Below are 123,024 nucleotides of genomic sequence, written 5' to 3'. Positions count from 1 at the left end.
TTAATTAATATCTTATAGTCTTTTATCCATATATATATATATATATATATATATATATATCAGTATATATATATAAGTATGTATTTTTCTATAATACATTCGTTTTCTATACATGTCTACTAGTTTTTACAAAGCAAACGTACAATAGTCGTATTGTACATGTACATACGCATTTCTAATGCTTAATACCCATATTATTTACAAAATTTTCAATAATTCACACAAAGTTCACGTATTATACATATAATTCTCGTATATTATTGAATACCAATAATATATGTTATAAAAGTTGTACTAAAATATTATATAGTGGCTTATTAATATCTACTTTGGATATGTTGAAACTAGCAAATTAATATCAATAAATTACAAACTAATGAAACTTGGAGGGTCCTCTTTTATTTTTTAAATTTATATATTAAATAGTATAGATAGACCTTCTAGAATAGTATAGCCGTGCGGCTATACTACGATTTTTTTCTTCAAAAATAGTATAGTGACACGTGGCGTCTAATCGCTGGAGGGTCCTCTTTTTAAAAATAAAAATAAAATAAAAATGAGTACAGCCGCGCGGCTATACTCTGTGTTTTTAATTTTTAAAAAAAGTCGAGTTGTCTTGACACGTGGCGCCTAATGACTGGGCTCCTCTTTTTTTACATGTAATAATAGTACAGCCGCACGGCGATACTCAGTTTTTTAATCTTTTTAAAAACAGTATAGCCGCACGGCTACACTATTTTACAAACCCTTTAAGTAACATAATATATATTTCTCTTTTTTAATTACTTTGATTAGTAATTATGTTTTAGTTATTATTTACTTAGTGTATATTAAAGGAAAAAAAGAAAAAGAAAAATTGAATTACTATTTATTAAGTAATATAATTCATGACGTTAATTAACATATTTAATGCTAATTATTCACTAAATAAATAATAATTAAAATATCATTACTAATTTAACTAATGAAATCAGTCAAATATATTATTTAATTACTAAAAGTAAAATTTGAAAAAAATTAATTAACCTAAACATCCTAAGTTTATATATATATATATATATATATATTTTAAAAAGACCTCTCCCGACGAAATTTCGTCGGCAGAGGTTTTTTTGTCGGGAAAAACATAATCCGACGGATATTTGCCGGCATAGACCTATGCCGACGAAATTTCGTCAGGAGAAGTGTTTATGTTAATTTTTTTAATTATTTTTTATACAAATATAAAATTACTTTCATTACTTTTGTTTTTTCCCCAACTTCTTTAATTTAATTAATATCTTATAGTCTTTTATCCATATATATATATATATATATATATATATATATATATATATAAGTATATATATATAAGTATGTATTTTTCTATAATACATTCGTTTTCTATACATGTCTACTAGTTTTTACAAAGCAAACGTACAATAGTCGTATTGTACATGTACATACGCATTTCTAATGCTTAATACCCATATTATTTACAAAATTTTCAATAATTCACACAAAGTTCACGTATTATACATATAATTCTCGTATATTATTGAATACCAATAATATATGTTATAAAAGTTGTACTAAAATATTATATAGTGGCTTATTAATATCTACTTTGGATATGTTGAAACTAGCAAATTAATATCAATAAATTACAAACTAATGAAACTTGGAGGGTCCTCTTTTATTTTTTAAATTTATATATTAAATAGTATAGATAGACCTTCTAGAATAGTATAGCCGTGCGGCTATACTACGATTTTTTTCTTCAAAAATAGTATAGTGACACGTGGCGTCTAATCGCTGGAGGGTCCTCTTTTTAAAAATAAAAATAAAATAAAAATGAGTACAGCCGCGCGGCTATACTCTGTGTTTTTAATTTTTAAAAAAAGTCGAGTTGTCTTGACACGTGGCGCCTAATGACTGGGCTCCTCTTTTTTTACATGTAATAATAGTACAGCCGCACGGCGATACTCAGTTTTTTAATCTTTTTAAAAACAGTATAGCCGCACGGCTACACTATTTTACAAACCCTTTAAGTAACATAATATATATTTCTCTTTTTTAATTACTTTGATTAGTAATTATGTTTTAGTTATTATTTACTTAGTGTATATTAAAGGAAAAAAAGAAAAAGAAAAATTGAATTACTATTTATTAAGTAATATAATTCATGACGTTAATTAACATATTTAATGCTAATTATTCACTAAATAAATAATAATTAAAATATCATTACTAATTTAACTAATGAAATCAGTCAAATATATTATTTAATTACTAAAAATAAAATTTGAAAAAAATTAATTAACCTAAACATCCTAAGTTTATATATATATATATATATATATATATATTTTAAAAAGACCTCTCCCGACGAAATTTCGTCGGCAGAGGTTTTTTTGTCGGGAAAAACATAATCCGACGGATATTTGCCGGCATAGACCTATGCCGACGAAATTTCGTCAGGAGAAGTGTTTATGTTAATTTTTTTAATTATTTTTTATACAAATATAAAATTACTTTCATTACTTTTGTTTTTTCCCCAACTTCTTTAATTTAATTAATATCTTATAGTCTTTTATCCATATATATATATATATATATATATATATATATATAAGTATATATATATAAGTATGTATTTTTCTATAATACATTCGTTTTCTATACATGTCTACTAGTTTTTACAAAGCAAACGTACAATAGTCGTATTGTACATGTACATACGCATTTCTAATGCTTAATACCCATATTATTTACAAAATTTTCAATAATTCACACAAAGTTCACGTATTATACATATAATTCTCGTATATTATTGAATACCAATAATATATGTTATAAAAGTTGTACTAAAATATTATATAGTGGCTTATTAATATCTACTTTGGATATGTTGAAACTAGCAAATTAATATCAATAAATTACAAACTAATGAAACTTGGAGGGTCCTCTTTTATTTTTTAAATTTATATATTAAATAGTATAGATAGACCTTCTAGAATAGTATAGCCGTGCGGCTATACTACGATTTTTTTCTTCAAAAATAGTATAGTGACACGTGGCGTCTAATCGCTGGAGGGTCCTCTTTTTAAAAATAAAAATAAAATAAAAATGAGTACAGCCGCGCGGCTATACGCTGTGTTTTTAATTTTTAAAAAAAGTCGAGTTGTCTTGACACGTGGCGCCTAATGACTGGGCTCCTCTTTTTTTACATGTAATAATAGTACAGCCGCACGGCGATACTCAGTTTTTTAATCTTTTTAAAAACAGTATAGCCGCACGGCTACACTATTTTACAAACCCTTTAAGTAACATAATATATATTTCTCTTTTTTAATTACTTTGATTAGTAATTATGTTTTAGTTATTATTTACTTAGTGTATATTAAAGGAAAAAAAGAAAAAGAAAAATTGAATTACTATTTATTAAGTAATATAATTCATGACGTTAATTAACATATTTAATGCTAATTATTCACTAAATAAATAATAATTAAAATATCATTACTAATTTAACTAATGAAATCAGTCAAATATATTATTTAATTACTAAAAATAAAATTTGAAAAAAATTAATTAACCTAAACATCCTAAGTTTATATATATATATATATATATATATATATATATATATTTTAAAAAGACCTCTCCCGACGAAATTTCGTCGGCAGAGGTTTTTTTGTCGGGAAAAACATAATCCGACGGATATTTGCCGGCATAGACCTATGCCGACGAAATTTCGTCAGGAGAAGTGTTTATGTTAATTTTTTTAATTATTTTTTATACAAATATAAAATTACTTTCATTACTTTTGTTTTTTCCCCAACTTCTTTAATTTAATTAATATCTTATAGTCTTTTATCCATATATATATATATATATATATATATATATATAAGTATATATATATAAGTATGTATTTTTCTATAATACATTCGTTTTCTATACATGTCTACTAGTTTTTACAAAGCAAACGTACAATAGTCGTATTGTACATGTACATACGCATTTCTAATGCTTAATACCCATATTATTTACAAAATTTTCAATAATTCACACAAAGTTCACGTATTATACATATAATTCTCGTATATTATTGAATACCAATAATATATGTTATAAAAGTTGTACTAAAATATTATATAGTGGCTTATTAATATCTACTTTGGATATGTTGAAACTAGCAAATTAATATCAATAAATTACAAACTAATGAAACTTGGAGGGTCCTCTTTTATTTTTTAAATTTATATATTAAATAGTATAGATAGACCTTCTAGAATAGTATAGCCGTGCGGCTATACTACGATTTTTTTCTTCAAAAATAGTATAGTGACACGTGGCGTCTAATCGCTGGAGGGTCCTCTTTTTAAAAATAAAAATAAAATAAAAATGAGTACAGCCGCGCGGCTATACTCTGTGTTTTTAATTTTTAAAAAAAGTCGAGTTGTCTTGACACGTGGCGCCTAATGACTGGGCTCCTCTTTTTTTACATGTAATAATAGTACAGCCGCACGGCGATACTCAGTTTTTTAATCTTTTTAAAAACAGTATAGCCGCACGGCTACACTATTTTACAAACCCTTTAAGTAACATAATATATATTTCTCTTTTTTAATTACTTTGATTAGTAATTATGTTTTAGTTATTATTTACTTAGTGTATATTAAAGGAAAAAAAGAAAAAGAAAAATTGAATTACTATTTATTAAGTAATATAATTCATGACGTTAATTAACATATTTAATGCTAATTATTCACTAAATAAATAATAATTAAAATATCATTACTAATTTAACTAATGAAATCAGTCAAATATATTATTTAATTACTAAAAATAAAATTTGAAAAAAATTAATTAACCTAAACATCCTAAGTTTATATATATATATATATATATATATATATATATTTTAAAAAGACCTCTCCCGACGAAATTTCGTCGGCAGAGGTTTTTTTGTCGGGAAAAACATAATCCGACGGATATTTGCCGGCATAGACCTATGCCGACGAAATTTCGTCAGGAGAAGTGTTTATGTTAATTTTTTTAATTATTTTTTATACAAATATAAAATTACTTTCATTACTTTTGTTTTTTCCCCAACTTCTTTAATTTAATTAATATCTTATAGTCTTTTATCCATATATATATATATATATATATATATATATATATATATATATATAAGTATATATATATAAGTATGTATTTTTCTATAATACATTCGTTTTCTATACATGTCTACTAGTTTTTACAAAGCAAACGTACAATAGTCGTATTGTACATGTACATACGCATTTCTAATGCTTAATACCCATATTATTTACAAAATTTTCAATAATTCACACAAAGTTCACGTATTATACATATAATTCTCGTATATTATTGAATACCAATAATATATGTTATAAAAGTTGTACTAAAATATTATATAGTGGCTTATTAATATCTACTTTGGATATGTTGAAACTAGCAAATTAATATCAATAAATTACAAACTAATGAAACTTGGAGGGTCCTCTTTTATTTTTTAAATTTATATATTAAATAGTATAGATAGACCTTCTAGAATAGTATAGCCGTGCGGCTATACTACGATTTTTTTCTTCAAAAATAGTATAGTGACACGTGGCGTCTAATCGCTGGAGGGTCCTCTTTTTAAAAATAAAAATAAAATAAAAATGAGTACAGCCGCGCGGCTATACTCTGTGTTTTTAATTTTTAAAAAAAGTCGAGTTGTCTTGACACGTGGCGCCTAATGACTGGGCTCCTCTTTTTTTACATGTAATAATAGTACAGCCGCACGGCGATACTCAGTTTTTTAATCTTTTTAAAAACAGTATAGCCGCACGGCTACACTATTTTACAAACCCTTTAAGTAACATAATATATATTTCTCTTTTTTAATTACTTTGATTAGTAATTATGTTTTAGTTATTATTTACTTAGTGTATATTAAAGGAAAAAAAGAAAAAGAAAAATTGAATTACTATTTATTAAGTAATATAATTCATGACGTTAATTAACATATTTAATGCTAATTATTCACTAAATAAATAATAATTAAAATATCATTACTAATTTAACTAATGAAATCAGTCAAATATATTATTTAATTACTAAAAATAAAATTTGAAAAAAATTAATTAACCTAAACATCCTAAGTTTATATATATATATATATATATATATATATATATATTTTAAAAAGACCTCTCCCGACGAAATTTCGTCGGCAGAGGTTTTTTTGTCGGGAAAAACATAATCCGACGGATATTTGCCGGCATAGACCTATGCCGACGAAATTTCGTCAGGAGAAGTGTTTATGTTAATTTTTTTAATTATTTTTTATACAAATATAAAATTACTTTCATTACTTTTGTTTTTTCCCCAACTTCTTTAATTTAATTAATATCTTATAGTCTTTTATCCATATATATATATATATATATATATATATATATATATATATATAAGTATATATATATAAGTATGTATTTTTCTATAATACATTCGTTTTCTATAATACATTCGTTTTCTATGTAATATCCCTTCCCAAACTTAGCATGAAAAACACATCCGAATTAGAGCTCATGAGTTCCTTAAAAAGGTAAATATTTGTTTTTCGGGCTAAGGCGAGGAAATATAATTGGTAAAATGAAAGAAAAGGTTTACATGTAGGCTCAAAATGGTTAACAATGGAAAATCATGCTTAAGCATGCATAAGGTTAGCTTGAAAGGCACAAACGATCCAAAGAAGGCCTTAATATCATTTCTTTAAATGTCATGAAATCAAATTGCATAAGAATGAATGACTTTTAAGTGTTCAACCAAATCAATGAATAATGAGATCAAACAACAACTTTGATGACAAGAAAATAAGAGTATGTGTATAACACTCATGAAATGAAGCACAAGGCTCAAAAGCTCACATTATATGGTTATATAAGTCTAATTTATGCTTGATACAATTCTTTGGGTCATGCAAATCCTTTAATTGGAAAATTATGAAACAAATGGCAAGTGCAAAGAAGGTTTCAAACATACCATGCTAGAACGATGCCAAATTAATTAATTAATGAATTATTATTATTTTTTTTATTTTACAAGAAGAATTTACAAGGAACAAAAAAAAAAAAATAAATAAATAAATAAAATTCAATTTTCATTTAAGTCATGCAAACATTTATCACAATCTCATCAAATGTGTTTGGAAAGTGACTCAAAACAAAACAAGACTCAAAATACAGAAAAAAAAAAAAAAAAAAAAAAAAAAAAAAAAAAAACAAGCAAGAAATATATATATATTTTTTTTAATAAGAGAAACTAAATTTACTTGGTAAACTCCAATACCCCCAAACCTAGATATGAACATTGTCCTCAATGTTTAAAAATTAGGAACAAGCAATGTCATAACAAGAAATGAAAGGTACTAAAGTAAATATAAAATCACAAAACACACAAGAATTGAAATAAAATAATTACAAACAAACAAAAAAAACAAAAAAACAAAAAAAAAAAACGAAACAGTAAAACACTCGCAACAGAAAACAAACAGTCTTACACAAACCAAAACCCAAACGATTGAAAGCCCAACCCAAAAGAAGTTAACACACTTTGAAACCTAACAACGGTGAAAACCCGAAGCCCACAATGAAGTCCGAAGCCCACATGTTATTAATTTATTTTTTTTATTTATTTATTTTAATTTAATGAAACGTGAATTGGGGGTGCGAAGGCGGGTATTTACGAAACAGAAAAAGTGTGGTCCTTGATGCCTTGGTTCCTGGGAAGTCACGGGGAAAATAGGTGAGGGACGTGTCGGCGTGCAGAGGCCGCTTTCACATCCCCCAAGCTAGAATTATTAGACTCGTAGGAAGGCGCGACGACTTTTTCACTTGAAGGTGGTGAAAGATGAAAATGCAATTAAGGGGGTTGGGAAACGGGTGCGGCGACATATAGAGATAAGCCGTAAGGGCCGCACAGAACTCAGAACCGCAATGGCTAGGGTTAGCAAAAACTAAATCTATAAAAGGTAAAAAAAAGAAAGGGTAAAAAACACAAACTCAGAAACACACAAAAGAGAAAAGAAAGAAGAAAAGAAGTGAGAAATCAAATGGCCTCTTCCTACCCCTTTTCGTTGGATCTCAACCTAGCTCCACCGACTTAAACACGAGGCCAAGCAGCGGCACCAGTATGGATGCCCTACTTTGCTTCCGCACGGGGGCCTGTGACAGTAACTGACTCAATACTCCTGGACAACGATGTTGCCATTGGAGTGGGCAGAAATCTGGTGACTCCTAAAGATATACGTGTTCTGGGGACAAGGGATGACAACCGGGTCGTGAGCGATGCCCTGGCACTGAGCGTGCAGAGTACGGCAACAGTCGCAAGTTTGGGTCATCGCCTACTTGCGAAGTCCCATGAGGTAGAGGTGCTGAAAGGTCAGTTGGCGGCGGAGCGAAGTATGGTTGAGGAGTGTCAGACTGCTATAAAAAGCTTGAAAAGGGAGAGGTCAAGGATAGTGGAGGTGAATCGACACCAGCTAGAAGTATTGCGGGACGAGAATAGAAACCTATCAAAGATGGTAGAGTTGTACTCTCGCGACATGCGAAAACAGCTGGAAGACCTAGACCGACCGGGTAAACGCAAACAAGCAGATCGCGAGAGTAGTTACGCTCAAGCTAAGATTGCGATCTTTGGGAGCTCAAGTGATGAGCCCCAAGAAGCTGTGCGTGAAGCCCCGGAAGAGGACAGCCAGAGGGCCAAACTCAAAGCTCCAATGGTCGAGACACCAAGCACCAAGAAGAAATGATTTCCTACTGCATTATTGTTGTTTTTATTTTATTTTGTTGTTTTTGTATTTTCGTTATTTTGTTTCGGAAATAAAATAGTAAAGTTGCAGAAGAAAAAAAAAACGGAAAAGAAAGCACACTTCCCAAACTTAAATAAAATAAAGACGACAAACGGAAAAGAAAACACATTTCCCTAACTAAAATAAGATAAAGATGATAGCCGAAAGGGAAAAGCAAAAACACAAAGCTCTAGAAAATGAAAGTAACGGGCAAAAACATTAAACACCAGAAAACACGGAAAAAAGAAAAGTAAAGTAAAAGTAAAGGTGCTCCCCCTTGAAGCGATTAGGTCGAGCATGCCCGGGAAATCCGAAATGGTGTTGGCTCTCTCTCATCAGCATATGTCTATTTAAACCACACCTCTGCAAGCGGATGATACCCAGCATTTCTTCCTGCAAACTCAAGGAAAAACATCAAAAAATTCAGAAGCAAAACAAATGGCATCCTCATGCACTTACCTTGATGATCTCAACCTTGAGCTCTCACTTGCACCACCGAATGCCCAGACAAGGGCTCCTCCAAACCGTGTCTTCCCAAACTCCACATATCATCACGGTACGGCCTCAAACTTTGCTGAGGCAATACCGAACTTTTCTGAGGCACTGCCGAACAGAGCAGTGCTGCTAGGAGGCATGATTAGCAGCAAGCTCACTCCGACAGATCATCTGCATGTGGCACAGAGGTCTGACAAGGCAGCGGTAGAGGAGTCCCACAATTTAACTGTGCTCCACGCGGTCTCCGCTACCAATTTGGGCATGCGCCTACTAGCGAGGACAAGGGAGTGTGCCGTGATGAGCGAGGAAATAGCTTCCTTGAAGGCTATGGTGGCGGACTTGCAGAAGCGGCTCTACTGTGCCAATCAGCACGTGGAAGCACTGCAGAGGAAAAATGAGGACCATGTCGAGCTGCTGCAGATTCTGCAAGTAAGAGAAAATAGAGGCAAGCCATGATGATGATGAAGATGAAGAAGAAGAAGAAGAAGAAGAAGAAGTTTTTTGTTTTTTTTATTTTTGTTTTATTTTTGTTTTTGTTTTTGTTTTTTGTTTTTTTGTTTTTTTGTTTTTAATGCAGCGTTTGAAATAAAAATGTGTTTTAACACTCAGAAATAAACTAACTAACCATACCACGTAAATAAATAAATAAACTAACTTAACAAAACAAAAACAAAGACTATACAGAAAAGAAAACAAAGAAAATAAATAAATAAATAAAACTTAATTTAAAAACACACGAATATACAAGCAACTCACGGATGACCAGTTAAGGGCCTCAGAAAACACAGCCAGGGGATCCGGGAAGGTTGGAGGGGTCACAATGGTCCCGCTTAAAACCCAAACTTCTTAGACACCGAAGGTGTCGCCTATAGAACTCCTAGACACTGTATTGACGGAAGTGCTCACTGGAGTTACCATAAGTTAGCTCATATGAAAAATAATTTTTTTTTTTTAAATAAATTTTTTAAAGATATTCTCGTAAGAAAAAGAAACAAAAACAAATTAAGATAAATGAAACAACAAACCATAAACGAAAATGAACTAAGTACTCTAAACAAACTCAAACAAACGAAATAAATTGTTGTACTAAAAGAAACAAACCAAGAAACCAAAGAAAAAAAACAAACAGCACTTTCTATCACCTATTTATCACCATTTGGACAGATTCGTTTCTATGTTTTTCAGCTTCGACCTCTGTTCAGTTTTTAGGCTATAACTTTCCAACCGTAAGTCCAAATTTTACGTTCTTTATATGGTTGGATTCAGCATAGAAAAACAAAGAACTCAACGCGGACCAAAAGGTAAAAACAATGACGGAAATAAACATAATTCAAAGAAGAGAAAGGATTGAAATGCTCCCCCTTGAAGCGATTAGGTCGAATGTGATGCACTTGGAGGTCGCGACTTCTCCCACTACTCCACACTTCCCATCTTTGAAATTGCCTTCTTTCTCCCTCTTTATTAACCTGTCATAAATTTCTAAAACAAACACACAAACTTGAAATGGAATTAAAAGGATTAGGAAATAAAAACTAAATTGAAAAGGAATATCAACACACATCCAATTCCATGCTTCAAAGCAACAAGCATCAATGGGTTGTGTAAGCTGGGACTTAAACCCAGTTCTCTTGCTTGTTGGGCAATTGTCCTTTTCTGTTGGACTACAAACACAACTGGTCCATTAACATCATTAACTTTAAAACTTGAAATTGTTTAGAAGAACATGAAAATGAAAAATAAAAATAAAACAAGTAGGGAAAAGAAATAGAACCAAACTATGTTGCCAATCCCCGGCAACGGCGCCAAAAACTTGTTGTGTAGATACAGCTGTACCAAAATGGATTAAGCTGCATCCTCAACTTGTGATACTCGCAAGTGCACGAACCGTTGGTAGTTTAGCGTATGTAAGTGCGAGGTCGATTCCACAGGGATTGGTGATTGAATGATCCAATTTAGTTTCCCTACACAAAATAGAAACAAAAACAAATAACATAAAACAAGGAAGAAAGAAATAAGTAACTCAAGCAAATAAGTTCCCAAGTTCAATTTAGATTAATGGATTGATTCTAGCTAAAGTATGATTAAGCCATGGTGTGTGGTCATAACCTTGTGTTCCTAATTCCCTAATTTGATCATTTGTTGTCTAACCTAAAATTAAGCATTAGGAACCCATTAAGCATAGAAGAACATTTTAAACAACCAAGTATGTATCTAATCCCTGTTGTCGAATGTCCATACATACTCTTCCTATTCATAGTTCAATTCGAATTAAAGCATGGTGTATACTCTTAATTCAAACCAAGATAGCTAACATGCAAGCCTAAATGGTGATCAATCATTCAAACTAGCATATTAACTTATAAGCATAATGAATAAGAACAAAAACCATAATTGAAACTTGGAAACTAATTCAACTTGAAAACTTAAGAAAAGAATTTACATAACAAAGAAAAATAAATTACAACTAAGAAGCAAAAGGAAAGCTAGAATTGAGAACTAGAAAGCAAAATTAAGAGAATTTGAGGGAGAGAAGGGAAGGGAGCTCTAGAGAAGTGTTTGAGAGCTCCCCCCCTTGGGGTGTGTTTACAAGCTTGGGAAACCTCACTATATATAGGCCTAAGGAAGCTGAAAATCTGAATTAAGTATGGCTAATGCATACAACACTTGTTTTATAAAATCTGAAATGGTTGATGCACTTCACTAATGCATACAACACTTCCATTATAAAATCTGAAATGGTTGATGCACTTCACTAATAAATCCCACCAGCAGCCCTAGCTCATCTTCATGTCACCATGACCAAGCTTCCAACCAGAAATAATAGCTCATCCTGAGGTCAGCATGACCAGCAACTTCAAGGGCTTACGAATTGGGCTTCCCTTAAGCAAATTAAGACTTTAAGCACTCAAACTTGAAGTTCAGAATGTCTTCTTTCCAGCCATATATCATTTGGGCCAATCCAAGGTCGGAGGAGGAAGTTAAGGCCAAAACAAATTGCTAACTCATTTTGCGCGCTGATAAAATCCATCCTGAGCATGGCTCTGTGTTTGCTAGGTAACAGACTCCATATTTATCCAATGGGGCTGAATTGTGGATATGTTATATTACACACCCATTGGAACAACTTTCATGAAGAATGTGGCCTCATCCGAGCTATGTAGGTTGCTGAAACAAAGCTTGGAATATGACCTACAAAACTGGGCTGGCAGGGGACTGTAGCCAAAATTGAGTTTGTCTTTAAGCTCTTCATCCATTCATCCAAATTAGGCCCTAACATGCATGGATTGCATCATTTACTATCCAAAGCCATCATTATTACCTAAAGCTCAATGAACTGAAAGATAAACACAAAAAGGATTAAAAGCACAAGTTTAACTCAAAAACATAACCAAATCATAAGCTAGAAGGGTACAAAATGATATACAATTATGAACCGATCAGCTTCTCAATTGTTCCCAAAACTTTCAGGCTAGTTAGAAAATTTTTCAGCCAAAGTGCTTGACATGTTGCTTCATAACAAGCTATGAACTCTGCCTGCATAGTTGAGGTGGTCACAATAGACTACTTAACACTTTTCCAAGAAACTGCAGCTCCTCCAAATATAAAAACAAAACCTGAAGTAGACTTTAAGTCATCTGCACATCCTGCAAAGTCAGCATCTGCATAACCAACCAATTCTAAGCTTTCATTCCTTTTGTAAACTATCTTAAAATCCTTTGTTCTCTGCAGGTATCTCATGATTTTCTTCCCTGCAACCCAATGAGCCTGTCCTGGATTCGATTGAAACCTCCCTAACACACTTAAAGGAAAAGCTAGATCAGGCCTTGTGCAAACTTGAGCATACATAAGGCTGCCAACCAATGATGCATAAGGCCTATCTGCCATCTCCAACTTCTCTTGATCTGTTTTTGGCGCCTGTTCACGACTGAACTTATCTCCTTTGTTAATAGGCACATCACCCCCTGCACAGTCCATCATATTGAACCTTTTGAGTATTTTCTCAATGTACCCCTTTTGTGAAAGTCCTAATAAGCCTCTTTTCCTATCTCGGCTAATTTCTATTCCAAGAACATAAGATGCCTCTCCTAAATCAGTCATTTCAAAATGCTTAGATAGGAAGACCTTGACATCATGTAACAGTGTGAGATTAGTGCTTGCTAGGAGAATATCATCCACATAGAGTACGAGTAAAACATAGTGCCTCCCACTCATCTTGACATATATGCATGACTCTAGGACATTTTCTGTGAACCCATATGTCTTGATAACTTCATCAAATCTCATGTACCACTGTCTAGAAGCTTGTTTTAAACCATATAATGATTTGTTCAATTTGCAGACCATGTTTTCTTGTCCCCTTTGAACAAAACCCTCAGGCTGCTGCATGTAAATTTCTTCCTTCAAATATCCATTTAGGAATGCAGTTTTGACGCAAGTCAAAATGTGCAACCAATGCCATGATTACTCTGAATGAGTCTTTAGTAGATACTGGTGAGAAAGTTTCTGTATAATCAATGCCCTCTTGTTGTGTGTATCCTTTTGCAACCAGCCTAGCTTTGTACCTGTCTATTGCCCCTTTCGAGTCCCTTTTAGTCTTATAAACCCACTTGCAGCCTATAGGTTTACTTCCTTGAGGTAAAACTTTTAATTCCCAAACACCATTCTTTTTCATTGACTCTAACTCGGATTTCATAGCAGCCAACCACTTTTCATTGTCTTCACTCATCATGGCTTGTTTGAAGTTCTCAGGATCATCCTTTCCAAGTATGTCATGCTCAGATTCTTGCAGATATACATAGCAATCCGGCAAAGCAGATCTTCTTGCCCTTTTTGACCTTCTCAATTCCATATCCTGCATATTTTCGTCTGTGCCTTGAATGTCATTGTTATTTTGCACAGGAGGATTCATAATTTCTGCTTGAACTGTGTCAGGAATGTCAATGTCATTATCATACACAGGTGGATTTGTGTTTTGTGCCTGATCCGTGTCTTCTTCCATATTGTCAGGATTATCACAGTTTGTGTCAACTGCAGGTATTATAACAGTGCCTTTACTTGTCTCAGATCCAGCATGGTTATCAATCTCCATTGATCCTTCATCAAAATCCAAAACTCTGTCTTCTATTTTATCAGATTCATCTTCCATGAAAACGGCCCTTTGAGTTTCAACAAATCTTGTAGTGTTCTTTGGACAATAGAACCTATATCCTTTTGTTCCTTCTGGATAACCTACGAAATAGCAACTTACAGTTCTAGAATCTAGCTTCTTTTCCATAGGATTGTAGAATTTCGCCTCTGCTTTGCAACCCCAAACTTTTAAGTGGTTTAAGCTAGGCTTTCTTTTGTTCCATATTTCGAAAGGTATTTTGTTAACACTCTTTGTTGGAACTCTATTCAAAATGTAATTTGCAGTCTTCAAGGCTTCTCCCCATAGAAAAATAGGAAGATTAGTACCACACAACATACTTCTAACCATGTCTTTTAGAGTCCTATTCCTTCTCTCAAAAACTCCATTCTGCTGGGGTGTTCCAGGATTTGTATATTGAGCAATTATTCCATCTTCTTGTAGATATTTTGCAAAAGGTCCTGGATTCCTTCCAGCCTCATCAAACCTGCCATAATACTCTCCACCTCTGTCTGACCTTACCACTTTAATTTTAAATTCCAATTGTTTTTCCACCTCAGCTTTATAGATTTTGAACATATCTAAGGCTTCTGATTTTTCTTTTATCAAATAGATATGTCCATATCTTGAGTGATCTTCTGTGAACGTGATAAAATACTTGTATCCTTCATGTGTTGGATTTGGAAAAGGACCACAAATATCAGTGTGAATTAATTCCAACAAATTTTCACTTCTTACTGCTCCTTTCTTCCTTAAGGTGGTTAGTTTTCCTTTTATGCATTCAACACAATTTTCATCCAACTCATTAAAATCAAGTGGTGCTAACACAGATTCTTTGCATAGGGTGTTCAATCTTTCTTTTGAAATATGGCCGAGTCTCTTGTGCCAAATTTTTGCAGATATCTGATTCTTACGTTTTGTGCTTGTAATGTTCATAACCATTTGAGGAGTCTTGCAGTTTAACTGAAACATATTGCCAACAAGGATTCCATTGCCAACTAACTCTTTATTATTGAAAATTGAAATACCAAATTCATCAAAACTCAAAGTGAGCTTTGATTTTACAAGCCTAGCAACTGAAATAAGGTTCCTTGTCATAGAAGGAACATATACTACATCTACCAAATCCAAAACAAAACCAGAATCTAGTTGAATCCTAACTGCTCTAATGAACTCCACTTGTACTTTGACTCCATTTCCTACGAACACCTTCACCTCATCCTTGTTTGGTGGCCTCTTGGTTATGAACCCCTGCAAAGAATTAGCAACATGTATTGAAGCACCACTGTCTAACCACCAAGTATCAGTTGAAACATCAATTAAATTTGATTCAAAACATACCAAAGCGTTTTCAATCTTACCTTCACCTTTTCCTTTTTGCTTTACTAACCACCTCTGGTACCTTGTGCAGTTCCTTTTCAAGTGTCCAAATTTTCTGCAGAAATAGCATTTCAATCCAGTTGGTTTTCCCTCTTTTATCTTGGTATTTTCCTTATCTTTCTTTTCTGCAAAATTTCCCTTCTTTTCTTTGAATTGTTTGGCACGAAAATCTTGTACCATATTCACAGTTTTCTGACCCCTTTCCATGATGATGTTATTTTCTTCTTGAACACTTATTGTTATGAGATCATCCAATGTCCAGCTTTCCTTTTGAGCTACATAAGAACTCTTGAGAGTTTTGAATTCTTTTGGCAGTGAATTCAATGCAAAATGCACCATCATATCATCATCTATAGTCATCTTCAATTCCTTTAGCTTGTGTGCAATGTCTGCCATATTCATTATGTGAGCTCTTACACAACCTCGCCCATCATACTTCATCTCAGTCAATCTGTTCAGCAAAGCACCTTTCTCTCCTTTCTCAGATTCCTTAAACTTCTGACCAATGGCAGCAAGATAATCCTTATTAGCACTTTCTGATCTTGGAATGCTACCTCTCAAAGAAGGTGTCATGGTTTTCAGCATAATCAGTGTAGCCATCCTGTTGGCCTTTTCCCACCTTTCATATTTCTTTTTGACATCTGCAGCAGGTTCATTGATTACATCCCACTTTAGAGCTATATCATAGTCCATCAGCCCTAGTGAAATTTCCAGCTCTTCTTTCCACTTTAGATAGTTTGAACCGGTCAAGATTTCGATGGAGTTGTAGCTTGTAGCATTCACTGTAATTTCAAGAAAACATAAATACAAATCCCCAATAACCTTAATTAAACATTGTTGATTTGCACCTGTAGGTCACAAATCAAACATGTTCCATGGTCTTAGAACAGCAAATCTGTAGAAGCAGTCTTGATACAACGAATGATTCCACATCTGTAGATAGAGGAACACTCATTGTTTGCCCATACAATCTGTTGTTCTAAACCGTTCCATTATAATCAATCCTTCTTGCACAATTCACGTCTGTGGACAGAGATTTGTACAAGAGAGATTGAATATAATGCAATTTTGATCAAGAACCTTGAATGAAGAATTTCCTGCATCGATTAAGTTGCTGTGGCTTACTTAATTGATTCAAGATCCTCCCCAAACTTTGATCAATCAGTCTTTCAAGCATGATTTAAGCAGAGAACTTTATGCTTAACTCATACCTTAACAATTAAGATATGCAATCAAACGTACATGCTATAATGACTAGTTTAAGGACATAAAAGAAAAACAGATTCAAAACTGTTTAAACCAGATTTTAATCCTTTAAAGCGAAATTTTATCTTGTAATTAGGTTAAGAACATATAAACCTGGCTCTGATACCAAATGTAAACTTTACTAGGTTTATATATTCACAACACATACCTTGATTCGACATTGTGAGAATTACTGCAGCAGGAACTTTGATTACTTGCTTGGGAAGAAACTGGAATTCTGCAGGAGCTGTGTTCTTGACTGGTTTGGGCAGATTTGTATTAGGGCAGTAACTCTACGCTATACGGCTCTTGAGTCTCTTCTTGATGGGGTAGAATAATATGAGAATGTTATTCTGCCATTAGCATAGGGACCTCCCTTTTATAGGTGTAGTTTAAGTATCCTCCTCATCATGGATTACTTAAACTCCTTTAACCAATAGGAGTAGGTATCTCAATCCATTTAGAATTAGGAAACCTTAAGCACTTGTATTTATCTTAAATCAGTCATATATATCAAGCCTTAAATTTAATCGATCCATGTAATCCTAATTGACATTGAACTAGTTATCCTTAAATGATTAGAAGACCACCTTAGGGTTTTGAATGCAAATCTTACAATATTTTTTAATTTTTTTTATACAAATATAAAATTAGTTTCATTACTTTTGTTTTTTCCCCAACTTCTTTAATTTAATTAATATCTTATAGTCTTTTATACATATATATATATATATATATATATATATGTGTGATGATGTTCCAACTATCAATGTGCACTCTGATGAACCCAAGTCCAACAAACCAAATGCTCGGAACAAGGATAAAAACAATGTACATGGATCAGACATGATAGAACTATGCAATGCAAGTGGAGATATAATTGTATGTCAAGTGTATGAGACTGAGGATATAAAAACGAAGTTGGGTCTTGATGCTATGACGAAAAATTATGAGTTCAAAGTGAAGAGATCCAATAAAGAAAGATTTGAAGTTAGTTGTGTTGATGATCGATGCATGTTGAAACTGCGTGCATCCAAGTTACGAAAATCCTCATATTTCATGGTGAAAAAATATTTTACAAAACACTCGTGCTCATTGGATGCTATCCATCGCCATCATCGACAGGCAAGTAGTTCTCTTATTGGCCAATGCATAAAATCTAAGTACGAGGGTGTATCACGAGTACATAGACCCCACGACATCATGGAGGATATGCGAAAGGACATGGGTGTGAGTATAAGTTATGTGAAGGCTTGGAGAGCCAGGGAACATGCACTGGAGTTGGTTAGGGGATCGCCAGAGGAATCTTATGCGATGCTTCCATCATATTGTGCTATGTTAGAAGCCAAAAATCCTGGTACTATAACTCATATTGAAACTGACAGTAATAATCATTTTATGTATTTTTTCATGTCACTTGGACCTTGCATCAGAGGATTTCGCACTGTTATCAGGGCAGTAATTGCACTTGACAGAACACTTTTAAAAGGTAAATATCATGGGACATTGTTTGTTGCCACATGCAAGGACGGAAATAACCAAACATACCCTGTTGCATTCATAATTGGTTTTTGACAAAATTACGAGGAGCTATTGGGGATATTAATGACTTAGTTTTCATTTCTGATAGACATGAAAGCAGGGGCGGAACTAGGTAGAGGGCTACCATGGGCTTTAGCCTAGGTAGCTTTTTTATCAAATTAAAATATATTACATGTATTTTAATGTTATTCATCCCATAAAAACTTAGTAGCTCACTCAAATGTAGCCTTGTAACTCATTGTCCACTCAATTTTGTAGGCCTATAATCATCTTATATTTAATTTGTTTGCTCAATTAGGAAACATAATCTCTTAATAAACGTACTCATGATTTTAACTCTCAACCTTTTACTATTTTATCCCAATGTATACTTTTATTTCTAGAAAAACTAGAGAAACAGTAAGTACCCAAACAAAACTTGGTCCTTAGATTTTAAGCTAATAACTTTAGCTAGCCCACCCATTGAAAAATTCCTAGTTCCGCCCTTGCATGAAAGCATTCGTAAGGCTATCTCCACTATATTTCCGGAAGCTCATCATTGGGCATGCATATTCCATATAAGTTAGAATCTTAAGAACCATTTTAAGCATGAGAAAGCGCATTCACTGTATTTTAGAGCTACTAAAGCATATCTTGTTCATGAATTTGATCGTCTTATGGTGCAAATATTTAATGTTGATTCCAAAGTGGGTGATTATCTTAATGCGGCTGGATATGAAAAGTGGGCTCGTGCACACTTTAATGGGAAGCAGTACAACCTAATGACAACAAATATTGTTGAATGTCTCAACTCAATCACCAGAGATGCTCGTAAACTACCTATTACCAATTTTATGGAGTATTTAAGAATGAATATACTTCAAAAGTGGTTCCATGACCGTTGAACTGAGGCAGCCAAAATGGATTCACATTTGACAGAGTGGGCAGACAATTTGGTGCAAGAAAACAAGAAGAAAGGGTTGTCATTGCAGGTATTTCAAATTCATTAAATTTTATTTTGTTGCAAGTTAAGGAATATATGCAGACATTTGATAGAGTGGGCAGACATTTTATTTTGTAGTTTTTGCTGATATTTTTATTTGTTATTTTATTTAAGGAATACATGCATGATAATATTCTACAGATCTTTTGAAGATATTTCAAATAAAATAATTGCGGAGTATTATAAATATATTTCTTGTTTCTTAAATATGCAGGTTTCTCCCATTGAGGTTTACTCATTTCATGTATATGATGGATGTCGTGTTGAAGTTGTAAATTTAGAGAGGAAGTGTTGCACATGCCGAGAGTTTGATCTTGACCAATTACCATGTGCACATGCTTGTGCTGCATGTAGGCATCGACAAATTTCATGTTACCCAATGTGTTCACAATATTATACTACAAACTCATTGGTCATTACGTATGCAAAACCTATTTGGCCAGTTGGGGATCAGACAGATTGGGTGGTACCTAATGACGTACGAAATAGAATTGTCCTATCACCAATTACACGAAAAAGGTACGGCAGGCGCAAGGAAAAGAGAATCCCATCACGCGGAGAAGAGGCATCAACTCGTAAGTGTTCAAGATGTGGTTCAACTGGTCATTATCAACAAACTTGCAAGAATCCGATTGCACTTCATCCTACCTCGTAGATAGGTGTAATATTTTACTATTTAAATTTATGAATTAGTATGAACAATGGATGAATATTTAATTTTATAATTTTCTTAAACTTTCTGGTGTAAACTTTTGAAGATGAGGAATAAAGCATGCTTTCCCTCACAATTTTTGTAGATTTGAGATGATATATAGTAGCGATGCAACGCTTTTGGTTTGGCCCATGTGAGGTTAAAGTCTTTGCACATAGATTCAATACTTTGATAACATATCTTTTCATTTATCCTATCTCGACGTCTCTGCACATAGATTCAATACTTAGCCATTTTCAAGAGAAATAACGTCATCTGAGAAGGAAGGTGAACAACATGTTTTATCAGCGAAGCTATAGTTCAAGCTAAAGTACAGACCCTCTCTCAGAGAGATTGTGGACCTCGACAGCACGGGATGTCTTTGTAGATGTTGATCCACAGACTTGTTTTTTTCCATTAGCATATTCAAACTCAACATCCTGTTTAAAATCATTAGAGAAAAGAACAATTACTTCTAATATCCAATAGTAAATTGCAGTAAGTATAGGAAATATCATCTTCTTCATGGTCCCTACTGCTGAAAGGTCCAATAGCAAACTGCTAACTTGTACATGAGCTTTCTTTTTAAGTTTACATGGGTTTTAATTTTTAAGGGCATTTGTGTCTATTTATGTGAGTTTTTGGCTATATTTAAAAGATTTTATAAAAACTGACATTTTTAAAAGTAAGGGGTAAATTTTGGCTGTTTTTGATAAAAACTCTTTTATGAAAGTGTCCTTATAAAGTCATTTTTTAGTAATAATAGTGAGTCTCATGTACATATTATATGGGAGCATTTTTTCTCACCACTTTAACCAGATGTACATCCTCACCACCCAGCCCATGACTTGACATATGTCCATACCTATAACCTTGGTTAACTATTTATTTTCAAATCTTTTAAAGTATTTAAAACTAAAAAATAAAACAAAATAATAACAAATAATATTTAAAAACAAAGAAAAAAGTATATGTCTCCTTCTCTCCTTCCCACTTCTCGACCTCTAGTGAGAAATGAGAGAGTGGAAGGATGGTTTCAGGATGCCGAGAATCTACAAATTCCAAGCACTTCAACAGCTCAAATCTAAAGGATATTCCACATCCGAAGTCTGAAAGGCAATGACGGTTACGAAAGAAGCCACTATGTCCGACGACGTCACTAGGGTTAGGGTTTCTCGGCTTGTTGAAGAACAGAGATGACAATGATGAAACTACCGGTAAATTAGAAACTGTGACGAACATGTCTTTTTTCCTTTTCCATTTAATCTTTTTGATTGCTGAGGGTGAACAAGGTGAAGGAGAGAATGGTGGCTAGGGTTGTTGAGGGAAGTGGCTTTAGAAAATGAGATTTTCTATTTAAACCCCGCACTTCTCTTTGTTCACCACAATACTTAAATCATTAAGGTGTAAGTTTTATTATTGTGTAAAAAGACAAAAAAGGTCATCCAATTTAATAATTCTTCAAATTTCATTCCTTTTTTCCACCTCCACCTTATTATCCCCTACCTTCCCCAACCACAACCTCCTTCCAACTTCTTGCGTACAAACTTACTCTCTCTCTCTCTCTCTCTCAAGTTCTCAACTCAACAATACCCAAGTGTTGGAATTCTAGTTACAATTCTTGGAGAGAGGTAAAGCTGTTCTCTTTCTCTAGAAAATATTAAATTTCAAGTTTGGGGTTCCATTTGTTTGTGTTTTTTTAAGCTAGGAACAAAGAAAATTGTGGGGTTTAAATAGAAAATCTCTTTTATTTCTTATTTTTTCAGTTTGGGGTGTATTTAAGGGTAGTTTGGGAAGATAGTTGAGTTTTCTTATTAATTTTGAAAATTTAAATTAAAAGATGGGGTGAACTTAGAACATGGGGTGAACTAAGAGAAGTGTGGGGGTTTAAATAGAAAATCTCTAGAAAATAGGGCCTCTGGGTTGGGGTGGTTCGGGATAGAGGGAGAGAGAAGGTGAAATTTTCTTATTATTTTATTTTTTAGTTTTAAATACTTTAAATTTAAAAACAAATAGTTAACCAAAGTTATAGGTTTGGATAGATGTCAAGTCATGAGTTGGGTGGTGAATGTACACATATAGTTAAAGTCCCCATATTATACATGAGAGGAATCTCTAAAAACTACTTCATTAACTCTCTTTACATGATGAGGGGTAAATATGTTACAATTTTTTCTTAAAAAATGAAGGAGGAAATTCACTCAAAAAATATAAAATTCCTATAATGGATAGCCAGCAAGCATATTTACAATTTTTACATACTCAACCATGAGAGGTCAAGAAGAAGCCAGCAAGTTTTGTCTACTTGAAATTCTTGCCTTCGAAGGTCTGCCCAAACTGCCAATTGTTGGGGGCAACATGCCATGAGGTTGAGTATCTTCCATCGCTCCCTCTGACTCGGAAGGTCAACGACTCACCGACCATCTTGGCGTCCGTCTCCCACTTCTGACCCCACAGCCGCTTCATTGCTGTCCATTTGAGGTTCTTGTTGCCCTTCACTTGCAAGCCCGTCACTTCCCCAGCTCCTCCCACATTCCACACCAGCACTTGGTTGAAATATGGGTTCCCAGTTATTGTGAACTTTATACCTCCTTTCTTTAGGCATGGAACCCTGCAAATTATTCAAATCATTATATTTACATTAAACCCTAATTAACTTTGATTCAAAACATTCTATTATCTTGACATTGCCATTACTTTCTGTCTCATTTCATACGTGAGAGTTGGATTATAAAGGATTTTCAGTTGGAATAAAAGATATGGGTCTTATTTGTAGTAGTTCTATTTACACCCCAAAATCTCATAACCGACCTTGATATTTTTCATGCTTCTATATCTCAACATTCCCATTAATTTTTCCATCCTTTTTTTGTTTTGATAAATTTTTCCATGGTTTTAAGGCCACGATCATATTCATTCTCCTCCCACAATTTTTTTTTTCTTCATATTTTTATTTAACAAGGAGGAGTAGTTAAAAAAGTATGTAATTACATTTACCTGCGGTACATGACAGGAACAATGCCAGCCTTGTACTCGGCAATTTTGGCGAAGGCAGGCCTGGCTATGTCAAAATGCTCGCGCGGAGGATTGCACCATCCTCCATTGTCACTTGCTTGGTTCCAGTTTGGAAGGCAATTGTTGGTACCGGTGACCATGAGAGTTGGCTGCCCTGGCTTGCACCACTTAGGGTCGTCCACGCATTTTATCTCGTAGCATGACCCGCATCCCTGCCCTTTGTTGAACAATGCCTCGTTCAATGCTGCTGTTTCCATATCCTTCTTTTACCACGTCCTCGTATCCAAGCTACCCCTGCATTATTCATCAAAATCATTAGTGTTGATAATGATTTGATTGTTGGAGAATAAGTAGTATATCCTAATTGAGATCATATTGGTATGGAATTTGGTGTGTTACACTAAGAAATTAGAGTATAATGCTATATGTACCGCATTATAGACTGCATCTTAGAGAATAGAGATGTGATTCACAATGTGATACGTAAATATGATAGAGATAGTTTATACATAAAAACTATGAATTTTAATTTTTACATGGTAGATCTTAAAAAAAATAAAATAAAATTGGGGATGAGGGTTTGAACTCATAGCTAGGTGGAAAGAAATATCACCAAACCAATAGCTAGGTGGTCACATTTAAACTAAACGATATTTTTTTCTTGGAAGATGTGAGGCAGTGAATGTCTAGAAAAATAGAAGAAGCAAATTATGAATAAATGAAACAGTAATAATGACACCAAGCGGGTCTTCGTTACTCTTCGTATTTATTTAATTTCACAACTAACAAACTGTGAATTCACTGAATTGTATGTAAAAGAAAATATAGCAAAAAAACATCAAAACTTTCTTCATTGACATCCGTCGAAAGCATTAAAACTCATGACATGTTTCTTTTCCGAGCTAGTCGAAGTTCTTGCCTTCGTAGGTCTGGCCAAACTGCCAATTCTTGGGGGCAACATTCACAGAGGTTATGGTTCTTCCATCACTCTCTCCAACCCTAAATGTCAGTGCCTCCTCATAAAGCTTAGCACCAGTAACCCACCTCTGACCCCACATTCGCTCCAGCGACGTCCATGGAAGCTTCTCACCCTTCACTTCCACACTCGTCACATCCCCAGAGCCAGCCACATTCCAAACCAACACTTCATTGAAATAAGGGTTCCCAGTTATTGTAAACCTCATTCCTCCTTTCTTCTTGCATGGAACTCTTCGGTATTCTACCGGCACGATGCCGGCCTTGTGCTCGGAAACAATATTGAGGAAGACAGGCTTGGCTATGTCGAAATGCTCGCGTGGAGGATTGCACCATCCTCCATTGTCACTAGGCTCATTCCAATTTGGTGGGCAGTGGTTTGTTGCTGTGACTGAGAGAACTGGCTGCCCGGGTTTGCACCATTGAGGGGAGTCTACACATTTGATTTCGAAACATGCACCACATGACTGTCCTTTGTTAAACAATGCATCGCTTAATGCTACGGTTTCTAGGCCATAGCCTTCTTGTACAACGTCATGGTAACCACAAGCTCCACCTAGGATGTTGATTTAAAAAAATTCCATAAATTAGTTGCACAAATATTGTAAATATTCTAATTAATGGAATTTCTGTCCTAATACAGAAGCAAGCAACCAATAAGCCATGTGTCATGGAAAAGAATCTCAAATTAGATAGAAAAATGGGTTTCATATGGGAAATATTCTTTTGCGGCACTTTAACCCAAGGTATATTATCACCTCTTCTCAACACTTGACACGTGTTCATATGTATGACCGTAATTCTGTAGATACAAAGTAAAAAAATGCTCTATTTGATATGGAGTTATACCTTGAGTTATTAAGGAAATATCTAAAAATTAGACTGTTCAGATCATATAGAAAAATAATATGTGATGGGCCCTACAAGGATGTCTCTCAAATAAGCTTATTTGAGGGATCCCTCAACAGAAGCTCACTATATATATATATATATATATATTTTAAGAGTTTGTATTGGGAATATATAGTTAAATGGAAGCCTATAACGACAACTTTTTGAACATAAATATGATATATACAAGTAGAAGATCTGGATCGCTTAAGAAGATTGATCATTAATTCATACCAAAGGTTCCGGAGCCTCCTTCGTAGAATGTGGCATGAGCACGCTTCCAAGGGCTGGGCTTGAACCTTGGCCCAACCTTATCGTGCTCCTCCTCGGCGCCAAGAGCAGCAAAGACATGGACATGGTCAGGTAGTAGAAGAAGAAAGAGCAGCAATGACCCCAAGAGGGCTTGCAAAGGCAATGTCTTCATTGTCATGGCGTTTGCACTCAGTGATATTTTTGTTTCTCAGATGTTAATTTCTGGCACGGGTTGAGTATATACAGTACAATATTTAACATATTATTGTAGCGGTTATTTCGGTTTAATTAGTTGGAAGTTGATTTGTGCCACTAGTGATAGGAGGAGGTGAACATACTTTACCTCTCTACCTCTCTTTCAAATGCCATTGCTAGCTATATATAGGGCTTATAGTCTGAAACATTCATCTTTTAGCTACCTTTTTTTGTTTTGGTAGATTGGGGGGTAAGGCCAAGAAGCAGCTCAAACGCAGACTTTAAAGGCTACACCTCTATCTTTTATACGTCCCACTTCATTCGGTGATCCTTTCTATGCCTTGTTAAAATCTTGTTTTAAAAACTTCTTTAGGAGGAAAATTAAACAATACTTAGGTGCACTCTTGTCCACCCCCGCCATTTGTTATTAATGAATCTTCACCATTCACAGGCCAAATTTAAGTTAAATTTGTTTGCTCTTTTGGTGAACGAAAACTTATATAATCATTAGTGAGGCCTTATGGACTTGTATGCCATTAATAAATTTTTCTATTCATACTGTCTATACAAACTTTGAAAACGAAGGCTAACGATACACCATCGCAAATAAAGCTCATCAATGCAACCCATGGCAAATCTCCAAATCGCAATCTATGGAGGGTGTATTCAATTTAGATTTTAAATGGTTTTAAAAGAGTTATAAAGTTGATGGAGTTTAATTGAATTTAATTGAGTTTGACTTAATTCTACAAACTCCACATAGATTTTGATTGAATTCATGTATAGATTTTAATTGAGTTTGTTAGAATTTTATTATTGATTTTAATGGAGCTTATAGCGATGACGGTGGTGGTGATGGCGATGGTGGTTTTTGGGGGAGGTAGTGGTGGAGGAGGTGGGGGTGGTAGTGGTGGTGGCGGTGGGAGTGATGTGGTGGAGGTGGTGGCGGCGGAGGTGGTGGCAGTGGCAGTGATGATGATGATGCTAGCAGTGGCTGTGGTGGTGGTGACTGTAGGGTTGATAGTAGGGGTGGTAGTGGTGGTGGAGGTGGTGGTAGGGGTAAGGGTGGTGGCAGTGGTGGTGGTGATGGTAGGTCTAGTAGTGGGGGTGACAGTGGGTGGTGGTTGAGGTGGTGATGGTGCTGGGGGCGGCGCCGAAGATGATTGTGGTGGTGGCTGCGATGACGATGACTGTGATGGTGGTGGTGGTGGCGGCGACGACGATGATTGTGGTGGTGGTGGTGGTGGCGGCGACGATGATGACTATGGTGGTGGTGATGGTGAAATCATATCATGAGAATAAAAATAATGTATCTATCAAAATCTCGGGGGGGAAAGCAAAGATTTGTCATGGCCTAAAATTAGTCTATCATCAAACGAAATCCACCACTTTTTTTCTTTAAAATCAATGAGTTTTTGAATACACCCAAACTTTTATGAAGTTTTTTAAAGTCGTGATTGAATACATCCAAATTTGAATGGAGTTTAAAAAGTCTGAATTGAATACACCCAGAATTGAATAGACTTCTATAAAATCGTGATTGAATACACCTAAACTTTTAAACTTCTTTAAAATCTTTTAAAATCTAAATTGAATACATCCCCCCTACATGTACTAAGGAAAAAAAAAACTTCAAAATAAAAATAATCCACTGCCAGAAGTTGAATCTGAATTAAAAATAAAACTAATCTCAAGTAAAGTTTCCTAGCCCAAATCAAAAGGGTTAGAACATAGAGAAAAAAAAAATCCTTTTAGGTGTAAGAATTCTTTGGTATGAAATATGTAGAATAGATTGTCTCGAGCTCCCAAAATTTTAGGGCTGACTTTGTTATCAACTCTCAACTTGTATCCATATTTTATGTAAGTGTCCTTATAAATTCCTTTTAGGGCATTTTTGCTTACCACTTTAACCAGATGTGTATTCTCACCACCCAACCCATGACTTAACATATATGTCCATACCTATAACCTTGGTTAACTATTTATTTTTAAATCTTTTAAAGTATTTAAAACTTAAAAATAAAACAAAATAATAACAAATAATATTTAAAAACAATGAAAAAAAGTATATGTCTCCTTCTCTCCCTCCCACTTCTCGACCTCTAGTGAGAAATGAGAGAGGGGAAGGATGGTTTCAAGATGCCAAGAATCTACAAATTCGAAGCACTTCAACAGCTCAAATCTAAAGGATATTCCACTTCCGAAGTCGGAAAGGCAACGGCGGTGACGAACAAGAAGCCACTGTGTCTGACGGCGTCGCTAGGGTTAGGGTTTCTCGGCTTGTTGAAGAACAAAGATGACAATGACGAAACTACCGGAAAATTAGAAACTGTGATGGACATGTCTTTTTTCCTTTTCCATTTAATCTTTTTGATTGTTGAGGGTGAACGAGGTGAAGGAGAGAATGGTGGCTGGGGTTGTTGAGGGAGGTGGCTTTAGAAAATAGGGTGTTTCGGGACAGAGGGAGAGAGAAGGTGAAAGTTTTTTTTTTTGTTTTTTTAAATATGATTTCATTTTTTAGTTTTAATACTTAAAAATATTTAAAAACAAGTAGTTAACCAGAGTTATAGGTTTGGATAGATGTCAAGTCATGAATTGGGTGGTGAATGTACGTACGTATATAGTTAAAGTCCCCATATTATACATGAGAGGAATCTCTAAAAACTACTTCATTAACTCTCTTTACATGATGAGGGGTAAATATGTTACAATTTTTTCTTAAAAAATGAAAGAGGAAATTCACTCAAAAAATATAAAATTCCTATAATGGATAGCCAGCAAGCAAGGGCGGATGTATAGCTAGGCTAGAGTGGGCTCCAGCCTAGGGGAAGATTTTTAAATATTAAATATAGTTAAGTTTATTCCTACTCCAATAAATATAATAAACTAATAATAGCCCAATTTAAGTAAAGTAAATAATAGCTTTATTTAAAATAAGCCCACTCCTAACGCATATAGGAAATAATAAACATCAATCCAAACATATATAAATTTGATTAGCAGCAGAACTCACGCTAAGGTTCTACCAACTTGACCTATTCTAATCATATTGATATTGGGCTACAACCACAGAGAGCAAACATAAAAAAAATTCTTCTAGCCACCCAAAATGCCATATTTGAACCTTGAGAGCCTAGAGGAAATAGTTCTCCTCCTCTAAAAAACTATACCAACCTATCTTCAGTGGGTTCTTCAATCTCGGTAAGTTTTTCTTTTTTTTATTTATATATATTCAATTTCCAATTTTAATTGTTGTTGTTAAGTTTTTATGATTTAGGGTTTGGATGAAATTTTTTTGGAGATTGTTGATATATGTTTTATTTTTGCAACTTGAATTTATTTATATATATTCAATTTCCAATTTTAATTGTTGTTGTTAAGTTTTTTGGACAATGTGTTTGATTTGATATTTATTTATATTTTGTACTTTTTTGTGTTATAATTGCTTGTAATGTGACTTTGTTTGATTTATAAAATTTTATTTACATTTTTGTTTCAATAGAAAAAAGGCTTATAATATATCTCCTCTCAAAAAAAAAAAAAAAAAATTTAGCCTACCCCTATAAAAATTCCTGGGTCCGCCATTGCCAGCAAGCATATTTACAATTCTTACATACTCAACCATGAGGGGTCAAGAAGAAACCAGCAAGTTTTGTCTACTTGAAATTCTTGCCTTCGAAGGTCTGCCCAAACTGCCAATTGTTGGGGGCAACATGCCATGAGGTTGAGTATCTTCCATCGCTCCCTCTGACTCGGAAGGTCAACGACTCACCGACCATCTTGGCGTCCGTCTCCCACTTCTGACCCCACAGCCGCTTCATTGCTGTCCATTTGAGGTTCTTGTTGCCCTTCACTTGCAAGCCCGTCACTTCCCCAGCTCCTCCCACATTCCACACCAGCACTTGGTTGAAATATGGGTTCCCAGTTATTGTGAACTTTATACCTCCTTTCTTTAGGCATGGAACCCTGCAAATTATTCAAATCATTATATTTACATTAAACCCTAATTAACTTTGATTCAAAACATTCTATTATCTTGACATTGCCATTACTTTCTGTCTCATTTCATACGTGAGAGTTGGATTATAAAGGATTTTCAGTTGGAATAAAAGATATGGGTCTTATTTGTAGTAGTTCTATTTACACCCCAAAATCTCATAACCGACCTTGATATTTTTCATGCTTCTATATCTCAACATTCCCATTAATTTTTCCATCCTTTTTTTGTTTTGATAAATTTTTCCATGGTTTTAAGGCCACGATCATATTCATTCTCCTCCCACAATTTTTTTTTTCTTCATATTTTTATTTAACAAGGAGGAGTAGTTAAAAAAGTATGTAATTACATTTACCTGCGGTACATGACAGGAACAATGCCAGCCTTGTACTCGGCAATTTTGGCGAAGGCAGGCCTGGCTATGTCAAAATGCTCGCGCGGAGGATTGCACCATCCTCCATTGTCACTTGCTTGGTTCCAGTTTGGCGGGCAATTGTTGGTACCGGTGACCATGAGAGTTGGCTGCCCTGGCTTGCACCATTTAGGGTCGTCCACGCATTTTATCTCGTAGCATGACCCGCATCCCTGCCCTTTGTTGAACAATGCCTCGCTCAATGCTGCTGTTTCTAGGCCATATCCTTCTTTTACCACGTCCTCGTATCCACAAGCTCCCCCTGCATTATTCATCAAAATTTTAGTCTTGATAATGATTTGATTGTTGGAGAACAAGTAGTATATCCTAATTGAGATCATACTGGTATGGAATTTGGTGTGTTACACTAAGAAATTAGAGTATAATGCTATATGTACCGCATTATAGACTGCATCTTAGAGAAAAGAGATGTGATTCACAATGTGATATGTAAATATATGATAGAGATAGTTTATACGTAAAAACTATGAATTTTAATATTTACATGGTAGATCTTAAAAAAAAAATTGGGGATGAGGGTTTGAACTCATAGCTAGGTGGAAAGAAATATCACCAAACCAATAGCTGGGCAGTCACATTTAAACTAAACGATTTTTTTTCTTGGAAGATGTGAGGCAGTGAATGTCTAGAAAAATAGAAGAAGCAAATTATATATTCATACCAAAGGTTCCAGAGCCCCCTTCATAGAATGTGGCATGAGCATGCTTCCAAGCACCGGGAGCGAACTTTGGCCTGTGGTGGTTGTGGGCAACTACATGAATGTCATGCCCATCGCCCTCTGAAAATTTGGCAGCCCTTCTCCATTCAACGGTTGCAAGGACAACATCAGCCACCAAAAAAAGAAAGATGAGCAGCAACAAGCACATTTTATATGCCATTTTTATTTGTATGTATAAGATTTGGTTCTTGGTTTTTCAATTCGATTTGCTTTAGATTCTTGTGCTGCGCCAGATTTTTATATGGTTCTAGAATTTAGGCAGTGTCACGATGATTTCGGTTAACTTGGTTTTGGAAGGATGCAAGTGATCCGGGTCGTTACAATGCTGCTATTATTTCACAAGGATAAATATTTAGATATGAAGATATATAGTAGTTTCTATAAATTAACAAAATCTACAAACAGGGACATGAAAGTTTTTATTTAGCTTCTTCTGCTTTGTGGTACAATCACATCGTTTCTCTAGGTTCCTCACAAGGTCTACGGTCGCGCCTACCCAACAGCAAGCCGTTGATCTTATCGGTCGTCAATGTGACTGAAATCATCATTCACCGATAGGCAACCGCGGTATGGAATCGAAAGATATATAATTACGGCCAACGAAACCACAAAGCTCAAAAGCTGCATATAATTTTTTAGGCGGTGTATATATAAGTTACTTGTTTTCATCCCTGTGCTTACATTATTCCCAATTTATTTATGTAATGTCGGTAGGTAACCCAATTTATTTCTCTGCACAGCAAGTAGGCGGATGGATTAGTGCGATTTTGGCTGCAAGTAGGCGGATGGATTGGTGTGATTTCGGCTGCGGTACTAGTAGTAACGGCAGCCATATCTATTTGAAATGATTAATTGCTGTTAATGATTTCAGAGAGATGAATATTCAATATTCAGGGGGGCTTGTGCACTCACGGGAGTTAAGCTGATTGGATAAGTTATAAGGATGTGTATATATATTCTGTTGAAATATAAGTGTTATAGCTGATATGATTTTGTATTTAGTTTAAATTTACAGATTTAAATGTGAGCCCTTGGATTACAGTCCAAGTGGACAGCTAAAATGTAATCTTAGATGTAATTTGGGAATTTCCTGTTCCAGCTGTTATTAGTGCACAATGTGTGTGCGTGAGAAATATACAACAGAATTCATCTTTTTGCTCCTACCTTGAGCTCTCTCTCTCAATCTCTGCATTTTCATTTTTCTCTAAGATCTTGAGCTCCATCTACCAAAAATCCAAATGGTTCAGATGATAGTTTGAATATTCTAACATATTCCTCCAGATCCAGATAGATAGATAGTTAGTTAGTTGACTTGGCTTGGGATGGATAGTAGAATATATAGAGGTAAGGATGAAACCAAGACACAACATATATATCATTTAAAAAACCATATATGTATCCACATTCCTCCAACAAACTTACAAGACAGGCATCTCTCAAAAACAAAATATAAAAATAAATTGATAAATGTTCGAATTATTCTACCTCCTGTGTTTGGATCACCATCTTGGTATCGCGCATGCGGTTGCTTGATAATCCGTTGTCCCTCTCAAACTCCCTCCCTCATTACTATGACTATTGTTATTATTATTAGTATCATTTGAGAAAACTCGGACTTGGATCGGGTTGCAAAAGTAGTTCCGGGCAATAGAATAAGGAGTTCTCTTCTTGCTCAAGTGAGCCCTATAACTACACTGAACCGAAATCATGAGCCCAAACTTTAAAGACAGAGTTGTGGTGTTGTCATCTGAGATTTCTTTGGCCACATCATCGGGGATGTACGTACTGAGTAGTTTGAAACTCACACTTGTCTGATTCGAAGATTTTAATAACAACGGACGCAGTGACGTCGATGCCAGCCTGAGGCCTATGGGATTGTAGTACAAGACCGCTGGTTGGAGAATGTCGCAGTAGATGTCCCACTTCACGTTGGGGTTTGCGGCTATGAGCGTCACGTCCCAGGTGGCGGTTAAGTCAGAGGAGGAGCGAGTCGCATTAATGTGTGTGTACTGTAGGGCGGCTGAGTCGACTCGGAAGTAGGGGCAAAATGCTCTCGGGCGTACGAACGCCAATGAGGTAATCGCCATTAGGAAAATAAAAAAATAGGGCAACCAGGCTATTGATCGAATACTGCAAGTAGGCCGATGGATTGGTGTAGTTTCGGCTGCGGTAGTACTAGTAGCCATCTCTATTTGAAATGATTAATTGTTGTTAATGATTTCAGAGAGATGAATATTCAATATTCAGGGGGGCTTGTGCGCTCATTGGATAAGTTATAAGGATGTGTATATATATTCCTCCAGATCCAGATAGATAGATAGTTAGTTAGTTGACTTGGCTTGGGATGGATAGTAGAATATATAGAGGTAAGGATGAAACCAAGAGATGCGGTGCTTTTGCTAGGGTTTCCCTGGTATTGATAGGAAAACCCAAAAACCTTAGTCATAAAATAAGTGGCTCACTCACTCATATGGTAGACTTTTGGTTAGTTTTCTATCTATGGCATTGGCAATATTCGGGTCCGACTATGGGCCTGAGTTAACCTTTTTGATATAGGAAAATGCTAGGCGTACTATATTTTTATACCACACTGTGTACCATCTCTCTAATAGATAGATAGATAGATAGATAGTTAGTTAGTTGACTTGACTTGGGATGGTTATTAGAATTAGATTTAGATTTAGATTTCTGGTTTGCAAAAGTTTAGGGGAGAGATTGGCTACTCAGTGGCGAAACCATGATTTTATGTGTGTGGGGGCCTCTTACAAATTATAAAGAATCAAAAATTCGAACTCACAATACATACGAAAATTAGTATATATATATATATATCACATATGTCAAGAATTATATTGCTTATTGGTTGCAATCATAATTGTCCTTGACAAAGGGATAGACAATTATACATTCTAAGCAAGAAAAATTGCAAGAGATAGACAAAGAGTAGTGATTTAGCAAATATCATTAAATCTTTTTCCCCCATTAAACCCAATAGAAAGAAAAAAATCAAAATTTCACCAAAAAAAAAAAAAAAAAAAAAAAAAAACCTTAGGTCCCTTCATGCATTCATATCATACATGAAAAAAAGTTTTATGTAAAAATATTGACTAAGTATGAAAAATGGTTTTTCGAACTAATCATTTTCTCAAGATAATTTTTGGCAACTTTTATTCCTTACACATCAAATAAGAAAACTTGATTTTATGGGATTTTAGTATGAAGTATATATTGACTTAATGAGCCATCATTTTTAGCCTAAATCGTCTTTTGCACTAAAACTGATTTTTCATATTTTGATTTGGTGGGAATTTGATTTTCTAGTATTTTTATTTGAATCCAAATAGGGGGTACTTCCTTATTTACATTGTAAACTAAAGTAAATTGAGTAATATAAAAAAAATGAAAGTAAAAGGACAAAGACATTTACTTAAATGCTGAAAATGGAAATAAGGTAATCTGTACACCTGGAGTACACCGAGCAAAGGGGTAATTTGAAGCACCTCCTTGTGCCTTAATAGGTCAGCCACAACACATGTGGGTACATATAAAAATGTAAAGTATTTGAAATAATATACATATAGAAATACATAACAATATATTACTTTTAAAATATAAAAAAAACTTGAGTGGGGGCCTCTGCTCCTGGCTACTCTCACCACCAGCTCCAGGGCAGACCCACAACCTCGATCGAGCCAGAAGAACTTACGCGTGGCACCCAACTGTCTTGTATATTGAGACCTTTTGTTTATTTATCTTGCATATTCAGACCACTTGTTTATTTATTTATCTTGCATATTGAGACATTTTGTTTATATTTATCTTTTAAAAGAAATAGTAACCAAAATAAATCTCCTTCTTCTATTCAGTCCAGTCACTTTGCTATATATAATATAGTTATAGTAGAGGATTCATTATTGTCATGTAATTGTATTTGTTTGATAATGGTAAAGATTAATGATTCTTTTAGATCTAATTGATTAATGATTTCTTATAGCGTAGCATAAGCTAGCGTTGTCAAAACTTGAGAAGTAATATATCGTTAGCAATATATATTAACCTAATTGATCCACTATCTTCCCAATCATATCTCATAACACTATCAAGAAAAACAAAATCAAGTACTCTAAATCGTTTGGTTTTCATATCATAAAGATGCAATTGGGGTGGACCGTCGTTAAATCCTGGTGTAAGTCCAAGAAAATAGCGCACGAATGCTAGCTCACCTGTGTGAATTGTACCCAAAGCTCTAACTGAGCAACTACGACCAAGGTCGTCTCTGGACATCAAGCTAACAGTCTGCTTAATCCACACATGATTTTGATAGTCCTTCGAAATCCATAACACGATCCTGTCCGACTTGTCAAAAAACACACCCACACATCCCCCCCACCTCAACTACACGTGCACTTCCTCGGCAATAACAATCAGCATCACTTTCATAATCATCATAATCATCAAACACTTCATGAGCATAATCTTGGGGCAGCGGCACCAATGTGAATGTCTCCTCTCTAACGTCAAATGCCACTATCACTTTCTGCTTCTCATGGATCCAATGTACGGCCCCATTGATGTACACTCCATCATTTCGTATCCCATGCGCTATATCAGAAAGAAGGTGGCTATGTTGGGGTACCTGCAATGGCCTCCACGAAGAATCCGTACCTATTGTGAATACGTTCAACTCAAAATCCCATTTTCTAAGTCCACTGGGATAAACACAGATGAACTGGAGAACCTTATACTCGTTTGTGAGTGGATTGAACCCAAAGTTAAAGTTGGCGGATGCAAGCAGTTCTCCATTGATTGTTATTGTTCCACAAAGCCATAATGTAACTCATACTACAAGTCAATGTTTAGACAATATGGCACACGATTTTTCCAAAATTTGCTTAGCTTGATACAAGGATTCGCATTTTATGGGAATTATTCAACTGTACCGTAGCCACCCACATATACCGTAGGCTGTATTTAGGGATAAGGGAAGTACTTATGATATAAGGGGATTTCTCACAAACGCACTACCAATGTGTCATAGGAGTTTGAACTTGAAACCCCTAGTTTGCAAGTCAATGCCCTTTTCCAATGGACTAGACTACATTGGCCATGGACGGTTATTTCACAGCTGCTATTATTTCACAAGGAAAATTATTTAGATTTGAAGACAGTAGTTTCTATAAATAAATAAAATCAACAAACATGACGTGAATGTTTTTATTTAGCTTCTTGTACAATTACGGCCAATGAACCACTAAGCTCAAAAGCTGCATATAAGTTTTTATGGTACAAAAAGGCAGTAATTTTATTTAAGTTACTTGTTTTCATCCCTGTGGTTACATTATTCTTAATTTATTTACGTAACGTGGAAGGCAACTCAAGCAAGTACACAAACAGAGCCAGACCGAAGACGGGATGATGAGAAGACAATAAACTCAGTAGCGGTATATGAGTTGCTTGTATGCATCTTTGTGATTTGAGTAGTAATCGATCTCTGCCTGCAAACAAAACAAATTGTGAAAAGCATCGTTATAAGCATTTCAATGAAAGGCATGCTACTGTTTTCGAGGACATTTTGTAATGGTTGAAATCATTTAATAGGTCAGCATTTAAAAAATTACATCCAAAATGTACCTTGCGGATCCCCTTTATGGCGACCAATAGCTTTTCACCAATTAAATCTGTGAAGGCATTGTCTTCCTTTAGAGCTTCTAAAGATTCAGAAAGTGATTTTGGCAACCTTTGTAGTTCTGCGTCAAGGCTAGAAGGATTTGTATCTGTTCAATGAAGAAATATTACTAAGATGTTAGACCACAGTATCTAACATTCTTGAAAAGAAAGACCATAACCTCTATGGAAAAAATTTCTTCAAATAGTAGACAGAGAATGAAAAGAAATTAAAACGTCAAGGATTATCGTGTCATCTTACCAACAGGTTCAGGGAGAGAAAGATGATTCCTAAGACCATCAATGCCAGCAGCAAGTATTGCAGCCAAGCCTAAGTGTGGATTTGCACACCCATCAAATGATTTGATCTCAAAGTTGCTCACCAAACCATGTTGAATTCCAGGTGGGCATGCAGTTCTTAGTGGAGCTTCTCTGTTTTCTTTTCCCCAGCACTTGTATGCTCCAGTCCATGTGTTAGGTTGTATCCGGTCATAACTACACATTGATAATGGTTGAAAATAAGAGAGGATAGTCCAATCCAAGCATTTTTCAAGCGGAATAAAAAGTATGAGAAGGCAGTCTCAGCTATGCTATTTCCTACTCAATTGCATAACAAGATGGTGAAACAGTTGCTCGCAAGAACAACGATAAATACAATAATTCAGGGATAAATAGGAGCACCTATTTGGAATTGGTGCTGTAAATGCCAAAATTGCTGGAAGATGATGTAAAACCCCTGCCAAGAATTCCTCCCCAACCTTGGACATTCCATGCCGAGAGGATCCACCAGATCCCATAAATACATTTTGTCCATTCTGCCACAAACTGATATGCACATGGGCTCCAGAGCCAATCTCATCTAGAGCATACCTGCCCAAATACCACAAAGTTATGTAGAGTAATATGGACATCGAAGGACAAAAATTTCTACAGACCTACAGCTCATCAGCTGTCAGGTAAGAAGTAGTGTTCAGCCAAGTTAAACATTGAGTCTCCATAGGCCAGAATTCACCTTCACACAAAATTCTAAAATCCAAAAATTCTTTTGGGCCAATTTTAAACCTCTTTTTGCAATGATATAAGCATCTAGCATACGTAGGGAAAAATTAGGAACCTACTTTGGGATAAAAGTTGCCAACAACCCATGCTTCCTTGTAATCGCCCTAATAACTTCACGGGTATAAATCAAGTTGTCAGCAGCATGCATACAAGCAGTGTGCCCCAGCACCATCTCAAATTGTCCTTTTCCAGATTCTGCATGTAACTACAGTTTGTACAATGTAAATAGTAAACAGAAGCTGGTGATACTTGAATTGCATAATCATTTGGGAGGGGGCACTCTTAAACAAAGGATGGCCTAGAGTGCTATATTTTATGTAACTACACCTTCTGTTGAATTTTATTGAAATTTGAATAGAAAAGAAAAACTTTCATATAAAGTATCAGTAAGCATGGTATTATATGGAAAAGTTCCTCCTACAAAATACAAAAACAAGCAGCAAAGATATCATGAGTTTTCTTCTGCACCTGTTCAACAGTAATATTCAAGGAATGGAGAGCAGGAATAACTTCATGAAATAAATAGGAAGCAGCATCATATGATGATGTGGAGCAGTAGGGTGTTGAGTCAAATGGCACCAATTCTTCCTTCCCATCCCTGCACAAGTTTTTCATTTGTATTCCAAATTATCACCATGCTTCTAAAATGTTCAATTACAAATTTACCTAGAGACAGAAGTATCCCATACCTTAGTGTACCTTTCAAGATAAAAAACTCATTTTCAAAGCCTGCATTCATTACCTGGACAAATAGCATTAAAGTTTTTTTAAAATTCTTTTAGTGAGATAGAAAACATATGAAACTTATTCATGGAAACAAGCAGTCCACCTACAATGTGAACATAAATTTAATAGCTCACATTGCAAACATCTAAAAGCAAGATCTCCTAAGTAACAGCAGTCTATCAATTTGCATGAATTGGAAAGAAAGAAAAAAGTATTTTCTATAATTTAGAAGACCCGCGTTCTTTTTCTAGATTACCCACCCTTAAGCCTCCTTTCTCAAGGGCCGGAGACAGAAATAGCATTAAAGTTAATTACCAGAGTTATCCATATGTCAGACACAAACTATTCAACATACCAAGTTAAATTCATCTTTCAAAAATTTTGAAACCCTGCGTAAGGCCTCTCTTGGGCAGTATTCCCATGCTTCACCTGGTTTTAGGTGCATGTCAGCCAAAACCATTTCCTCTTGTTTTTCCCTGTTGAGAAAAATATTGGTATTAAATAAAATAGTGGCAATAAATATTTTCAACTGTGCCAGATTTTACCTGATACTGAAGCATATATAAGTCGGAAAATATTATTATTTATTAAATCATGTCTATGGCTACAAATAGTTTGTGTAAGTGATAGTATCTTAATAGATGTGATTATGCAAGGACGTACTTGTGTGAGGCTGCGTGTATGTGTGTATGTATACATAGATCTTTCTGTTTGATCAAAAAGAGTGTGTAGTAGTACATAGCATATCACCAACTACTGCAAGCAATCATAACAAACTACAAAGAAAAAAATGAGAGGTTTTAACTTAATGTGTAACGAAAAATAATAAGCTCCTATAAGAAAAAGTCTAATAAGCTGCATATATATCATTTCAGTTATACTATACTAAGATAAATACATTGTTACTTAAGAAGACATATGTAGTGTAAATATTTATTTGAAACCTCAGCAGAGCTATTCAGTACCATGGGATTCTCCATTTAGTCGATAAATCAGGCATGAGTCTGATCTCACCCACTCCAGTTAAATTAGTCTCATCAGCAGGACCATCAGTGAATGAAGTCATTCCCATAGAAGCAAAAGTCAAACCAATGCCATTTTTTGTAACAACATCATTGAATCTATTTTTTGGAACAACCTGAAAAGATGGACAACAAATGGGACAAAAGAAATAAATTAAAAAATAGTCCTTATCCTATGCAAATTCAAGAAGTCACCTACAAAAACTAGAAATTGTTTAGTGCGATAACTTCCCCATTATAAAAGAACATAAGTATGCCATTCTACGAAAAATCAATAGCCACCGGTTTCGTACAATCATTTACTGTACAAGCTTGCTTCAACCTAGAAGGGATAACTAGTTGCACAGGTTGTATCTTTCATTACACAAATTGAATATATCAAATACCATGGATAAAGCACACAAAGGCATGGTTGTACGGCTGGTATGCTATAGTGCTCTAGAATATGGATACCATGCCATGCGTGAGTATATGTGTGTGTGTGTGTGTGTGTATCCTTACACTCTCTCACAAGAATATAACAAAAGTACTCACCAATTTTAAAACTTAAACCAAAAAGAAAAAGAACTCACACGACATCTTTGTTGTCCGGAAGCATCAGACCAGATAACACGAACAAATGAGACATCATCTTCTGAGTCATTACCGTTCACCTTCACAAAGTTGGGAGATACACTATTCTCTGACCCAGAGGATTTGACAGAAGAATTAATCTTGTAAAACTGAATTGCATTTTGTGAAAAGATGTCTTTAGCAGCCTCAATAGCTTCAGGAATTGAGAGATCACCATCAGCACAAGCATCACGTAGGACAGAAAATACAACTTCACGAGATTTTTTTGCACCTGTCAAAGATGAAGTGGCACTTGAAGTGATTACCTGCACAAAATTTATCTACATATACAGTTTATAATACTATTATAACAAACCTGAGTAGAAAGTTTAACAAACCTAAATAAAAAGTTTCAGGAAATGCGTAGCCATCAGTGCTGAACATCACCTGCAAATAAATTATGTTCGACAACCAATGTTTTATTAATGCATGTATTTATTTTGGGGGGCAGGGAGCACACATGTACATGGGCATGCACACGCACAGGAAACATCTTTTCATTTTTCTACCCAGTACCAGGACCCTTCTGCAGAATTTCAGATAGCTTAGATGAATGTATAAACAAGACAGAGATACTTTCAGTCAGATCCGGGAAGAATGTCCTAATAACTAGACTGCTTCAATGGAGTTTATTAACAAGAAAAAGTACATATACGATTGTTAGAGTTTACCAAAAGTATTGTATTTACTCCATAATCTCGTCATAGCAATATATTGTATGATAGTGAAAAACCACTCTATGTGTTCTTAGAATTAGAATGCACAGTTCCCTAATTTATTCTAGGCTTAGGGTTCATGAAGTGTTACCTTCTTAATTGGAGCTAGCTCCAAAAGTTCTTTGACTGAAGATATCATCCCATGGACACTGAGCTTAGGTACAGCCAAACCAAAGTCAAGGTACACCTGTAAGTGAAAATGTTTGTGACCCACAAGGTTATACCGAATGTGGAGAAAAATGAAACTCACTGAGAACTACAAATTTTACCTGGGGATAAATGGAGGCTAGATATGATGCTTCTTTTGAAAATGGGTAGGATGCATGTAAAAGAACTATACGGCATTTAGAAAATCTCTTGTCCTTGAGCACATCCCGAAGATGAAGAGGATTGGACAGCCGCATATCCAAATCTTTGTCGCCAAAACTAGTTACAGGCAAAGAATATCAATTATTAATAAACAGACAACATAATTTTGAACAATCATAGTATCACAAGGATCGAAGTACTTTTCTATTCTACTTCAAAAGGGTCAGGGAATAATAGAATCTGTTTTGTGATTCCTTGAACCTATACATTATATTATTCATATAGAAATCAACATAAGGGAGTATTTCTAAAAAAACCTTCAGAATCATTCCTTTAAACGGCAACAACAAATTCTAAGCTTTCAGTTCCTTTCTATAAGTATCAGCAATCAATCAGAGTATAATGCAAAATAATTTTGAGAAATTCAAAACTTCCAATTACCCTGTATGTATCTGCATTGGCAAGTCAAAAAGTAGACCAACCTCCAAACTACGAGTGAAGACATAGTCGATAAAACTTTTATTTGAAATGCGAACAGGCTTTGCAGCTGGAGAGATAGACTAATCAGTATACCTTGTGGTTAAAATAGAGAAAAAAACCCCATCCAAATGTGATACTCACCATGTAAAACCTCAGCAAGACCTTCCTCAGCATCCTTTTTAGTGACATTTGTATTAATTTCCAGGCCGCTGCGGTATGCAGCTATGCTTTTCAAGCCAAAAATCTTATCACCAACTGTAGCATAGTTGATAAGGAATTCAACAAAATCAGGGAGTTACATTTTTACACCAGTAGATGACAAAGTGACATAAATATCCCACAGCTAACTAAAAGGATATGACTTCAACTTTCCAACAAATATTTCGGTGAAAAAATCCAATGTCCAAGAAGATCCAACGGGCAATTCCTAAAAGGAACAGAAAATGGAACAAATAATTACTATGTGTTTGTTGCTCAGTCAATCAAAATAACTAATGATATCATCTATAATACTTATAATTACAACCCAACAACAAAAATGCCTGATAAACTGAAAACATAGATAAACATTAAAAATTAAAAAAGTTAAAAAACTAGCTGAAAGCATCAAACACTCATCCAAGAAAAAGAAAAATGAAGGATGCATAAGGTGTCTCACTCACTTCATTAAGAATCTCCTCAGCCAGATGTTCAATTCTCAAAATTCTCCCAACAACAGGTGCAAAATTCTTATGCCAATCTATCTCATGCTTTTTGTCCAACCTCAACCCATCATCAATGAGAATGGCGGAGATTCCTGCAGCTCTGAAGCAAGTGGAGCTAATCGACTGCAATCCGGCGAGTCTGCGATGTTCTTCAACTCCATGCAAGGTCTTCTCACACCCATAGAGCTCGGCAACATCCTTCAAATTTCTCTGCAAGACAACGCCGTGTTTCGCACATATCAAGAGTTCAGCATCTCGATTTGACAAAACAGAACATCAGATAGATACGATCATAATCAACGGATAATTCAGTGTCGTTGACTTGAGTTTGACCGCGCCTAGAGGCGTAAGATAGCATGGAAGCGTTGAAGGGAGGCAGAAACTGGAGATAGAGCAGTGCGCATACCTTGAAGGAGAGGGAATGGGGTGCGTAGGATAAGGCGTCGCCGTTGGCTTCAGAGAAGCCACTGATGAAGGGTAAGGCAGAGTCAATGGCGACGATGTTGTGCGCGTGGGCGTCGACGAGCTCCGCCTCCTTCACCGCCTTTCTCAGCTCCGTCAAATCCATGCCGTCGACTGTTTCTGCGAGCGTTGAACCGGGCATGTCGTCGGCCTTTTATAAATTATAACAGACGAAATTTTTTTTTTTTTCACCGAAAAAGATATCATGGGTTTTTCTACTTTTGTCTCAACTCAATCTTCAATAACGGTCAAAAACCGTAATATCACTTACGCCTTTTTCTCCGCTTGTGGTGTGTAGGGATTTCGAAACTTTATCCACACCATTGTGAGAACGTGAAGGTAAAGAGTCTCACATTGGAAAATTAAGAATTCTAGCAAGAGCTTATAAGGAGTTGGACTACTCTTCTTATTGCCAATTGGTTTTGGGGTGGTACCTCAACTTCCTTCATAGTATCAAAGCCAGGTTGTCCACATGTGAAAGCCCAACTTCCTTCATGAAATGATCTTAGATGTTGGGTGTCTAGGAGTTTCGAACATTTTTCTCTTGTAATTTTAGTTTCATTATTACTTGATTTTCACTTTCGTACTCATTTTTAAATTCTATAGTTTTTAGGTGACGAAAGTTACATTGGCAATAGAAAAATTGTAGGTGTTTGACTTGAATCACATGAAAATTGTCATTGAAAAGCTTTTATCTCTTTCTTTCATTCATTTCTTAAAATCGCTTTTGATACAACACAACTTCTCTTAAAATAGTAGAGGAAATCTTTAAAGATATGTATATACTTCCTCTACTTTCAAAAAAATAAAAATAAAAATTCTGAAGGAGTACATTAGTCAAAAAGCTTGACAATATAAAATAAAATGAAAATTCTGTGTCAATAATTATGAGTTGTTGTTTCTCCCATCTTTTTTCTCCCAGTCACCAAGTTTTTGTTTTTATTTTTCGACTGTGATGGTTTATGGATTGGGTTGGTTGGAAGAGATGGGCTGAGATATAAAGTAAGCTAGTTTGTAGGCTAGTGTCTTCAATGGCTGTGAAAGAGAAGGAAAAACACAAGGGGTGGTCGAATGAGAGCTTGCCGACTTTTACTGTTTGAGAAAAATGTCGAAGAAAAAAAGTTTGGAGATTGAAATATTAGAATCGTCATTGTCAAACAATTAATCTTGTTAGCTTATTATAACACGTGCATTGAAACGAAAAAGAAAAAAGAAAAAAAGAAGAAGATGGCTGCACTGCACACATTGAAATTCCTATAAAATAAGATAACACCAATATTTCAGCTATGGAGCACGTGTTCAAATGGAATTACAATTCTTTGCCTACAGGTTATTTTGACTATAGTGTTTGTGTCAAACACTGAGGCCAAGGAGTGATTATTCATTTAATCTCAAACTCCTCAAAATTAAGGGCCTATAAAAAGGGGTACATGGCTGGGAAAAAGGGGGAGGCTGTGGAGAGATACAAAAATGAAAAAAGGAAGCCGCAAGGCCTTGGGGAAGAATGGAGCACATCTGTGCTGAAGAAAAATGACAGAGGCAATTCCATATGCAACCGTCCGTATCAAAAGTAGCACAACATGGAGTCATGACAGAGGCAATCAAGGCTCCTCTCTTGTAGTCCTCCATGCTTGGGTATAAAACCCATGAACCAAATTCTATGGATGATGAATCCATTTTGGGGTCAAAACTCATAAATCAAATTTAGTGGGTGAGCACAATGAGGAAAAAGCCAAAGTTCATCTTGTTAAATGGGATTCTGTGTGTAAACCTAAGTCCATGGGTGGTCTTGGTCTGAAACAAACCCATTTAATGAACCAAGCTTTACTTGCTAAGGTGGGCTGGAAACTTTTGCAAAAGGGCCAAGGTCTCTGGAATAAAGTCCTGCAGGAAAAATATATTAAGAGCAACCATATTCTGAATATTAATAAAGCTGTTCAAGCTGCTTGCTCTAATACTTGGAGAGGAATCCTGTTTGGCACTCAAATTCTCTCTAAAGGTTTAAAATGGAGAGTCGGAGCAGGTAATGACATCCTTTTTTGGAAGGACAATTGGCTTGATTGTGGCCCTCTCGAGGGCCTTTCCATAATCCCTCTTTCTGAAGACATGTTACAATGGACTGTGCGGGACTTTATGTCTGAAAGTGGGTGGAAGATTGATTGGCTCAACCAACTGCTTCCTAGTGAAATTGTTGGCAGAATTTGCAGTATTCATACGGGCTCTGAGACTCAAAGACCAGATAGTACTATCTGGGGCCTGTCTAAATCTGGAGAATTCTCTGTTAAATCTGCCTATTTATCCTTCTTTGATGAGATAAATTCTGCGCCTTGGGCTTGGGATTTCATATGGAAACTGCATCTGCCACCAAAGATAAAGACCTTTTTGTGGCTTATTGGTCATGGCAAAATCCTCACTAATGTCCAGAGAGAGAGAAGAAAGTTGACTACTGATCCAAATTGTCATAGATGCCGGTCCCTCCCTGAGACTATGGAGCACTTATTCAAAGACTGCCAGCATGCCCAACAGGTTTGGAACTCCATTGAAATACCCCTTTCGTTGGCTCATACCTTCTATCTTAGCTTTGATGTTTGGATTATGATCAATCTCAAGAGCAAGATTAAAGTCTCTCACAACTTACCTTGGGTCTTGGTATTCACCACCGCTCTTTGGCACTGTTGGAAATGGAGATGCTGCTCCACTTTCAATACTGGCTATGAAGCTCCCCCCCACCTCATGCAGGTTATTCTTCAGTTTGCTTGTGATTGGTATGACATCAATAAGGTGATTAATGTTATTCATGCTAGAGAGGTTATCCAAGTCCTTTGGCAGCCTCCTTCCCTTGGAAATGTTAAATTGAATGTGGATGGTAGCTGCAAAATCAACTCTGGTTTAATATGCGCTGGTGGGCTGCTGAGAAACGCCAATGGAACTTGGATCTGTGGTTTTTCAGCTAACATCGGGTTTGGAACTATTTTGGAGGCTGAGTTATGGAGTCTATTCAGAGGCTTGCAAATGGCTTGGGCTAAAAACATTAGATCCCTTGAGATTGAGAGTGATTCAATGACAACTGTCACCTTGATAACCAAAACCTGTGAGCAATCCCACCCTTTATTCTGTTTGATTGAGGACTGCAAAGAATTAATGCGTCGCAACTGGAGTTGCAACATCTCTCATATTTACAGGGAACAAAATAGAGCTGCGGACCTCCTTGCCAATATGGGGCATGAGCTCCCTTTGGGTATACACCACTATGATTCTGCTCCTGATCATCTTACCAGCACTTTGCGGGATGATGAACTAGGGAGGGCCTATGATAGGGCTGTGCCTGTTTAGCTTTTCTTCCTTGGCTTCTGCCATCCTTGTAACCAAAAAAAAAAATTTAGTGGGTGAGCAACCCCGAAAAATCATTGGATACGAAATCCATTATTGGGTGAGAAACCCTTAAATTTATTTGGGATGAGAAATCCATGGGTGAGAAACCCCGAAATTATTTGGATGCAAATCCATGGGTGAGTAACCCCGAAAAATCATTGGATACGAAATTCATTATTGGGTGAGAAACCCCGAAATTATTTGGATGCAAAGTCCGTCATTGGGTGTTAAACCTTGAAATCAAAGCATCAGGTTTTGCACCCCGGAAACAAAGCTTGGGTTTTACACTCTGAAAACAAATATGGGTTTGCACCCTAAAAACAAAGTCTGGGTGTTTCACTCTCAATCAAGGATTGAGTTTTGCACCCTAAAAAAATCATTGGATACAAAATCCATTATGGATGAGAAACCCTGAAATTTATTTGGGATGATAAATCTCTATGGGTGAGAAACCCGTCTTTGATAGAAATTCTCAAAACAAGCATTAAAAAAGCTTGAGATTTATATTTGAATTATTGACCGCTAAGAGCATCTCCACCCACAAGGGCTAAGTCTAAGGCAATGGCAAGCAAGGGCTGCCACTATTCACGTGAATAGTGTCAGCCTTTGCATTTGTGGTTCCACCCACAAGGGCTAAGTCTAGGGCAAGTCTAAGGCAAGAAAGGAAAAAAATATTATGCAACAAAATATAAACAATTTAGAAAGTAAATAAAATTGTTATGTATTTATAGGGAAAGCATCTATAATTTTTTGGTATTTTAAAAAAAAAAATTGAAAATTTTTTGGATATTTTTTGAATTTTTTTAAATATTTTTTTGGTCGCTGACGTCAGCATGACGTCACAAAACTCGGTTTGAAGCCCAGGCAAAACCTGCCCTTGGGCTTGCCCGGGCTGGTGGGACCCACGCCAAACCAGGCTGCAGGCTGCAGCGCTGGAGCTGCTTGGGCTTGCAAGGGGGGCCTTTTGCCCGGTTCTTCTCCTGCGCTGGAGATGCTCTAAAGAGTTCAACATGCTGATCTGTGCAAAGACCAACCTCTCAAACCAAAGCTCGAAGGGTCCAACTTGTTTAAATTACTGTTGCTGCCAACAGCAAGGAAAAATGGTGCTCGTCACTTTTCTGTAGAATTGGCTTATTAACCAAATATCTTTAAATGACTTTCAAGCATTATGAAAACTTGAAGAACCCAAAGAAATTTGGTCCATGTCAGATGGCAAACCAAATGGTCAAGCCTTTTGTATGAAGCTCACGACAAAGCAAGTCATCATCGTTGGAAATTGATGTCTTGCACTTGCACATCTAAAGAAAACAAAGCCAGCTTTATGAAAGAGAAAAATAGAAGAGGGATGTGATTGAGCCACCACATGAAAGTCCAAAAAAAAAGAGCAAAGAAACAATAACAAGAGGATTTCTTCTTCCCTTGGCATGCGTTAAGCTAACAAGTCTTTGAAATCAAGGACTCACCTCAACGCCAGCAAGAAGGGATTTTACAAAGCTAATGTTGTTGGCTGGAAATCCAAGAAGGCCCACATACTTGAGACAAGTTCGAGAGAGTAAAACACCAAGGCTTCAAGCCTGAAAGGATCTCAATCTTAAGTCCATTACAAAATAGTGTAGTTCTGCTCAAATTCAAAGCTGAGTCAATTAGGGACTGCCAAATCAGTTAAAATGGGCTTCATGGGCTGCTTGTACAAAGTCACAAAGACCACGCAACAAGTCCGAGAGCTAACATAAAGTCTAAGTTATGCATATTAAAATATTGGGCTGTCAAGAGAAAGCAAATATCTCAAGACCTAACGTCTCCAATCTCACATCTCAAGATTTGATGGTATTAAATATGATGAGCTTATTCCATTACAAGTCTCAAGCTCAATGGAGTTGTCCATTAAAAATCCAATTGGCAAACAATTGGTCTGAGTTCTTAAATTCACAAAGCATAGCTTAGTGGGTTCAAATCCAAAGCGCCCATTAATTCCCAAGGCAGCAAATTAAGGCTCAAGTGGTGTAAAACCACATCAAAAGTCTAAGTGGTACAAAACCAATTTAAATGCCCCACTAAGAAATGTGGGAATCAATCATTGTGGCAAAGAAGCTATTCATAAATGAGTGCCAAGCATTCAACCATGGTGTGACGGTGACTCCAATCCAAATAAATGATTGGTCATGACCCGAGCATCAAACTCAATTTCAAAAGATACCAAAGGAGCATCAATATGGATTAACGGGTTTATCAATCACAAAAGCCCATTAATCTCAAATCCTCCAAATCATGCATGGATACAAATGCATGTGTCAATAATCAAATTAAATTAGTAGGTTCATCAAAATTGCCCATTAGTTTTTTTTTGTTTTTTTTGACATTTACAATGAAAAAATGGTACAAAACCATTCCGAATTTTCTCATGGGTCATCTAACCTTGCAAATTTCAATGAGATCACATTCAAATCTCTCAAACACAAATTCTTAATTAGTGGGCCACACTTACCCATTAATTTCTAAATTTGGAACTACATTGGTTTGATCCCGTCAAGGGTACGTAGGCAGTCTAGCATCCCAATAGATGCAACCGCAACCAAATTTGAATCCATGGTTTATTCTAACTAAATTTGCCCAAACACTTTCCCAAATGCAAATGTCAATTGTAGAAAATTAGCGGGTTCATCAAAATTGCTCATTATTTTTCTTCGGCATTGACAAGAAGAAAAATAGTACAAAACCATCCAATTTTTTCCATGGGTCATCTACCCATGCAAATTTCAATGAGATTAACTTCAAATCTCTCAAACACAAATTCTCAATTAGTGGGCCACACTTACTCATTAATTTTCAATTTTTCCCATAGGTCATCTACCAATGCAAATTTCAATGAGATTAAATTCAAATCTCTCAAACACAAATTCTCAATTAGTGGACCACACTTACTCATTAATTTTCAATTTTTCTCATAGGTCATTTACCTATGAAAATCTTAAAATCTCAAAATTGTCTCAAAGACACAAATTCTAAATTAGTGGGCCACACTTATCCATTAATTTCCAATTTTTCTCATTGGTCATTTACCTATGAAAATCTTAAAATCTCAAAATTTGGAACTATGTCGGTTTGATCCCATAAAGAGTACGTAGGCAGTCTAGCGTCCCACTGGACGCAACCGCAACTAAATTTGAATCCTTGGTTTATTCTAACCAAATTCGCCAGAACACTTTTCCAATTGCAAATGTCAATTTTAGAAAATTAGTGGGTTAATCGAAATTTCTCATTATTTTTCTTGGACATTGACAATAGGAAAAATGGTACAAAACCATCCAACTTTTCCCATTCGTCATCTGCCCATGCAATTTTCAATGAGATTAAATTCAAATCTCTCAAACACAAATTCTCAGTTAGTGGGCTACACTTATCCATTAATTTCCAATTTTTCCCATGGGTCTGTTGGAAATATGCCCTAAAAGCCAATCATATGATGTAATCTTTTAAGGATATTTCATGTATTAGACTTATGTTTAATCCTCTTAAAGGGCAAGTTTATTGTTTATTAGTAAATGTCTCATTAACAGTTACACATGCTTAAACAATAAGTCCAAGGGATGTGAGATAGAGAGAAAGTAATCTAAGGAAGTTAGATTCAGGAGACCTTTCCTCTATTATCTTCATGCCCTAAATGTTCCTAGTCATAGGATTGTCAAATGGGCACTGACAATCCGGAAAGACCGATACATGCTATGTCTTCTCAATTGGGAGGATGATTGGTCTCAAGTCATTCGTGTGGAGACACTAAGACAAGTATGTAGGTGCTCAATGGAGAATGAGTTCACTGAACGCGATCAAACGAGAGTTTCTTGTATGGAAATTTTACTTATATGTCAAACAAGAAACTCCAAGTTGCAATAATGCAAATTAGTCCTTAGACCTGAGGCACCATGGTTGTCTTGTGGGAAGGTTGTGGATCTTTGATGATGCTATAAAGACATGTCCTAATCACGGATGTGTTGCAAGCATTGTTGGGATTCATGATTAACTCATGGAGACATGTGAGTGTACAACATGGAATCTCTATCCTTCAGTAAAGAAGGAGAATGCTCGGAAGATATGATTAAGCAAATCTCTGATCAGAGTATTCGGTATGACTTAGAAGGATGTTCTTGTCATACTAATACAAATCATATAAGACGTGACAATCTCATTAGGGATTTTGACATGCACCATGCCCTGGTAATGAGATTAAAAGCATTGTAATAGGGAAGGACCGTATTGCATTGTAATTCCAACTGAATAGGTTCTCTGCTTATTCTACTTAGCTTGGATATCCATGACATACTGCTAGGTGTCACTCATGGATGGTGGAAGCCCTAAGGACTAATGATCCTAACTAATAGGGAGAATTAAAAAGGGGTTTTAATTCACAATCAATTACAAAGAGTTCAAATTGCCCACGACCTTGCTAATTAGAACCTAATGGATCGCACACCGTTAAACTTAAGTTATTTGAGAAACCGTTATGGAGATGATGAATTGAAGAGATCAATTAAGCTTTGTTAATTGGTTAAGGCAAAATTAATTATGGAATTAATTTAAAAGACACGTGATGTCGGAATAGGCTTCAAACGGGAATTTTGAATTCTGGGCTCATTGGGCTTTATCCTTTTGGACATGGAGATTGAGTTGTATGACAACATAAATTAAATTGAGCCCAAGAGGCCCAATTTCAAGGGATGAACGTTCATATGGGCTTTTGGTTGCTAGAGTCAACTTGTTGACTCAAGAAAAAGATAACTATCATCTTTTTGAAGCCAAAAGGGTTCATTAGTGGAAAAAAAAAAAAGAAGAAAGAAAGCTCTAGTCTTCCAAAAACTCTCTCTACACTTTCATACCATCTTAGTGAGGGATCACTAGCATCATCCTCTCACTAAGCTCATCATATTCTTCTCAAGCTCTAGTTGGTGAAGAGACTTAGAGGTTACCTATTTTGGTGACTTTTGGAGAACCTCCTAAGTTGAAGTTTTGAAGGAGTCATTCAAGCTTCAACAACAAGGTGGAGATTTTGAAGGAGCCATTCAAGCTTCAGCAACTTTGGTGGAATTCGATCATAGGGTTGAAAGCACGCACCAAGGGTAACTCCTCCTTCCAATCTTACTAGAAGTATGTTCTAGGAAAGTAGTACAACTATCACTTGGCTTAAAAGATTCATGGGAAAAGTTTTCGTTTTTGAACTCATAGATGCATGCTTAAGCTTCCGTTGCCATGATTTTATTTATCTATGTTGATGTTCAAATGAAACTCATGATTTTCTAAAGGTTTCCTTCAGGGTCATCTACCTATGAAAATTTCAACATCTCCAAATTGTCACGAAGACACAAATTCTTAATTAGTGGGCCACACTTACCCATTAGTTTCCAAATCGATTCTCTAAACTACGTTGGTTTGATCCCTTTGAAAGGGTACGTATGCAATCTAGAGACTCAATCTAGATGCAACCGCCCAAATCTTAAATCCAAACAGAATCCCTGGTTTATTCTTAACCAAATTCGCCCCAAACACAATTCAAAATTGAATCCCTGATTTATTCAGCTAAATTCACTTAATACAATATGAATCAAATTTTCCTTGCAATGAGTAATTTATTCATTGCAACTCTTTGAACTATGAGTAGCTTGATTCCCGTAAGGGATACGTAAGCACCCTGAGGTTCGATGTAGGAGCAGCCGCAAAATCAAACACGCACGTTATGTTTCTTTGAAGCAAGGGATTGTAATTAAGAGACACCGCGTCTCAAATGGGTCAAACCTAAAATAATAAAACCCCATTATTTAATTAGTGGTGGTGAAATTATGTTGGGAGGTTCACATTTTTTCTTCAATAACGTGTTTTCTTACTCTATAAATTAATCATCCACTGATATTATAACAAGTGGATTAATAATACACTAGCTACATGGCACACCGAAAATCACCACAAAAAATTATTCATATGTAGTATCGATGGGAAGAGTACCATGATAGCACCAAAAACTAATATAATGTGCTAAAATATGAAACCTAATATGAGAATATTTGTTTGTGGGAATTTTCTGTGTATTCTTCTCCTTGTAGGAGGTCATATTTCTAATACAACAAATGCTGAATGGGCAAGTAAATAATAAATTCCTAAATCTATTTACAGTAGGAAATCAGGAATTAAAGTAAATCAATTACAATTATAATAGGAATTCTTGGTGTGTAAGGAAAGTAAGTCAACAATCCACAAGTCACGCCAACATAATGCAAACACACACCTTCTTAACTTTGTATTTTAATTTTCAAAGCATTTACTGAATCTTGGTGACAAGACAGACGCTAGCGTTGGGGAACTTGATCCTCTAGCTCTTATAGTTGTATGCCCATAGAAGATGAAAGCTACTTTCAATTTGACTTATTTTCTTTGTGTCTGACTTTTATATTGGTTTGATTTTAGAGTTTTCTTTTTTGGGTTTACATGACAATCATTATCTCCCCTTCATATATTGCACGCTTTATAAATTTTTTGTATATCTCATTGAATACAACTTGTTCTTATGCAGTTAAGGGACTTGTAGCTCAAGTGGTTAATTAAGATTGTTTTTCCTTGCGGCCGAGGCCCTTCATTTTCCCATCTCCCAATATTATTTGTATATAAAAAAATAGTTAATATAGCTTTGAGATTTTTCATTACGTAAATTAATAATTAGTAGTAAATACATAATAATAACGTGGACTATTCCATTTTGTGACTCTTGAAAATGAAATGCATATGAGCCTTTCTCTCATGGCAGATACAATATTGTCTTTAGGCCCGTCTATCACGCAGTTGCGTATGGCAAGCAGGTTTCCACAGATTGTTTGACAAAAGCGTAATTGCATTCAATGTCTAAATGCCAAATGCCATACGATTTTTCCAATTTGCTAAAGTCGGGCTAGCTTCATATAAAGGATAAGGATTCGCATTTTTTGGAATATACCAGCCGTACTTGGGGATAATGAAAATACTTATAATTAATAGTACAAATATAAAATAATATTTCAAAAACAAAATATAAAAAAAAATACCAATGATACATATATTTTCAATTTTTAAACAATTCATTGAAAAATTCCAATCATCTTGCACTATCTGTATCCTCGATACTTGTAGTTATAGACACCAATATACAATAAGAAAAATACTTGGCTCGTTGCATGTAAGAAATTATTCCTCCTTGCAGATAAATTACAGTCTAATATGTATGCATAAATTTTTCCTTTAGTGATTATGTTTTTGTTTATATAGGAAGGAGCTAAGGAGGGCATCCAACACTTTTGGGGAGATAATTAATTTTGTAAATTAGCTACAAATTTTGAGGGGAATTAATATGAAATGAGGCTAGCTAGGCCGGTCCAGGAACTTAACTTGGTGATTTTCCCTGCAAATGCAAAAGGTCCATACGACAACTTGGACACGCAAGTCGCAATGTGCAAGACAACAAAAAGGTAGGTTGCACTTGAAGCCTATATATATAACACGCCCCTTGCTCACCAAATTTCATCTCAACTTAATTCCATCCAAGGATATAATTAGTTTGGCAGCAGAGGAACTAATTTCATTCAATGATGATGAACACCCAAGCACTTCTCAGCCTCACCTTGGCCCTCCTCTTCGCAGGTAAACATAACTTCCTCTTGTTCTTTTCTTTTTCCCTTACATCTAAATATCCAAATATATATATATACGCATTGAGCTCCAAATATTTGATGGGTTAAGAGCATCTCCAACCGATATCGATATGTCAAATTGTTATATATACTTTTTTCAAAGTGTCAAATTGTTACATAAGCTATCAAATTTGAATTTAACATCTCGTTGGAGATGCTCCAACAATGACGTTCATGGGAGGGCTAGAAATTTTTCACACGATCGATTGGACTATAATTTCACATAGATATGTTTGTGGTTATAGTATCAAATTAATTATAAACTCATTATTTTTTCCTTGGCATAATGCAGGTGCTCATGCAGCTACGATTACCTTCACAAACAAATGCCCCTACACCGTATGGCCAGGAACCCTAACCGCCGACCAACAACCTCAACTGTCCACCACAGGCTTCGAGTTAGCATCCCAAGCTAGCAGCTCAGTGACCACTCCAGTCCCATGGAAAGGCCGCTTCTGGGGCCGAACTGGATGCTCCACCGATGCCTCCGGAAGGTTCAGCTGCGCCACAGCAGAGTGCAACTCCGGCCAAGTCACATGCAACGGAAACGGCGCCGTTCCACCCGCAACCCTAGTTGAAATCAACATTGCAGCCAACGGGGGCCAAGACTTCTATGACGTGAGCCTCGTCGACGGCTTTAACCTTCCCGTTTCCGTCTCTCCGCAAGGTGGCACCGGCGACTGCAAGACCTCTACCTGCCCCGCCAACGTCAACGCCGCCTGCCCGGCTGAGCTGCAAGTGACCGGGGCCGGCGGAGTTATCGCCTGCAAGAGTGCGTGTACAGCTTTCAACCAGCCTCAGTACTGTTGCACTGGTCAGTATAACCAACCGTCGACGTGCCCTCCCACAAACTACTCTCAGATATTCGAGAACCAGTGCCCTCTGGCTTATAGCTACGCTTACGATGACGTCAACAGTACCTTTACATGCAGCGGTGGACCTAACTACGTTATTACATTCTGCCCTCCAAATTAAAATATAGAAACACATATATATACTCTCTATATAGAAATATTTCCCTTTCTATACAGATATATAGGAAGAATGAACTTAATGAATCTTGACACATTACAGGTGTTGTCATGAATTTGTAATAATATTTTCAATGAAATAAAAAATAAGTACGTGGTCCGGTGCTACTATTAGCACTGGTTTTAGCTGCCAATGAAAGCACATTTTGAATATTTGACGATATTTGCTATTCTTTCAAGATTATCAGGAGCTAGCTAATGGATATGATATTTACGTGTATTATTTATGTTTTAGTGAAGTATTTTGAATTTTCCTAAGGTTATTATTTTTTTAAGACCTTTGAGAGGAGCGATAATATACTAAACTCACACACACTACATGGATGCTAAGACTCGAACCCAGAAACTTGACTAAGGAAGCAATTGCTCCGAACCAAGGATTTTCTTAAGGTTTTGTCAACCTTTGTAAAGATGGAAAAAAAACTAGTATGTGCCTGTTTTACCAATTTTATCCCCATTAAAAGAAATGCATAACAAATGTAATAGAAGGTAAACAAGTAATCAGAATTTCTTTTTCTGAAAATTGAAATTATATGTTTTAAAATATGAAGATGTTTAGATGAACACATGTCTTTTTGTGAGTAGCTGGGGATAGTAAGAAGACTCACTTTCAAATTAGACACCAGACTGCCGAATAACGAAAAATAGATAATGTCACTTTTACCCCTACTAGAGAACCGTTATAAAGGTCGTTTGGTAACTCAAATTTGTCCTTCCCAATCCAATAAGGAAATGGTATTTCCGCAAATAGAAAATGAAATGGTAAATATCATATGTGGCCTTGACCAAAATTCCATGAGGCCCTCAAATGGCTGCCACAGTGTCACCCTCTTCAGCGCGATTAGCCCAAAGCCCATTATCTTCTACGGCTGCTGGACGTTACGTATATATGCAATCTGGGCCTAATTTTGACGACTGGGTTCTTCAGAGGCAAACAGTTCCCGCGGGTCTGCCCAGAGCTGGAAGTAAAATTATTCACTTGAAAAAGATGGCACCGAGTTAGATCTGTGCGGCAAAACAATTTACCGTTTACCGTTGAAAGTTTGCGGGGCAAATAGCTGCAGGGTCGTAAGCCGTGGCTTCTTCTCGAACATCGCTCCCCTTTTCTTCTTCTTTTTTCTTCTGGTTCTTCCATGGCGTCGTCAAGCTCTGGAAGTTCAATTCCCGCTCTAGGTACTTTCATTCTAATTTATTATTATTATTATTTTTCACATTGACACTCTCTGATCTTGAAAATTTGACCGTTTGGTGAGCTATCATCGCAGAGGCTGTTCAATTTCTGGTTTCGTCACTTGCTGATGAATCCCCCATGGTCAGAGAGGCCTCCATAGCCTCGCTCAAGGACATTGCTGCGCTGTACTCTCTCTCTCTCTCTCTCTCTCTCTCTCTCTCTCTCTCTATATATATATATATATATTTATATATAAATTGTGTGTTTATATGTGTATATTGAACTGTAATTGCCATTGCAGGAGCCCTCTCTTAGTTCTCGATTGTTGCTCGGCCAGTTCGCGAGGAGGACGTCGGGTAATGTTCAGTTCTTTGTGTCTATTTCCTTGGAATTGAAGTTGGGGTTTATTTCGATATATTTTCAATTGGAATGTGTGGTGTGATCGGGGTTTTTATTTTTACTATGACGGGTTCAGCGTTTTGGTAACATGGCTGGGGTTTTCCAAGTGATGGCATACGGAGTCAGAGCCTTAGACAAGGACGAAGTCGACCCTCTTTTCATGTCTAAGATCGCGAAGATTGCCACCGCAGAGATCATCTCCTCCAAGGTACCTTGTGTTCTTCATCCGGATGATGCTCCGTTGATTTCTTAGTGGAACTACTTGCATGATTTAATTGAAGTGTTTTGTTTGATATAGGAGCTCAATACAAACTGGCAAAGAGCTGCATCAGGCCTTCTTGTTTCAATTGGCTTACATTTGCCAGACCTAGTAAGTTTCTTAGTGTAAGCAGAAACTCACATTTTCCTATCTTACACTTATGCTATAACTTCACTCACTCTCTCCCTCTCCCTCCCTCTCTCCTAGTTCTCCCTGAGATTCTTCATTAACCTTTTCTTCTACTCTGTTTTTCTTTTATTTTCTTAATTTGGCAGATGATGGAAGAAATTTTTCTACATTTACCTGGGCCAAACTCAGCTTTACCAGCTATGGTTCAGATACTAGCAGACTTTGCTTATGCTGATGGTTAACTATTAAACTATCATTTTGTTTGTGCTTTTTGTGGAGTTTGGGGTTTTCATATGTTATTGCATTTCTTTTTTGTCTTAAACTAAAATGTGTCATACCTTATTTCTTTGGCTTTAATTATATTAAAGCATTGCAGTTCACCCCACGATTGAAAGATGTGCTTTCACGGGTTCTACCTATTCTTGGAAGTGTACGAGATGTCCATCGACCGATTTTTGCTAATGGTATGCTGAATTGTCTTTGGCCTCTTTCTCCTGTTGAATTTCTCTTTGCCTTCTAATATTGTGAAGTGAAATTGGAGTTTAACAACATGTTTTCCGGTCTCCTTGGAATTAACTGAAACAACTTCATCAATCTGGCCTAAAAAAGAAAAAGAAAAAAACTAAGTCTATCTGTTTGAAAGAGAAAAAAGGAAGAATATCTTAAATTGATTAACTCATGGTTAACATGCTTGATTGCCTGGTCCACCATGGCTTACTTAACCCATTCTTGTTTTAGGTTGGTTTCTAGTTTGGTTTTCTATATATGACTGAGTAATGCTGTCCAAAGCATGGCATCATTGAATTCATAAACACAGAGATGCTGGCCATTAGTTTGCGATTAATTACAAGACTCTTCCATGTGCCTGTTTTTACGTCAAGTTTGTAAGAAGTGTTTATTTGGATTGTAATTTGCAGCACATTTTCCGTTTCAATCTCTCTCTCTCTCACTCTCTCTCTCTCGTGCTAGTATTTGACACAGGTTCAGTAAAACGGTTACTAAGCTAATTTTACTCAATTATTTTCCCTATTCATGTTCACTGTCTTTGTCCTATTCTTTTCAGCTTTTAAATGTTGGTGTCAGGCTGTTTGGCAATATAGTCTTGATATCCCTTCGCAGTCACCTCTGGATGGTGACATCATGTGAGATCAAGTTTTTGTTGTTCGTAGTGTTACATTTTCTTCAGTCCTGGTTCCTTTACTTTTCGTGTGCTTGTTTCATATTTTATGTCTAAATGACTAAAAACTGCAGGTCATTTCTGAATTCTGTTTTTGAGCTTTTGTTGAGAGTTTGGGCGGCTTCACGGGATCTAAAGGTTTGAAAAGTATTTTTGCTCTATTTCTTATTGTAATATCTCACTATTTTCCATTGCGATTCTGTTTTGTTTATCTCCATTGCTACTTATTTTCTTTTTTCCCTGGATCTATGGCATGCTTTTTTCGTTCTTTTCTTTTTTTGATAAGGGAACCCATTGCATCATTTTATTGACATGATCTGGTTTTGATTAAACTCTTTTTTGAGTAGGTTCGCATATCTTCTGTAGAAGCATTAGGTCAGATGGTTGGCCTTATTACCCGGGCACAATTGAAGGCGGCTTTACCCAGACTTGTCCCCACAATATTGGAATTGTAAGATTGATTTGTCATACATTACTTCTTCGTCCTGGCTGTATATGTTTATGATTCTGCAGTATACATATATGTTTTATGTACAAGTCTTTGTTAAAATAGTTTCTTTCTGGTAGTGTGCTTATATATTTTCAAGGACAAACATGGATACACACATCCTCACTAATTTCACATCCATACACATCGATAAGGGTCGTACCTTTTTCTTTCTCCTGTCAATCAGGTATAAAAGAGATCAAGATATTGCCTTTTTGGCCACATGCAGTCTTAACAATCTCTTACATGCTTCTTTACTATCAGAAAGTGGTCCTCCTTTACTTGATTTTGAGGTATGCACACTATACCACGTTCTTTTGTTTTTAATGAGTTTGTTGGTTCTGAAGTTTCAGAATACTGCTTTTGCAAAGGTTGAGCTTGTTGATGTTTTTTTTTTCTGGTACAACCTTGTTACCAATTCTCAAGGAGGAGGTCATAGTGTACATCATAGGCTTTAATTATCATAAGTTGTTTTCTTTGTTGGGCTACTACTAATTTTGTTATGCATGTGCGAGATGAAAAAAATAATCTATTTGGTGCTGGTTTGTTCTCATGATGGTTTGCAGGAGCTCACAGTCATTCTATCAACACTCCTGCCGGTGGTTTGCATCAATAATGACAACAAGGAGCATTCAGATTTCTCAGTTGGACTGAAGGTGTGAAAATGTATTTCTTTATGATTTGTTGAGAGTAGAATCCCAGATCATGAGTTAAGCCTTGCCTTACATTCTACTAATTTTCATTATGAGTATTATTATTTATTGGTATTAATTTTCCATCTGTCAAATTGGTTGAATTTTGGAGATCTTTTCTTTACATCTTGCCTTTATGTGTACTTTATATCTTCTTCCTTGGATTAGCTAGCATGTTTTATCCTGAATAACTTTGACATTTGTGTAACAAGTAGGATCATTTTCTGTTCTTTTTTCCCAGAGCAACAAAAGTTGCTTCCTGCCTTTTGCTTCATGGACTTTGTCCACATAGTTTTCTGTGGTTTTGTGCTGATGTCGATGGCTAACTGTTTCAGTAGTTAATAATTATGTTACTTCTTTTTCTTGTGGGCAGACATATAATGAAGTTCAACGTTGCTTCCTGACAGTTGGTTTGGTATACCCTGAGGATTTATTTGTGTTTCTTATTAATGTGAGTATCATTTTCTTCCCCAAGTGTTTATTCTTATTGCTAAGTATTTATCTAACATACAAATGAAGTTGGTGTTCTTTTTCTGTATTAGTTTTCAAAGTATAACTAAATTTTGGTGGTCTCTTTTGTTTTGTGCATGTCTGCTACCAGAAATGCAGATTGAAGGAAGAACCTTTGACGTTTGGTGCGCTATGTGTTCTAAAACATCTCTTGCCAAGGTTTCTTTACCTTCTGTTGCTTTGTCAGTGGCCTCTATTTTGATTCTCTTACATGATCTGACATCCGTATGATTTTATTTGGAGGCTATCTGAAGCTTGGCACTGTAAACGGCATAATCTTGTTGAAGCTGTACAATTCTTGCTAGATGATCAAGATTTAGGTGTCCGAAAGGTGCTTTCAGAGGTATGTCGTATTAATTGATTGTTGTAAGCCTTGGGTTTTTCTTTTCTGCAAGACTTTCAGTAAAACACTTATGTCATTCCTGTCTCCTAATTTCAGATTGCTTTCCTTTGGTGTAGTTGATTGTTGTTATGGCTTCGCATTGTTACTTAATTGGTCCGTCTGGGGAGCTGTTTGTGGAATATCTTGTCCGCCATTGTGCTTTAACAGATAAGGATAGTAATGACCTTGAGAGGTCCAAGGATGCATCAGGCAACCCCTATATTCCTTTCCAATACAAGAGATTGGAGGTTTGCATCTGATTCTATTGATTCCAAAACATAAATGCTGCGACTGATCTTCTTAACTACCACAAAAGAAATTTATATTTTGATGTTCTTAACATTTATCTAACATTAGCAAGAAAGAAAATGATAAAATCTTGATGATATATGGCCCTGAAAATCTCTCATGTCAGTTACAGAATAAGGTGGATTTTTCCTTTAATATTAAAATCATAGCGCTTTCTAAGGGTCAGATTTGTGGAGGAGATTCAAGGTGTTTATAGGAAAAGTAAAACTTGTTGCCTAATATAGCATTTAATACTAGGTTGCTCTTCTTAGGTGAAAACTGGGACACTTTGTCCAGCAGAGTTAAGGGCAATCTGTGAAAAAGGCCTTCTTCTGCTGACTATTACGATCCCAGAAATGGAGGTATGCCAAATTGTCAATTCTGCATTCAGTACATCTGCTGTTATCTGATTGTTTGAGCTTCAGAAGGGGTTTCTGTGTATAAGTATAAATGGTAATGTTATCTGAAATAAAATTAAAAACTTTTCTATTTTTGTGCAGCATATACTTTGGCCTTTTCTGCTGAAGATGATTATTCCACAGGCTTATACTGGTGCAGTTGCTATGGTAGGACTTCCTCTGCATCCTCATATTATGCCCCTTTTTTTGCATGGAGGTTATTTTAGATACCCAAAATTCAGCTGTTTTATTTGAATGCAATTTCCCAGTTTGTGGGGGTGTAGATCTCATGAATTTTAACACTTTCTGCTGCTACAGGTTTGCAGATGCATCTCAGAATTGTGCAGGCATAGATCTAATAGCAATACCATGCTTGCTGAGTGCAAAGCTCGTGCTGATATACCAAATCCTGAGGTAGATTTCTTGCTATATTGAATTTTAGACTTCTTGTGCACTACAAGACAATTGATCTCAGCAACCCTTGTTTTACTTGTGTTAATAGGAGCTTTTTGTTCGCTTGGTGGTGCTTTTGCATGATCCTTTAGCAAGGGAGCAGCTGGCGAGTCAGATTTTGACAGTAAGCATATCATAATCATATTCCTTTTCAGCGTGTTTTTAGCTTTTGTCTTAAATTAGAAGGTTTGGAGGAATTTCGTGTTATTGTTTATGCTATTTCTTTTCGAAAAATAAATAAATGATATTGGTAATGCTCTGGTGACCATTCACCTTATATTGGAATAGTCTATAATTCTTCATATATTGCCTTGCAGGTTCTTTGCTATCTGGCACCTCTCTTTCCAAAAAATATCAACTTGTTTTGGCAAGATGAGGTATATCATCATCATGCAGCTAAAAAATTACGTATTTGAGTTACATTTGGAAGGTTTTATGTTGGAATTTATGTACTGTCATGTTCTCATGAACTTCATTGGGTTAAAAGGTGGTAAATACCCTTGTGACAAAATCTTTTCAGAAAGAGAAGAAAAAGTAGTATCTGATGATGATCTGATTTGTGTTACCCAACTTCTATTGTACCAAAGTCCCTGCTATTTCAGTTTTTTTGTTTGTTCTTTCTTTGGGAGGAGAAGAGAGGGGTGGGGGTTGTTAGGTTTCTGTTTTGTTCCTGATGGACTTTTCTTGTCCATCCTGTTTTTGCAATTTCTTCTATATTAAAATTGTTGTTTCCTGAAAAAGAATTTGGAAAAAGATTGCACAACTAAGAATTTACCTTTGTTTATGTGTTCTATTCTTTTTACTCAATTACAGTAAAAATGAATGACTAGTAATGCAGTCTAATTAATTTTGTTCTTTGGTAAGCTCTAGATTCCAAAATTAAAGGCATATGTTAGTGACACAGAAGATTTAAAGCAAGATCCTTCTTATCAAGAGACTTGGGACGACATGATAATCAATGTAAGTGCAATTGAACTTTGAAATTCAGTGATATCTATTTCATTTTTCATAAGTATTCTTGATTTTTGGGCAAAAAACTCATTGGCAAAGTTTTCAATTTTTTTTCTAACATGTTTCTGTAACGTCATAGTTTTTTCATCTTCCTTATTTTCTTTGGAATGGGAGCAATTGGGTTCATGTTGTAAATTGGTAACATATAGGCTCATCCAGATTTCATTGACAACGAAGATGAATTAATCACTTTGATTTGTGTGACAGTTTTTTGCAGAATCTTTGGATGTGATTCAAGATTCTGACTGGGTGATACCCTTTGGAAATGCAATTACCAAACAGTATGGACTTTATACATCTGATGACGAACACTCTGCACTTCTTCATCGGTATTGTTCCTTCCAAGCCAGTGTTTCTTTACTAGATCTTTACTAGATATGGGGAAGCAATGTTATATTCAGTATTGCTTTATTATGCTCCAAAGAATTTATGATGCTTGCTGAATATTAGAATGTGCACAGTATCGTTGGGTGGCTTACTTTTGTGGTAGATTGGGGTTTCCACTATTGTATCGATTGAGTTGGGAGGTGTTTTTAAAATTTGATTATTATCTTTTCTATTGCAGCTGCTTTGGTGTGTTTCTTCAAAAAGTGAATGACAGGGCCTATGTCCGTGATAAGATAGATTGGATGTATAAACAAGCTAACATCACAATTCCAACAAATAGGCTTGGTTTGGCAAAAGCCATGGGGCTGGTATCTTACTATTCATAGTTAATTTTCTACTCTTTCCATCTTTCCAGCATTTTTTATTCATTCCTTTTGGCCTCCCACATCCAGGTTGCAGCATCCCACTTGGACACAGTCCTGGAAAAGCTAAAAGGCATTCTGGATAATGTTGAGCAAAGCATTTTTCGAAGGTTCTTGCCAGTCTTCTTGAATGCTATATATATACATTGTTAGATTCTCTGTGTGTGTGTCTCTACTCTACCCCAAAAGCTTTCTAGCTTTCTTTCTTTCTTTCTTTTTTTAAAGGATTTTGGTACTTCTCATTGTGCTGATTACTTTATTCATGATTTTGTGCTTTTCACTTGTTCTCCAGAGTATGTTTGCAGATCATTAAGAAATTGCCATCATGGTACATTCAAATTAAACAAAAAGAAATTCGGGGTTGAAAAAAGTAATTATGTGTTTACATGATGAAAAGCTTTATGCTGTTCATTAGTACACCGCATACATTGAAACTGTGCGAACTTCCTCCTTTACCGGTGAAAATTTCGGACCACCACTTTTAAATTTCTCCACTACCTCCAAGACCAGGCACTGGGATATTGTGATTATGCTTCTGGATTTAATAGTCTGTCTTCCCTTCAAAATTTTGGGAGGAAGGTGGAGAACATGCAACAATTATCATCTGCAAGGGTTTTTTTTTATTCTCCCACAACATGTTGTATCTATAATGCAAGTGGAAACTTTAAGGTGGAATTCTCTAAAAACATAAAACTAGGTAACAATTTACCTAGCATGAAACAAATGTCTATCAAATAACTTTTAAGATGTGTTCCTTTTATATTTTCAGTAAATGTAGTTACCCATTTAAAAAAATTGTGAGAAATTGTTGACCGTGATGCAGTATACCTTCATTTCTTTGTTTTATTATTTATTTATTTTTATCTTTTCTGAGTTCGAATTGGAAATTTAATTTTTTTATGGGTGTAAATATATATTTTCTTATCGTATACAACATAAACAATTTTGTTGCTTCATTTATTGCAGATTCTTATCTTTTTTCTCTGATGATTTTAAAACCGAAGAATCTGATGATATACATGCTGCTTTGGCTCTAATGTATGGATATGCTGCAAAATATGCTCCATCAACAGTAATTGAAGCCAGAATAGATGCACTTGTGGTATGATGTCTCGTCCTTTTCTTATCCCCTCTAACAATCAAGAAATAAAATATTCCTTTTTTCTCCCTTCTTTGTACTCTGTGAACTTATATCGTGATTCGTTAAAGTGTTAATATTATTCAAAATGTAAAAGTCTAAGAATAGAGAGCAGGTGCTCACTCTCTGTATGCTTCATATAAGCTTAGCCATAGTTTCTGGCCAGGGATGTGGTTGATACAGTTTGTTCATTCATACAGATACACAAATATACATGCATTTCCTTGACTAAGAATAACCAGTAGTTGTATTTCTTTAGTATAATGTAATGTGAGTGTAGACTCACACAGATACTGGAAATGAAGTCATGTGGTCTCATGGCTTGAATTTTAGTATAAAGCAATCTGAGTGTACTCACACAATATACTTGGAGTATTAAGTCACAAGGTCTCATATGCTCGCGCACAAATTCACTCATGCACGTCCATGTACATACAACAAGAAGCACATTTAAAAGAAACTTTGGCAACCTTTTCTCCCTTTGAAAGTGTAAATACATAATGTACTAAGAATCAATGGCATGAAAAGAGGAGATTTGTATAATATAAGTTAGTTAGGTTTGCCACATCATTTTGGCGGTTTAATTTTAATGAGAATTTCATAAAAGTTTACAAATTCCAGGTTCCTATTGCTTAGAATTCTGACCCTATAATGAATTTAAAAAGGCCAATTTATTTATAAGTAATCATAAGAATTTATAAATTGATTACTTATTTTTAATGCAGGGGACTAATATGCTCTCACGGCTTCTTCATGTGCGCCACCCTACTGCAAAGCAAGCAGTCATTACTGCTATTGATTTACTCGGTTTGTCGAAATCATTAGAAATTGGGTGTCATTTTTACACTTACTTATTTTTAAAGCTGCTGCTGTGGGCTTGGACTTATTGTGTTTTGTTAAGGTTTTTAATATGCTCTTTATATGAAAATTTTGTTGATAAAACTTTGGCGACTTTCAGTTTATAAACCTTGTTCATTTCCATGTTTTTGTTTATAAAAAAGTTTGAACTCCCAAGAGCTTGTTCCTCTTGGGTTGGTTTACATCTTGCTAAGAGTAGGTTGTCTCTTGAATTGATTCTTTCTTTTTAATAATCCCAGGGAATTTTGTTTCTTTCATGCGTGTTTCCATAGAGATTGGGGCCATATGCGTGACTGATTCTTGTTCATGTGGTGCTTGTATAGTTGATTCCAAGGGTGTAGGTCACATACTTTTTCTTTTGGTTAAGTAAACATACTTTCGTTGAAGAAAATCTGTGTAATGGTACATAGTTGACAAACTAAGTCTTCTGATCAATGCCTAAGAGTAATTACATCCACTTGAGAACATCATGAAATATAGACAAAACCCTCTAAGATACAACCGCTTCCCATGCTAATTTCTTTTTTCAGTCAATGGTCCAACTTAAACTCTAAAAGAAACATAGGCGATGACATGATAGATACTGCTTATGTAGTAGATTGGGTGATGGTGTATACATGTTTTGTTGTAAAAGGCTTGATATTTGCCATTATTGTGAGATATTATAATCACAATCCTCAAAATAGGATACAATTGCTCTTGTATAATAGGATGCAGTTGCTCGCTGGACACATTTCTTATGTTCTGTGCTATATGGTTTAGATGACTTGCGTTCATTAGTACAATGCAACTTTTCAGAAACTTATGTGTTGATATTTCAGGTCGTGCTGTCATTAATGCTGCAGAAAATGGTTCATCATTTCCATTAAAAAGAAGGGACCAAATGCTTGACTATATATTAACTTTAATGGGACGAGATGACAGTGAAAGCTTTTCAGATTCTAGTCTGGAACTTCTGGACACGCAAGTTAGTAATATTTTTGGAGTTATTGTGTTTGTTTTGCCTGAAAAACCACGGAAAAGAAGTAAATTCTGGGAAAACACAATTTTCTAGGTGTTTGACTCAATTTTCCACAATTTAGGGAACCATATTTTTCCTAAGATTAGGAGAAACCTGGAAAATGTTTTGGGGGGATATTTTCCAATACAACTATAAATATAAATTTTTTAAAACTTAAAAGTGTTATTAAATCTACACTTATTTCCTTTTAGAAATTATTCCTTTGCAAATCAATGCCGTAGAAAAATGAATACTTGGAAGGAAAAAATTTCACTAATATATTTCCAAGAAGAAAATGATTGCTTGGTAAATATTTTTGAAACAAACTCCCCAAATGTGATGGTCAACTTCTGTTGTACCTTTTCCAATTTTCTCACTCTTCATTAATTTCTACAGGCCCGTGCTTTAAGTGCCTGCACTACATTGGTCTCTGTGGACCCAAAACTAACGATTGAAACCAGAAACCATGTATTAAAGGTTTGCTGTTTATTATGCTGATGCACTATTTGTAACTGGAAACACACTTCTTGATTGGTTGTTGCTTAATTTTTTTTTTTATTGTGATAATTTTGACAGGCCACCTTAGGGTTCTTTGCTTTACCAAATGATCCAATAGATGTCGTCAATCCTCTTATTGACAACCTCATTACTCTCTTGTGTGCAATTCTTCTTACAAGGTATATTAAATCACATATATTATGCTTTTCGAAAGTGCTTATTCTTCTCAAACATCATCCTGTCATCATTTTGAAGTCTTGCTCAACTGCTTTGCTTTTTGGTTTTCTTTTTGTTTCCTTTTTTTGTGTGAAAGTTACCAGATGCTTTATCAGGATTCTTTAATAATTTTGGAATATATACTAAATCATGTTATATGTGATTTTCTATTATTAATTTATTCAGTTGTGAAATATTTGACACCTGCTGGATAAGACTATGGGTTTTCACTCTGGTAGGGGTTGACGATATAAAAATCTCACATCAGGAAATTCTAAGCCTTGCATCTCTCAATATATAGAATTTTAGCTTCTTCAGTCATTGTCAACCGGTTTTGGGTTGGACAGTCTCTAACTCTAACGTGGTATCAAAGCGGGCAGTAATATAAGTGCCAGGTTCAATTTGGTCACACATGCTCTGCACCACCTAATATAAGTGATACAGATGTTTCACTTAGTAGGCCATATGTGAATTGTAGGCTTCTCCATTCATTGCCAGTTTGTTTTGGGTTGAAGGCTCCAACTTTAACATACGTATAATGTGTCTTATGTATCCAAGTGTCTCTCTAAAACATACATATTAGCTAGCTCCTTTGAGTTATATGTGTTAATTTTCTTTACAATTTGATGTATAATAATTATGAAGTTATATGTTTTATGAATTAATTAATTAGGGAAATTCTATGGGGTTTATGTATTCCATACATATCTGCTTTATTTACAATGTCATGCATATTGCTTCTGATTAGCATTATATGACAATTTAGTGGAGAAGATGGGAGAAGTCGAGCAGAGCAGTTATCGCACATCTTGAGACAAATTGATCAGTATGTTTCTTCACCTATGGATTATCAAAGGAGAAGAGGTTGTCTTGCAGTACATGAGATGCTTCTCAAGTTTAGGACAGTTTGCATCACTGCACATTGTGCCCTGGGCTGCCAAGGAAGTTGCACGCACAACAAGAAATTTGACCGTAACTTGCATGGGAACTTGTCCAACTTACCATGTAAAAATGTCTCTTGAAACAGCTTTCCCTTTATTTTTTCTTTTGCCTACCATTATTCTTATCATTTTGTTCAACTGCCAGCGGCTTTTGTATTGCCAAGTCGTGAGGCCTTGTCATTGGGAGACAGGGTCATTATGTATCTTCCACGTTGTGCAGACACTAATTCTGAAGTTAGAACAGTCTCTGCTCAGGTAAGGTTTTTGCAGACTTAGCCTTTTTTTAAGTGTCACTTAAGTTACATTTGGTTAATCCCCTATAGTAAAATATGTTACCCTCATTGTTATCTGGAAATGCATATGGATATCTAAATATTGTTTCTCAATTTGGCTGCATGTGACCTAACTCTCTCTCTCTCTCTCTCTCTCTCTCTCTCTCTCTCTGTGTATAGATTCTTGATCAGCTTTTTAGCATCTCACTTTCACTTCCACGGCCTGAAACTTCCAGTTATGGTGTGGACATAGAATTGTCCTACAGTGCTTTATCGTCCCTTGAGGATGTCATTGCTATTTTGAGGAGTGTAGGTTCATTGCCAGTTCTTTTCATACATTTTCCTGCTTTCTTAATTTTTCTTCTGTTCTCTCATCATATCTTTCATGCGAAACCATGGGTGGACAAATGTAAAACTATGGAAATCTTTTGGTTCTTCTATATTCCCAGGATGCTTCTATAGATCCATCTGAGGTTTTCAACAGAATTATTTCCTCTGTCTGCATATTACTGACAAAAAACGAGGTAATTGCTTTTTTGATGAATATGTTTTTCAAAATTGAAACCAGTAGTCCAACAACTTCATCTTATTCTTGAGGAATCCTTGCAGCTTGTAGCTACTCTGCATGGTTGCACATCAGCTATATGTGATAAGATCAAGCAATCAGCTGAAGGGGCCATTCAAGCTGTAATTGAGTTTGTCACAAGAAGAGGGAATGAACTGAGTGAAGCTGATGTTTCAAGGTTACCAAATAATGAAATTTTAAATTAGTAACATATTTCAAAAGGGAATACAGAATGTAGAGAGCTTTTCTCCTTTTGATTAAGAAATTGATTTACATGTTCTCTCACTTTGATAGTATATATTGTGTGTGTGTCTATAGGACGACCCAAGCTCTGCTGATGGCTGCAAACCATGTAACTGAGAAGCATTTACGTCAGGAAACTCTTGCTGCTGTATCTTTTTTAACCTATATTATATAGACCATCCCCTTCTTAAAAGGATCCCTCTTACTATGAAAGAAAGGGACCACCCTATTTGGGCCTATCTCGCAACGTGCTCCAATGATCTAAACTGTATATCTTTGGGTCTCCATTCAAGGATCATCCTTCGAAAAAAAATCAACCAAGTAGGAAAGTTTTTAGCCATTTGATTATCATGGTAATTTTCACTGCTTATGGGAAAAATTGTAATTTTCTTTTCATAAGAAGAGGAATCTCGCTTTTGGAGCTGCTTATCTAATCTCAGTGTATAACTCTTTATTGTTGCCTGTTTTAACCTCTTTGCCGGTTGTGTCAGAAACGTCAGTACACTTGTCTATCTTTAATCCTTACTTCTGATAGGTAGTTCCGTTTTTCATTTGGTTCTCTTTCCAATATTTGTGAAGTATCCTTAACTGCCAGAAGATTTCTTCTCTAGCTGAGAGCACTAGTTCGAAAGTTGTCTTCAATGAAGTTTTGGCTACGTCTGGAAGGGATATAGTAACAAAAGATATATCTAGACTACGTGGTGGCTGGCCAATGCAGGATGCATTTTATGTGAGTCCCACGTGGCTTTCAGTTAGGATATTTTTATCTGTATCAGAGTTTTTGTTTACTGAAATATTACCAATAAAGTTCAAAAGGTTATATTGCTTCTGTTGCAATTGAGAATTGTGGTTGGTTGACCAAACATGAGAGAGAGAGAGAGAGAGAGAGAGAGAGAGAGAGAGAGAGTATGTTCTCCTTGCTTTGGTTTGTTCAGTTTGATCTTAACAGTATTTATTCAGTCTTCTTCTTAACTTCTTGTAAGTTTATTATTTGACATTTGTCCTGCAGGCATTTTCCCAGCATACAGTTCTTTCATCTTTGTTCCTGGAGCATGCGATAGGTGTCTTTGGCCAGTATCCCATCCTTAAAGGTGATTCAGTAAAAGGAGACAGTCATAGCCATTTGGTTGACAGTCAAATGGAGGATGACATTCTACAAGCTGCTATTATTGCTGTCACTGCATTTTTCAGGTTTCTAGAATTAGCCTTGGTTATCAAAATTTCAGATGTATTTATTCAGGTTAGTCGATTTTATTATGTTCCACTTTTTTTTGTAGGGGTGGTGGTAAAATAGGCAAGAAGGCTGTTCAACAAAATTATGCCTCTGTTCTTGCTGAACTCACTCTCCAATTGGGAACTTGTCATGGTCTAGCTAGCTGTGGTCAACATGATCCATTACGGTAAGCATCTAGTATCCACATTTTTTATATATGGGTAATGTTATGTTGCCAGACAGTTTGACAAGATTAGATGCTTGTGTTGCCAGATTGGGAATCTGGACCACCTAATTAATGGCTCAGATTCATAGTCTGGAAAAAAGAGCATGTCCGCTATGTATATTTTGTTCTTTTTCCAGAGAATTTGACGTGTTAAGCTACCAGATTGTCAGTTAAGACAGCACATCCAAATACGATTGTACCTCTTGTTTGACAGTTTGATGCCAACATAACATGTCAGACTCTGATTGGCAATAACTTACCCTCTATAAAAATCAACACACACATGTGAGTTGTAAGAATGTGTAGAGTTTAACTGTTAAATTTGTTATTTTGTCCCACTTTTGATGCTCTTGCAGGGCTCTTCTAACTGCATTCCAAGCGTTCTGTGAATGTGTTGGAGATCTTGAGATGGGAAAGGTAGAAAAGGATATAAAGACAACAATTACTCAGCTATTTTATTATGGATTCTTCAATTGTTTCTTGCAATCTGAAGGGAATGTAATTTAGATATACTATCTTTAGATTCTGGCTAGAGATGGAGAGCATAATGAAAATGAGAGGTGGATCAATCTTATTGGAGACATAGCGGGCTGCATCTCTATAAAAAGACCAAAAGAGGTAATATGGTTGACTTGAGATGATTTCATATTATTGTTTTAAATATCTAGTTTTATACTGTGATCTTTAGTGGAACTTATTAGTTGAGATGAAAACAACATATGACAAATGACACTAGGTGGAGACTTCTAAGAGATAAATGTTTAAGCTGTGTTCTACTTCTATCACATTATAGTGAATTTGTTGATAGTGGTAGCTTGCCAATTTCTTATGGACACTTTTTTTTAAAGGTTCAAAGCATATGTGTAATTTTAAGTAAATCATTAAATCGACACCAAAGATACCAAAGGGAAGCTGCAGCTGCTGCATTATCAGAGTTTGTCCGCTACAGGTATGCGCAATATGTCAATTAATGCTCTTAATTTTTTATTGGTTTCATTTATTTCACTTTATTTAGTATATAGGTTATTATTTATTTCCATGATATGTATTGTTATCGTGGTTGTTGCAAACATTGTTTGCGTGAAATGTCATTGTTGATAATGTTGTTACTTTTCTGTTCACCTTTGTGATTACTGGGGCCTGTATCATTGTTCCTGTCCATAATAACAATTGTTTGCTCTCTTTCCTTCAGTTTCTTGTGTGCTTTTGAGATTCAATTTAGTTCTTTGCTTATTGTTAGTTCAGTTGCTTTTTTGTGTTATTAGTTAAAATGATTGGTCAACTTTTTATTTCAAGTTATTAAATAATATTTTTGACAATGCAGTGATGGATTTGGCTCCCTATTAGAGCAGATCGTGGAGGTGTTGTGTCGACATGTATCAGATGAGTCTCCAACAGTTAGGCGCTTGTGTTTGAGAGGACTAGTACAGGTTTCCCGATTCTTACACACAATTGTCAGGAATGATTGTTTAGATTTTTATGCATGCTTCTCTTTCCTTTGTTTTTCTTTTATAATTATCAGTTTTTGCTGAAAAGCTTTCCATATATGAATATGTGCACTTCTCACTTCACTCATTGGTGTTTGTATGCCCGTGCTTTTAGTTCTATTTGTTTTGAGGTAAACATTGCATTGCTTGTTGGAAAAAGAATTCTACTGTGGTATAGAATGTCATACATTTTCTTTGGCTTTCAAGAGAAAAGAGTTGTTCGATTTCTTTTGGACTTTGGACGATGTTTTGTAATCATATGTCCATTCTCAATCTTGGCTTACTTATCTGTGTGCCTGAGAAAAATGTCTGATTTGAACATTTTTGTTTGATTGTTTGTCCTTCATATAGAATTATATGCCTATGGATCTTATTATTATTTCTTGTTGTATTCTACTCTTATCTTCATCCTTTGCACTGTGGAGGAAATGACATTTCTCAACTTTTGAGTTGCAGATACCCTCAATCCATATGTTGCAGTACACAACTCAAGTTCTGGGTGTAATATTAGCTTTACTCGATGATTCTGATGAATCTGTGCAATTAACTGCAGTCTCTTGCTTACTCACGGTGACTCCCACTCCCTTTTTCTCTCATGCATGTTTGTAATTTAATTTTTAAGAATTATCTTTTGATTACTTTTCTTTTTCGTAATCATTGCTTTACTATCAATTTTTGAGTACTCATTTCTCATGTATTAGATGCTTGAGTCATCACCCAACGATGCAGTGGAACCCATTTTGCTTAATCTTTCTGTACGGCTTCGAAATCTTCAGGTGCAGTACTTCACTCTTTAATAATACTGTTCAAGAAATTATTTATGGTTCTTGGTACCTCCTTTGTTACCATATTTTGATTCTGTATGATAAAATGTTTCCAAAATACTTGTAAAGTTGCTTACTTGAACTACTTGTCTTCAAGGATATGTTGGTAGTTTATATTTTAGGCTTATTTATTGTTTTCCCTGTTGTGCTTTACCGAAAATCTCAATTTCCCCCCTACATTTCAATTGGGTCAATGTGCCACCTGTGATATCATTCGTGTCCCACGTCCCCCATTCCTCCAGTTTTCAATGTTCAACATTGATTCTTTTTAGCTAAAGAGGTTGCCAGTAGTATCAGAATTTGCCAACATCCTGGTGACATATATATCACTGGGGATGCTGGCAACACATGGAAGGATAAACCTTCCACTCCCACATCAATGCCCGCACTCTTAAAAATTTGGTAATTCATTACAAAGATCTAATCATGAACGTTTCCTTCCTAAATTAATTTTGTTGTTGAGTCTTTGGAGGAGCCGATGATAACACTTTCTATAAATATTCTTCAAATCCCTTTACTTTGCACGTACTAACCATGACATAATGCTGGGAAAGGATTAAAAAGCCTCTTCTAGAAATGAAGGGAGGAGGGACTTTGGTAAACAGTGGAAATTAACTTTTGAGGGATGTTCCCAGAAGTTATTTTTTAAGAAACTAGGTTGGAACAGTCTTTAAATTGGGCCCAAGGATACCATGCATGTTATATCACTTAATATTTGGAAATAAGTTGTCATCTTGCATGTTGTTTGGAGTATGTTTCATTTGATTTTGCTCATATGTAGCCTAACGTACCACATGTTTGAAACAGATATGCATGAACCCAAAGATGCGAGCTAATGCTTTTGCAGCTTTTGGAGCACTAAGCAACTACGGAATTGGGGCACAGCACGAAGCATTTCTTGAGCAGGTCTCTCACTCATTCTGATCCTATGAAGAACTAACTTTGTTTCTTTCATATTTAAGAACTGTACCCTCTTTCTTTGATGACCCATGAATGGTCAATGTGAGCATAGACATTATTTAGATTATCATCTTTCATGGTTTAAATTTTTTTGGCTGTAGTTTACTCAGTTATTGTTCTAACTTAACCACTTGTTTAATTATTTATGGGTAATGGAATAACTTTCCAACTTAACAGGGGTTTACCTATAAAAGCTCATATAGTTGTAATTTCTTTTCTCAGGTACATGCTGCCATCCCACGCTTGGTCCTGCATTTGCATGATGATGATGTTAGTGTGCGACAGGCTTGCCGGGTAATTGGTTAAAATCCCTTTTACATCTTCTGTGCATGAAGCTTTACAGAGACATTTTTGACTTATTATTTCTATTGATAAATAGAGTACTCTCAAACGAATTGCCCCCTTGCTGGAAATGGAAGGATTGTTGCCCTTGTTCAACATGCATTGCTTCAATCATGATCATCGGTATCCCTTGACATATTTTGAGGCCGAGTTTATGAAATGATTATGACAGTAAAACTTTATATGGATACCTGAAGTCACACCAACTGTTCTCTTTTCAGAACTGACTATGAGGACTTTGTCAGAGATCTCACAAAGCAATTTGCTCAGCATCTTCCCTCTAGAGTTGATACGTACATGGCGTCGACAATACAGGTTCCCATGCTGGAAAGCCTTCATTTTTTTTATATGAAAAATATGTCTTGGTTGCCATGTTAAGTGAATGTAATGCATATTTCAACTGAAGCATGAGATAGCCTTAACCCTGCTAAGGGGTGGCTGCACCAAATGCCTATCCAAAAGGAAAGTTAAGGGTTCACTGTTTCTCCTACTCCGTACACCTACATCTCATCTTAGATCCTACACCTTCTAGCCTTCTACGAACACCTGCATCCATTTCCTTTAGAGCTTTTATAACTTGAAATTTTTTACCATGCTGCTCACTCCACCAAATGGTCTCATCCCTCTTGTGCTTGTTTGGGGTCTTAGCCTTCTGTCATCACACCAAGCTGTTTAATATCAATATTCATGTTAAACATGTTAATTGACTGATTTAAATTGGCATATCATGAAGATTAACGCTTGCTATATGCACCAAGTTGGCTTGATAAGATGGTGTGGCAGCTTGCTTGGCAAGCCACTGATGGCTTGTTACATGCTGGGGTAGAGTAGTGTGATATGCATAGAGTGCCATGTAAGCTGTTGCATCAGTTTCCAATCTAAAGTTTCTACAAGTTTTAGTGTTTTTCCTATCATAAATAATGGTTGGCCTTTAGAGTACTTTATGAATGTCCTGTGATTTTATGGGTATAAGCCTAGCACTTCAAATGGTTATGTTACCTGTTTCCTTTTTTGCAATATGTGTACCAAAAGACTTGTCTTGCATTTTTTATGTTGCAGGCTTTCGATGCACCATGGCCAATAATTCAGGCAAATGCTATATACTTGTCCAGTTGTATGCTCTCTCTGTCAGATGATCAGCACATTTTGACTCTCTATTATGCACAGGTCAGTTTCAGACAAGCGCTATTTTTTTATGACATAGCAAAGACTAACATGGGATATTGATATTCACAAAGATTCATGGCTTCATATAGGTATTTGGAACATTAGTAGGCAAAATGAGTAAGTCAACAGATGCGGTCGTGAGAGCAACATGTTCTTCTGCTCTTGGTTTGTTATTAAAATTCTCAAAGTCATCCTCATGGAAAGCAGCTCGAGTTGATCGTGTGGAATCAGGTCGAAGAAGCCATGATTCTTCAGCCTAAAATAAAGCAGAAATCTATAAAGGAGAAATTCAAATGGTCATCTTCATCTGTGTACTTGAAAACATATCCCCATGTTTGATGACTCGGATCCTGGATGACCACAAGTTCCAGAGTTTGAAGAAAAAGCAATGCATGAGGGAATGTGGAAGTCATGATGTTGATTTTCAAGGTGCAGAATGAAGCAGCTAGGGTGAATGTTTAGAGCTCTGCATTGATCTCTTTAGTATGTAGGGTTATCAAATATCGATGTCTATAATTGTAAGTGACTTGTGCCAATTTCTCAGCTGTTGTAAATCATGTCAATTGTAGCCTTGTCGGTTGTCAATCCATAATTTGTGCTTAGGGTCATCTGTGTATTTCTTTGTTGTAGATTTATGTGATATGCATAATTTAGACTTGTCTTGTAACATTATGCCGATTTACCCAGAAACAAGTGAGTCTGTAAAATATTTGTAAATTCCAATGTTTAAACATACTATCGGTTATATGTGAACCATTTGTCACTTCATTTGCATATGAATTTTGTCACGTGATCCAGTTGATTTTGAGTTGAATGCTCTAAAATCACCTGAATTTGAAGATTTTCATCGAATTATGAATGTTGCAATGGCAGCTCTCCCTTTCTTCTGTATATATAGAATGTGTGTAATTTTTGTTTAAAGGTAAGAATAATGTTGCACACACTGAAGCTGCTGCCTCCGCATTCACAATTTTTATAATCCATGAAAGCCTGCAGCTTCCTCTGTTTACTTATGTCAACTTCTATTCTATAAATATCTGTAGGAAATGCAGCCAAGTGAAAAGTCCAGCACGAAAGGGAAAAGAGAGGAGATGCAAAGAGATTGAAAGTTATGTGGAAGTGGGAAAACAGTACACGGAATTCTGATCCATGAATTCTTCTTTCTTTGGATAACGAACAAATGCATATGTATGCTCTTACGTCACCAGAAAACTCACCATTGTCTGCTAGCAACAATCTTGTTATATCACCCAAGTAAGAGAGCCTACTTCATAGAGCAACAATTTTAGTTTCCATGGCTTCTCGTGATGAAGAGCGCCAGCTTCACTTTGTCTTGTTTCCTTTCATGGCCCAAGGCCACATGATCCCAATGATGGACTTTGCCAGGCTGTTGGCACAAAGAGGCATCACCATCACCATAGTCACCACCCCGCACAATGCCGCCCGTTTTCGAACGGTTGTTACTCGTGCCATACAATCTGGGCTCCAAATCCGGTTGGTCCAACTGAGATTTCCATCTGAAGAAGCAGGGTTGCCGGACGGGTGCGAGAACCTTGACATGCTACCTGCAATAGGTTCGGCAGATAAATTTTTTTTTGCAACTGCCCTGCTACAACAGCCGGCAGAGAAATTGTTTGAAGAGCTAACTCCCAAGCCAAATGCAATATTCTCTGACGTGTGTTTGCCATGGACAATCAGCATTGCTCAAAAGTTTCACATTCCAAGGATATCATTCAGTGGATTCTGTTGCTTTTGCCTCCTTTGCATGCACAGTTTACAAACATCCGAGGTTCTTGAGAATGTAACGTCCGAATCGGAGTACTTTGTTGTGCCTGACTTCCCTGATCGATTCGAAGTTACCAAAGCTCAGTTGCCAGGACTCCTGACTCTAAATATGACAGATTTTTATGACCAAGTTGAAGCAGCCGAGAAGGCAACATATGGGATAATCATGAATACTTTTGAAGAATTGGAGCCAGCATATATTGAAGCATACAAGAAGGCGGCTAAAGTCTGGTGTATAGGCCCGGCTTCGCTATGCAATAAAGATGACTTGGATAAGGCGCGTAGAGGTAACAAAGCCTCCATTGATGAACATCACTGCTTGAAGTGGCTTGACTCATGGGAACTAGGTTCTGTAGTTTATGCTTGCCTTGGAAGTTTATGCAATCTCATAACCGACCAGCTGATAGAGCTTGCATTGGGTTTAGAGGCATCTGAAAAACCATTCATTTGGGTTGTAAGGGGATGCAGTCAATCAGAGGAGTTGGAAAATTGGATTTCAGAAACTGGATTCGAGGAAAGAACGACAGCAAGGAGCCTTTTGATTCGAGGTTGGGCGCCGCAAACACTCATATTATCACACCCTGCAGTTGGGGGGTTCTTAACACATTGTGGTTGGAATTCTACGTTGGAAGGGATATGTGCAGGGCTGCCTTTAGTCACATGGCCACTGTTTGCAGACCAATTTCTCAATGAAAAACTAGTTGTACAAGTTCTTAAAATTGCTGTGAGTGTTGGGGTGGAATATCCAGTAAAGTGGGGAGAGGAAGAGAAGATCGGTGTATTGGTGAAAAAGGAAAATGTGAAGGAAGCCATAGAGAAAGTGATGGATGGAGAAGAAAGACAAGGGAGAATAGAGAGAGCCAGAGAGTTTGGAGAGATGGCAAAGAAAGCAGTAGCAGAAGGTGGATCTTCTCACCTTAACATTACACAGCTAATCCAAGATATCATGCAACAAGGAAGTAATTGCAGAGAGAATTTCGGAAAGTGAAAGATAAAAGATAGATTTCCAACTCCCTTGTTCTTTTTTACCAGACTGTAACATATTGAATATCCATCCTACAAGCTTAAACCAATTTGTACAGAATTCCTCTATTTACTTCTTTTACCTTCTATCTATGGTAATAGTGGGCGCTATATTAATGTTCCATATTTAGATGTGTGGGAGATGTAGGGTTGCGTGGTTCGATACAAGTCATGAATGGAAATTAGCATAACCTTATATCGGAAAAGTATCACAATAATCTAAGATAAAATTCCACACTTGTATGGATCCATTGGACCTCATTTCACCCAGGCCAAAAGACTTTCACCCTTAATCTTTTCTCTTCTCCCTGCACACTCACCGATGGTCACTCACAGAATGCTTACATCTCACAATCTGCTACTTCGCAATGAAGAATTTCTTTAGCCATAGTCAAAGTTTGCTGCAGCCTAACTTCACACTCCTTATCTTGTGGGCACAATCACCGCGATATTTTCAGCAGTTTCAACGTATCTTGCTAGTTTGGACTTAGTAGTGGCAGGGCGGCTCTGGGTTGGTGCAAGTGGTGACACTGAGCCCCTGATTTTTTAGGGCCCCAAAAAAAAAAAATTCTTTATATTATATATATTAATATTATAGAAATGATATATACTTTAGCGTGCTGCATATTATTACAAAAGTGTGTGTGACGGAGCTTGCTTTGTAGTGCATATCCGTTAATAGAAGGGCCTGTGTTTGAGTCTCATTGAAGTCATTCTACCTATTTTTATTATTATTTTTGCATTATAACAACAAATTTTAAATAATTACAAATAAAAAAACAGAAACACCTTAAAAAAGAGAAACATCAAACTAATTTAGTGGGCCCCTGCAGGTCTGTCTTAGTACACGAAAGAGAAAGGTCAGAGGTAAATTTGTCGACAAAGGTCTTTTCTTCACGAATCATTAGAATCTTCTTTGGATGAACTTAATAATGTATAGGTATGCGCTTACGTCACCAACAAATAACAATTGACTGGAACCATCAAACCTTTGAAGTATCCGTACTTAAATAAGAGACTCAGGTTAATTCATAGAACATTATTGTTTTTCATCCCTTCCTCTTAATTTCAATGGCTTCTCATCAAGACCACCAGCTTCACTTTGTATTCTTTCCTCTAATGGCTTCAGGCCACATGATCCCATTGATAGACATTGCTAGATTGTTTGCACAACAAGGCATCATTGTCACCATATTCACCACACCCCAAAATGCAGCCCGATTTCAAGCAGTTCTTACTCGAGACATAGAATCCGGACTCCAAATCCGCATAATCCAAGTGAAGTTTCCAGCCGAAGAAGCAGGATTGCCCGAAGGCTGCGAAAACTTCGACATGCTACCTTCACCAAACTTGGTCGTCAATCTCGTAGCTGCAACTACCTTGCTTCACAAGCCAGTAGAGAAATTTTTTGAAGAGCTAACTCCAAAGCCAAACTGCATAATCTCAGACAAGTGTTTTACATGGACAACCAGCATTGCCAGCAAGTATCACATTCCAAGGATATCTTTCGTTGGAAGAGGGTGCTTCTGTGATTTGTGCGTTCACAATTTGAGTGTATCCAACGTGCTTGAGAGTGTAACGTCTGATTCGGAGTACCTTGTTCTGCCCAACCTGCCTGATCGAATTGAGATGACGAAAGCTCAGCTTCCAGACGGGACACTGACAGCAAAACTGAGAGATTTTCGTGACAAAATGGAAGCAGCTGAGACCGAGACATATGGGATGATCATGAATACTTTTGAGGAATTGGAGCCAGCATATGTTCAAGCATACAAAAAGGTAACAAAGGATAAACTCTGGTGCATTGGCCCTGCTTCCCTATGCAATAAAGATGACTTGGACAAGGCACAAAGAGGTAACAAGGTGTCCATTGATGAGCTTCATAGCTTCAAGTGGCTTGACTCAAGGGCACCAGCTTCTGTAATTTATGTTTGCCTTGGAAGTATGTGTAACCTCAGCTCTGAACAGTTGATAGAGATTGGATTGGCGTTAGAAGGGTCGAATAAACCGTTCATTTGGGTTGTAAGGGGTTGCAATGAAACACAGGAATTGGAGAAGTGGATTGCAGAAAGTGGATTTGAGGAAAGGAACAAAGCAAGGAGCCTTGTGATTCGGGGTTGGGCTCCGCAGACGCTCATATTATCACACCCTGCAGTTGGTGGGTTCTTGACACATTGTGGCTGGAATTCCACATTGGAAGGGATTTGTGCTGGGTTGCCTTTGCTCACATGGCCAATGTTTGGGGACCAATTTCTGAATGAGAAACTTGTTGAACAGATTCTAAAGATTGCAGTGAGAGTTGGGGTGGAATTTCCAGTGAAGTGGGGAGAGGAGGAGAAGATTAGGGTGGTGGTAAGAAAGGAAAAGGTGAAGGAGGCCATAGAGAAATTGATGGATGGAGAAGAAAGCCAAGGGAGAAGAGAGAGAGCCAGAGAGTTAGGAGAGATGGCAAAGAGAGCAGTAGCAGAAGGTGGATCTTCTCACCTGAACATTAAACAGCTAATCCAAGAGATCAAAGAACTAACTGCATAAAAACAAACTAAGAAGAGTTTTTTTTTTTGAAGAAAAAACTAAGAAGAGAGTTTGAATGTTCTTTTCTCAAGCATACTTGCTTACTGCATGCATACAATTTGTAATGATTGTAATGCAGTTGTTTATTTTACTATTGTTGTTCTCATTACTGTCCTTAGGTTGATTTGGAATGTTATTACGTTGATTTAGATGTTTAAGATAAAAACTCCACACATGGATTGGATGGATCCATTGGACCTCAAATCACCCAGCCAAAAGAGACTTAAAGTCTACGGAGCCGTATGTGACCGTATCGATCCGTATGGTAAAGTCAACATCTCAGAAAAGTCTACAATACGCCACATGGCGTATCGGATATGCATTGATGCCGTATCGGTGCTGCATCGTATTGGAGCCGTATCTAATACGCGCATACCCCCAATTTTTGGCTTATCGGTGCAACAGACACCCCTAGTCTTTTCTGTCCTCCCTGCACAAACCAATGCAATGGTTACTCACAGAATGCTTACATCTCACAATCTGCTACTTCACAATGAAGAATTTCTTTAACCATAGTCAAAGTTGGCTGCTGCAAAACTTCTCACACCATATCTTGTGGGGCCAAGCACCATGATATTTTCGTATTCAACGTATCAATGCAACTTTGGGCTTAGTAGTGGGCCCCTGTGAGTTTGTCTTAGTACATGAAAGAGAAAGGTCATAGCTCATAGGTAACATAGTCCACAAACCTCTTTGCTACTCTTGAGTCATTAGAATCTTCTTTGGACAAACTTAATACATATAGGTATGCGCTTACGTCACCAACAACGAACAATTGACTGGTAGCATCAAAGCTTTGATGTATCAGTACTTAAATAAGAGACTTAAGCCTGCTTGATTCATTTCATAGAACATTATTGTTGTTCATCCCTTCCTCTTAGTTTCCATGGCTTCTCATCAAGACCACCAGCTTCACTTTGTGTTCTTTCCTCTAATGGCTTCAGGCCACATGATCCCATTGATAGACATTGCTAGATTGTTTGCACAACAAGGCATCATTGTCACCATATTCACCACACCCCACAATGCAGCCCGATTTCAAGCAGTTATTACTCGAGACATAGAATCCGGGCTCCAAATCCGCGTAATCCAAGTGAAATTTCCAGCCGAAGAAGCAGGATTGCCCGAAGGCTGCGAAAACTTCGACATGCTACCCTCACCAGACTTGGTCTTCAATTGCTTTGCTGCAACTGCCTTGCTTCACAAGCCAGTAGAGAAATTGTTTGAAGAGCTCACTCCAAAGCCAAATTGCATAATCTCAGATGTGAGTTTTCCATGGACATATGACATTGCTAGCAAGCATCACATTCCAAGGATATCTTTTGGTGGAACAAACTGCATCAGTTTCTTGTGCGTTCACAATTTGAGCATATCCAACGTGCTTGAGAGTGTAACGTCTAATTCAGAGTACCTTGTTCTGCCCGACCTGCCTGATCGAATTGAGATGACAAAAGCTCAGCTTCCAGGTGGGTCAGTGACACCAAGACTGAAAGATTTTTTTGACAAAATGGGAGCAGTAGAAAAGGAGACATATGGGATGATCGTGAATACTTTTGCGGAATTGGAGCCAGCATATGTTCAAGCATACAAAAAGGTAAAAAATGATAAACTCTGGTGCATTGGCCCTGCTTCCCTATGCAACAAAGATGACTTGGACAAGGCACAAAGGGGCAACAAAGTCTCCATTGATGAACTTCACTGCTTCAAATGGCTCGACTCATGGGCACCAGCTTCTGTACTTTATGCTTGCTTTGGAAGTATGTGTAACCTCAGCTCTGAACAGTGGATAGAGATTGGATTGGCGTTAGAGGCATCAAATAAACCGTTCATTTGGGTTGTCAGGGGCTGCAATGGAATTCAGGAATTGGAGAAATGGATTGCAGAAAGTGGATTTGAGGAAAGGAACAGAGCAAGGAGCCTCGTGATTCATGGTTGGGCTCCGCAGACGCTCATATTATCACACCCTGCAGTTGGTGGGTTTTTGACACATTGTGGCTGGAATTCCACATTGGAAGGGATTTGTGCTGGGGTGCCTTTGCTCACATGGCCACTGCATGGGGACCAATTTATAAATGAGAAACTTGTTGAACAGATTCTAAAGATTTCAGTGAGAGTTGGTGTGGAATTTTCAGTTTCGTGGGGAGAGGAGGAGAAGATTAGGGTGGTTTTGAGAAAGGAGAAGGTGAAGGAGGCCATAGAGAAATTGATGGATGGAGAAGAAAGCCAAGCGAGAAGAGAGAGAGCCAGAGAGTTAGCAGAGATGGCAAAGAGAGCAGTAGCAGAAGGTGGATCTTCTCACCTCAACATAAAACAGCTAATCCAAGAGATCAAAGAACTAACTGCATAAACACAAACTAATAAGAGTTTTTTTCTTTTCTTTTTTTAAGAAAAAACTAAGAAGAGTTTGAATTTTCTTTTCTCAAGCATACTGCTTACTGCATACATTCTGTTCTCTAATGATTGTAACGCAGTTGTTTATTTTACTATTGCTCTCATTACTGTCTTTAGTTTGATTTGGAATGTAATTAGGTTGATTTAGAGGAACCAAATATAGGTGTGTTTTCGGCCTATTATTTTTGTAAAAACAATAATTAAACAAAATAAGAAAATTGGTGTGTAAAGAGAAATCAAAATGACCACCCCAAATCGCGAACCTTGATTAACCGAACTGGCCTAAACTAATCTTATTGGTTCGGTTTACGATTCGACCAAATTATTATCGACATGGTCGGTTTGATTCACAATTTAGGCTCTAGACCAAACCAAACTGAACGGTGTCCTGCCTACCTTCGCATGTTATCCAAGGGCTGCTGCAAAAAAGAATCTGACAGAGCAACCTACTGGTAGGTGCTCAGTGAGATCCCAACAAAATATCTTCTATGTTCCATATTTAGCAATGGGAGATGCTTCACGTAACTCCAGAAATTCTTGGATAACAAAGGCAAGGGAGAAGAGAGAGAGAGCCAGAGAGTTTGGAGAGATGGCAAAGAAAGCAGGTGGATCTTCTGACCTTAACATTACACAGCTAATCCAAGATATCATGCAACAAGGAAGTAATTTTAAAATTGCCATTTTGTTGCAAACGTTCTTTTTTTTAAAAAAAAAAAACCGGACTGTAACATATTGGATATCCATCCTAAAAGCTCTAACCAATTTGTACAGAATTCCACTATTTCCTTCTTTTAGTCTTTTCTTTCCTCTGTGCAGACAGCGATAGTTACTCACAGAATGCATTGTTGGAATTATTGGTTTATTGATGCTACTTTTCCTGCAAACATTATATGAAATAATTATTAGAAAATTGTAATTTACATTGATAGAGTAGATTAAATAAAATCAATGAAAATTACAGCAAAATACTTATCTTTTGGGATGTAGAAGTTGGTTTTCATTGATACTTGAGTAGAATAATAGTTTTAGGTTGAGGCGTGTAGTCACTGTCCTTAAGAGTAGATTTCGCCCCTCGGAGACAATGTCTCGGTGTAGCAAGGTTGTATGGCGCTCTACACTCCAGGATACAACAACCTATGACCCTCATAAGCGTACACTCACAATATTTGGGTCAGATGAACACTTGAATCTTTCCCTTGATAAAAGAAAACAAATTGGAACACAAACTCAAGAACGCAGAGAAGAAAATAATGAAGAAATATGTCAATCTGATTTCTCTTCTCCTCTTTAACACATAGCTCGAATGGTTTATTATATTGGAGATTACCAACTCCAAGTGAACGTTGGGTTTTTAACTAAGCAATTAAACCACATAAAACATTTGCACGTTAAGAACAAAATTTGATCCCAACTAAGCAATTAACTCACGCAATAAAGATTGGAATCAAAACCTTCACCAACTATTGTAAACCAAATACATTTAACTTATTTAAATGATAAAATAAATTGATATAAAAAGTAACGGTAATAACTCAATTAAAACCAAAGAGGAGATATCAAAACCGACAACGCTAACAATTAATATAAAAGTATCATGTCATAGATTTTATAAATATAGAAAATAATAGCAGTTTTAAAGAAGTAATCAAACCACTCAAAAATCTGGAAATATAAGTTCAACATAAAATAAGTAATAAAATAATTTTGTATTTTGAAATACTTACAAAAATTCCAACAATCCCCCACATATTTCAAAATACAAAAGGTCTCAAGGGAAAGTGAAAATTCAATGCATCAGAACTGGTGTCTTTTGGACTATGAACCAGCCTTATGGTGAGTTAGCCGTATCTCACAGAAATTTGGTGAAAATAAAATTTTCTATGAACCAAGATTTCTTTGTGTGAAACAGAGGACTGACCACCCACATTAAATTCTCTGATTCAAGTTTGTTCAAGCGGGTTGGCGCGAATAGGCCATGCGCCCACCTGGATATTCATGAGTGCTCTAGAGAGCATGTCTAAACTCTCATAGGAAGCGGCCCCACTTCCACACTCATATAGGTGAATCCATCAAGTGTGCACTGCAATCAAGCACACCACCCATAAGGGCTATGGTATTCATTAAGAACATAAGTTCAACCTCAACGTTGCAGTATTGCACTATCTACACCATAGGGAGGGACTCTCAAGAATATAAATTAATAGTGCACGCCCAATCACCCAGTGACTTGTTCTTACCCATATGAACCTACTTCCTGGGATCTCCATTCACATAGGTTGGGTTACCATCACTGTTGACTGTTGATATAGACATAAGTCCCATCCCCCTCGATGTTTTCCATTTTCTTTGTCACTATGGTTTTGTCAAAGAATTGGCCAAAATAAACTTTGACATCTCACAATTTAGGGATATAACCCTGATCTCAAAAAGTTGCAACACAACATAATATCAAATGAACATATTCATAGCTCTGGCTCTCAAAACTAGATTCTCACAATAGACACTTGAAAGTTTGTCTCTTCCATCATGGGATATAGCCAAGAGGTTTTAAGCTGCTTGGCCTCAAATTCATCATGTATGTCTATTAGAAATATTTTATAGGACATTGACCACAAATGGTTAGTTGATTTCATCTCAATATAAATAGAGATTACATATGTATCGGTATACATTAAAGTATAACGAAAATCCATCATATATTAAATCTTATGATCAAGAGTACCTCTCAATGCTTTGGTACTCATATATGAGTCTCGATGGTCCATAAAGCTTTGAGTGCACCTGCAGAACCTCTCAAATGTTTTGGTACACAAACATGAGTCTGCAACAGTCTATGAAACCTGCTGAAGCTATGAACAACAGAATAATGCTTAATTTATTAAATAAATTTAATAAATACTGGGTATTTCACGATACTCTTACTCCCTTTTTGTGCACTCCAAATGGCTAAATCATAATTGCATATCCAAGTTGTCACTATCTTCTCGATTCTCAATAGGAACCTCTTTAAGACAGTAAGAAATCTCCATCAAAATTTTATACCAAGACCATCACAACTCGAACTCAATTTTATCATGTCAAAATGAAGATAAAATGAATTAGTCCTGATAATGATACATCAACATATATATTCCTTTATAAATGAATTGTGATCATATAAGCAAACTTCACACATATATCAACATGTTTGCCATTAGTACTCATTTACTAATTATTGACAGTTATATCAAGGTTATGAAAATCAAGAACCCCCACATTTCTAAATATTTCAATGTAGAACGCATTTCTTCTATGTTTCTAACATAGGCCACCAAGAAATAATTTTCTAAAGTAAAAGGATTGCAAAACAACAACCCCCACAAGTTAATGAAATTCTCAAACCCCCACAAATTAGGGAAAGTCTCAAAATATATTGAGACAGTTGGCCTCAAAATATGCCCATTCAGTCATCTTAATAAACATTATAAATATGATAGTGAAACCACTGAATGACTCACATAAATAAAAATTACATCATTCACGTACCTGATAGGTCAATAAGCCTCAAAGGATTTAAGGCTAAAATCCTTACACCAAAACTCAAAATTAAATGCCACTTACAGTGATATAAATTTATCATTTTATTTGAGTCTTTCCAATGTACACTTCATGGCAATTGACTCAATGTGACTCCTGTCAAGACTTCGCTATAGTTTTCTCTCTATCAAAACAAGTCCACTACCAAACATTAGTGTTTAATGGGTCGAAATGCATTGATCAAAAGGCATTTAGTAAAACCCATTAATTTATTGTAAAACCAAAGTAAATAATATGAACAATTGAAGAGATCTCAACGTCATATTCCAATGACATGAAATAAATATGCTTTAAAACAAATATGGTGAGATACAAATTGACAATAAGCAGTAACATATATTATTAAAGCCTTAAATTCTATATGCAAATTAAAGTAATGTACTGCTGGAAACTAAATTCATAAATCAGTAATGTATATGCGATTTTATCACTAGATGCGTCAACAAAATAATACTATGCATGAGACAAGCTTCCCTGAAAACCCAGTTCTCAAACCAAACACATGAAAGCACTTATCTAGCAATGCCAATATTATTCTTGTGACACCCCTCTGAAAGGTTCTATTGGTTAAAGTCTGAGACTCTTAAGCCTCCACTACAATTTTATAAAACTCAGTACGTTCTCAGATGGAATTCTAGTCATATAAATAAATTGAGTAGCATCCGAAACTCTACTCTTAAGATTGTTGGAATTATTGGTTTATTGATGCTACTTTTCCTGCAAACATTATATGAAATAATTATTAGAAAATTGTAATTTACATTGATAGAGTAGATTAAATAAAATCAATGAAAATTACAGCAAAATACTTATCTTTTGGGATGTAGAAGTTGGTCTTCATTGATACTTGAGTAGAATAATAGTTTTAGGTTGAGGCGTGTAGTCACTGTCCTTAAGAGTAGATTTCGCCCCTCGGAGACAATGTCTCGGTGTAGCAAGGTTGTATGGCGCTCTACACTCCAGGATACAACAACCTATGACCCTCATAAGCGTACACTCACAATATTTGGGTCAGATGAACACTTGAATCTTTCCCTTGATAAAAGAAAACAAATTGGAACACAAACTCAAGAACGCAGAGAAGAAAATAATGAAGAAATATGTCAATCTGATTTCTCTTCTCCTCTTTAACACATAGCTCGAATGGTTTATTATATTGGAGATTACCAACTCCAAGTGAACGTTGGGTTTTTAACTAAGCAATTAAACCACATAAAACACTTGCACGTTAAGAACAAAATTTGATCCCAACTAAGCAATTAACTCACGCAATAAAGATTGGAATCAAAACCTTCACCAACTATTGTAAACCAAATACATTTAACTTATTTAAATGATAAAATAAATTGATATGGAGATATCAAAACCGACAACGCTAACAATTAATATAAAAGTATCATGTCATAGATTTTATAAATATAGAAAATAATAACAGTTTTAAAGAAGTAATCAAACCACTCAAAAATCTGGAAATATAAGTTCAACATAAAATAAGTAATAAAATAATTTTGTATTTTGAAATACTTACAAAAATTCCAACAATGCTTACATCTCACAATCTGTTACTTCACAAGGAAGACGTTTCTTAAGCCATGGTCAAAGTTTGCTGCTGCGAAACTTCTCACACCTATCTTGTGGGCCCAATCACCATGACATTTTCATCAATTCAATGTATCAATGCTAGTTTGGAGGACTTAGTAGTGGGCCCCCGCAGGTCTGTCTTAGCACATGAAAGAGAAAGGTCAGAGGTAACATTGTCCACAAAGCTCTTTTATGTTAAAATTAATACACACTTGTGTTTTGAATAATATAGAAAAATTCAGAATAATGGAGATGAGCAAACTGACTTAGTAGAGTGTTGAATTTAAAATATGATGATATCAAAGTATGATTTAGTATAAAATAATATAATAAAGTGAGACTCATTATTATACCAAATACTGGGGCCTAAATTTCAAAGAAAAAAAACTTATATGAAATGGACTTTAGAAATACACCAAAAATTCATTTACAATATAACAAAAAGGCTTTTAACTTCTTATAAACTGTCATTGATTTCTTAAAACAAGTCCAACCTCAAAACCTCATAAAAAAAACCTCAAAACACTCGATAGGGCATTAAAGTAATTTAATAATCAAAATTAAATTCAACATGATAAGCTGTCATTCTTTTGGTTTGTTTATAGAAATTAAATGATGTATGGTTTATCTATATCATTAATGCTAAGAATGGAAATATGACTAAATATTTCTATAATAAACTAACTTAGTCAGTTAGAACTCTCCTATATATAAGCTTGTTGCCTTGACAAATATATAAGCTGAAAAACCACCAGCTGTCCTATATCCCACTAAGTCTTATATCTAAGCTTTGTACCTTTTCTTCTCCATTCAAATAAAATTACTTTGTTATTCTTTTAAAAGTTTTCTAGTCATAGTCAAGCTATTGTCCTAAACACTAAAACCAACTATTTCCTAAACCTCTTCATCCATAAACAACATTTTCTACTCTGAGTCACTGTAATCTTCTTTGGATAAACTAATATATATGTATACGTATGCTCTTACGTTACGTCTCCAACAAAGAACAATTGACTGGTATAGCATCAAAGTTTTTATATATAGCAGTACTTCAATAAGAAACTTAAGCCTGCTTAATTCATTTCATAGAACATTATTGTTGTTCATCCCTTCCTCTTAATTTCCATGGCTTCTCATCAGGACCACCAGCTTCACTTTGTGTTCTTTCCTCTAATGGCTTCCGGCCACATGATCCCATTAATGGACATTGCTAGATTGTTTGCACAACAAGGCATCGTTGTCACCATATTCACCACACCCCACAATGCAGCCCGATTTCAAGCAGTTCTTACTCGAGACATAGAATCTGGGCTCCAAATCCGCGTAATCCAAGTGAAATTTCCAGCTGAAGAAGCAGGATTGCCCGAAGGCTGCGAAAACTTTGACATGCTACCTTCACCAGAATTGGTCTTCAATTTCTTTGCTGCGACTGCCTTGCTTCACAAGCCAGTAGAGAAATTATTTGAAGAGCTCACTCCAAAGCCAAATTGCATAATCTCAGACGTGACTTTTCCATGGACATATAGCATTGCTAGCAAGCATCACATTCCAAGGATATCTTTTGGTGGAACAGGCTGCTTCAGCTTCTTGTGCGCTCACAATTTGCGCGTATCCAACGTGCTTGAGAGTGTAACGTCTGATTCGGAGTACCTTGTTCTTCCCGACCTGCCTGATCGAATTGAGATGACAAAAGCTCAGCTTCCAGACGGGACAGTGACAGCAAAACTGAAAGATATTGGTGACGAAATGGCAGCAGCTGACACGGAGACATATGGGATGATCATGAATACTTTTGAGGAATTGGAGCCAGCATATGTTAAAGAATACAAAAAGGTAAAGAAGGATAAACTCTGGTGCATTGGCCCTGCTTCCCTACGCAACAAAGACAACTTGGACAAGGCACAAAGGGGCAACAAAGTCTCCATTGATGAACTTCACTGCTTCAAGTGGCTTGATTCATGGGCACCAGCTTCTGTAGTTTATGCTTGCCTTGGAAGTATGTGTAACCTCAGCTTTGAACAGTTGGTAGAGATTGGATTGGCGTTAGAGGCATCAAATAAACCGTTCATTTGGGTTGTAAGGGGCTGCAGAGAAACACAGGAATTGGAGAAGTGGATTGCAGAAAATGGATTTGAGGAAAGAAACAAAGCAAGGAGCCTCTTGATTCGGGGTTGGGCTCCGCAGACACTCATATTATCGCACCCTGCAATTGGTGGGTTCTTGACACATTGTGGCTGGAATTCCACATTGGAAGGGATTTGTGCTGGGGTGCCTTTGCTCACATGGCCACTTTTTGGGGACCAATTTATGAATGAGAAATTTGTTGAACAGATTCTAAAGATTGCAGTGAGAGTTGGGGTAGAATTTCCAGTGACGTGGGGAGAGGAGGAGAAGATTAGGAGGGTGTTGAGAAAGGAGAAAGTGAAGGAGGCCATAGAGAAATTGATGGATGGAGAAGAAAGCCAAGGAAGGAGAGAGAGAGCCAGAGAGTTAGCAGAGATGGCAAAGAGAGCAGTAGCAGAAGGTGGATCTTCTCACCTGAACATTAAACAGCTAATCCAAGAGATCAAAGAACTAAATTGCATAGACACAAACTAAAAAGGGTGTGAAGGATCTTTTCTCAAGCATACTGCTTACTGCATAGATTTTTGTAATGATTATAATGCAGTTTTTTATTTCACTATTTCTCTCTTTACTGTCCTTGGGTTGATTTGGAAGAACCAAATATAGGTGTGTTTCGGCCTATTAATTTTGTAAAAGCAATAATTAAACAAAAAATAAGAAAATTGGTGTGAAATAGAAATGGAAATGACCACCCGAAATCACTAATCTTGATAAACTGAACCAGCCTAAACTAATCTTATTGGTTTGGCTTACGGTTCGACATGGTCGGTTCGATTCACAATTTGGCTCTAGACCCGAACCAAACAGAACGGTGTCCTGCCTACCTTCGCATGTTATCCAACTGCTGCTGAAAAAAAGAACCTGTCAACGCAGCCTACTTTTAGGTGCTCAGTGAGAGCCCAAAAAATATCTTCTATGTTCCATATTTAGCACTGGGAGATGCTTCACGTAACTCCAGAAGTGCTATAGAAAACAGAGAAAGACACGGGAAGACAATGAGAGTTTTGTAACATTATATTGTCCATAGCACAGAATTTTGTTCTACTCTCTCAACCACTAAAGTATTCTTGGATAAGTCAATGCACATATATGCGTATGCTCTTACGTCACCAGCAAAGCAGTTTGCCATATATAAATCACTACTCATTAAGCAAGTGACTTAAGCCTCTGCTTAATTCATAGAACATTTATAGTTGTTTATCAATTTCATTTAGTTTCCATGGCGTCTCATCAACAAAGCCAGCTTCACTTTCTCTTGTTGCCCTTTCCGGCCTCAGGCCACTTGATCCCAATGATAGACATTGGCAGACTGTTGGCACAACAAGGGATCCTTGTCACCCTAGTCACCACCCCACATAATGCAGCACGTGTTGAAGCAGTCGTTACTAGAGCCATAGAATCCGGGCTCCAAATCCGGTTAATCCAACTGAAATTTCCAAGTGAAGAAGCAGGATTGCCTGATGGTTGCGAGAACCCTGAAATGCTACCTTCGCAAGACCTGATCATGAATTTTTTTGCAGCAACTGCCCTGCTTCAACAGCCGGTAGAGAAACTGTTTGAAGAGCTTATCCCGAAGCCAAACTCCATAATCTCAGACATGTGTCTTCCATGGACAGCCAGCATTGCCAGCAAGTTTCACATTCCAAGGATATCGTTCAGTGGAACATGCTGCTTCTGTCTCTTGTTAATTCACAATTTGCGTGTATCCAAAGTTCTTGAGAATGTAACATCCGAATCAGAGTACCTTGTTGTACCTGACTTGCCTGATCGAATTGAAATAACGAAAGCTAAGGTTTCTGGGAGACTGACAACAAGAGTGAAAGGTTTTACTGAGAAAGTGGCAGCAGCTGAGATGGAGTCATATGGGATGATCATGAATACTTTTGAGGAATTGGAGCCAGAATATGTTAAAGAATACAGGAATGCAAGAAAGAATAAAGTCTGGTGCATTGGCCCTGCTTCACTATGCAACAAAGATGACTTGGACAAGGCACAAAGGGGTAACAAGGCCTCAATTGATGAACATCACTGCTTGAAGTGGCTTGACTCATGGGCACCAGGTTCTGTAGTTTATGCTTGCCTTGGAAGTATGTGTAATCTCATCTCTGAACAACTGATAGAGCTTGGGTTGGGGTTAGAGGCATCAAATAAACCGTTCATTTGGGTTGTAAGGGGATGCAAGCAATCAGAGGAACTGGAGAAATGGATTTCAGAAAATGGATTCAAGGAAAGAACGAAAGAAAGGAGCCTTCTGATTCGGGGTTGGGCTCCACAAACACTTATATTATCACACCCTGCAATTGGCGGGTTCTTAACACACTGTGGCTGGAACTCCACATTGGAAGCGATATGTGCCGGGCTGCCCTTGATCACATGGCCACTGTTTTCAGAACAATTCCTCAATGAGAAACTAGTTGAACAGATTCTAAAGATTGCAGTAAGAGTTGGGGTGGAATATCCAATGAAGTGGGGAGAGGAAGAGAAGATTGGGGTGTTGGTGAAAAAGGAAAATGTGAAGGAGGCCATAGAAAAATTGATGGATGGAGAAGAAAGCCAAGGCAAAAGAGAAAGAGCTAAAAAGTTTGGAAAGATGGCAAGGAGAGCAGTAGAAGAAGGGGGATCTTCTCACCTCAACATTGCACTGCTAATCCAAGATATCATGCAACAAGGAAGTAACTGCAGTCAGACAAACTAAGAAGAGATCATGTGACATACTTATCATATGGCTTGTTGCTGCTGACTACCCATGATTAAAGTTGATAATGTAATTACATATCCCCAAACCCACTTAAAGTTATATTCTTGGTGTGCCTCAGTTGGTACTTCCTCAGTTGCTACCTCCTCTAATCTTAAACTAAATAATATTATACCTCTAATCAAGAGATTTGGGGTCAATGCTTTGCATAGTTAGTCAAAGTTTTACAGTATCTAGATTAAAGCATAATTATTGTGATAGCATCTTTCAGACTCCTAAAACATCCAAAATGAAAAATATTAACAAATTCAGAAGAGACAATTGGGCCGCACATGCCTTGAAAAACACATCTAATCATAAAACAAACCAAGATGTAAGCTCTGACCTCACTATATTCCAATCCATCTAATTAAAAAGACTACACACACACTAAACTCCATCTTCATCTAGATTTGGATATCTTTGATTTATTATCAATCTCTTCTCTCCAACAATTCCAATTGCAATGGCTTCAGAATCCCATAATGATCAGCTGCACTTTGTTTTGATACCATTGATGTCTCCAGGCCACCTTATACCAATGGCAGACAATGCCAAGCTATTGGCACAGCGTGGTGTGGCTGTTACAATTGTAACCACACCCATCAATGCCATCAGAATCAAACCAATCATCGATCGTTCCATCGATTCTGGTCTCCCTATCCAACTTGTCCAGTTCAGTTTGCCACTACAAGAGTTTGGCCTGCCAGAGGGATGTGAAAACATGGACTCAGTTCCCTCAAGAAAATTGTTTTGGAATTTCTTTGCTGCAGTTGACAAGCTGCAAGAACCAGTTGAGAAATTTCTTGAAACTGTGAAACCCAATCCCAGCTGCATAATAGCTGATAAACATATGGCATGGACGGCTAACATTGCTCGAAAGTTTCGGATGCCAAGGCTTTTGTTTGATGGGACTAGTTGCTTCACTCTCTTGTGTTCTCATAACATACAAGAACACAAGGTCCTAGAGAGTGTCTCAGGATCAGAGCCTTTTTTGGTGCCTGGTTTGCCTGATAAGATTGAACTTACTAAATCCCAACTTCCGGGGAGTATGAATCCAGGTTCAGAAGATTTCACACGTCTTCACGACAAAGTAAAACAATCTGAAGAAGGGGCATATGGGATTGTTGTCAATAGCTTTGAGGAGCTGGAATTCGAATACGTCAAAGAGTACAAAAAGGTCAATCATGAGGGTAGAGTTTGGAGCATTGGCCCAGTTTCACTATCCAACAAGACAGATTTGGACAAGGCTCAGAGAGGCAACATGGCCTCAATTGATGAAAACAAGTGCTTGAACTGGCTTGGTTCATGGCCTCAAAGCTCAGTGGTTTATGTATGTCTTGGAAGCCTGAGCCAAGTTACAACCCTTCAATTGGTAGAGCTTGGTTTGGGGTTAGAAGCATCGAACCGGCCTTTCGTGTGGGTGATCAGCAGAAACAAAATAGATGAATGGGAAAAATGGCTATTGGAAGATGGATTTGAGGAGAGGATAAAAGGGAGAGGTTTGTTGATCCATGGTTGGGCTCCACAGGTGCTTATATTGTCACACCCTGCAGTTGGAGGATTTCTAACACATTGTGGTTGGAACTCAACATTGGAAGGCATTTGTGCTGGAATTCCAATGATCACATGGCCCTTTTTTGCTGAGCAGTTCTACAATGAGAAGTTTATAGTGCAAGTCTTGAAGATTGGTGTGAGTGTGGGGGCTAAAGTTGCAATTCCCTTGGGGGAACAAGAGATATCAAAGGTGTTGGTGAAGAGGGTTGAGTTTAAGGAGGCTATAGACAAAGTTATGATCAAGGAAGGGAAAGAAGGAGAAGAGAGAAGAGAGAGAGCAAGAGAGCTTGCAGTTTTGGCCAAGAAGGCTACAGAAGAAGGAGGATCTTCTTACCTCAACATGACATTGTTGATTGAAGATATAAGATCATGCAAAGCAAACAACTAGCAATATCCATTTATGGTAAGAGCACATGAATAAATTTTCAATTTGTAGTTAAATGTTTTACCATTAAATGCTTTTAATTAGCTGTTTGGAACTTTGGTGCATGATTAGAATTGCCAAAATTCAATCAAATACTCCTGTGCTTATCCAAATTTGAATCTTTCTATTTCATTGTCAATCTTTCCAATTAATCTGACTGCCCATTTCATTCTGAATACCATCTGTGAATTTGCCTGCCCAAGAGGTGACCTTATCCTTATGACAGACATGTCCAGATAGGCACCGCATGGTGTGCTTGTCCCAATTTCCAGTAGTGTGAATATAATATGGACTACAACCCAGCCCACTAAAGCTCATTGAACACTAGAGGCACAACCAAAGATAGAAGGCCCCAAACCAGAAGCCCGGAAAAACTGAAGATGAAAAATTGAGTGAAAGACAAAGTTTGAGATTATTAGTATTTTTTTTTTTAAGCAAGCGATATTGGAGGACTGGGGAATCGAAACTAAGGTCATCTCCAAATGAGGGCTATATCCTCAAATATAGCTCAAAAACCATCTCCAAGAGTGAACTACACAAAGGGCTACAACATAAGGGAGGGCTACACAAAGAGCCAGTTCCTAAAATGAGGGCAACATGTGGCCCTTTGGCTAGCCTGGCTAAATACTTGGATGGAGCCCAACTGATGTCACCTAACAATTAGGTGACATCATAAAGGCTTTTTTTTATTTATTTTTTTTAAAAACCGAAAAAATATTTTTTTTTCCATAAAAAATTCTATAAAAAAAAAAACCTAAATTTTTTGTATAAATACCTACCTCATTCTTACATAATTTCTCACAACATCTTCATCATTTTACATATTATCCTTCCTCAATTTCATCATTTTACATAATTTCTCACAATCTCTTTATTCTTTTACAAACTATCCTTTATTTTTTTCCATTTAAATTAATTTTTAAGTTGTATTTAGAACTAGAAAAAATCTAATCATAAATCTATAGGACTAATCACGTGCCGACACGTGGATGTCAAAAATCATATTCCAAAATATTTTTCTCTTCTAAAATGTATTTTAAATAGGATATAAATAGTAGTTTAATTAAATTAACTAATAAATTTACATCATATACTTAAAACTATTAAAATATTAAATTTAACCCTTTGTTGCTGGAGACAGTAAAAATGTAGTTTGACACTATTCCTTATAAAATTATTTTCTAGAGGGCTAAATGCAGCCCTGCTAGAAATATGCCCTTAAAACCAACTAATTATGTAATAGTTATAGTTAAGGACATCTTTGATAAAAGACATATTATGTTATCAATGGGCAAGAAATGTTGTTTTATACATTAAATCATCATATATTATCTTTAATTATGTAGAACAACCATAGTCTAAGGAATACACAAGTGGATATGAGAGTTATGTAATAAGGTTGCATACATGGAGACTTCTCATCATCCCTAAATCCTGAATATATTCCTAGTCATAGGAATATTGATTAGGCGTTAATATTCCGCAAAGACCAGTACACACAGTATTGTCTCTATATGTAGGGAATGACAAGGTCTCAAGTCATTAAGTGTGGAGACACATCGATATGTGTGTAGGTGCTTGTAGAAGAACAAGTACACTGAACGGGATCCAACACATGAGTTACAGCACTGAAGTCTTTACTCACATGTCAAGTTGAAACTCATAAATTACAATGGTGCAAACTAATCCTTAGACCTGAGGCATCATAGATGTTTTGTGGCTATGTTGTTAATCTTTGAGGGTGTTGAGGCCCAAAAAAGTCACAATTCGGCCCAAATAAATTATCGGCCCAATGCAATACCTTACCGAGAAGAAACTCGATTTGGGCACGTGAAAGTTCGTCATATGCGCTTGCACACATGCCACGCCAAGCAAATAAGCAACACGCCACGTTACAAGCTTAAGTGGGCCCAAGCCACGCAAGATGCCTGAGGCTTGCTTGAGTGGGTTGTTGTATGGATGGTAATAAGTTGACATGAGGCCCATTGATGGGCCAAGAAATGGAAGTCTCGGGGTTGCTTGGGAGCCTCGGAACTCAGGGCCATTTCTTTGGCCCAAACATGTGGGTGAGCACAAAGAGAAAATATCCCAACCAAAATATCCTAACCAAAATAGCCCAACCAAAATAGCCTATTGACTCAACCATAAAAAGCCCAATGCTTGAAAGAGATAGCCCACTTACCCAATAAACCAACTTGGCCCATACAATTACAATAGAAGAGCTGCAAAGCTCCAGCACTTGGCTGAAGCAGAAAGCCACGAAGGAAATTGGGAGGACCACGTGCGCAGAGCTACTGAGAGGCTTCAGCGCAGGAAGGAACAAGTTCCAAGCTACAACATCCAAAGGACCAAGGGATATTGGTGCATAGGGAAGGATGCCACTTTTCGAACCAGCATACATAGCCATTTCTTTTCTTCATCAGATTTGGCCATGGAAAGAGGAGAAAAGAAGAAAAAGGAGAGGGATGAAAATAGGAATTCTTCACAGAGGCAGCCGCGGGAAAGGGGGCCTTGAGCTCCCAAAATCCCTGATTTTATGCAGAGGAGCAAAGTGGATTTCACCACAAGAAGATGATTGAAAGGATGAGGAGAGAAAGGAAGGGAAAAGCTTGGAAAAATAGGAAGGAAGTCATTAGGGTTTTTTGGAAACAGATGGCTTCCAGCGCCTATAAATAGGGCCTCTTCTACCCAACAAAGAACAACACACAACCAGAGAGCAAGCTTCCTCTCCTGCATGCAAAACCCAGCAATTTTCGTGCTTAGTTCATCTCCTCCCTCAGCTTTCCCCTTTGTCATGCTATTTTGACATTTGACAGAGTCACTGTCGAGCTGCCAGAAATAGCGCCCAAACCATCTTTTCCTTTCCTTCCCTCATTTCTCAAGCCAACCCTCTTTGCAAACTCTCCATCTCCTACCTTAATACCCCTTTTTCTCCCAAGAACACTCAGTTTTCTCTTCGGTGCTAAACTCATGTCAATTTTGCTCCCATGCCACAAGCTTCTCATGCTAAGCCAAGAATTTATCTGTAAGCTGTTGTTATTTTTGTTGGTGAAGGTAACCAAGGTGTTTTCTAAGGCCTTACTGTCCTTTCGAAGCATTCTTGGGGCTTGATCTCTGAACTCAGGCTCAAGGGGCAATTTCATCCATTTTGCTATTTACGGCAGCCCAGGCCCGTAGTAGCTGCCGGAAGAAAAAGACCCCTACAGAGGGCACTATACAGTCATGCTGAATTCGGCATAGCTTAAAAGTGCTCATCAGGATTCTCAATAGAGTCATGGAAGCAAATAAATGTATAACAAGGAATCTCTACTCTCAGTAAAGGAGAGAGAATACTCCAAGATATGATTGGTCAAATCTCTGCGCAAAGTAGTGGATAAGACTTGAAAGAAGAAGTCTTCAAATCTTACCAGGATAATCATATAAAAGGAATGATTCACATTAGGATATTGACAATTGGATTCCATGATCTAATAATGTGAATAAGGAGTATTGACATAAGAGAAGGATTCAATTGCACGGTCATTCCAATTTGAATAGGTTCTTTCACAACGTCTCATTTAGCTCGGATAACCGTGACTTGTTGCTAGGCTATAACCATGGTTTGTGGATGTCCTAAAAGGTTTCAACTAACCTTTATTAATAGGAAGCATTAAATTGTGGAATTAAATTCGTATATCATCTCTGAGGAGTTGAGTCAACCCAACAGATCTGCACACCCAAAGAATGTGATTAGAGGTACAAATGAAAAGAAATGAAATGAAGAGACACAAGTCAATGGTTGATAATCAAATGTCAAAGTCAACAGTCAAAAGTCAACATGTTGACCGGAGCAATTGATCAAAGTCAAATAGTTCGACCGGGTCAATTAAGTAAGACTATAATTATAATTTAATAGTTAAATTATAATTCAAACATTAATTATGGAATTAATATTGACATATAGAAATATTGGATTGGGCCTTTAAATATGATTTAAAAGGAAAGAGACAAAATAGCCTAAAAGGCTATTGGGCCCAAGGGATAAGTGGCATAAGATGACATGACCCATGGATCAAATGGAGCCCTAAATACCCACCCAAATTTGGCAACTAAGGGGAAGCTCTCCTTTTGGCTTTTGTGTTGTCCTATATAAGCTAAACTTTGGAGAAAACCTGATTAGGGTTTTTTGGGTTTCCTACTTTGGTTGATAAGTGATCATCTTTGTATCTCATCTTCCATATACCAAAAATTAGTCCAATCAAGAAGTAGACTAGCATCCATACTTTTTGATTGCCTTCTCTTCATCTCTAAGAGCATTTGATGTGGTGAGGTAGAGGACTCCAACCTTGGAGCCTTAAGGTGAAGGAGTCAAAATCAAGAGAAAGGAAAGGTCTTTCCAACAAAGGTGTTCATTCTTGACAAATCAAAAAAAGGTCATCAAGAGTAAAGATCCATTCCCTTTTTCCCTTTTCTATTTGTGTTCAAAGAAACTAAGCTAAGATACTTGGTTTAAAATGAAAAAGGTTTAGCTTAATTAGCATAAACAAAATGAATCCGCCATTTAGAATGTTTTTGTTGTATAGGTTGTGGCTAAAGTTCATTTCCTAAGCATTAGATGCATGTTTCCTTCAAGCCCTCCTCACTTGGAGATGACCTAAGACCTCAGATGCATGCGTAAATACTCTTAACTAATTGAACTACAAGTTCTTGCCTGATAAATTAAGAGTTGGAAATTGTTTTAAAAAGAGCTAGTAGCTCAAGTAACTAAAAATATTTATATATATGTACTCATTGTATTATGTGTTCAATTTCCTCTTTCCTAATTTGTATAAATAATAAAATAAAAAAGCTTACGATCATTTTCGATGAAACATAACATATTAATGTGTTTTTGTGATTAATCACGTTTAAGGGTATAAAGAGTACTTCCAATTTCTAGTCTGAAAAAAAAAATACTTCCTATAAGAGATAATATATACAAATTGATACAGCAACTGCTCACCTGCATAGTTGTTGTGACATATCAAACCTGGTAAATTTAGAGAGACGGGTCAACGGCCCACTACTAATAACACCGATATTGTCCCCAACTTAACCACCGATAAAGCCCAGTAGGTGTGGGGTTTTATCACAAAAGGCCTTGGTAATATTAGTAGTAGAACCATTCATTATATCTTATATTTTATTTAGTCAAGTTTCTGATGTGGGACTTATATTCTTCAATACGCCCCCTCACATGGGACCACCACATAGTGGGCCACACGTGGAGCCAAGTCCACATCAGAGTCAAACATTCAAGTCCAACACGTGAACACCACGTATTGGATAAAAGGTAAAGGTAAACATTCAAGCCCAACATGTGAACACCACATATTGGGTAAGGGGTAAGGATAAATGCCCAAGATTTCAGGCCCCGTCATTCAACCCGCTCTAATACCAGGATAAAACATGAATAGGTTAATTGTATTCTTCTCCATAATGAGGTATATATAGGAGTTTGCAATGGTGCTTTACAAGGAAATAGATATAGTAATTAATTAGGAGAATATCTCCTAATTATACAAGGATGTGACAACTATATAAAACAAGGAAGTAAATCACCTAATTAACTTTGGAAATAAATCTCCTTGATTTAGTAGGTTAACTCACATCAACACTCCTCCTCAAGTTGGTGCATACACGTCACCAATGCCCAACTTGGTAAGTGAGTCATAAAACACTCGTCCATAGACAACTTTTGTTAAGATATCCGCTAATTGATCTTCTGATTTTACAATGGGTAGACATATGATTTTGTTCTCAATTTTTTCTTTGATGAAATGTCTATCCACCTCAACATGTTTAGTTCAATCATGTTGAACTGGATTATGAGCAATATCAATAGCTGACTTGTTATCACAATGTAACTCCATTGGCTTCTCTGGTTTAAAACCTAATTCTGTCAAAAATTCTTTGATCCACAATAATTCACAAACTCCTTGAGCCATTCCTCGATACTCTGCTTCTGCACTAGACTGAGCAACCACATTCTATTTTTTACTCCACCAAGTGACTAGATTACCTCCAACAATGTAAAGTAACTTGATCTAGAGCGTCTATCTGTAATGGAATTAGCCCAATCAGTATCTGTATATCCAAAAACTTCAAAATTTCCATTCTTTGATAACATTAATCCCTTTTTAGGGGCTGACTTTAAGTATTTTAAGATCCGATCAACTGCATTCTTATGAGAAACACTGGGTGAATGCATAAATTGACTAACCACACTCACAACATATGCAATATCTGGTCTTGTATGTGCCAAATATATCAACCTTCCAACAAGGCGCTGGTATTGTTCCTTATTGGTTAGCAATTGGTCCATGTCTTCACATAACTTGTTTCAGTTAGTAGATCTATCACATATTTCCTTTGAGACAGAAATATACTAGTTTTTCACCTTACTACAATTTTGAGGAAATATTTTAGAGCACCTAAATCCTTCATCTCAAATTCCTAAGACAAATACTTTTGTAGCTTCTGTTGCTCTCCTGTGTTGTTCCCAGTTACAGCCATGTCATCCACATAAACAATTAATGCAATATTTTTTTTCTCCATCACACTTCAAGAGCAGGGTGTGGTCTAAATTAGTTTAAGCGTATCCAAAAATTTTCATGGACTTCGTAAATTTGCCAAACCATGCCCTAGGAGATTGTTTTAACCCAAATAATGACTTTTTGAGCTTGCAAACTTAATTTTTTTTTGTCAAGAGCTAAATTACATCCTGGTGGTAAATCCATGTATACCTCTTCTTCCATGTATCCATGTAAGAAGACATTTTTAACATCGAACTGATGTAGTGGCCAATCTAGATTTGCTGCTAGAGACAGTAGGACTCTGATAGAGTTGATATTGGCTAATGGGGCAAAGGTCTCTGGGTAGTCAACACCATATCTTTGTGTGTACCCCTTCACCAACAATCTAGCCTTATATCTTTCAATGGACCCATCTACTTTGAGTTTCACAATATAGATCCACATGCATCCCACCGTCTTCTTTCTGTGAGGTAAAGGCACGAGCTCCCATATGGCATTCTTTTGGAGAGCTCGCATTTCTTCATTCCTGGTATCTTTCCATTTTTAGTCTTCTAGTGCTTCAATCACACTATTGGGGACAACTATATCGGCCAACTACTTCACAAAGTGTACATGTGACTCTGATAATCTTCTTAGAGATATATAATTATTGATGGGGTATTTTCCTTTGACTTTAAGATCTGCTTCGTACTGGACTCGAGGTTTACCACGGTTCTTCCTTTCTGAAAGTTGGTATACATTGGTATCTATATCCTTTAAGCTTTCTGAAATCAAATCATCATGGTATATTTCATTAGTGTTATCAGTTTCAGGGGGAAATGTTACCTAAATAACTTCCTCAGAAGGTGATTGGTATGGTACTAGAGCTTAAGGTTGGTCCAGAGCGGGCAAAATATCAGATAGCAGTTCAACTTCCTTATTCTGATTTTGGCAGCATGGAGTCGACCAGTCGTTTTCCACTGACAACCGGTCGTGTGGGAGAGGCGACTGGTCGCTTTGAGGCAGAGACGCCTCATGTGCATAGATAAAGGGAAGCGACTGGTCGCTTTGATGCTGAGTCTCTTTTGTTGTGAAAAAGTCCAGAAAATTCGGGGTGTTTAGCTCTAGATTCTCCTCATGTGTTTCTGAAAAATATATGTTGTGTTCCCGGAACATTACATCCATGAAGGTACAGACCTTATGACTTAGAGGGTGATAATATCGATAGCCTTTCTAATGAGGAGCATAACCAATAAAAACACACTTTTCTGCGTAGGGTTCCAATTTGTTGCATTGGTAATCATGTAAGTGTATGAATACAACACAGCCAAAAATCCGTGGTTCAAGGTTTGGGGTGGGAGGTATTTGGAAATGGTGGTGAAGTGTTTGAAGAAGAGTTTGGAAATTTAAGATACTTGAGTTAATCCTATTTATAAGGTAAGCTGCAGAGAGGACGGACTCACCTCAAAAAGATCGAGGCATGTTGGCACCAAATAAAGATGCACGGACTACTTTTAATAAATGTTGGTTCTTTCTCTCAGCCACCCTATTTTGTTGGGGAGTATATGGACACGAGCGTTGATGTATGCTGTCATGATCTTGTAAGAATTTTTTGAGATCATTATTAAGAAATTATCCACCATTGTCAGAACGAAGAACCTGAATTTGGGCATGAAACTGAGTCGCCACCATTAATTGTTGAAACATTAAACTAACTTTCCCTTTGATTTTGAGAAGGAAAACCTAAGTCATTCAAGTGCAGTCATCAATGAATTTGAGAGGTAATGAATTTGATTTAGGATTTGGGTTGAATTTGAAGGTATGATTTGAAAGCTTAGAGACAACCTATGATCGATTGTTCTGATACTATGGTAAATTTAGAGACAGGTCAGCGGTCTACTACTAACAACTTTGGTATTGTCCTCAACTTAACCACCAATAAAGCTCAGTAGGTGTGAGGTTTTATCACAAAAGGCCTCAGTGATATTAGCAGTAAAACCATTCATTATATCTTGTATTTTATTTAGTCAAGTTTTCGATGTGGGACTTGTATTCTTCAACAAAACATACTAACATGTTGCTAAATAAAGTAATATGCTTTAGTTACCCTGTCAATTTGTAGAACAAATAATTGTATGTTATAGTCTTGGTTCAATACAAGATACATTCGTTTTCATTTGTGGAAACTTAAGTTGTTCAAGCACATGCGTTGATAATTATCAATCGTTATCATTAACGAAACTCTTGAAAACGGCATCTCTTTCTTTTAACTTCACTAAATTATACAATATATAGAAAATATAGAGACGTGAAGGAAACTCTTGTAAACAATTCTCTTTTATTTTTGTCACTGAACTGGACAACGTGTTGCTAACATTGTGTCCAGGTCAGTGAAGTTAGAATTCACAAAAAACAAACCTCTTTCCATTGAAATTGAAGTTGTTGAAACCTATGGGCACGCAAAGTGTTGACTTAAGCAAAACCAAATGGGGGGTTTAGCCATTGGATATATAACCGAAGAGTCAAACATGCATGTGTGTAAAAGCATATGCTTAAAAATAAAAAAAAAACTTAAAAGGCACGTAGAAAGTAAACCACTATATCCCTAAGCGAAAAAACAATCGTAAGACTTGTGATATGAGGTGACTTCATATATGAGATCCAACCACACATCTTTACACATATAGCAATTGACCCAGTCTTATTTCCATTTTACTATTATTATTTTAAATCTTTTTTTAAGGGCAACTGACTCAGTCTTATTACTATTATATTATTTAATTTCTTGATAAATTTCATTAACCACCCAGTTCTAAAGTCATGCGTGTTGCTCACTTTATCCTCAATTTTGTTCATTATCGATGAGGAAATTATATCTTCCCTTCTGGACAATCAATCAAAATCTACAACTTTGGTGCAGGGAATTTGGGCGCTTCTCTTAATTATTAGAATCTGAGGATGAAATTAATTGTACGAAAGTAACACTCACTCACTCACTCATCATAGTGATAGATCATGTCCAAATTTACACACAGTTTTTTTGTACGCAATTGAAAAAAAGACCACCAAAAAAAAAAAAACCCTAGGGCCATGTAGGGTAATGAAATTGCATGTGAAAATGACTCAATCAATTCAAACCCACAATTTTGTTGTATTTTATTTGACTATACTTTTTGCAAAGTCAAGCTAGCATTGGGAGACTAGGCTCTGCCGAAACATCGTGTAGCCAATGTTGTCGAAATCACATTTACAGATCTTCTTTCTGAAACCACACACCATCTATATGCTTGCTTAATAATCTTAGTAGGGAAGAAGACCTGTAACCAATTTTTTTTTTCTTTTTTTTTCTGATATGGCTTCTCTGGCCAGGCAGAAGCAGCCTCACTTTGTCTTAATCCCACTCCTGGCACAAGGCCACATGATCCCCATGGTAGACATGGCTAGGCTTATTGCAGAGCGTGGGGTGATGGTCAGCTTGGTCACTACCCCATACAATGCCTCAAGGTTTGAGGCAACAATTTCCAGAGCAATTAAATCTGGCCTTCAGATAGTTCTTGTGGAAATCCCATTTCCATGCCAGGAAGTGGGGCTTCCAATTCAGTGTGAGAATCTTGACATGTTGCCATCAAGAGACCTGCTCAGAAAATTCTATAAGGCTCTAAATCTGCTACAAGAACCACTCGAACGCTACCTTAATGAGCACAATCTGCCTCCGAGCTGCATAATATCGGACAAGGCAATATCATGGACAGCGAAAACAGCTCAGAAATTCAATATTCCAAGGATTGTTTTCCATGGGATGTGCTGCTTCTCACTGCTGAGCTCTCATAATGTCAAGTCCTCTGATGTTCTCCACTCTGTCACATCTGACTATGAACCTTTTGTAGTGCCAGGGTTGCCCCAGAGGATTGAGATCACGAAGGCCCAGCTGCCCGGATCATTTGTTACCCTACCCGATTTGGATGATTTTCGGGAGAAGATACAAGAGGCAGAATCAAAGTCTTATGGGGTTGTGGTGAATAGCTTTAATGAATTGGAACACGGGTGTGCTGAGGAGTTGGAGAAGGTGCTTGGTAAAAAGGTTTGGTGCATTGGGCCTGTTTCTTTGTGCAACAGAAACAATTTGGACAGGTTTTCGAGAGGCAACAAAGTTTCAATTGATGAGATGCAATGCTTGGAGTGGCTTCACGCTATGAAACCAAGGTCTGTCATTTATGCTTGTCTTGGAAGCCTTTGCAGACTAGTTCCATCACAATTGATAGAACTTGGGCTTGGTTTAGAGGCATCAGGGCAACCATTTATTTGGGTGATAAAAACAAGTGAGAAATATTCACAATTGGAGAAGTGGTTGGTGGAGGAAAGATTTGAGGAAAGGATCAAAGGGAGGGGTCTTTTGATCAAAGGTTGGGCTCCACAAATTCTTATTCTCTCAAATCCTGCAATTGCAGGGTTCTTAACTCACTGTGGTTGGAACTCAACAATAGAAGGGGCATGTTCTGGTGTGCCAATGATAACATGGCCTCTATTCGCAGAGCAGTTCTTCAACGAAAAGCTGATCGTAGAGGTGCTAAGGATCGGTGTTCGGGTAGGTGTAGAAGTCCCGGTTAGGTGGGGGGATGAAGAGAAAGTTGGAGCGTTGGTCAAGAAAGATGAAGTGAAGAAGGCAATAGAAGCACTGATGGATGAGGGTGAAGAAGGCGAAAGGCGAAGAAAGAGAGCAAGAGAAGTTGGAGAGAAGGGTAGAAGGGCAATGGAAGAAGGTGGGTCATCTCACTCAAACATGTCATCTTTAATTCAAGATGTTATGGAACAACCTAGTACTCAAGACAAATGTTAAAGCTTCAATCAATTCCAGCATTAATGACCTCTTAGGCCAAATGCATGGTATATGGCCGAAAAGTAAGGCAGAGGTTTCAAATCTTGGATTGTTGCAACTACAACCTGGATATAAGCAAGAGTTCAATCAATGTAACAGTTTAAATTGTAAATATTTTAATTTCCTCCAAAATGTTAGTTTACTACTCCATCGTAAATAACTAGTTATTTTCACTACTTCGTGGTATACATGTTATATGAGTTGCACATGTAATTTGGCAACAGCTTGGTTTCAATTCAAGTATGTTGTATTGTTATTTTTCTCCTCCTCTCCGCCCACCGTTGTCCCGATGAGGGGCGGAGCCACACTTTGGCCCGAAGTGGCGGTGGCACCCCCCAAACTTCAGCATTTCATTTAAAACATATATTAATATATTGAAAAATCTATATTATTGGCCCCCAAGTAATAAATTCGCCACTGATCTTGATCTTCATTTTAACATGTAGTTTATTTTCTATTTTCTATTTTCATATTCAACTAGTACTGAATATTGTTCACATAAATTTTTGGTAATACAGAAAGGATCTAGTACAAGAAAATCCCACTGTTTGAGTAATTAAAAATGCCATCCCACTTGATTATTTTAGTTAGACTTATTATCACAAAACATCCCTAAGGTTTACGAAACTATTAGATTGCATCCTTAATATTTTTTTGTGTCATTCGTGGTCCTCAAGATTAGTATGTGTGATTACAAATGGTCTCTGCCGTTAGGTTCCATCAAAAACTCCATTAGTTTGCTGACGTGGCATATATATATAATTCATAAGATTTTTTAAAAAAAAAATCAAAATGTTATGAATTTTAAATTTAAAAAATTAAAAAAAAATTGCAGAGACCATTTGTGATAGATGTGTGAACCTCAAGGATATTTTGTGATATATATATGTCACGTCAGCAAACTAACGGAGTTTTTGACGGAACCTAACAACATGGATTATTTGTAATCACACATACTAACCTTGAGGACCACGAATGACACAAAAAAAATATTAATGATACAATCTGATAGTTTCGTAAACCTTAGGGACGTTCTGTGATATTAAGCCTTTTAGTTAAGTATAAAAAATAAAAATAAAAACCGTTTGTTTTCCGAGAGCTTGCTGTTCCTACTAGCGCAAGTAGTGGATCGTATTATGTTTTTATTTCTATATATATTTTAATTTGGTCAGCTTTTCAACAACAACAAAAAACTATTTATAAAAAGAATTTTACCAACTTCATTGTGTATTTTTACCCAAAAAATAATTGTGAATGCGTATGCTGATGTTGATGGGCTTGGTTCTTCATTGGAGTGGTTTGCCTACGCCCGATATAAACCGAAAGGTCCAAACCAACCGCATGCATATCCATGTTAAAGATTCTCAAATACCTAATTCATCTAGATTCAGTCAACAAAAAAGTCATATGCATTTTTAGAGCGTACGAGTTACAGTGAAGTCATAGAAATTCTTATTCATGATATTAGTTGGGAAATGTTGTGTTAGGAACAATCTAATTTGTTATATTACCGGATTATGGATTTCTTAATAAACAAACGTATATTTGGACATGATTCTACTTGATCAAGCGAGACGATAGATAGTATGATGTCAAAGAAAACGTTACTCAAATTAGAAAGTATGAGTCAACTGATCGTTGTGCTTATAGTGGTCATCATGAAGATTGAAGGGTGGAGGATGTAAAAGCCACTCATTTCCATCAACGTAGGAAATGTCCAAGAAGGGGGCAGCCTCAGATTCATTGAGTTGCCTTGCATACGAGGTCCTATGCGTATAATTTGCGCCCGATCCCATGCAATCGTACTCCCCAAACCACACTGTCCTGCATTCAAATAAACACCTTCATAATTAGAAAAAAGAAAAAGACAATAAAAAAGAGAGAAGAGAACAATAGAATTTTGGAGACACCAAAAAGAAAAAAAGCAATATGAGGAGCAAAGCAAGCAACCACAGACTGGTCTCTAGAGGGGTCTCTCCAGTCATTCCACCCATCTGAAGCCACAACATCAGACATGTATGTTTTAGAAAACACCACAGTTGCATAAGCTCCCCAAGCTCGACCAAGCCACACTTTCCCACTTCCTCCAATGCTGCAATTCACAAACGAAAATCCGCTTTGCTCCTGCGCCGACTGCCTTCCTTGTGCCGTGACGGCTCCACTTATCCCCCGTTTGACTGGATTTGCTATCGAATTAATGGTGCACCCCTATCAATGCTTTAAAATTAGTACCGGAGGAGTAATGCTAGAGACACCAAATCTCATTGTCGTGGTGTTTTATTTGTTCATATCTGTGCCTACCCTGAATCTCATTTATTTCCAACAATGCTGGCACGTCACATTAAATTATGACAAAGCCTGTTGTTTATGGATGGATGATTGTGTTATAACTTATACCTCATAGAGTGATTTAGCTTTGCCAAAAATGAAATCGATGGACCCTTGAATGAAACATTCACTAAAATAATGCCTCCCACGATCATCATTAAGCGTGTCTTGGGCACCATAGAAGCCACATCCATAAAATGCAGCTTGATCTCCTGTAATTCTTACTGCCACTGCCTGTGCTCCAATTCTTCCAGGACCTGGTGGCGGAGCTGTGTTCTTCTCCAAAAAAAAAACAGAAAATATTTACCAAATTATTGAAATCCCACATAGGAAACATATCAAACAGTTCCATTTTCTTTACCTGAAAGCTAATATTGTAGGCAGTGAAATAGGGAGCAAAGATGGCAACTGAAGAGCTATGAGCCGTCCCTCCAGTAGAATTGGCTGTGTCATTCCATGCTATGATGGTGTCAAGATAGCCCTGACCTTGAAATACCAAATTGGTCTTGTTAGCAGCCACCGTCACCTTTTCCCTGCCATCGTATATTTGATCATATGGTTAATAAGAATTAATTTGTAAACATATATCCATATTTTAACTTCATGTTCTTATAGGACAGTTTCATTTTTCTCCCTTGGAATATATAATACCTGTAAGTACCCGAATCGATTATGATGAGAGTTCTATAGTTGCTAAGCTCAGGAGCAGCATCTACTGCCCTTTGCACGCTACTAAAATTTGTCCAACCCTTTAAGCCTACTGTCAAAACAAGGGACACATTGTATTCAGATACGAGCCTAGATTTCCATTTTGTGTTGGCACATTTAGGCCTCCGCCGGCGGTGGTGGTGTCTGGACACAATGCTTCTCAAGGTAGACAATAAGGTCTCACCACTTTGCTTGAAAACCCCATCTAATATAGCAAGCTTGAAACTATTTTGAGCACTTTTGGCAATAGTAGAAGTTGAGGAGAGAGAGGAGGGGATGTGATGGAGAGAGATGATAGTGGAAACAAGTGCAATGACAAAGGCTGAGAACCAAAAGAAGAGGGTTGTTTTGGTTCTCATGGTTAAGGCTTTTGACGTATTTAGCTGAGGTTTGATGTTATTTTGAGTTAAGAAGTGGGTTGGGGCTTGTGGGGGGTTATAACTTAATTCATTATGTGTCTAAAAATTGGTCATGTAAAGGTGAGGGTGTGATGATTGGCGTGGGAGGTAAGAATTGTATGAAGGCATGGAGATTGGAAAATGCATACGCAAAGCCACAGAGGAGAGGAGCTGAGAGATTTTATTATGGTCAAGAATCAATGATGAAAGGAGGGAAAGTGGTAAAGGGGTGGGCATGTGTGTGTGTGTTTTGGTGGTGATGCAGTGAGACTTGAACTTTAATTTTAATTCTTTGAATATTGGAGGTGTTTCTTGACAACTTAGCACAAAGGGTACACCGTACACTACACTACTAAATTGGGCGGTGGGACTAGTAGCTTCATATAATCATGGAGGTTTCTGAAGAAAAAGTGACTTGAATTTTATGGAACCGCCCTTGCTATGTGGAACATTAGGTATAGCTGCAGCCTGCAATCATTCATGCTTGCATGGGTGACTTACAATCATTGATGCTTAGCTTATAATGCATCAACGGTTAGAAGTAACCCACGCAGGCATGGACAATCGTCCCAAGCACCCTCTTCAGTTGGGGGGGCGCATATGAATTAAGAAAATATGAGCCAATGAGGAGGATTTCATACATATCTGGTACAGAACGGGGATTTTAGAACATCGACAAGCAAGGCGTTAACGATGCTTATTGATACACACACATGGGAATCAGGTTTTTTTTTTATCATTTGATACAACACCTGCTGCCTAATAAGAAAATACCAAAGATGATTATTATCCTATTTTCTTTCCTCTTTTTTTTTTTTTGTTCTTGTGGGAAACGATAATTCAATTTTTAGTTTATTACATAAGAGAATACTCGAGTACAAGACCTACCACTTCCACCAATTTATCCCAAAATCTGACTGAAAAATAATCCGAGCAAGAAGAAAATTTGAGAAAATAAAAGCACAGAACTTATAAACTTTCATACATTGAACTCTTGTGCATGCAGAATATGTGCTCAATAAAGCCTTATAAAGAAAAAACTAACGGACAAATAGAGCTATTTAGCTGAAGTTCAAGAAAAATGTTGATATGAACAGCAGAGGCTTGACAATTCCAATTCATAAAATTTTACAAACATGAACTGGAAACTAAAAGCTTGCTAATAAGGATAAGGAAAAAGAAAAACGCTCTTCCATTTCCCCCCTGCTCTCATAGTGTATTTACAACCCGACACTCAGGAACCTTTTTATGTAGCATTGATGTTCCTTTGAAGGTCACCATTTGGTAGCAAGTCCTTCTGTAGTTGGTAAGCTGTGGCAGCAAAAGGACACAAACGTAAATTTCAGGGCAATAAAAAGGCGCAAAGAGAATGAGTGCGTTATTTAGACACAATTAAACATACCTGGTCCGGCATTATTTTTGTAAAACCAAATTTATCGGTCCATATGGATTCTGCTTCTTCAGCAGCTGGCAGCACAAGGCTCTTCACACTCAAGAAAGCTAGCAGCTTCTCAATGCAGGAAAACAACAACTGGAAGTAGCCCTGTGAATTTTGGGTAAAAAAAGTTGAATCGTATCAAACTAAACTTGGAGTCATAACTTTGTTCGCAAGAAACAGAATCATTAAAACTGAAAAATTGTATCACAAAAAGGCCAAGGACAAAAGAAAAGTAGGGGCATAAGTTCAGCATAATCAGCTCGAAATAATCTTAAATATATTTCTCTATTTCAGTCTCACCTTGCCGTGGTTACCATTACTTGTAGCAACCAAAGGAAGTTCAGCAACTTCATGACCAAAAACACGAATAATTCCAGCTGATACCACAGTTGAGCTGCAATAACAGATGAGTTTTATCAATTATATTACAAGGAACCAAGTCCACGACCAGAAATCAAACAACTTACTTGACCATTAGTATTGCACAGTACATCCCCCCAAACTCTTGGCTCCTAACATTCCTTCTGAGAAAGAGAGAGAAGAAGAAGAAGAAAATCTGTTAGAATACTGGATGCACATGCAAAACTACTACAAAATAAGGTCACAGATCCTTATGCTTACCCATAAACCATGGCTGGAATAAGGTCTCGCCCAGATTCTGAATCAATTATAGGATCAAAGCAATCCTGCAACACAGGTATGGGAGAACATCAATTATTGTTAAGATGATGGTTCCTTTCATGTGTATAATAAATGCCTCTGCTATGCTTCTTGTATGCAAACACTCACATAAGATAAGCCTAGCGTATAAAAGCACCGTACAATTTACCATTCCTTTTTATTAAAATCAACAGTCCCATCAGTCATACAAGAAAGGGGGGTCAAGAGCTTCACCCTAACAACCAAACTAGGACACCAACTGCGTCATAGAAAATAATAATAGATATTTATAAAAATACCCAATCCTAGACATGTATTTATAAAAATACCCAAGCACTATTTAAACATAGAAACATACCCAAAATCAACCCCACAATCAACAATTGTATATTTTTTGGGTGTGTTTATAAATGGGTTTTGAGTGTGTGTAATGATGGGTTTTGGGTATGTTTATAAAGTGTTTTGGGTGTTGGGTATTTTTATAATTTCAGCCCCCATTTTGGGTATTTTAGTGAAACTCCCAAATAATAATAATAATAATACAACTTGAATACCAACCAAATTTTGCTTGGCCAAAAACGAGTTAAATGGAAGAAGGTCATCCTTGCTACAAATTCCATTTCCTCTTTTTCTCTCTTAAAAAAATGTTTGTTAGGGAAAAGATGCCAAAAGAAAAATTCCAAATTGTTATTTTATCGCTTTGTATCCCCTGACCATCTTTCTTTAGAGAAAGACGTATTTGTAACAGCATATCTACAGCACACCTTTACTCTTTCCATCCTCATACCTTTACCCTTTCCATCCTGTTTCCCTTCCGTTCTATCAAAAGGAAGAACAATATGTATCATTCCTTTCTTTTATCCTTCCAATGTGATTACCCAATCCATCCCCCTTACCAATCAAAGTATTAAGCCATTTAGAAGCAATATAATCCTCCGGCAATAACACAATCCTTAGTGCCTCTTAAGTTAGGTTCCTAAACAAGTCATTGTGTTCAGCTCCAGGAAGAATATATGAAGTACAAGGGGATTATGCTGCCCATATGCAATTGTGACCAAATTTCAGGTTTTATTTCTTTTTTGCTTGCAAAAGAATTTCACCTAATTGGCATATGATACAGAAACTAGTCTTCTTTAAATTTCCTTTTTTTTTTCTCATATACTAATTGTCTAAGATACTCAGTTACCCAAAAAAAATTCATAAAAGGAAAATGTAAAGAGACGTACAAACAAAAGTTTGTTACAATAAATAAAATAATACAAAAGTAATAAGGATGTAACTAAACTAACTTATATCGAACCAAACAATTAAGCATTATATGAAGAAGCCCTCTAGAAGAAAGTAAATTACTGTGGGATGACCCTAAATTGCTGTAGGCAAGCACCACAACCTTTTAAAAGAAGAGAGGGAAGAACTCACATGGAAGATAGCTACGGCCTGTGCAAGTAATAAACGAGATTCCTGAGAAGCAATTTTGCCACTAATAAGTCTCCATCTCACATCTAATCCACTGACAATTTCCAAACCATTTCCTTCCTGCTTCTTCTTTATGACATCCAAATGAGAGTCTGGAAGCTTCTCAGCTCCTCTCGTTAGCAGCTTTTGTAAAATAGAATGAATTTTACTGCAGTCCACGCAACAAAACCACTTCCCCTTTGGCAATTCCTGTCAAAGAAATGGCAGCAACACTTCAATCAGAAATCTATTTTGCAAGTCCACAGGAACGAAAAGACTCTGGTGATCTAAATCATTAAGCATCTGCTTTCTTTGGGGTGCTCACCTTTAAATTTGCCATTTTATGTTTCTTTAAACAGCCAACATGATATTCCTTCTCACACTAGCAAAACAAGAGGAGAAAGAAACACTTAGTGGTTTAAATAGAAGCAACAGTAATATTTTGTGGAAAAATGCACTTCAAATGCAACCAAAAATATGAAAAACTAAAAAATACCTGATCACAAAGTATAATAGTTCGTGGACCAAATCCTGATTTGCTAAAATCATAACCTCTGCATGGAAGAACAAATAATTAAAAAAATCAACATAAAGAGGTATATCAAACAATTATCCGTCACAAATGCATAACAAACATGATGACTAAGCCCATAAGGTTAAATAGAATAGGTTTCCAATTATTACCTACATAAAACACATCCAGTCAATTCAGCTTCTATGTCTTTGACAATACGAATGCATCTTTGGGTTATCTGTTCTATAGGGTCAATTCCTGAAATCCTTCCAGCGGCAACAGCATTTTCATTATGTTCCACAAACTTTTCTCTTTGGAACATATTCTGGCAGAACTTACAGTACCAGTCACCACGAGGAACACTTGGTAGAGATGCACAGTCTGCATGGGGCAAACAATTCGCAGCGCAAACTCATATAAGGCAAATACAGTTGCGGAAGTGTATCAGAGGGAACTCAATGACTGCTCCATCATGATCCCACAAATTATCTTAAAAGTGATATACAATGCAAAGATCCAAATAAAAGTGAAATGAATTTCAGATTTACTTCATTTACAAAAACTCAACATTTTTTATAGACAATCAACAAAACAAATTTTCAGCATTTTTCTCTCACATTATGAACTTGAAATATAATTAACAAAGGATTTCCAAATAAAATTTGTTCTTGATTCAAAAACAACCTTATCTCAGCCATTCAAACAGCACCTCTTATTGGACTATAAAAGCAAATAAAAGGTCTTACCTTACCAAGAAAAGGGGGAACTAGTTTTGAGTCAATGAAAAGAAATATAAATTTTATATCGTACTCATAAGAATCATAAATTCACCTCTGTGGAAAGCCCTTGGGCATCCATCACAAAGCACAAGATTCCCACCATCTGCACAAATGATGCACAAGTCATCATTATCCTTGGATGAATATTTCCGACCTCTCGACAAAGATATTGCCAACTCGTGGAGAGACACGCCATTAGATGTGTAAATGTATGCATAGCTGCCAAAAAGTACAAACAGAACCATAGAATTATTAAATCTTTAAGGTAAATCGTGACATGGATAGCCGCTGTATATATCACACAAAAACTTACGGTTTCCTGCGTGAAGCCCAACCTGCATGAGCCTCAAACTGTGAGGGGCTAACCTGCAGAATAAATAAAAGTGTCAAAATTTCCAATATGGGATTCATGAAGTGTGAAGTCAAGTGGTAGCAGAAAATACCTCAGAGTTGCAGCAACGGCAAAATATTCCAAAGCCCATCTTATAACCAACTAGCAATTTCTGTCCACAGAACATTATTATTTTATTTCAATACGCAGATAAATAACATAAAAATATGAACAATCTTTTTCTCAACAACCTGTCCGCGTGCATAATATGCTACTTCCGTTCCATCAGGCAATCCATCTTCCTCAAAAACCAACTTATGCAGCCGCTGATCTCTTGAGAAAGATACAACCAACGAAGAAGCAGATTATTCATATGTCACAAATGGAAAGAAAATACTTACATCCAAAATTATGCTACCCAAAAAAGAAGCATATTTATGTTAATAAAAACTGACAGGAGAGGATGCAACCTACTTTGTCGTAATCCTCCACTGACTCTTCTTTTGTGAAGAAAAGTACACTGAAGCAGGACTGGGAGACCTTGAGATCAGAATTGATTTTGATGACCTGTAAAAATGCAGACGACATATCACAGACATTAAACATACAGATATATCACCGTACAATATTTCTCTATCAAGACAATTTGGAAGGTGTTCATAAGAATAAACGTAGCAAAAGGTTTCTTGAAAGAAGATTTTGCGAAAGAATCAGTTTTCTTGGCTTGCTATTAGAGCAGATTACTAGTCACAGGGATATAATGAACAGAAGCTTATCATTGATTCTACTTAGAAGGATACCAACTTTGGTGTTATCTTCCATCTACTCTTATAAGGTGAACACATCGGAGAAGCACTTCCGGAGGGATCTGAGATCAAAACTGGCGTTGATGACCTGCAGTGAAGATAAGAGCATATAACAAAGGGGAAAACAAATTTTTTAAGAAGTAAACCTCAATCAAAATTTTACTATTTCCATAATCCAGATAAGTTTTCCCTTTTAGAAACAGAATAGCTATAAAGGTTAGTTAATTTAATTTTACGATTTAATATATACAATAATGATACAGAAAAGAGAGGGGGGGAAGGGGGGATGTCAACAAAGAAAGAGACATACTTTCTCTTCTTTTGCAAAGACAAACAGACTGGAGAACTTTTGGGGGACTTTGAAATTGCATTTTTCAGGGTCTTCGAGATTGCACTTTTCAGGGGTTTTATGATTGCACTTTTCGGGGATTTGGAGATTGCGATTCTCGGGGACTTTGATATTCCAATTCTCGGGGACTTTGTGATTCCAATTCTCGGGGACTTTGATATTCCAGTTTTCGGGGACTTTGGGATTGCACTCTTCAGGGACTTCGAGATTGAAACAGGCATCAAAGATCTGAGATAATACAGATGCAAGAACATATGAGAAGGAATTTGCATATCAATACTATTCAATAACTAACACTGAATGACATTCTTACACCTTCCATAAGGTTTCAGAAATATTATATTGCAACTTGTGACATAAATGTCACCTTAAGTGAAAACGCTAGGACTCATCCATGTATAATGGGACAGATAGAAAATGCAACCATAATGTTAGGATTTTAAAATTCATTTAATCAGCCAATATCCCATGTCAGATTGTGAGAAATAATGAGTTTTGAGACTCTTCACTGCACCCAATGAAATCATGGTTTTCCGGAAACAGTTAACAAAACATTCTTAGAATCTCAGCAACAAAGGAGCCGATCCCCAGCCTATGTCTAAATTAATATATATTGCCATATTAAGTAAATATAAACTAGATGAAAATATGTTACTGTCAATTTCCTTATAAACAGCAAAGATGAATAATTTGTATCTATAAAGCATAAGCATACCACAACTAAACTGAATTTTAATCATTTTTATTATAAATGGGACGCATTGTACAACAGTTCCAATGAACTTGCAATATATAAGTGGATATGTCACTCCCTTTAACACAACATGCGGATCTTATGTTTGAAGATGCAAGTAGTATAGAATGTGGAATGTAGATTTCTTTTTCTTTTAGAAACAAAATATAGAATGTGGTTATGTCATTCTATTATCCACATTACAATGCAAGGCTTAACACCTTTCAAAGGAAACTACTACCTAATAATTGCTCTTGCAACCCTAACTCTTGCCACTTAGAGACAAGCACGTGAAGATAAGCTCCCTACCAACACAAAGTTATTCAATACCCTTTTCGCACCCAAGGCCCCAACAAAGCAATACAGTATTATTAGGGTGAAAAAAAATGGCAAAACTGTTTACATCATAGACTAGCTAATTTAGAGAAAAACAATGGATACAATCTGAAAATCCAAAATCCACAAATTCCAGGTCAAAATTTGACAAGAATAACAATGCTGGAAGCGGTAACTTGAAAGGATACCATACCTGAGACTATCACCAGGTTCATGAGTTGGACTGCACTCAGGCTTCTTTGACTCCATGCAAGAATAGCAGAGAGATCCATCATCCAGAGCACAGTATGGAGGAAACGACACTATAAATGATAGAATAAGAAGAAGAAGAAAAAAGCAATCAAGAAAAATTTCATCAAATAGCTATAATCAATATGCTTAAAACTGCTTCAATACAAAAGAATATAAAGTGAAAAAAAAAAATTATATACATATTCAAAGCTCACCACTGCAATTTTTACAAGTGAAATACTTCTCCGCAGGTGAAGAATTGATGAAATTCTGAACTGTTGTCTCCAAAGTATGGAGAGAAGCATTTCTGCACGCCTTCAAGAGATCAAGCAGACTCCTTCCGTTCTCAAAGCAAATATACTGTGCTGCCCGTCTGTATGTTTTACAAGCATGAATCTCAAATTGGGATGGTGGAATAACCTACATTGATTGGAAAAAGAGCAAAGCAAATAAATAAATGCATAAAGCAACTCACAGAACAGTTTATAGCATACTAAACCATCTTAGAGCAACAAGCATTACTCACTCTGCAGTTGTTGCACAAGATACATGAACACAGAATCCCACCATCCTTTATTATGCCCCGCAGACCAAATGCCTGAATTAAAATCATCACCACCTTTTAGCTCATGATCTGTACTAAATATATCTTTTTTTAAATGCATAAAAATGAATTTGGAATCAAAGCTACCTTCTTGCTACCCATGTAAATCACCTGCACCCCATCAACCAGTCCAGTATCAAAGAGCTCCTTGACTGTCGTTGGCTTCCTGTCCAACACAATCTTCTTTGACATTTTCAGTTCTAGCTTATTCCTCATCGGGGATGCCAGTGTGCTGACTCCAAATGTATCATCCTCCTCTATATTTGAAATCACTTCAACTGGCACGGCCCCTGATGCACTTTCCACAGTAGGCTCAAACGTAGGTCTCAATGCTGATCGGGTAAACCGCCTCAATGGCCGGCCTTGCAAATCCGTTTCCCCCTCATTACAACTAGGCTCATCTTTAACTTCAACTTCAACCAAGTCCGCTTCCATATCATGCTCCTCGACCGAAGGCCCTGAGAGCTCACTGTAGGGCCCATATCCACTACACCTACGCATCTCCAATTTGCAATTTGGTTCATCTTTAACTACAAATTCAACTGATTCGCCCCTTTCAGAGCCCTGAGGAGAAGGGCTTTCATCAATTCTCAGCTCATCCGAGCTTTTAAGCCCATTTATTTCCGCATCATCGGAAAACGCATTTCGGCCATTGATCCGAGACCTTCTTTCTCGGGTATAAACAATTACACCATTCACAACAGCACCTTTAAACCTCTTAAAGTTGAGGTTCTCATAAACCCGCACACAAGGACTCGTCTGGGACTCGGTCTGAGTCCCAGCCAGTGAATCGGTGAGCTGAGACTGGCCCTCCAATACACAAGCCAATTCTCGCTTCATGCCGGTTCAATGAAACACCTAGCCCCACAAATCGTCCCCAAAATCTGCAAAGCCCCCAGGAAAAAAAAATATTCAAACTAAAATCAAACAAAGTTTCCAAATATTTGAAACGATATTGCTAAAACCCTAAAAATCTAGGGTTTAAAACGAAAATTGAGGAAGAAATAGTGTACCAGGTATATCAGATGAGGGCCATGCGAACGAAATTGGTTCGAATTGTCACTCTGAGATGGCAAAGAAATGTGAGAGAGAGATCGGACAGAGGTAAATTAGGGTTTTTGAGGGACTTTCGCTGATATATTTTTGCTATTTTGGGTGTAGATTTGGTAGAAGAGAGGCGCAGACGTCCACGATATCGCTGTTATTGGAAGGTGAACTGACCCAACTCAGAGAGAGAGAGATAGAGAGCAGAGAGACAAGCATCAGCGGCCTATAGGAAGGGACCAATGGCAGGATCCGTAAATAAGTTGAGTTAATAGGTAACATGACCAAAACGCCATTAACCTAGTTTTCCACGCCATCCCAACATAACTCAGTTTTTCTTTTCCTTTTTACAACAAAGGAAAATGAATTTTCAAAAAAATAAGGAAAATTGTTTTTACCAAAAATAATAATAATTGCATTTAGTCGTTCACCAACTCCAGTAATTATCGTTTTGATAATCCCAGTGAAGAAAATTACCAAATTACAACTACTCTTCGTTTTTCAAGCCATCTAAAACTCCGAAAGTTTGATACTTTTTTTTCGCATTGAAAACAAATAAGTGACTGGTAGTCCGTCAACTAATGACTTGATGTGGAAATTACCAAATTATCCATGTTTTAAATAACTTTTATCTATTTCTTCTGTATACATTTTTTTCTTGGATTTTCTACAGTTTGGCTTCCTGAATTATTTGTATATTGTCAATTTAGCCGTTTAATAATTTTTTTTTTTTTTGTCTGAATTATGGGGTGGTCCTGAATGTGCCCCAACTATGAGTGGCATCTTTAAGCCTTAACCACAACCCAAACTAATCACCTCTCTTAAGGAATGAGAGATTTAATAATTTTTTCGGTAAATTAAAAACTCCAGTTGTTTGTCAGATTCTTAAGGACACCATCCACTTTTACTTTTACGTTAGATTAAGGTCAAATTCATAATTTTATGAAAATTATGCCTTATTAAAAAATATCAAATAATAGTACTAAATGGTTGTTTGAAAACAATATGAAAATTTTTAAAACAAAATTAAAACTCATCCCTCATCTTCATCCTCAAACCCTAGCACCCCATCATCTCCTCACCCCCACCCTACCCTCTCATGAACGCCACCCACCACCACCTTACCCTAGTGTCACCGCCTCCCATCCCTTAATCTTTCTCTCTCCCTCTGTCTCTCTTCCCTTTTCTCTCTTTTCCCCCTCTCTATCCTCCCTCTCTATGTTTTCCATCTCTCTCTCTCTTCCCCCTATGTCTTCGAACAGACCTGGGTTGGGGTTTGTATTCGTTGAGTTCGACACCCTTATGAACAATAACTAGACGTGTGATATGTATCTCGGGTGTGGATGGGTCTCGGGTTGGGATGGTGGCGTTGGGCTTGGTAGTTTTCTGGGTAGAGAGACAAATTGAAAGGGAGAGAGGGATGGAGGGGGAAGGGGGGACTAGGAGTTGGGTCGAGGAATTGGGGGTCTGTGAAGTTGATTCGGTGAAGGGGGTGAATTAGAGTGTGTGTGGTCGATGGGGGTTGCGAGAGAAGAGAGAGAGAAATAGTTGGCGTGTGGCACAGAGAGATTAGAGGTGGAGGGTGGGGGAAATGGACGGGGAAGGTGAGGGAGACGGAAGGGAAAGGAAGTGAAGGGGAGAAGGAGGGGGAGGCTGAGTTGATTTTTTTTTTTTCTCTTTTTAAAAAATATTTAATTTGAAATGTTAAATATTTATTTTATTCAAATTTTAAATTTTTCTTGTATTTTCTCCTTTTTAAATTTTTTTAAATTACAAATTTACCTTTCATTTGGACAAAATTTTGGATGGAATTTGAAAAAATTGACAGTAGGCCTTCAATTGGTGATTTTTAAACAATTGGAGTTCTTAATTTACCGAAAAAATTGTTAGGGGGAAAAACAGCAGGAAACCCTTTTTCTTCTAACAAAGTGATATTCAAAACTAATCGAACTCATATGCAAGAGTGTGGATACACTACTTGGTTAATTGACTTAACCCACATATATTGTTTCTTTTTTTCTTATACTTGTAAGTTGCATGGCATGATTATGATTAGAATTTATCATGATTTGCAGCCAAGAAAGAAAAAACATCTTCCCATTGCTCTACACCTGCCCCATAATCTTCTCCTACCTAAGTGCTTTTTAAATAACATAAAAACAATTAATTGATTTATCAATTAAAACAGTAAATTAAGAAGAAGACTTTATAGTCTTATAAAGTTTGTCAATGTGTCAACGGGGTCTAACCCAATGGAAAATGGCCCTAACTTGCAGACTATAGGCCTTAACTTGTGTGTGTATGAGAAATCCCCCTCCTCTGTAGTATAGTTTGTTCTAAAAATAATAATAATAAGGGATATTTGTAGAAATGTCACCTAAACTTATACATCAATTTCAATTTGTCACCTTAAAGAAAAATTTAAGCGAAATGTCACCTTAAGTTTTCAAAATTCATGATTTGTCACCTGACTTTAACATCATTCATTTTGAAGGCTATTTTAGTCTTTCCAAACAAGAAGGTTTATATAGCTTTATATTTAAATTATTTTTAAAAAAGGGTTTACATATTGGAAATACTAAAATACCTTTTAAAATAGATGGAAAATTGGATAATGTTAAAATCAGGTGACAAATCATGAATTTTGAAAACTTAAGGTGACATATTGCTTAAATTTTTCTGTAAGGTGACAAATTGAAACTAATGTATAAGTTCAGGTGACATTTTTATAAAAATCCTAAATAATAATAATAAAGTTTGTCTAATCAGGAATTGGAATTCTCATCAGGAATTGAATTCCACTTATTGAGAATTCCTGCGTTTACTTCACATCAAGGAATTAAAAAGTAAGTGAGGCCCATACAAAACTAGGAATTGAATTCCTGATTTTGGAGAAATTCAATTCTTGAGTGGAAGGTGGTATTCTAACTTTTGGATAACTATTCCATTAGGAATTCATCTTTTTTACCCATTATATCCTCACACAATTTTCAAATTTTCAAAATTGCCATCTACTTTAACCCAACAACGAGGACATTCTAGTAATTAGAAGCACTCATATCCCAATTCCATATGGTTTAGTAAACAACTTCAATAGGAATCTGAACTTTAACTCTCATCGATCCATATGGTTTACTAAACAATTTTAATAGGAATCCGGAATCTAATTCTCTTCAATCAAACTCCTCCTCACTTCAATTCATCCTCAATTCAGTTCCTCCTAATCCAATTACGGATTAGTAAACATGTCATCAATGTAGCATATATGTTTTTTACCATTTTACCCCCTTAAGTAAATTTATGTTCTTTCTGCCGCTTTCTTTTAACAAATGACCCTTTTTTTTTAATGAAACAAATGGGCTACGTGAGGGTGCATCACTTTACTTGTGTCCTTGAGCAGCCAATGAGATGAAATGTAATTACATAGAAGAGAATAAATTGTCAATTATGAAAATACCCTTAAAGCAAGGAAGCTGTTGGAATTGACTAACATAGCCCTAGCAAGCTTTGGCTTGCGGCATTATAAGCGTGGCCAGTGGCCACCATGCCCCCATCACCAACACGATGAACATGGTTTGTTAGTGTATGAGGACTCAATAAAATTAAGATAGTTTTTGTTTCACTTTCTTAAAATCTCATATCATTGTTCTTGTTATAATGCATGTGTTATCCTTTCAGTTTGGATGCTTACATTGTTTGCTGATAGACACACTTAGTACTAACAAATTTTTATTCTCAACTTTTCGTACACTCATACTATAATACGTGAATTAGTAATACCACATAACAGTTTAACCGTTATAAATAAATATTAAAAAAAATTCACTTTGTTATCACATTGAATATTTTGATGTATGTTTATTTTAGTTATTGACATTTTAATGGTGGGCATCAAACGAGTCGAATGGTTCAAACCGGCCAAATTAATTCGATCAATTTGATTGGGTTACAACACTAAAAGAATGTAATCTTAGACCAACTAAGTCAAACACTTGGTTCGTTTGATCTATAAGTTGCATATATGGCAATTTTATTATTTGTTGGCACTAGTATTTTCTTATTGGTTGTTACCATGTACTATTTGTTAACTTTATTGACTGCACATAAGTAGAACACATATCTTTGGTTTGTCATAGAAACTGTCGAAAATATCAAGAACATACACAAGAGCTCTTCTCCTCAATCCGATCCCTCGTACACTCATTCTAGATGGGGTAAATTCTTTTGTGTGGGTTGGCTTGATCGGTTGAGCAGGGGCACTGGTGTTTTATATGCATCTGCCTAGGAGTCTCTCCCATCAAGAAAAACTCTTAAGCAATCCTTATTGCATTAGGAAGTAATAACCCTAGTCCATATTAATTAGGAATCCCTTTGGCCCATGTATTTAACTTAAACACTTATACAAGGCTACGGCCCGAGTAGTAATTGAGTCC

The 123,024-nt window shown here is 36.5% G+C and overlaps 13 protein-coding genes and 3 pseudogenes across 16 annotated transcripts; 10 read left to right on the top strand and 6 right to left on the bottom strand.

The window, feature by feature from the left end:
* The first annotated feature begins 17,840 nt into the window (after positions 1-17,840).
* On the top strand, positions 17,841-20,275 carry LOC148293317 (uncharacterized). The gene is made up of 5 exons (XM_088244676.1): positions 17,841-18,585; positions 19,022-19,037; positions 19,255-19,448; positions 19,533-19,609; positions 19,835-20,275. The coding sequence occupies exons 1-5, from the start codon at positions 17,841-17,843 to the stop codon at positions 20,273-20,275; spliced, it is 1,473 nt and encodes a 490-aa protein (XP_088100802.1).
* Positions 20,276-22,612: 2,337 nt separating this feature from the next.
* LOC148293316 (expansin-A9-like) lies at positions 22,613-23,583 on the bottom strand. Its single transcript, XM_088244113.1, has 2 exons — positions 23,309-23,583; positions 22,613-22,922 (listed from the first exon to the last, which is right to left on the bottom strand). The coding sequence occupies exons 1-2, from the start codon at positions 23,581-23,583 to the stop codon at positions 22,613-22,615; spliced, it is 585 nt and encodes a 194-aa protein (XP_088100239.1).
* A 536-nt stretch (positions 23,584-24,119) lies between these two features.
* Positions 24,120-25,687, bottom strand: LOC110747950 (expansin-A9-like). The gene is made up of 2 exons (XM_088244112.1): positions 25,427-25,687; positions 24,120-24,857 (listed from the first exon to the last, which is right to left on the bottom strand). The coding sequence occupies exons 1-2, from the start codon at positions 25,620-25,622 to the stop codon at positions 24,229-24,231; spliced, it is 825 nt and encodes a 274-aa protein (XP_088100238.1). The 5' UTR covers positions 25,623-25,687; the 3' UTR covers positions 24,120-24,228.
* Positions 25,688-29,102: 3,415 nt separating this feature from the next.
* Positions 29,103-30,980, bottom strand: LOC110763254 (expansin-A9-like). The gene is made up of 3 exons (XM_088255981.1): positions 30,731-30,980; positions 29,992-30,310; positions 29,103-29,605 (listed from the first exon to the last, which is right to left on the bottom strand). The coding sequence occupies exons 1-3, from the start codon at positions 30,945-30,947 to the stop codon at positions 29,296-29,298; spliced, it is 846 nt and encodes a 281-aa protein (XP_088112107.1). The 5' UTR covers positions 30,948-30,980; the 3' UTR covers positions 29,103-29,295.
* A 4,978-nt stretch (positions 30,981-35,958) lies between these two features.
* On the bottom strand, positions 35,959-42,857 carry NODGS (nodulin/glutamine synthase-like protein). 2 transcript variants are annotated; one of them, XM_088255980.1, is made up of 19 exons: positions 42,813-42,857; positions 42,486-42,661; positions 42,038-42,289; positions 41,736-41,802; positions 41,517-41,633; positions 41,337-41,442; positions 40,856-41,012; positions 40,678-40,773; positions 40,209-40,257; positions 39,831-40,102; positions 39,202-39,374; positions 38,592-38,712; positions 38,200-38,252; positions 37,979-38,108; positions 37,570-37,715; positions 37,133-37,321; positions 36,714-36,946; positions 36,419-36,561; positions 35,959-36,282 (listed from the first exon to the last, which is right to left on the bottom strand). In XM_088255980.1, the coding sequence occupies exons 2-19, from the start codon at positions 42,645-42,647 to the stop codon at positions 36,220-36,222; spliced, it is 2,529 nt and encodes an 842-aa protein (XP_088112106.1). In that variant the 5' UTR covers positions 42,648-42,661; positions 42,813-42,857; the 3' UTR covers positions 35,959-36,219. The 2 variants fall into 2 exon arrangements, with proteins under 2 accessions (XP_088112106.1, XP_088112105.1); XM_088255979.1 differs by lacking the exon at positions 42,813-42,857 and having other exon boundaries at positions 42,486-42,752.
* Positions 42,858-53,408: 10,551 nt separating this feature from the next.
* On the top strand, positions 53,409-54,786 carry LOC110763309 (thaumatin-like protein 1b). The gene is made up of 2 exons (XM_021966069.2): positions 53,409-53,566; positions 53,909-54,786. Exons 1-2 carry the CDS (start codon positions 53,512-53,514, stop codon positions 54,589-54,591), a joined length of 738 nt encoding a protein of 245 aa, XP_021821761.1. The 5' UTR covers positions 53,409-53,511; the 3' UTR covers positions 54,592-54,786.
* Positions 54,787-55,660: 874 nt separating this feature from the next.
* Positions 55,661-75,476, top strand: LOC110763282 (ARM repeat superfamily protein). 2 transcript variants are annotated; one of them, XM_021966038.2, is made up of 51 exons: positions 55,661-55,820; positions 55,913-56,003; positions 56,120-56,174; positions 56,294-56,425; positions 56,516-56,587; positions 56,752-56,842; positions 56,974-57,069; positions 57,669-57,747; positions 57,857-57,920; positions 58,130-58,233; positions 58,457-58,562; positions 58,836-58,925; positions 59,335-59,412; positions 59,563-59,630; positions 59,715-59,814; positions 59,931-60,101; positions 60,414-60,503; positions 60,642-60,707; positions 60,858-60,953; positions 61,042-61,116; positions 61,310-61,369; positions 61,863-61,952; positions 62,211-62,332; positions 62,569-62,698; positions 62,783-62,862; positions 63,719-63,854; positions 64,616-64,697; positions 65,570-65,715; positions 66,145-66,225; positions 66,325-66,425; positions 67,229-67,467; positions 67,549-67,658; positions 67,856-67,984; positions 68,125-68,199; positions 68,285-68,418; positions 68,559-68,631; positions 69,082-69,213; positions 69,493-69,674; positions 69,761-69,883; positions 70,279-70,339; positions 70,445-70,540; positions 70,771-70,871; positions 71,247-71,352; positions 71,866-71,979; positions 72,111-72,185; positions 73,041-73,139; positions 73,416-73,487; positions 73,573-73,658; positions 73,757-73,850; positions 74,595-74,702; positions 74,792-75,476. In XM_021966038.2, the coding sequence occupies exons 1-51, from the start codon at positions 55,781-55,783 to the stop codon at positions 74,960-74,962; spliced, it is 5,172 nt and encodes a 1,723-aa protein (XP_021821730.2). In that variant the 5' UTR covers positions 55,661-55,780; the 3' UTR covers positions 74,963-75,476. The 2 variants fall into 2 exon arrangements, with proteins under 2 accessions (XP_021821730.2, XP_021821738.2); XM_021966046.2 differs by lacking the exons at positions 55,661-55,820; positions 55,913-56,003; positions 56,120-56,174; ... (2 more) ...; positions 56,752-56,842; positions 56,974-57,069 and adding an exon at positions 57,355-57,489.
* A 192-nt stretch (positions 75,477-75,668) lies between these two features.
* LOC110763301 (UDP-glycosyltransferase 73C12-like) lies at positions 75,669-77,632 on the top strand. The gene has a single exon (XM_021966060.2). The coding sequence runs from the start codon at positions 75,997-75,999 to the stop codon at positions 77,473-77,475; it is 1,479 nt and encodes a 492-aa protein (XP_021821752.1). The 5' UTR covers positions 75,669-75,996; the 3' UTR covers positions 77,476-77,632.
* Positions 77,633-78,393: 761 nt separating this feature from the next.
* Positions 78,394-80,187, top strand: LOC110763188 (UDP-glycosyltransferase 73C1 pseudogene; annotated as a pseudogene).
* Positions 80,188-80,877: 690 nt separating this feature from the next.
* LOC110763199 (UDP-glycosyltransferase 73C1 pseudogene) lies at positions 80,878-82,703 on the top strand (annotated as a pseudogene).
* Positions 82,704-88,715: 6,012 nt separating this feature from the next.
* Positions 88,716-90,309, top strand: LOC110763179 (UDP-glycosyltransferase 73C1 pseudogene; annotated as a pseudogene).
* A 495-nt stretch (positions 90,310-90,804) lies between these two features.
* On the top strand, positions 90,805-92,680 carry LOC110763173 (UDP-glycosyltransferase 73C12). The gene has a single exon (XM_021965936.2). The coding sequence runs from the start codon at positions 90,973-90,975 to the stop codon at positions 92,446-92,448; it is 1,476 nt and encodes a 491-aa protein (XP_021821628.1). The 5' UTR covers positions 90,805-90,972; the 3' UTR covers positions 92,449-92,680.
* Positions 92,681-92,775: 95 nt separating this feature from the next.
* LOC110763210 (UDP-glycosyltransferase 73C4-like) lies at positions 92,776-94,623 on the top strand. The gene has a single exon (XM_021965966.2). The coding sequence runs from the start codon at positions 92,954-92,956 to the stop codon at positions 94,430-94,432; it is 1,479 nt and encodes a 492-aa protein (XP_021821658.1). The 5' UTR covers positions 92,776-92,953; the 3' UTR covers positions 94,433-94,623.
* A 9,396-nt stretch (positions 94,624-104,019) lies between these two features.
* Positions 104,020-106,272, top strand: LOC110770838 (UDP-glycosyltransferase 73D1-like). The gene has a single exon (XM_021975060.2). The coding sequence runs from the start codon at positions 104,354-104,356 to the stop codon at positions 105,836-105,838; it is 1,485 nt and encodes a 494-aa protein (XP_021830752.1). The 5' UTR covers positions 104,020-104,353; the 3' UTR covers positions 105,839-106,272.
* A 1,057-nt stretch (positions 106,273-107,329) lies between these two features.
* Positions 107,330-109,429, bottom strand: LOC110770844 (putative pectinesterase 14). Of its 2 annotated transcripts, none has more exons than XM_021975066.2 (5): positions 108,857-109,429; positions 108,567-108,738; positions 108,275-108,481; positions 107,835-108,085; positions 107,330-107,701 (listed from the first exon to the last, which is right to left on the bottom strand). In XM_021975066.2, exons 1-5 carry the CDS (start codon positions 109,270-109,272, stop codon positions 107,491-107,493), a joined length of 1,257 nt encoding a protein of 418 aa, XP_021830758.1. In that variant the 5' UTR covers positions 109,273-109,429; the 3' UTR covers positions 107,330-107,490. The 2 variants fall into 2 exon arrangements, with proteins under 2 accessions (XP_021830758.1, XP_021830759.1); XM_021975067.2 differs by having other exon boundaries at positions 107,516-107,701; positions 107,828-108,085.
* Positions 109,430-110,270: 841 nt separating this feature from the next.
* LOC110770841 (Acyl-CoA N-acyltransferase with RING/FYVE/PHD-type zinc finger domain-containing protein) lies at positions 110,271-118,800 on the bottom strand. The gene is made up of 21 exons (XM_021975062.2): positions 118,561-118,800; positions 117,635-118,431; positions 117,470-117,541; positions 117,159-117,363; positions 116,906-117,014; positions 115,605-115,871; positions 115,293-115,382; positions 114,963-115,055; positions 114,740-114,821; positions 114,601-114,660; positions 114,471-114,523; positions 114,210-114,376; positions 113,549-113,759; positions 113,361-113,418; positions 113,190-113,246; positions 112,829-113,074; positions 111,371-111,435; positions 111,217-111,273; positions 111,050-111,143; positions 110,714-110,854; positions 110,271-110,622 (listed from the first exon to the last, which is right to left on the bottom strand). The coding sequence occupies exons 2-21, from the start codon at positions 118,385-118,387 to the stop codon at positions 110,521-110,523; spliced, it is 2,982 nt and encodes a 993-aa protein (XP_021830754.1). The 5' UTR covers positions 118,388-118,431; positions 118,561-118,800; the 3' UTR covers positions 110,271-110,520.
* Positions 118,801-123,024: the final 4,224 nt, after the last annotated feature.

The sequence above is a fragment of the Prunus avium genome, chromosome 7, assembly GCF_965620075.1.
Source record: "Prunus avium chromosome 7, drPruAviu1.hap1.1, whole genome shotgun sequence".
NCBI classification, from domain to species: domain Eukaryota; kingdom Viridiplantae; phylum Streptophyta; class Magnoliopsida; order Rosales; family Rosaceae; genus Prunus; species Prunus avium.
Note: the sequence above shows the minus strand (reverse complement) of the source record. Positions and strands in the feature narration are given on the sequence as shown.

What these genes read in the sequence shown, in the direction of transcription:
- LOC148293317 (XM_088244676.1), top strand. Translation starts at nt 17,841, where the DNA reads ATGTGTGATGATGTTCCAACTATCAATGTGCACTCTGATGAACCCAAG. An exon ending in CTCAATCACCAGAGATGCTC is followed by an intron (nt 19,449 to 19,532) that starts GTAAACTACCTA and finishes GAACTGAGGCAG; the next exon opens with CCAAAATGGATTCACATTTG. An exon ending in AGAAAGGGTTGTCATTGCAG is followed by an intron (nt 19,610 to 19,834) that starts GTATTTCAAATT and finishes TTAAATATGCAG; the next exon opens with GTTTCTCCCATTGAGGTTTA.
- LOC110763173 (XM_021965936.2), top strand. Translation starts at nt 90,973, where the DNA reads ATGGCGTCTCATCAACAAAGCCAGCTTCACTTTCTCTTGTTGCCCTTT.
- LOC110763282 (XM_021966038.2), top strand. Translation starts at nt 55,781, where the DNA reads ATGGCGTCGTCAAGCTCTGGAAGTTCAATTCCCGCTCTAG. An exon ending in GAGCAAAGCATTTTTCGAAG is followed by an intron (nt 62,863 to 63,718) that starts GTTCTTGCCAGT and finishes CATTTATTGCAG; the next exon opens with ATTCTTATCTTTTTTCTCTG. An exon ending in TACTGCTATTGATTTACTCG is followed by an intron (nt 64,698 to 65,569) that starts GTTTGTCGAAAT and finishes TTGATATTTCAG; the next exon opens with GTCGTGCTGTCATTAATGCT.
- LOC148293316 (XM_088244113.1), bottom strand. Translation starts at nt 23,583, where the DNA reads ATGGAAACAGCAGCATTGAACGAGGCATTGTTCAACAAAGGGCAGGGA. An exon ending in GTTCCTGTCATGTACCGCAG is followed by an intron (nt 22,923 to 23,308) that starts GTAAATGTAATT and finishes AATAATTTGCAG; the next exon opens with GGTTCCATGCCTAAAGAAAG.
- LOC110770841 (XM_021975062.2), bottom strand. Translation starts at nt 118,387, where the DNA reads ATGAAGCGAGAATTGGCTTGTGTATTGGAGGGCCAGTCTCAGCTCACC. An exon ending in CACTTGTAAAAATTGCAGTG is followed by an intron (nt 117,015 to 117,158) that starts GTGAGCTTTGAA and finishes TATCATTTATAG; the next exon opens with TGTCGTTTCCTCCATACTGT. An exon ending in GCCGTTGCTGCAACTCTGAG is followed by an intron (nt 114,524 to 114,600) that starts GTATTTTCTGCT and finishes TTTATTCTGCAG; the next exon opens with GTTAGCCCCTCACAGTTTGA.
- LOC110763301 (XM_021966060.2), top strand. Translation starts at nt 75,997, where the DNA reads ATGGCTTCTCGTGATGAAGAGCGCCAGCTTCACTTTGTCTTGTTTCCT.
- LOC110747950 (XM_088244112.1), bottom strand. Translation starts at nt 25,622, where the DNA reads ATGACAATGAAGACATTGCCTTTGCAAGCCCTCTTGGGGTCATTGCTG. An exon ending in AGGAGGCTCCGGAACCTTTG is followed by an intron (nt 24,858 to 25,426) that starts GTATGAATTAAT and finishes TCAACATCCTAG; the next exon opens with GTGGAGCTTGTGGTTACCAT.
- LOC110763210 (XM_021965966.2), top strand. Translation starts at nt 92,954, where the DNA reads ATGGCTTCAGAATCCCATAATGATCAGCTGCACTTTGTTTTGATACCA.
- LOC110763254 (XM_088255981.1), bottom strand. Translation starts at nt 30,947, where the DNA reads ATGGCATATAAAATGTGCTTGTTGCTGCTCATCTTTCTTTTTTTGGTG. An exon ending in AGGGGGCTCTGGAACCTTTG is followed by an intron (nt 30,311 to 30,730) that starts GTATGAATATAT and finishes TGAATAATGCAG; the next exon opens with GGGGAGCTTGTGGATACGAG. An exon ending in GTTCCTGTCATGTACCGCAG is followed by an intron (nt 29,606 to 29,991) that starts GTAAATGTAATT and finishes AATAATTTGCAG; the next exon opens with GGTTCCATGCCTAAAGAAAG.
- LOC110763309 (XM_021966069.2), top strand. Translation starts at nt 53,512, where the DNA reads ATGATGATGAACACCCAAGCACTTCTCAGCCTCACCTTGGCCCTCCTC. An exon ending in CTTGGCCCTCCTCTTCGCAG is followed by an intron (nt 53,567 to 53,908) that starts GTAAACATAACT and finishes GGCATAATGCAG; the next exon opens with GTGCTCATGCAGCTACGATT.
- LOC110770838 (XM_021975060.2), top strand. Translation starts at nt 104,354, where the DNA reads ATGGCTTCTCTGGCCAGGCAGAAGCAGCCTCACTTTGTCTTAATCCCA.
- LOC110770844 (XM_021975066.2), bottom strand. Translation starts at nt 109,272, where the DNA reads ATGAGAACCAAAACAACCCTCTTCTTTTGGTTCTCAGCCTTTGTCATT. An exon ending in AAGCTAAATCACTCTATGAG is followed by an intron (nt 108,086 to 108,274) that starts GTATAAGTTATA and finishes AAGCATTGATAG; the next exon opens with GGGTGCACCATTAATTCGAT. An exon ending in AGAGACCCCTCTAGAGACCA is followed by an intron (nt 107,702 to 107,834) that starts GTCTGTGGTTGC and finishes ATTTGAATGCAG; the next exon opens with GACAGTGTGGTTTGGGGAGT.
- NODGS (XM_088255979.1), bottom strand. Translation starts at nt 42,683, where the DNA reads ATGCCCGGTTCAACGCTCGCAGAAACAGTCGACGGCATGGATTTGACG. An exon ending in CTGAGGAGATTCTTAATGAA is followed by an intron (nt 41,803 to 42,037) that starts GTGAGTGAGACA and finishes TGTTCCTTTTAG; the next exon opens with GAATTGCCCGTTGGATCTTC. An exon ending in TCTTGCTGAGGTTTTACATG is followed by an intron (nt 41,443 to 41,516) that starts GTGAGTATCACA and finishes CTATCTCTCCAG; the next exon opens with CTGCAAAGCCTGTTCGCATT.